The sequence below is a fragment of the Loxodonta africana genome, chromosome 19, assembly GCF_030014295.1.
Source record: "Loxodonta africana isolate mLoxAfr1 chromosome 19, mLoxAfr1.hap2, whole genome shotgun sequence".
Lineage (NCBI taxonomy): Eukaryota > Metazoa > Chordata > Mammalia > Proboscidea > Elephantidae > Loxodonta > Loxodonta africana.
Genome location: NC_087360.1, coordinates 22151761 through 22253773, shown reverse-complemented (window position 1 = coordinate 22253773; position 102013 = coordinate 22151761). Strand labels below are relative to the sequence as shown.

The window sequence follows — 102013 nt, the reverse complement described above, 5'->3', positions numbered from 1 at the left end:
TGATGTTCCCACCACATCCCCGCCAGGCCCACCAGCAGCTGTGATGGGGATGACTGGGCCCCTACTCCATGCTGTCATCTGCTCAGCAGTGAGGCCACATGTCCACCCAGTTGAGACTGGGCAGGTGACCCTGTGTGCATAGCAAGGCTTCTGAAGGAAGCTGGTGTTTTAGATCTGGTTTTCCCATTCACCATTGCCCGTGAATAGGAAGAGTTCATTGAAGCGTGTTTATCACAGTAAGAAGTGAAGTTCCATGGGAGGAAACAACATACTTCTTCTATATCGATTTGACAAAATTAACCCTAAAAAAAATTTTTTTTTTGAGACATGGGGTGACAGCAGAGGGCATCTGTAGGAGTTCCCCAATTCCCCCAGGAACCTTGGGGTTCACTGGCCTTGGGAAGCATCCAACAATCCCAACTCTGACTCCAAGCATCTCAGTCTCATCTCTCTGAGTGTGTCTTCTGTTTGGGGTGGACCTGGACAGTGGTCCCAATAAGGAAATGCCAGCCTCATTTCTCCAGGGAGATCTGGAAATATTTCCTGTGTCCACTCAGGCTAAAATATGGGTAGGTCCAGTAATGTCTGTTCGAAGAAGAGATGTGAACTAGCATCCCAATTGTGGTCTCCAAATACCACCTCTCACTATGTGGACTCATGGCATTGAGGGTAAATGGCTGATTCCAGGCCTGAAGCAGGCAAGGGACAAGATAAATCTGGATGTCTGGTCATCCTAGAGAACAGGGACCCATGGAGGTCCTCTGGGATCTTGGAAGGTCTCGGGAGGACTCAGAGCAGCCTGAAGAGATGGAGCATTCACATCATCAATGAAATATAACCTAAGCCAAATATGTCAATGGAACAGAATAGAAAGCCCATAAATAGACCCACACAAAGGAGTAAGGAAAATCAATGCAGAAAAGATAGTTCTTTCAACAAATGGTGCCAGAACAACTGGACATCCACATGGAAAAAATGAATCTGGACACAGACCTTACACAAAAGTGAACTATAATGAATCACTGACCTAAATGCTAAATTAAATTATACAAATTCTAGAAAATAACATAGGGGAAAATCTAGGTGATGGTGTGTTTGGTGTTGAGTTTAAGATAGAACAGTAGAAACATGATCCATAAAAGAAAAAATTGATAAGATGGACTTCATTGAAATGAAAAACTTCTGCTCTGGGAAAACTACTGTTCAAAGAATGAGAAGACAAGCCTCAGACTAGGAGAAAATCTTTGCAACACATATATGTAATAAGGCCTTGTATCAAAGTATAAAAAGAAGTCTTAAAACTCAACAATATAAAAAAAAAAATCCGGTTACAAAATGGGCAAAATGTCTGAACAGACACCTTACCAAAGAAAATATACACATGACAGTAAGCACATGAAAAGATGCTCAACATCATATGCCATTGTTGTTATTAGGTGCCATCTAATCGATTCCCAAGAAACCCTGGTGGCACAGTGGTTAAACCAAAAAGTCAGTGGTTCGAAACCACCAGCAGTTCCGTGGGAGAAAGATGTGGCAGTTTCCTTTCGTAGAGATTTATAGCCTCGGAAACTCTATGGGGTCTCTATTAGTAGGAATTGACTCTGTGGCAGTGGGGTTAGTCTGGTAGTCGATTTCGAGTCATAGCAAGCCCAAGTGACAGAGTAGAATTGCCCATAGAGTTTTCTTGGCTATAATCTTATAAGCAGATCACCAGAACTTTCTCCCACGGAGCTGCCGGGTGGGTTCGAACTGCCAACCTTTCAGTGAGCATCTAAGAATTTAACCTTTGTGCCACCAGGGCTCCTTTCATATGTCTTTAGGGAATTGCAAACTAAAACAGCAATGAGACACTACTAACACTACTGTCGAGTTGAGTCCGACTCACAGTGACCCTATAGGACAGAGTAGAGCTGCCCCATAAGGTTTCCAAGGCTGTAATCTTTATGGAAGCAGGCTGCCACATCTCTCTCCTACAGAGTGCTGGATCAAACTGCCTACATTTCGGCTAGCAGCAGAGCAGCACTGCACTTTAACCACTGAGCCACCAAGGCTCCTTGAGATACTACTATACACCTGTTAAAAGGGTTAAAATCCAAAACACTGAAAACATCAAGTGCTGGCTAGGATGTGGAGCAATAAGAACTCTCGTTCGTCACTGGTGGGAATGCAAAATGGTGTAGCCATTTTGGAAGACAGTTTGGCAGGTTCTTACAAAGCTAATCATAGGCTTACTATGTTGTTGTTGTCGTTGTTAGGTGCCGTCAAATTCATTACGACTCATACCCATCTTATGTAAACAGAACGAAACACTGCCTGGTCCTGTGCCTTTCTCACAACCATGGTTATGCTTGAGCCCATTCTTGCAGCCACTGTGTCAGTCCGTTTTGTTGAGGGACTTCCTTTTTTTTGCCGGCCCTTACTTTACCAAGCATGGTGTCCTTCTCCAGGGACTGATCCCTCCTGATAATATGTCCAAAGTATGTGAGATGTAGTCTCACTATCCTTGCTTCTAAGGAACATTCTGGTTGTACTTCTTCCAAGACAGATTTGTTTGTTCTTTTTGCAGTCCATGGTATATTCGATATTCTTCACCATCACCATGAAGACCTTCTTTGGTCTTCTTTCGTTGTCCAGCTTTTGCATGCATATGAGGTGATTGAAAACACCTTGGGTTGGGTCAGGCACACCTCAGTCTTCAAGGTGACATCTTTGCTTTTCAGCACTTTAAACGGATCTTTTGTGGTGGATTTGCTTAATGCAGTTTGTCTTTTGATTTCTTGACTGCTACTTCCATGGGTGTTGACTGTGAATCCAAGTAAAATGAAATCCTTGACAACTTCAATCTTTCCTCCGTTGTCATGATGTTACTTATTGATCCAGTTGTGAGGATTTTTGTTTTCTTTATGTTGAGGTGTAATCCATACTGAAGGCTGTGGTCTTTGATCTTAATCACTAAGTGCTTCAAGTTCTCTTCACTTTCAGCAAGGAAGGTTGTGTCTTCTGCATATCATGGGTTGTTGAATGAATCTTCCTCCAGCCCTGATGCCCGTTCTTCATATAGTCCAGTTTCTTGGATTATTTGCTCCGCATACAGATTGAATAGGTATGGTGAAAAGATACAACCCTGACACACACCTTTCCTGACTTCAAACCACGCAGTATCCCCTTGTTCTGTTTGAACGACTGCCTCTTGATCTATGTACAGGTTCTCCTGAGCACAATTAAGTGTTCTGGAATTCCCATTCTTTGCAACGTTATCCATAATTTATTATGATCCACACAGTCTAATGCCTTTGCATAGTCAATAAAACACAGGTAAACATCTTTCTGGTATGCTCTGCTTTCAGCCAGGGTCCCTCTGATATCAGCAATGATATCCCTGGTTCCACATCGTCTATCTTATGAATCTGCTTTGAATTTCTGGCAGTTCCCTGTCAATATACTGCTGCAGTCACTTTTGAATGATCTTCAGCAAAATTTTTCTTGTGTGTGGTATTAATAATATTGTTCGATAATTTCTGCATTCAGTTGGATCACCATATTTATGTGGAATAGGCAAAAATACAGACCTCTTTCAGTAGGTTGGCCAGGTAGCTGTGTTCCAAATTTCATGGCATAGAAGAGTGAGCGCTTCCAGTGCTGCATCCGTTTGTTGAAACATCTCAATTGATGTCCTGTCAATTCCTGGAGCCTTGTTTTTTGCTGATGCCTCCAGTGCAGCTTGGGTTCTTTCCTTCAGTACCATTGGTTCCTGATCTTATGCTACCTCTTGAAATCATAGAGCATAGACCGATTTCTTTTGGTATAGTGACTGTACATTCTTTCCATCTTCTTTTGATGCTTCCTGCATCATTTATTATTTTCCTCGTAGAATCCTTCAATATCGCAAATCGGGGCTTGAATTTTTCTTCAGTTCTTTCAGCTTGAGAAATGCCAAGCGTGTTCTTCCCTTTTGCTTTTCTATCTCTAGGTCTTTGCACCTGTCATTATAATACTTTATTTTGTCTTCTCGAGCTGAGCTTTTCTTCTTTTTTTTTTTTTTAATTGTGCTTTAAGTGAGGGTTTACAATTTGAGTCAGTTTCTCATACAAAAACGTATAGCCACATTGTTATGTGACCCAAGTTACTCTCCCTATAATGTGACAGCACACTCCTCCTCTCCACTCTGTATTTCCCGTGTCCATTCATCCAGCTCCTGTCCCCCTTTGCCTTCTCATCTCACCTCCAGACAAGAGCTGACCACATAGTCTTATGTGTCTACTTGGGCTAAGAATCACACTCCTCACCAGTATCATTTTATGTCTTATAGTCCAGTCTAATCTTTGTCTGAAGAGTTGGCTTTAGGAATGGGTTTAGTTTTGGTATCAGGGTCATACTGGCTTTTAGAATGAGTTTGGGAGTATTCCATCCTTTTCTATGCTCTGAAATACCTTTAGTAGTAGTGGTGTTAACTCTTTTCTGAAAGTTTGGTAGAATTCTCCAGTGAAGATGTCAGGGCCAGGGCTTTTATTTGTTGGGAGTTTTTAAATTATTTTTTCAATTTCTTATCCTTTGTGGTGGATTTTACTTTAAAGCCTGTTTTGTCAGAAATTAATATTGCCATTCTTGCTCTTTTTTGATTGTTGTTTGCTTGATATATGTTTTTTTCATCCTCTGAGTTTTAGTTTTTTGTGGCTTTAAGTCTAAGGGTGTGTCTCTGGTAGGCAGCGTATAGATAATGTTTTTTAATCCATTCTTCCACTCTCTGTCTCTTTATTGGTGCATTTAGTTCATTTACATTCAGCATAATTATGGATAGGTATGAGTTTAGTGCTGTCATTTTGATGTCTTTTTTTTTGGTGTGTGTTGTTGACAGCTTCTTTTTTCCACTTAATTTTCTGTACTGAGTCATTTTTCTGTATATATATATATTTCTCTTCCTTTTTTTCATTGTGTTCCTTTTGTATTTTTTTTTTTTTTCTTGATGTGTAGGATTGTTAGTTTCCTTTGTGGTTATCTTAATATTTACCCCTAGTTTTCTAAGTTTAAACAAATCTTGACTGCCTCTCCATATGAAAGACCTATGACTACATTTTTTAGTCCCTCTGTTTTGATTCAATGTTGTCATCTTTTACATAATGACGTCTCTGTTTCCCTGTTTTGAGTGTTTGAGCTTTGATTTTGTGTGTGTGTGTGTGATTTTTCTACGTGGGTTGATATCTGGTTGTTCTGTCCTGTGTTCGAATCTTGGGTTGTAATCTGATGTTATTGATTTTCTAACCAGAGGACTTCCTTTAATATTTCTTGTAATTTTGGTTTGGTTTTTGCAAATTCCCTAAACTTCTGTCTATCTGGAACTGTCCTAATTTCGCCTTCATATTTGAGAGAAAGTTTTGTTGGATATATAATTCTTGGCTGGCAATTTTTTTCCTTCAAGGCTTTATATATGTCATCCCATTGCTTTGTTGCCTGCATGTTTCTGCTGAGTAGTCCGAGCTTAGTCTTATTGACTCTCCTTTGTAGGTAACTTTTATCCCCAGCTGCTCTTAAAATTCTCTCTTTATCTTTGGTTTTGGCAAGTTTGATTATAATATGTCTTGGTGAATTTCTTTTGGGGTGTACATTGTGTGGGTTTCGATGAAGGCCCTGGATAGATATCGTCTTATCTTTCATGATATCAGGGAAGTTTTCTGCCAATAAATTCTCAACAATTCTCTCTGCATTTTCTTTTATCCTCCCCTCTTCTGGTACTCCAATCACACATAGGTTATTCCTCTTAATAGAGTTCCACATAATTCTTAGGGTTTCTTCATTTTTAAAATTCTTTTATCTGATTTTTTGTCAAATACTTTGGTGTCTAGTGCTTTACCTTCTATCTCACTAATTCTGACTTCCATTTCCTCAATTTTACTCCTATGACTTTCTATTGAGTTTTGTAATTCTGAAATTTTATTGTTAAGCTTCTGGATTTCTGTTTGATGTCTGTCTATGTATTCTTGCAGCCTCTTAAATTTGTCTGCATGCTCTTCTGTAATCTTCTTAAGTCCCTCTAATGCTTTGTCTGTGTGTTGTTTGGCTTGTTCTGAGTTTCACATGATCTCCTTCCTGATCTCTTGAAGAGTTCTGTATATTAATGTTTTGTATTCTACCTCTGGTAATTCCAGGAAGTTACCTTCATCTGGAAGATTTCTTGATTCTTTGTTTTGGGAGCTTGATGAAGCCATCATGGTCTGCCCCTTTATGTGATTTGATATTGACTGTGGTCTCTGTGCCATAAATAAGTTATTATATTTATTTATGTTTGCTTGCTGTGTTCTAGCTTCTTGTTTTGTTTTGTTTTCATATGCCCATATAGGCCGCCTGAGTGAGGTAGCTTGATTATTTCTGTCTTTGAAGCTCTAACATCCTGTCACCAGGTGGTTAGAGCTGTTACTAGGTATATGAGTCCAGGAGTCGGTTTACTTTTTCTTGTATGGATTCAGTTCAGGTGTCCAGCTGGTCAGTCATGAAGTGTGTGGTGCAGGCTCTCACCTACAGTCCTAGACAAGCAGGGGTGGTTGGTGTAGGCACAGGTATCTGGCTGCAGTAGGAGGTCACCCACTGAGAAAAGCAGGAGGCTGACAACTGCCCCTGAGTGTCTGCAAGGAAAGCATGTCCCTGTTCCCTAGAGTGGGTAGGTGGATGAGTTTTGCAGCCAGACTATGGGCACCCAATGTTGTTGGCTGTAAGGACTGGGAGGCACAATTTATCATTGGACCCCAGTTGCCAGTGGCTTTGTGCCATGGGTGGAGGCACCAGTCCTCAGGCCCCTGCTGTGGGTAGGTAAGAACCCTGCTTAATAGGCAGAGTGGTATCAAATGTCATGAATTTGCCTCTCCAGCATATAGCTGAAACAGTTGAAGTTAGACTTCAGGTGTATATCCTGTTGTACTGTGCTAATGAGGGCCTATGCTGTTGAAACAGGTCCACATGGGTCTATGCAGGGGCGAAAGGCATTCAAAGTCCATTGATCCCTTATGCCTGTGTCTAGGCAAAGGAGCTGTGTCTGCCCTGAGTTCCCAGTTTAGGAGAGCAGGCAGGTTATTTTTTCTCTGTTTGTTAATTTGTTCCTTCTCCAAGGCTGGGAGAATGGCTCATGGGGCATGACAGGTCCTAATTCCAACCCAGGGAAAGTGGCTATCACTGAAGCTAGCTCAGGACTGGGTGCAGAGCAGGGAGGGGTCGGGAAAGTGGGAGAGAGTTTTTTTCCCCAAAGGGGTGTGTTTTGGTCTGTGTGGTAGATTAGACACATGTCCTTATCTTTTTTGGTGATTCTGGACCTCTGAGTGGACTCTCTGCCTCTCAGTCTCTCCTGATGTGGAAAACGTGTCCTGAACACCACTGTTTGTCTCACTGTGCTTACACCAGCAGATCCAGCCTGCAGGGTGCTAGTTCCTACCAAGTCAAGTCTGGCAAGTCCTCGCTGCTTCTGAACTGTCTCTTCCATGCCCTGACACTCAGTCTGATTCCTCAACTTTGCCTTCTATGTTTAAGGCTCCTAGATTGTCATATATAATCAGTTCACTTGTTTTTTTGAGTCTTTGTTGTAAGAGGGACCACAGGAAGCATCTGACTACTCCGGCATCTTGGCCCTGACTCCAGCTGAACTTTGAAATCTTCTGTTCAGTTCTTCCACTTCATCATTTCTTCCTTTTGCTTTAGCTACTCAGTGTTCAAGAGCAAGCTTCAGAGCCCCTTCTGACATCCTTTTTGGTCTTAACTTATGATCCAGGAATTGCTCTCCTAGGTATTTACCCAAATGAATTGAAAGCTTATGTTCACACAAAAACCTGCAAGTGAATGTTTATAGCAGATTTATCCATAATTGCCAAAAATTGGAAGCAACCAAGACATCCTTCAATAGGTGAAAAAAGCAACAAGCTGTGGTATATCCATAGAATGGAGTATTACTCGGTGATAACAAGAATGAGCTAACAAGCTATTGAAAAACATGCTATTGGGTGGCATCAAGATGATTTCATCTCATAGTGATGCCATGTGACAGAGTACAACTGCCCTAAGGTTCTTCTATTGTGTAATCCTTATGGAAGCAGATCTCTAGGCTTTTCTCTCTAGGAACTGCTCTTATCAGGTGAGCACTTAACTGTATGTACCACCAAAGCTCCTCTGGAAAGATATGGAGGAACCCAAATGCATATGGCTAAGAACCCATTGTGAAAAAGCTAAATGAATCTAAGTACAGTCAAGCCTCACTTAATATCCACAATACCTTCTGTGAGATAGGATATTATGTGATTTGAATGTGCAAACACCTAATTTATCTAAGGTTTCACCAAATTCTGCGGCTGCCTTTGCATGAGCACTAGCAGACTAACCACTCACTTTCACATTAACCCAACCCACTACCTACTGCCGTCGAGTCGATTCCAACTCATAGCGACCCTATGGGATAGAGAATGTTTGAAGTGCATGAACCACCCAGGGCTAGCACTAAACTCGATGTCGTAGTCTGGTCCTTTTTTTTTTTTAAGCATCTCGAACAAGTTTCGTGCCTTGGCAGTGACCGTCAAAGCCCTGAGACAGATTTGCTTTTGTGTTTGGTCTTCAATCCATTAGCAGTTTCTCCATATCTGATCTAGGTGCCTCTCCCATTTTTGTTGGCCTTGTAGCTTTCAGTGGAGCCAATCCTATAACAGCATGGAGATTTTTTTCTTTCATTTCAGGTTATATCTGCTACATCCTTTTCTCTGACTGTGATTTCTGAATTCTATTATAACTTTACGGAAACCCTGGTGGTGTGTGGTTAAGTGCTACGGCTGCTAACCAAAGGGTCGGCAGTTCGAATTTAGCAGGCGCTCCTTGGAAACTCTGTGGGGCAATTTTACTCTGTCCTATAGGGTTACTGACCAAAAACCAAACCAAACCCACTGCCTTCAAGTCGATTCTGACTCATAGGGTCACTATGAGTTGGAATCGACTCGACGGCACTAGGTTTGTTTTTTTTTTGGTTATTATAACTTTATTGGACCATGAACATATTTGCAGTCAGACATTGCCTGAATGGAAGTTATGCAGGTTATGACTGTATTCTGGAAAAGGTGAAACTATAGAGATAGGAAAAAAGATGAGTGGTTGCCAAGGATTCAGGCAAAGGGGTTAGTGAATAAATGCAGCACAGGTCATTTTTTTTTTTTAAATAGTTTTTATTGTGCTTTAAATGAAAGTTTACAAATCAAGTCAGTCTGTCACATATAAGCTTATATACACCTTACTCCGTACTCCCACTTACTCTCCCCCAATGAGTGAGCCCGCTCCCTCCTTCCAGTCTCTCCTTTCGTGACAATTTTGCCAGTTTCTAACCCTCTCTACCCTCCTATCTCCCCTCCAGACAGGAGATGCCAACACAGTCTCAAGTGTCCACCTGATACAAGTAGCTCACACTTCGTCAGCATCTCTCTCCAACCCATTGTCCAGTCCCTTCCATGTCTGATGAGTTGTCTTTGGGAATGGTTCCTGTCCTGGGCCAGCAAAAGGTTTGGGGACCATGACCGCCAGGATTCTTCTAGTCTCAGTCAGACCATTAAGTCTGGTCTTTTTATGAGAATTTGGGGTCTGCATGACACTGATCTCCTGTTCCCTCAGGAGTTCTCTGTTGTGCTCCCTGTCAGGGCAGTCATCGATTGTGGCCGGGCACCAACTAGTTCTTCTGGTCTCAGGATGATGTAGGTCTAGCACAGGTCATTTTTATGGCAGTAAAACAATTCCAATGATGGATGCATGACATTATTTGTCAAAGCCCGTAGAGGTGTACAACACAAAGAGGGAACCTAATGTAAACTGTGGACTTTGGTTACTAATAATGAATGAATATATGTTCACCAATAGTAACAAATGTACCAGAATAATGAAAGCTAGCTGTTAGAGAGGATATATGGGAACTCTTTGTTCTTTCTGCACACCTTTTCTGTAAACCTAAAACTGGTTTAAATAATAAAGTTTGTTAAAAAAGAAAACTCTATATAATCTCAGTGGTGTCTGGGAGGGGGGGCTGTGTCACTGTGGAAACATGATGTTGCTTGTAGCCCCAAAGCCACACTCCCCTGCCCTGGCCCCGTCTGACCAGCTCTGACCCAGATCTTGAGTCTGCTCTGGAGCATCCTTAAGTGACATCATCAGGGGCCCATAGTGGGCCTGGGATGGCTCACTTTTTCATTTCCTCCAATTTCATCCTTGTCTTCCCCTCATGCTTTGTGACCATCCCCAAGCTCCATTCATAAACTTGCCCATAACTCTGCATTAACCTGATTTAGATGCCAGGACTCTTCATGACCCAGATCCCAGCACTATGTGAGGATTAACCCAGAGCCTGACCTGACCCCACATCGGACCGGTCCTATACAGAGGGTGCCTCTGTGCCTCAGCCTCACCTCACACTCCTCACCAGTGTCCATGGAACACCAGTGTTTCAGAATATGCTAGAACTTCATATGGTGGACAAGATGGTAAACATGATCTGGGAAATGCTGAGTGACACAACGTGAAACTGTTTTTGTACTGCAGAACTTTCAGTCACTGTCCTTGGCTAATATGTGTTCTAAAAGTGGTCCCTTATGACTGGCTCCTGAGAGAGACTCTGATCACAGGCAGAGATAAGATCAAGAAAAAAAAAGAAAAAATCAAAAACAGCAGAATATTGCTCAAGCTTCGGGGAAGTAGAGAAGAAGGGGATGAGAAGAGACTTACCTAGGACAGTCAGCTGGGTCCGTCCACCGAACACAACACATTCTGAGATAGGCTCGTACAAAAACTCTCCCTGTGATGTCCCCTCCCAACACCCAGCCCACCTGCAGCTGTGATGGGGGAAGCCTTGGCCCCTACCCCAGGCTGGCATCTGCTCAGCAGTGAGTCCACACGCCCAGCTGCCCACTCAGCAGAGAAAGGGCAAGTGGCCCCATGTGTACAGCACGTTCCTGGTAAGCGAAGCTCTCGGAGGAAGTCAATGTCTTGGATCTGGTTTTCCCACTGACCATCAACCAGGAATAGGAACGAGGTCTTGGGGGCATTTACCCAGCTAAGGAGTGATGTTCCATGAAAGGGGACAGGATGTTTCTTCTATATAGATTTTCAAAACTAACTCTTGATGAGACATGGGGTGAGGGCAGAGGGTGTACATCCCAGAGATGGTCAGTTTGCCTTGGGCTGCCCTGGCCATTGGAAGCATCTGACAGTCCCAACTCTGACTTCAGGCATCTCAGCCCTAGTCTGTGGGGTGTATCCTCATTTTGGGGTAGATCTGGCCAGGATTCTAGCTTCATTCCTTAAGGGAAACCTAGGAAATATCCCCTGTGACCACGCAGGGTAAAATATTGCTTCACCTTCAGGAGGGTCTGGTAATATCTTTTTTTCAGGAGAGATGTGAGCTAGTACCCTGATCAAACATCAAACAACCACCTCCTACTACATGGAATCAGGGCACCCAGGATAAATGGCTGATTGTAGGCCTGAAGCAGATAAGGTCCAAGTTGAGCCTGAAACATCTTTTCACCCTAAGGAGCAGAAACCATTGAGGTCCTCTGGGAACTCAGGAGATTTAAGGAGAACCAGAGGCAACCTGAAGTGGCTTCTAGTGTCTCTGAAGATTGGACAGTCACATCATCAGTAAAATATAGCCTCAGCCAAATAGGTCAATGGAACTGAATAGAGAGCCCAAAAAACACCCACACAAATACAGTCAACTGAAGTTTGACAAGAGAGTAAGGGAATTCAATGGAGAAAGGATAGTTCCTTGTACATGTGGAGTGGGAAGAACTGGACATACACATGCAAAAAATGAAACGCTGGTGGTGCAATTGTTAAGAGCTTGGCTGCTAACTGAAAGGTCAGGTGTTTCAACCCACCCGTGTCTCTGCAGAAGAGAAGAACTGCCGATCTGCTTCTGTAGGGATTACAGCCTAGGAAACTCTATGAGGCAGTTCTACTGTGTCCTATGGGGTCACTAGGAGTCGGGATCAAATGGATGACACACAACAACAACAGACACGGACCTTACACCTTTCACAAAAATGAACTCAAAAGGATGAACAATCTGAAAGTTAAATGCAAAACTATAAAACTTCTAGAAGAGAATGGAAGAAAATCTAGGCAGTGGAGCATTTGATGGTGAAGTTTTAGATCCAAATCCAAAAGGATGATCCATAGAAAAAGAAATTGATAATTTGGACTTCACTGAAATTAAATACTCTTCTATGTGAAAGGTACTAGTAAGTGAATGAAAAGATAAGCTGAGGACTGGGAGAAAATCATTATAAAACACAGATCTGATAAAGGACATTTATCCAAGATATAACATGAACTCGTAAAACCAAATAACATCAAATAACAAATTAGAAAATGGGCTAAGGATCTAAATGGACACCTCAGCAAAGAAGATATGTAGATGACAAGTAAGCATATGAAAAGGTGCCCCACATCATATGTTATTAGGAAATTGCAAATTAAAACAATGAGATGCCACTACACACCTACTGAAAAGACTAAAATCCATAAGACTGACAACATCAATTGGTGGTGAGGTTGTGGAACAACAAGACCTCTCACTCATGGCCATGTGGAATGCAAAATGGTACAGTCACTTTGGAAGATGGTTCGGCAATTTCTTACAAAGCTAAACATAGGCTTACCATAAGACTCAGCAACTGCGATTCTAGATAGTTATCCAAATGAATTGAAAGCTATGTGCACAGAAAAACCTGTAAACGAATACTTACAACAGTTTTATCTGAAATTGCCAAGAATCAGAAGCAATAGGTGAAGGAATACACGAGCTGTGGTATATCCACATGATGGGATATTATTCAGTGATAAAAAGAATCGAACAATAAAGTCACAAAAAGATATGGAGGAACGTTAAATGTGTCTTGCTTAGTGCAAGAGGCCACTCTGAAAATCTACGTACTGTATGGCTCCAAGCATAAGATATTATGGAAAAAGCAAAACTCTAGATATAGGAAAAAGATGAGTGGTTGCCAAGGATTCAGGAAGAGAGGGGTAAGGGGTGAATCCGTAGAGCATAGGGCATTTTTCTGTATGATAATGTAATGTTAGACACCTGACAATACGCATTGTTCGAAATCCACAGGACTGTACAGCACAATCAGTGAACCTTAATGTAAGCTATAGATTTTAGTCAGTAATAACGCATCAATCAATGTCCTCAAAATTAACAAATGTAAGATAATGCAAGCTAGCTCTTAGAGGTGATATATGGAAACTCTCTGTTCTTTCTGCACAATTTTTCTGTAAACCTGAAGCTGCTCTAAAAATTAAAGTCTACTAAAAAAGAAAAATCAATATAATCTACAGTGGGGTCTGGGAGGCAGGGGAGGCTGCGTCAATGTGGAAGCCTGACTGGTTGGCAGCCTGAGACCACACTCCTCCCTGAGCTGGCCTGGAATGACCTCACCCTTGACTCTACCCCTGAATTTTACTCTGACATCCCCTCTGAAGAAGAATCACCAGAGGGCCATTATGTGCCTGGGACCATGCACTTTCTCACATACCCCAATTTCACCCATGTCCTTTCCTCAATCTGCATGACCATCACCAAGCTCCATCCATAAATCTGTCCCTAAAGTTACACATCAAGACTCTTCATGATGGGGATCTCAGCCCCTTGCTGAGCTGACCTGACCCCATGCCCAGCTGATCTTAAACAGAGGGCACATGTGTACCTCAGCTTCATCCCCAGTTTCCCCAAATATTGTCCCCGGGGAATCCTTTGTGAAGCAGGGCATTAGGAGGAACTCCTAAGTGGGGGAAAAGGGGCAACATGATTTGGGATGTGTTGGGTTATGTAATATGAGCTGTTTCTCTACCGCAACACTTATCAGTGTCTTTATGTAGCTAGGACATGGTGTGAAAATTTCAGGGATTCATGACTATGTGGAATTTTCCAGGTATTTCCAGTGCACCCTGGTGTTGGGAAAACCACCGACACTTCCTCAGGTAAATGATGTCCACCTGAGTCCCTTGAGGGAACCAGGAGATTGAACCTCATCTCGTGCTCAGACCTGGTCTTGGCTCAGTGGCACTCCTTCCTTCCATAACCTGTCTCTAGAGCATTCAGGGCCCCTGAGACCCTCCTCTTTTCTCCCTGATGCAGTACTCAGGGTCTCACTGTCTGTCCCTCAGCTCCTCTCCTTCTTGGGTGACAAAGACTGCAAAGCAGGTCTGCACAGGCAGGGACAATCCCTGCTGTGCTCATGGTTCCCCTAGCACATGGAGCTCACCCTTGTTCCCTGCATGTTGGAGTGTGGGAGGAAGGCAAGAGATGCCCCTTCCCCTGGAGTGGGGATACTTCCCAGATGCGACCAGACATAGACAGGCATTGTACGCGTAGGATGATAAAAGTCAGATCCTCAGCCTCAGTCCAGGCTCCCCCACCAGTGAGTGTCCATGGAACACCAGTGTTTCAGGATATTCTAGAACTTTCTAAGGGGGACAAGATGGCCAACAGTATCGGGGAAAAGCTGGGTGACACAATGTGAAACTGCTGCAGAACTTTCAGTCGCTCTACTTGGCTAATATGCGTTCTGAAAATCTGAGAAATTCCCATGTCTATGTGGCATTTCCCCAACCTTGCCACGACTCCCTGGTGAGGTCAGCCACTGACCTCTTCCCTAGTAAATGCTCTCCTGCCTGGGCCCCTCATCCAGAACCTGAAAGTGGAACCTAATCTCGTGCTCAGACCTTGGTCTCAGCTCAAGGGTCTCTTTCCTCCCATTGCCTGTCTCCAGCCTCCTCCTGGGCCCCTGGGACTCTCTTCATTTTCTCCCCAGTGTGATATTCAGGGTTCACCCCCTACTGCATTCCTCTTCCTTGGTCCCTCTCCTTCCTGGGTGGACAGGACTGTGTACCTGCTGTGGTCAAGGTTCCCTCAGAATATGGAGCTCATCCTGGTTCCCTGTGTGTTGTGCGGGGAGGACGTCAGGAGATGGGGGTTCCACCCAGGAGCTCCCCTTCCCCTAGAGTGGGGACCCTCCCCAGAGATGCAATCATACACAGATGATCATCGGACACATTGGATGATAATGTCAGATCTTTACTGAGAAGAAATAGACATGGGGAGGTTGTAGGGTCCACCCAGGTCTGAGCTGACGCAGGGTGGGGGTGTAGGGACACTGTGGGGAGTTGTGGGAGAAGGGGTGTGTGGATGGGAGAATCCCTACCCAGAGTCTAGCCCCTCTGGGCCCTCCTGGGTACGGAAGCTCAGGTCCCTAAGCACACTCTGCAGGGGCCACCTTCTTCTCCACAGTGCTCCCCTCGTGTGTGACCTGGCAGCTGTAGCTGTTATGAGACTTCCACTGGGCAGGCGTCAGGGTCAAGTAGCTGCTGGCAGCATACTTGTTGTTGCTCTGTTTGGAGGGCTTGGTGGTCTGCACTCCCTGGGTGATGGCGTTACCATCTTCCTTCCAGGCCACAACCACGGTGCCCGGGTAGAAGTCACTTATGAGACACACCAGTGTGGCCTTGTTGTCCTGGAGCTCTTCAGAAGACGGCGGGAACAGAGTGGCTGAGGGCGAGGCCTTGGGCTGATCTGCAGGGGTGGGAGAGGGGCAGGAGATCAGAGGCCTGGTGTCCACGGTGGGGAGACTTTGACCTCAGTGTGCGAGTGAGATATGCGTTCCCCAGACCCAAGTGCAGATCTGGGTTCAGGAGCTGGGTCCATGATGAGCTGGAGGATCCACGTCTGTGTAGAGGTGGGTGTGGAGTTTTGCTCAAACCACTCCCATCTCACCTGGGGGCCCTGAGCCTAGACACCTGCTCATCACCTTTCCCAAATCTATCTCCCATGGCCTCCCCCCTCCCCCACCCAGAAGTCTGTCTCTGACCCCTGCCCAGGGTCTTCCAGACATTCTGACGAGATCTGTCTGGGTTCTGTCTGTCCCTGAGCGGGTCATGTAAACTCTCTGGCTGTCCTGTGGGATCCGCTCTGGGAACATTTGTAACCTGATGCAGGTTCTCAGTGGACCCTGGTGCATGTGCTGTTTTCCCCTAATCTGTCTCTCCTGAAGGGTGTTTCATAAGAGAAGAAGTTTGCAGATCAGGGGAAGTCTGTCTGGGGTCTGTCTTATACTGCAGAGTTAGTTTGGGGGTTCCCGTCTGACTTCTTGGCCATATCTGTAATTTCTTTCCATGGCATCTGTTTGCTTTTTCCTTTAGTGCCTTGTGTGTTTGAGCCAATGTCTCCTGCAGAGACCCAGGATTCACTGCCCCCCTCATATGCTGTCCCTGATAACCCTCCCTCAGTTTTGGTGTCTGAAGCCTTCTCCTCTGTCCTGTCTCCCACCAAGTCAGAGGTGGTTCGGGGCTCTGCGCAGGGCAGGCCCATGCTGGTTGGTGGATCCCTCCACCTCCTGTCACATTCCATATGTTCCATAGTCCAGGGGAACCCAGCCCTGAGCCTCTGACTTATGGTCCCCAGCCTCTACCCTGAGAGTTACAGGTCCTCTAGAGTCTCTAGGTGGTCACCTCTCAGTGGCCACTCATTCCATTTTTTCTCTGATACAAGGACCCCAAGGGTCTTCCACAGGCTGAGGGGACTAAAAGAAGCCCATTGGGGGAAGACAGGACAGAACAAATCTTAGGGCCCAGCATGCCCCTCAGAGAGAAGGATGAGGTCTGCCTGTGGGGTCAGAAGTGAAGGGCTGCTGGTGACAGCTGGAGGCACAACAGGGGTCCGAAAAGGGAGGGGAAGAGGCCAGGGTTTGCTGAGACCAGCTTCTGAGTGAGTCTCTGACCCTAGGCAGAGATAAAACACCGAACATTGCCAAAATAGCACAGAATTGCTCAGAACACTGGGGAAGCAGGGAAACAGGGGATAGGAAGAGACTCACCTAGGATGGTCAGCTGGGTCCCTCCGCCGAACACCCAACACCGTGACATAGGCTCGTACAAAAACCCTCTCTGTGATGCCCCAGTCCCAGCCTCCCTTCTCCCAACCCACCTGCAGCTGTGATGGGGAAGTCTTGGCCCCCATCCTAGGCTGGCATCTGCTCAGCAGTGAGGCCACATGCCCACCTGCCCACCCAACAGAGATGAAGCAGGTGACTCTGTGTGCACAAACACAACCCTGGAAAACGAGGCTCCGGGAGGAAGTTGGTGTCCGATAGACGAATACTCGGGAATAGGAATGAGTTTTTAGGGGGCACTTAAAAAAAAAAAAATTTTTTTTTTTTTTTAATCACACTGAGGAGTGAAACTCCATGGAACAGAGCAGGATGTCTCTCTATATTGAGTTCACATAACTTTAACCCTTGATGAGACATGAGGTGAGGGCAGAGGGTTTCCACAGGTTTACCCCAATCTCTCCAGGGATGTGCAGATTGTCTTGGGGTGCGATGGTCATTGGAAGCTGTGACTCTGGCATCTCAGCCCCATCCCTCTGGGCATGCCCTCTGTTTAGGGAGGACCTGGCCTGTATTCCCAGTAGGAAATGCCAGTGTCATTCCTCCAGAAAGACCTAGGAAATATTCCCTGTCACTACAAAGGCTATAATACGGCCTGAAGATTGGTTGAGTGTCTTGAGTGTCTGTCTTAGTGTGTTGGTCAAAGGTGAAATGTGAGCTGGCACCTTGATTGTGGTCTCCAAATACCATCTCCCATGACAGAGAATCAGGGCACCAAGGGTAAATGGACAATTTCTGGCCTGAAGTAGGCAAGGTACAAAATGAGTCTGGAACAGCTTGTCACCATGGAAAGCAGGAATCTATCAAAGTCCTCTGGGGTCTCAGGAGGTCAGGAGGACCCAGGAGATACATAAAGAGGGTCTCAGTCTCAAAAAATGAGACATTCATATCATCAATAAAATAGAATCTCAGCCAGGTAGGTGAATGGGACAGAATAAATAGTCCAGAAATAGACCCACACAAGTATTGTCAACTGTCCTTTGACAAAGGAGTAGGTGAATTCAACAGAGAAATGATAACCTTTTGAAGAAACAGTGCTGAAACAACTGGACAAACATGTGCAAAAATAAACAGATTTTGCACCTTTCACAAAACTGAACTCCAAATGGACCACCAATCTAAATGTTAAATGAAATACTATACAACTCTAGGAAGTTACACAGGAGAAAATCTAGGTGATGGTGCATTCGAAGAGGAGTTCGTGATGCAACACCGAAAGCATGATTCATAAATGAAAACACTGTTAAGTTGTAATTCACTGAAATTAAAAATTTCTCCTCTACAAAAGATACTGTCAAGAGAATGAAAAAAACAAGCCACAGATTAAGATAAAATCTTTGCAAAAGACATATCTGATAAAGGAATTTTAACCAAGATATAAAAAAAACTCTTAAAACTAAGCATAAGTAAATAAACAACCCAATTAAAAAATGGGCAAAGAATCTGAACAGGCACCTCACCAAAGAAGATATACAGATGACAAATAAGCATATGAAAAGATGGCCCAAAGTATATGCCATTAACGAGCTGCAAAATCAAACAACAATGAGATAGCCCTACACAACCATTACAACAGCTGAAATCCCTAACACTGACAACACCAAATGCTGGGTAGGATGTGTAGCAACAGGAGCTCACATTCATTGCTGAAGGGAATGAAAAAGCCACTTGAAGGGCCATGTGACAATTTCTTACAAAGTAAAATGTAAGTTTACTATACGATTCATCAGTTGTGCTCCTGGCTATTTACCCAAATGAATTTAGTAGAACTTATGTTCACACAAAAACCAGCCCATGAATGTATAGCAACTTTATCCAGGTGAAGCAACAAGACGTCCTTCCGCAGGTGAATTAGTAAACAAGCTGTGTTACATCCATACAATGGATTATCACTCAGTGATCAAAAGAATTGAGTTGTCAAGCCACAAAAAGGCATGGAAAAACATTAAATGCATATTGGATGTGAAAGAAACCAGTCTGAAAAAGGCACACACTGTTTGATTCCAAGTGCATGACATTTTGGCAAAGGCAAAACTCGAAACACAGCAACAAAGGTGAGTGGTTCCCAGGGATTCAGGCAGAGGAGGAAAGGATGAATAGGTGGATCGAAAGGCATTTTAAAAAAAGTAAAGCTATTCCGTATGACAATGTAATGTTGGACACCTGACGTTATGCATTCTGCAAAACCCACAGGACTGTACTGTACGACACAAAGAATGAACCCTAATGTAAGCTGTAGACTTTAGTCAGTAATAATGTCCATCGAAACTAACAAATGCAAGCTAGCTGTTAAAAAAAAAAAAAAGCTGTTAGAGGGGATATATGGGAAACTCTCTGTTCTTTCTGTACAATTTTTCTGTAAACCTGAAACTGCTCTAAAAATTTAAGTTTATTAAAAAAAAAGATCAATATAATCCACAGTGGGGTCTGGGAGACAGTGGAGGCTGCATCAATGTGGAGGTCTGACCCGTCGGCAGCCTGAGACCACACTCCCCCCAAAGCTGGATTATGATGACCTGATCCTGACTCTAATCCTGAATTTTACTCTGACATCCCCTCTGAAGAAGAATCACCAGAGGGCCATTATGTGCCTGGGACCATGCACTTTCTCACTTACCCCAATTTCACCCATGTCCCCTCCCTAATCTGCATGACCAACACCAAGCTCCATCCATAAATCTGTCCCTAAGTTACACACCAAGACTCTTCCTGATGGATATCCCAGCCCCATGTTGAGCTGGCCTGACTCCAAGCCCAGCTGATCTTAAACAGAGGGCACACGTGTGCCTCAGCTTCATCCCCAGTTTCCCCAAATATTGTCCCTGGGAATCCTTTGTCAAGCAGAGCGTTAGGAGGAACTCCTAAGTGGGGAAAAGGGGCAACATGATTTGGGATATGTTGGGTTACACAATATGAAGCTGTTTCTCTACTGCGACACTTACCAGTGTCTTTATGTAGCTAGGACATGGTGTGAAAATTTCAGGGATTTATGAGTATGTGGAATTTTCCAAATGTTTCCAGTGCACCCTGGTGTTGGGAAAACCACTGACACCTCCTTAGGTAAACGCTGTCCACGGGGGTCCCTTGATAGAACCAGGACATTGAACCTCATCTCATGTTCAGACTTGTTCTTGGCTCAATGGGATCTTTCCTTCCATGACCTGTCTCTAGCGCACTCAAGGCCCCTGGCACCCTCCTCCTTTCTCCCTGATGCAGTACTCAGGGTCTCACTGTCTGTCCCTCAGCTCCTCTCCTTCTTGGGTGACAAAGACTGCATACTAGGGCTGCATCTGCTGTGCTCACGGTTCCCCGAGCAAAGGGAGCTCATCCCTGTTCTCTGCATATTTGGGGGTGGGAGGAAGGGAAGAACTGTCCCTGCTTCTGAAGTGGGAACGCTTCCCAGATGCGACCAGACACAAGCAAGCAGTGTACGCATCCGTTGATAACATCAGATATTTATTGAGAACTGGACATAGGGAGGTTGTGGGGTCCATCAAGTCTAAGCTGATGCAGGGCATGGGTTTAGGGACACAGTGGAAGATGGAGAAGGGGAGTGTGGATGGGAGAACCCCTACCCAGAGTCCAGCCCCTCTGGGCCCTCCTGGGTAGGGGAGTTCAGGGCCCTAAGCACACTCTGCAGGGGCCACCTTCTTCTCCACAGTGCTCCCCTCATGCGTGACCTGGCAGCTGTAGCTGTTATGAGACTTCCACTGGGCAGGCGTCAGGGTCAAGTAGCTGCTGGCAGCATACTTGTTGTTGCTCTGTTTGGAGGGCTTGGTGGTCTGCACTCCCTGGGTGATGGTTTTGCCGTCTTCCTTCCAGGCCACAACCACAGTGCCCGGGTAGAAGTCACTTATGAGACACACCAGTGTGGCCTTGTTGTCCTGGAGCTCTTCAGAAGACGGCGGGAACAGAGTGACTGAGGGCGAGGCCTTGGGCTGATCTGCAGGGGTGGGAGAGGAGCAGGAGATCAGAGGCCTGGTGTTCACAGTGGGGGAACACTGACCTCAGGGTGTGAATGAGAAATGGGTTCCCCAGACCCAGGTGCAGATCTGGGTTCAGGAGCTGGGTCCATGATGAGCCTGTGGATGCAAGTTAAGCTGGAGGTGGGTGTGAGTTCTTCCTTAAACAATTCTCATCTTACCTGGTGGCCCTGAGCCTTGGCACCATCCCATTACGTTCCTGAGACCCATCTCCCCTCCTGCCACAACAGAAGTCTGACCCTGACCCCTTCCCTTCCTCCTTCTGACATACCGACTGTGTCTGTTTTGGGTCTGTCTATCCCTGAGTGGGTGAGGTGTACTCTCTGACTCTCCTGTGGGGTCCATTCTGGAAATGTTTCTGACCTGATGTAGGTCTTGGGAGTTTCTGAGCCATATGCCCTGAGATGTCTGTTTTCACCCAAATCTATCTCTCCCAAAGGGTCTTCATAAGGGAAGGGGTTTCATGATCAGAGAAAGCCTGTCTGCCTGGAGTCTCCCTTAATCTTCAGAGTCAGTTTTGGGGGTCCCTTCTGATTTTTTGATTACATCTGTGGTTTCATTCCATGGAATCTTCTGTCCATGCCTTCACTGACTTGCGTTTTTGAGTGACTAGGGTCTACCTTCCCCAACACACTCCATCCCGGATGACCTTCACTGGGACCTGTGGTACAGAGCCTCTCTTCTGTCCTTTCTGCTGCCTGGTACCCTGAGTCCTGAGTGGTTCAAGGCTCTGTTCAGGGAAGCCTTATGATGTCTGGGGGTACCGCTCCACCCCCTGCTATGTCCCAAGGCCCTGGGCTCTGAGTCCCACCATCCCGTGGAATCTGAACCTGAGCCTATGACTGTCATTCCCATCCTTGGCCCTGAGCTTTCTGGGTCCTTCTGGAGTCTCCCAGGCAGTCACTCTCTCAAGGAATTCTTGTTCCCTTTGCCTCCGTGAGAAAGGGGACCCAAGTGAACCCCAAAGACAAAAGGGGAATAAGAGAATCCCAGATGGGGGAGGAGAGCAAACCTTAGGACCCAACAGGTCCCTGAGAGAAAAAGACAAAGCCCAGTGTCATCAGGTACACTTCAATCCTGTGGGGTAAGAGGTGGAGGGCTGATGGTCGGAGGTGAAGCTGGATGCAAGAAGAGGGGCTGAACAGATAAAGGAAGAGACCGAGGTCCCTTGTTACTGGCTCCTGAGAGAGACCCTGATCATAGGCAGAGATAAGATCAAGAAAAACAGAAAAATCAGAAACAGCAGAAAATTGCCCAAACTTCAGGGAAGTGGAGAAGAAGAGGATGAGAAGAGACTTACCTAGGACAGTCAGCTGGGTCCCTCCGCCGAATACATTACCCTGTGAGATAGGCTCGTACAAAAACCCTCCCTGTGATGTCCCCTCCCAACACCCAGCCCACCTGCAGCTGTGATGGGGAGGCCTTGGCCCCCACCCCAGGCTGGCATCTGCTCAGCAGTCAGTCCACATGCCCACCTGCCCACTCAGCAGAGAAAGGGCAAGTGGCCCCATGTGTATAGCACGTTCTTGGTAAGTGAAGCTCTCGGAGGAAGTCAATGTCTTGGATCTGGATTTCCTACTGACCATCAACCAGGAATAGGAACGAGGTCTTGGGGGCATTTACCCAGCTAAGGAGGGAAGTTCCATGAAAGGGGACAGGATGTTTCTTCTATACAGATTTCCAAAACTAACTCTTAATGAGACATGGGGTGAGGGCAGAGGGTGTCCACAGGTGTACCCCCATCTCCCCAGGGATGGTCAGTTTGCCTTGGGCTGCCCTGGCCATTGGAAGCATCTAACAGCCCCAACTCTGACTTCAGGCATCTCAGCCCTAGTCTGTGGGGTGTATCCTCATTTTGGGGTAGATCTGGCCAGGATTCTAGCTTCATTCCTTAAGGGAAACCTAGGAAATATCCCCTGTGACCATGCAGGGTAAAATATCACTTCACCTTTAGGAGGGTCTGGTAATATCTTTTTTTCAGGAGAGATGTGAGCTAGTACCCTGGCCAAACACCAAACAAGCACCTCCTACTACATGGAATCAGGGCACCCAGGATAAATGGCCGATTGTAGGCCTGAAGCAGATAAGGTCCAAGTTGAGCCTGAAACATCTTTTCACCCTAAGGAGCAGAAACCATTGAGGTCCTCTGGGAACTCAGGAGATTTAAGGAGAACCAGAGGCAACCTGAAGTGGCTTCTAGTGTCTCTGAAGATTGGACAGTCACATCATCAGTAAAATATAGCCTCAGCCAAATAGGTCAATGGAACTGAATAGAGAGCCCAGAAAACACCCACACAAATACAGTCAACTGAACTTTGACAAGGGAATAAGGGAATTCAATGGAGAAAGGATAGTTCCTTGCACATGTGGAGTGGGAAGAACTGGACATACACATGCAAAAAATGAAACCCTGGTGGTGCAATTGTTAAGAGCTTGGCTGCTAACTGAAAGGTCAAGTGTTCAAACCCACCAGTGTCTCTGTAGGAGACAAGACCTGCTGATCTGCTTCTGTAGGGATTACAGCCTAGGAAACTCTATGAGGCAGTTCTATATCGGGTCACTAGGAAAAAAAAAAATTTTTTTTTTTTTTGGTCACTAGGAGTTGGGATCAAATGGATGACACACAACAACAACAGACACGGACCTTACACCTTTCACAAAAATGAACTCAAAAGGATGAACAATCTGAAAGTTAAATGCAAAACTATAAAACTTCTAGAAGAGAATGGAAGAAAATCTAGGCAGTGGAGCATTTAATGGCAAAGTTTTAGATCCAAATCCAAAAGGATGATCCATAGAAAAAGAAATTGATAATTTGGACTTCGCTGAAATTAAATACTCTTCTATGTGAAAGGTACTAGTAAGCTGAGGACTGGGAGAAAATCATTATAAAACACAGATCTGATAAAGGACATTTATCCAAGATATAACATGAACTCTTAAAACATAATAACATCAAAGAACAAATTAGAAAATGGGCTAAGGATCTGAATGGACACCTCAGCAAAGAAGATATGTAGATGACAAGTAAGCATATGAAAAGGTGCCCTACATCATATGTTATTAGGAAATTGCAAATTAAAACAATGAGAAGTCACTACACACCTACTAAAAAAGACTAAAATCCATAAGACTGACAACATTAATTGGTGGTGAGGTTGTGGAACAATAAGACCTCTCGCTCATGGCCATGTGGAATGCAAAATGTCACTTTGGAAGATGGTTCGGCAATTTCTTACAAAGCTAAACATAGGCTTACCATAAGACTCAGCAACTGCGATTCTAGATATTTATCCAAATGAATTGAAAGCTATGTGCACAGAAAAACCTGTAAACGAATACTTACAACAGTTGTATCCAAAATTGCCAAGAACCAGACGCAATAGGTGAAAGGTACATGAGCTGTGGTATATCCACACGATGGGATATTACTCAGTGAGAAAAAGAACCGAACAATAAAGCCACAAAAAGATATGGAGGGACGTTAAATGCATCTCGCTTAGTGCAAGAGGCCACTCTGAAAATCTACATACTGTAAGTCTCCAAGTATGAGACACTATGGAAAAAGCAAAACTGTAGAGCTAGTAAAGGGATCAGTGCTTGGCAAGGATTCAAGAAGAGATGGGTAACGGGCATTTTTCTGTATGATAATGTAATGTTGGACACCTGGCATTATGTCTTCTTTGAAACCCACAGGACTGTACAGCATAGTGAGCCTTAATGTAAGCTATAGATTTTAGTCTGTAATAATGTTTCAATCAATGTCCTCAAAATTAACAAATGTAAGGCAATGCTAGCTAGCTGTTAGAGGGGATATATGGGAACTGTCTGTTCTTTCTGTAAACCTGAAGCTGCTCTAAAAATTAGAGTCTATTAAAAAAGAAAAATCAATATAATCTACAGTGGGGTCTGGGAGGCAGGGGAGGCTGCGTCAGAGTGGAAGCCTGACCCGTCGGCAGCCTTAGACCACACTCCCCCCTGAGCTGGCTTGTGATGACCTGACCCTGACTCTAATCCTGAATTTTACTCTGACACTGTCTCTGAAGGACGATCACCAGAGGGCCATTATGTGCCTGGTACCATGCACTTTCTCACATACCCCAATTTCACCCATGTCCCCTCCCCAATCTGCATGACCATCACCAAGCTCCATCCACAAACTTGTCCCTAATGTTACACACCAGGACTCTTCCTGATGGAGATCCCAGCCCCATGCTGAGTTGACCTGACCCCATGCCCAGCTGATCGTAAACAGAGGGTGCATGTGTGCCTTAGCTTCACCCCCAGTTTCCCCCAAATATTGTCCCTGAAAATTCTTGGTGAAGCAGAACAGTAGTGGGGCTTTCTAAGGTGGGCGGAGTGTGGCGAAATGATTTGGGACATGTGGGTAAGATTGTATTAAACTGTTTCTCTATTGTGGGACTTGTCAGTGTCTTTATTTAACTAATATACATTGTGAAAATATATGAAATGCACGGGTATGTGGAATTTCCCAAATATTTCCAATGCTCCTGATGATGGAAAACCACTGACCCTTTACCAGGTAAATGTTCTTGGGTCTGAGATCCTTGATAAAACCAGGACATTGAGCCTTGTGTTCATATCCTGGTTCTGCCTCAAGGGGCTCCTTCTTCCCATGGGCTGTCTCCAGTGCATTCAAGGCCCCTGGGACCCTTCTCATTTCTCCCCAGTGAGATACTCAGTGTCCTCCCATCCAGCCGTCCTCTCCCTCAGCCTCTCTCCTTCCTGGGTGGACAAGAACAGAATCTCAGGGTGGCAATGGTGAGGACAATCTATGGTGTGGTCACAGATCCCCCAGTGCATGGAGTTCACCCAACATTCCTGGATGTTTGGGGCACAATGAGGGAGACTGAGCTCAGTCTTTTCAATAACTGGCGCTAGAACAACTGGACATCTACGTGCAAAAAATGAATCTAGACACAGATCTTACACCTTCCACAAAAATGAGCTCAAAGTGGATCACCGATTGAAATGTTAAATAGTATATACATTCTATAGGTTCACTGTGAGTCAGAATTGACTTGATGGCAATGGGTTTGGTTTTTTTTTTTAAATATATACATTCTAGAAGATGACATAGGAGAAAATCTAGGAGCTGGTGCATTCATTGAGGAGTTTGTGATACAACACCGAAAGCATGATCAATAAAAGAAAATACCGGTAAGCTGTACTTCATTGAAATTAAAAACTTCTACTCTACAAAAGACACTGTTAAGAAAATGAAAAAACAAGCTATGGACTAGGATAAAATCTTTGCGTAATACATATCTGAGAAAGGACTTGTATCAAAGACATACAAAGAACTTTAAAACTCAACAATAAGTAAACAAATGACCCAATTAAAACATGGACAAAAGATCAGAGCAGACATTTCACCAAAGAAGATATACAAACAGCAAATAGGCATAGGAAAAGATGCTCAAGAATTCATTAGTGAATTGCAAATCAAAACAATAGTGAGATAGCACTACACATCTATTACAATGGCTAAAATCCATAACACTGACAACAGCGAAAAAAAAAAAAAAGCTGGCTAGGGTGTATAGCAACAAGGCACTCACTCATTGCTGATGGGAATGCAAAAAGCCGGTTGGAAGACAGTCTGGCAATTTCTAACAGTGCAGACTTACTGTATGATTCAGCAATTGTCCTTCTAGGTATTTACCCAAATGAATTGAAAACTGTTCACACAAAAACTGGCACATGAATGTTTATGGCAGATTTATCCTTAATCATCCTTCCATAGATGAATGTACAAACAAGCTGTGTTCCATCTATGCAATGGATTACCACTCAGTGATAAAAACAATTCAGTTGTGAAGCCATGAAAAGATACAGAGAACCATTTAATGTGTATTGCTAAGTGAGAGAAACCAGTTTGAAAAAGGCGCACACTGTATGATCCCATGCGCGTGGCATTCTGACAAAGGCAAAACTCTAGATATGGTAACAAAGCTGAGCGATTTAGGCAGAGGAGGAAGGGATGGACAGGTGGATCTAAGGGCATTTTAAGAAAAGTGAAACTATTCTATATGATAATATAGTGGTGGACACACGACGTTATGCGTTTGTCAAAACCTGTAGGAATGTACAACACAGAGAAGGAACCCTGATGAAAACTGTGGACCTTGGCTACTAATAATGTATCAGTATATGATCATCAATAGTAACAAATGTACCACACCAATGCAAGCTAGTTGTTAGGGGGATATATGGGCATTTCCTGTTCTTTCTAATTTTTCTATAAACCTAAAAACTGATCTAAAAAATAAAGTTTATTAAAAAAGAAAAAAAACCTGGATAATCCCGGAGGGGTCAGGGCAGGGGGCAGGAGGCAGGGGGCAGGGGAGTCATCACTGTAGCAGTCTGACCTTGCTATAGCCCTGACACCACACTCCCCCCCTGCCCTGATCCCATTTGACCTGACCCTGACTCTAATCCTGAATTTCACTGATGCACCCTTCCAGGGAAAATCTTCACAAACCTATTATGTCCCTGGGACCTTGCATTTTCTCACTTACCCCAATTTTACCCATGTCTACTCCCCAAATTGTGTGATCATCAATAATCCACAACCATAAAACTGCCTCTAATTCTATACCCAGAACTGACGATACTCACTGAAAATTCATGATGGACATTCCCAGCCCCAGGCTGAGCTGACCTGACCCCACATATCAGAACTAGACAGAGGACATGCGTGTGCGTTAGCTTCATCCCCATTTCCCCCCAGATATTGTCTCTGGATACCGTTGTCTGGCAGAGCGTTAGTGGGACTTCTTACGGTGGGGAGAGGGTCAACATGATTTGGGAAGGCTGGGTTACATAACGTTAAACTGTTTCCCTATCTCAGGACTCGTGCCTTTACTTAGCTACCACACATTCTGAGATTTTAAGAGATGGGTGTGTATGTGAAATTCTCCAAATAATTCCCATGCTCCCAGGTGTTGGGAAAACCATGGACTATTCCTAGCTAAATGCTGTCCACCTGGTTCCCTTGATGAAACCAAGAAATTGAACCTCATCTCACGCTCAGACCCTGGCCTCATCTCGAGGGGTTTCTTCCTCCATGGCCTGTCTCCAGCCCACCCGGGAGGACTGGAAACCTCCTCATTTCTCCCTGATGTAATACTCAGGGTTGGCCCCCTCCATCTGCCCCTCCCTCAGTCCCACTTTCTGGGTGGACAAGGACAGAGTCCCAGGGTGGCACTGGGAGGCAGGACAGGGACAATCCCTACTGTGGTCAAGGTTCCCCCAGCACACTGAGCTCCTCTCACTTCCCTGCATGTTTGATGGGGGTTATGGTGTATGGGGCTTCCACACAGGAACTGCCCTGCCCCTGGAGTGGAGAACCTTCCCGGAGACACGACCAGACACAGATGCACGTTGGACACATCAGATGATAAACGTCAGATCTTTATTGAGAAGAAGTGGAAATCGGGAGGGTGTGGGGTCCACCCAGGTCTGAGCTGATGATAGGAGGGGATCAGGAACACAGTAGAAAGTTGGAGAATGGATGTCTGGATGGGGGACCCAGTACCCAGGGTCCAGCTCCTCTGGGTCCTCCTGAGTAGGGATGCTCAGGGCCCTAAGCACACTCCGCAGGGGCCACCTTCTTCTCCACGGTGCTCCCCTCATGCGTGACCTGGCAGCTGTAGCTGTTATGAGACTTCCACTGGGCAGGCGTCAGGGTCAAGTAGCTGCTGGCAGCATACTTGTTGTTGCTCTGTTTGGAGGGCTTGGTGGTCTGCACTCCCTGGGTGATGGTTTTGCCGTCTTCCTTCCAGGCCACAACCACGGTGCCCGGGTAGAAGTCATTTATGAGACACACCAGTGTGGCCTTGTTGGCTTGGATCTCCTCAGAGGATGGTGGGAACAGAGTGATTGAGGGTGAAGCCTTGAGGTGACCTGGTAGGCAGAGGCAGTGGTGTGAGGAGCAGGGACGATTCAGCATTGTTGGGAGCACTGTTGCCCCCAGCCATAGGTCTGGGATGCTCACAGCAGAGCTGTGTTTGCCCCTCCCCTCCCCTCTTTCCATTCGGGCACCCCGGAGAGCAGGTACCCAGCCCCTCCTAGAAACCCTTTCCGAGTCACCTCCTCCCAGTGACCTGTCGAGTCCTTCCCCTCTGGTGGTCTCAGTTTCCTGTGTGTCCAGGGCAGCTGTACCTCCATCTCTGGAGTCTGAATTTGGAATCTGGCTGTGCTCCTGTGCCCTCAGCCCCAGCCCTAGGTTGGGGTGTTACAGAAGCTGACAACTTCCTTGAAAACCAGATGCTTCCTTGTTGCGTTCTTGGGGCACCCTCTGTCTTGCCCTGTGAACTGGGGCTCCCCTCAGGCTAGTGGGACAGCCCCATGGTATGTGTAGAAGCCCCAAGCCTCCACTTGGTGCTCGAGGGCCCTTTTCTCACTCGCAGGGCCCAGGCTCTTTCCCAGCCAGGTGGTTCACTCAGCTGTCCTGGGGAGCGGGGTGGGCTCCTCCTGGCCAAAGCCCCAAGGGGCTCCTTAGGCTTTGCCCATCTCACCCTCTCCCCACTGGGCTGACTGTAGGACCCTTCAACTGGAATGTGTTCTTGTGATTCACCCACAAACCAGGAGGCACAGCTGCCCCACACCCACCTCAGAAGCCCCAACTACCCCTGATTTACCTGACAGTCAGAAATTCACTGAACCCCCCTAATTTGCTCCGTGGCAGGGGGCAAAACCAATGGACAGAGGAGACATCTGACATCAGAGTCTAAAGGGCTCTGGGCCAAATGGGTCTCTGCCCAGTAGGACCTGTGAGTCTTGGCTTCCAGCCCTGCTAATTTCTGACCACCGCACTGGGAGGGACAGTGTCTGGTCACCTCACCTGGTTTCACTTTGTCTCTGTGGCCCCTGTCCCCACGGCCCAGTCACAGCCCCAGACAGCCTTGACCTAGAAGGGGCCAGGCCCCCTCCTCACCCCCCATCGGTCTCCCCTTGGGCTGACCTCCGGCACGCTGGAGCTGGGGTCACAGCCCCAGCCTTGCCCTTGGGCCTCCTGTGCAGCCCCTTCTGGACTTCGTGAGCATCCAGCCCTCCGCCCAGACTCAGGGGCTCAGGGCTGTCTCTAAAGCCACCCAGTGCCCTGGTCAGACCAGCCTCTGGCCTCCACATGGGGTCTGTTCTGGAAGGGGGGCAGAAATGCCCATTTCTGCAGCCAAGCTCCCCAGCCCAGGCTGGCCCTGGCTGTCAGACTCTGAAGGAGTTGTTCCTGCTATCGGGGCTTCTCCTGCTGGGAACCCCAAGACAAACCCGCCTCCGCTAGGCCCATGGAGAAAGGTAAAGGGATGGGCCCTTAGGCTAGGGAGGGCAGGTGACTAGAAGACTTTGAGAGTGAAAAATGACTTTCTGGAGACAGGAGGGGTGGGAGGGGTTAGGAAAAGTTATGAGAGCCACTTACCTAGGACAGTAAGCTGTGTCCCGCTGCCGAAGACATACCACCATGGCTGAGGCTCAGACCAAAACTGGTGGGACCAGCACCTGGGGCCTGCCCCCCGGGGGCCAGGCCAGAGTGGGAACCTGCAGGGCATGACCAATGCAGGCTGCAGGAGGGGGCGTGGGGGAGTACAGGCAGGTGGCCAGCCCCAGAGGTGAGGGCAAGACCCACCTGACCCTCTGCCCATCCTTGGCCTTGATTCCCCGCCCAATCCCCTCTGTGAGGCAGACACCAAGTCTGCCCCAGTCACCGCTGAATCCTCAGTGTGGATGGTGTCACTGCACATAGTAGGTGTTCCACACAAACACCTGATGGACTATTTCTCTTGGGTGGGAGCATGCTGGGGCTCTGTCCTGTTCAGCTTTTCCTGTATCAGTCCTCCTCCCCCACAAGCTCCCATGGTCCAGCCAGGCTGTCTTCCTCCCTGGGCCTGTGGACACTGGGTCATTTCTAAATCATGGTTCTCCCTCTATTGCCTCCATTCATCAAGACTCAACCCAGTCTCACCTCCTTCATGAAGCCTTCTCTGATCTCTCATGTTTCTGTCCAAACATCCATCCATCCATCCATCCGTCTGTCTATTCATCTATCCATCTACCACCCACCTGTCCATCCATCCGTTCATCTGTCCACCCATCCATCCATCTGTCCATCCGTCCATCTGTCCATCCATCCATCCATCCATCCGTCCACCCGTCCATCCATCCATCCAACAATGGCGACTGAGCACCCATTTAGTGCTCAGGCACTACTTCACGTGCTGGGACATTGTGGGTGTCCCCCGACTCTCACTCCCATTTCTCCTTGAAACCTCTCAAGTCAAGGTCAACAAAGCCCCCATCATGGTCAAGCTGAGGTCCCTCCCCATCCCCATGTAGCTGACTTTTCTGTAGGATGCAACACTATGGTCGGCCACTCATTCCAGAGACGCTCTTCTCCTTGGTGTCTGAGACCCCACACTCTCCTTCTCCTTTGACTTCCTTTTCCCCCATCCCATGTTGACTTCTAGACCACTGCCCTGGATTCTGCTGTCCTGTACTCTTTCTGTTCTCCCTACATCTGACCCACACCGCACACTATGAAGAGTGCCCAAGGCATCTCGGGTCCCTACTTAGCCTTGACCTCTCTACTTGGCTCTAAATTCACATGCTTCTACTTGAATAGCCTACAGATACCTCAAATCCAACAGGCCCAAACTAAACTTATCACATTTCCCTGCAAACTTGCCCCCCTCCAGTGTCTTCACTTTAGCAGACGTCTCTCCACCTCTGGAGTTAGCCTAGAATGCTTCGCCCTCTTTGACTCACCCTCTCCCAGACATTCTACCATAGCATAAGAAGACCATTAAAATAATTAGGAAAACACCCCAATTAGAGTCTAAGAGTTTATGACTGCAAGAATCCTCATTGTTGCCAATCTGATTTTATCTCCCAATATAGTTAATGGGCTCAAACATAGCAAAGATCATGGAGATGATGCAGGACTGGGCAATGTTTTGTTCTGTTATACATTATGTTGCTATGAGTTGGAACTGACTCAACAGCAACTAACGACAACAGCAGCAGCGGCAAGAACACTGAAAGTGGTGGATCGATGGGAGATCTTCCATGCAGGAGACCCAGGTTTGAGTCCCAGCCAATGCACCTCATGTGCAGCTAACACCTTTCTGTCAGTGGAGGCTTGCTTGTTGCTCTGATGCTAAACAGGTTTCAGTGGAGCTTTTCAGACTAAGGTAGACCAGGGAGAAAGGCCTGGCAACCTACTTCCAAAAATTAGCCAGTGAAAACCCTGTGGATCACAACCATCTGATCCTGTTGTGCTTGAGGTCACCAGGAGTTGGGCATCAACTTGATGGCAGCTAAAAACAACTTAAAAACCAAAACCAAACCTGTTGCCTTTGGGTCAATTCTGACTCATAGCGACCCTATAGGACACAGCAGAACCGCCTGTAGAGTTTCCAAGGAGTGCCTGGTAGATTTGAACTGCCGATCTTTTGGTTAGCTGCCATAGCTCTTAACTACTACGCCACCAGGGTTTCCAAGTGTCAGCCCACTGCGCTGGCTGTGAATCAAACCCAGGTGAACTGCTTGGAAGGTAGTTGTGCTCACCACTATACCACCAATGCTGTACAGTTTATTTCAATTGAAAGATAACCTATCCAGTCGAGGCCAGTGCTTTCCTCCTTAGCAGCAGGACCATTTAGCTATCGTTGTGTTTATGATATGCACATAGGGTTTTTGAAACAAAATGTAATATGATAGTAATAGGAATGCATCACTTATTTTTGATTTAAAGGAAGTAAACATTCAGGCTATTAGTAAGCTAATAAATGAAGGAAACATCTTTAACTCAACAAAGAGCATCTCCCAGAAACTTATAGTAACCTCCACACTTAAAGGTAAAACATTTAAGAATCAGAAACAAGGCAAGGCTGTCCCCTCTCATTTTTATTTATTCCACGTATTCTGAATAATCTAGCTGATGAAATAAGATGAAGTAAAAAAAAAAAAAATAGAGGTATAAGTATTAGGAAAAAAGAGAGAAAATTGTTCTTTGCAGATGACGTGATAGTCTACTTTTAAAAAAAGCCCAAGAGAGTGAGCTGAAGAACTATTGGAACAAAAACAAGAATTCAGTAAAGTGACTGGACACAAGGGCAACATATAAAAGTCAACAGGTTTCCCTTCTACACCAGAAGTAACCATTTGGAACACGAAATGGGGGAAAAAGTCACAACTGCCGTAAAGTGATGTTAAAAATCCTAGGAGTAAACTTAGTACAGGTAAAAGTTTGCCACATTTACCAGAATAAAATACAAAACAACCTGACTAAGGCGAGTGAATGGAGAGGTGTACCATGTTCCTGGATGGAAATCCCGAACATCATAAAGATGTCAGCTCTTCTCAAAATAATCTATATATCTATATATTCCACAAAATCACACACACGACACCAAAAGAATGATTTTTGAAAGTTAGTGAAGTAAACTAAAGTCCAGAAGTGAGAATAATGGCAGAGAATAGATGTGAATATTTTGAAAAAGAGTAATAATGGCGGGTCTTTCCTTATTAAATGTCAAAACAGGTTATAAAGCTAAAGTAATTAAAACAGCATGGAATTGAGACAGGAATAGATCAATGGAACCACAGAGAGTATGATGAATCGAATCAATAATTTAGTATTTGAAAAAAGTTTCATTTATCTTTAACAAATGTGTGTCCATTAGCTCTCCATTTGGAAAATACAGTCAGATTCTTACTTACACAAAAATAAACTCTAGGTGGATTAAAAAAAAAATCAAAACAACAAAAGAACCAGATTAAAATAGAGAAAAATGATTTTACAATATTGACATAAAGCATACCATGAATCACAGAAACCATAAAGAAAACACTAAACCAATCCGACACATAGAAATTAAAAACAGCTTTATGGCAAAAGATCTCATAAATCAAATGCATATAATAAAAAAAAAATAGGCTAGGGAAAAACATTCACAACTTATATACTAGATGAGGGGTTAATATCCAAAATATATCAAAAATTTCTATGAGTCTGTTAGAAAATACATGCAACTGAGTGGAAAACATGGCCAAAATTATGACCAGTCAATTCACAGAAGAAACAAAATTAGTCAATAAAAATATGGAAGGAAAATAAGTTTCACCAATGTTCAAATTCTAAACAATAAAACAACAAACATTCTATTTTTTGCTCATCAGGTGGGCAACATAAAAACAGACCAACGGAATCACAGGATTGGGAAGGATGCAGGGGAAAGGACGCTATTATTCATTGTAGTGAGCGGAGACCGGAACAGCCTTTTGGGAAAGTAATTGGATACTACCTAGGAAAATTCCAAAAGCGTATTGCCTCCGACCCAACAAATCCACTTTCAGGCATCTCACCTATGACAATACATTAAAAAAAAAAAATTTTTTTTTTTATAAGCACACCTTATATACTTACACCATACGCAGAGATCCTCACTGCAGCATCGCTCGTAAATGGAATTTTTAAATGGAAACAACCTAAACATCCATTAGCAACGAAATGGTTAAATAAATTCTGACTCATTCAAAATTTGAACTCTCACAAAGCTGTTATGAGATTGTGGTGGGACCATATAGATTGACATAGAAAATGTTGACAACATATTATTTAAAAAGCCAGTTGCAGGAGAATACGTAGAGTATGAATCCATTTACGAAAAAAAGTATCTCAACACTAACTATATACTCTGTGTGTGTGTGTGTGTGTGTGTGTGTGTGTGTGTTTGGGGGCACACACACATAGGACAAGGTCTGGAAGTGTACAGACAACCTGCCAACAGTCACCATCTCTGGGGAAGACATGGGGTTACGGTAAATGGAAACATGCACTTTTTACTGTATCTACTCAAAAAAAAGTAAAAAATAATTTTTTTTTTATTATTACTCCTGTGCTTAAGATTTTCTTTTAACAACAAGCACGTGTTACTCTCATATCAATTACTTTCTTGGTAAAATATATGTAACGAAACTTGCCATTTTAACCATTTTGAAGAGTAAAACTCAGTGACATCACTCATAGTCACTATGATGTACAACCATTGCCACTGTCTATTTTCAAAATTAAAAATTATTTTAGAAGTCAAAAATGAAATACGTTTTCTTGTGGACATCTAAAAAAATACAGAACATTAAAGCAAAAATTAACGTCAGGTGGAACTTCACCAGCTAGAAACACACCATTCAATATTTTGTGACAGGCTTTGAAAAGTACTTTTAAAACAAATTTGGAAGCATCTGTATATCCCATGTTGTATCCTTTTTAAAAATAGATTTTTCTATATTATTACAGATGCTTCAGAAACCTAAGTTTGAAGGTTTGTGTAAGATTCCTTAGACGTGCCATATTGTATTTTATCACACCTTCCTGCAAATATTTAGGTTATTTACGTTTTTTTCTCACCCTAAATAATATTTGATCCGCCCCCCATAAATCCTAGAAGTGGATTTTCGTAATTTAAATACATAAACATTTTATGAATCAATGCATCTAGCTAAAATAGTCGTACATTTTAAACTCCTATAGATAGTCCAAGTCCTTTCCTCCACTTCACATTTACCTGCCAATGTCATAGGAGCCCTTGGTACAGGGTTCCCTGCATACCTGCCCTCCTCCGCACCCCAGGCCCAGGCTTTGCTCCAGGCCCCATTTCCTGTACCGCAGCAGCTGCCTCTCTCTGACTCCCTGGCTTGGGTCCCTCTAACCCCGCCTTCGGTCCACAGCCATTTTTCCAAAACAGATATTCTTTTGCTTAAATCCCTCCGGCAATATTGAATATACGGACGCTCCCAATTTTTTTTTTTTAAAGTATATTTCAAAGCCTGTCAGAAAATATTAAATGGTGTGTCTCTGGCTGGTGGGATTCCACCAGATTTAAATTTTTGCTTTATAATACAATGTTCTGTATTTTTCAAAATGTCCACAAGAAAACATAGTGGACCCCAGGATAAAGGCCCAGTCGCAGGACCCTCTGCCTTCCGCCCAACCTCCTCCCGCCTACCCCACCAGCTCCCTGCCTCGCTGGCCCGGCGCCCCGTGCCCGCCTCCAACTCAGACTGTGTCTCTTTCAGGGCACCTGGGAGCCCCATCACTAGTCAGAGTCTCTGCTCTGTGAGTCCCAGGGGGGCATCTCGCCCACAGAGCTGAGCGCCCCTCCCCGACAACAACAACAACAACAACAACAAAAACAACCCTTTCCCTTCTAGCCGGCTCTGACTTACAGCGACCCTACAGGACGAAGCAGAACTGTAGCATAGGGTTTCCAAGGAGAGGCTGGTGGATTCAAACTGCAGACCTTTGGTTAGCAGCTGAGCTCTTAACTGCTGCATCACGTGTCTGTCTCTGCAGCCGCAAGGTGGTCTCTTGGTTCGGTTCCGCCCTCTCGGTACCCCCCTGGCCTGGCCCGGTAAGGACTTAAGCGGCTGAGCCAAGAACCGGCGCCCCCCGGAAGGGGGTGGTGGTGGGCCGACAGTCCTACTCTTTCCCGGGGGCCCTGCACCCTCCTTCTCTGGGGTCGTTTTGTTAAAACACCGGGTACCCTGTGCGGTCACAGCGTTCTCCTCCGGTTCCGGACCTGCGCCCGCGAGCGGTGTGACCTGGGGCAGGTGGCCTCACCTCTCTGAGCCTCGGGGAGGCAGCGGAACCGGACTTGCGGGGCCGGTGACGAGGCTCTAACCCCTAGAATGACGAGCGCCAGCCAGGCACGCAGCTGTCATGTCGCGGATTGTCATCAGAGGGTCCCGACGCGCCACACAGAGGAACGGGCTGCTCTGGGCCCACAGCTTGTCAGGGGCAACGTGACCTCCCCAACCCCTCTTCCCCAGGACGGCGCCTGCCCCTGGGGCCCAGGAGACGGCCTTGGCTCAGTGCGTGGGCCCGGGGACCCGAAAGAAGGCCCAGCAGTGTAGGCGAAGCCGGCGGCCAGGTGCTCGGAGGTGGCCCTGCACCTGAGGGCACGGCGCTGGAGGAAACGGGTGGGCATTGACCGAGAGCAGGGCCTGGCACCCTGGGCTACAGCGGCCCCACTCCGGACGTCCCCCCGGCCTCCAGCCCCTGCCTCCCGGAACAGCGCCGACCAGGGCGAGGCGACGGAGGCACTAGATGTAAAGTAAAAACAAAAAACAAAAACCAAACCCACTGCCGTCGAGTCGATTCCGACTCATAGCGACCTTTCAGGACAGAGTAGAATGGCTCCGTAGAGTTTCCAAGGAGCGCCTGGTGGATTCAAACTACGGACCTTTTGGTTAGCAGCCATAGCACTTAACCACTACGCCACCAGGGTTTCCAGCTGTAAAGTAAGCGGGCGCCAAATCCCAGCAATCAAGATAAATAATAGTTTAACGCAGTATTTAAAAATCAAGCATTAATGCAAAAATATCAGCGATGAACAAAATACGAATATTTTAAATAAAGACAGGGTCTCCCAGCCCCTTCTCCCAGCTGACCCTTCTTTTCCATCCCTCTCTGGCCAGGCAGCTTCCCCGCCTACCCCCCGCCTCCTCTCCAACCCCCTCCCCCGCAGCCAGTTACTCCTTCTCAGCCCCGCTGCCGCTCTCGGTCACGGTCACGGCTTCCCGGCTCACTGTTTCCCCGGGTCATCCCTTCCCAGCTAGGCAGCTTCCCCGGGTCAGCTCTTCCCGGTTCGGCCGCCATCCTTGATCACCCCTTCTTGGCTAAGCCGGTGGGCCCCCACCTCCACGACACTCCAGGCCCTTACCTGCCCCACAGACTGCTCAAGCGGGACCGACTGCCCCCTGCCGGGGCTCGGGGGCCCGGGGCACTGCTCCGCGGAGTTGCAGTCGGGGGCCGCAGGCCGAGGGGACCCAGGCCCAGGAGCAGCAGCAGCAGCAGCAGCGGCCAGTGCCGCCTGCGGTCCCCCCGGTCTGGCCCTGGCCTCATCCGCCCTCAGGGTCAGAAGTCCCTGGGGCTTCGAGAGGAGAACCAGCGGTGTCCCGTGCGCCCCAGCCTGCGTGGCCCCTTTGGCCTGCGTGGCTCTGGTCTGCGCTCCCTGTGCCCGGCTCCCTCCGGGGCCCATGGCTGTAACCCTGGGGTCTCTCCCAGGGGGAATCTACCAACAGCTCCCCTGTGGTGGGAATCCAGGACTCAACTGCCTTGCTGCAGCCCGCCCGCCGGCTTGCTGCAGGTCCCTGAGGGGGCAATGGAGAGCTGCCAGAAGTCGGGTGGAACAGGGTGCACAGAGGGCCTGAGTTCAGTGACCCGGGGCTTAGCTGCGGGCTTCTGTTCTCACCAGCCCCCCAGGTGGCCCCCTCACACCCCACATTCCAGGCTGGTTTGCCAAGCCTGCAGGTTCCCCCCTGGTCCTTAAATTCTCAGCTTCTCAGCCAGGCAAGAGCTCCTCAGAGAGTGAGTCTCACACCTTATCCAAGGAGCCCTGGTGAGATCATAAACTTTGGCATCAGCTGGCCCTCTCTAGATCTCAATTTCCGTATCGCAAAATGGGCAGATGGTTCCTCTGTGGCAGGGAGGTAATGAGGACTAATTGAAATGACAGTTTGGCTGGACTCATGACTACCCCATGCACAATGGGATTGGAGCTTTGTGATCCATGGGATTTTTTTTTAATGGCTGGTTTTTGGAACCAGATCACCATGCCTTTCTTCCTAGTCTGTCATAGAGTGGAAGCTCCCCTGAAAGCTGTTCAGCAGCTTAGCCACATGAAAATCTCCACTGACAGATGGTGGTTGTTGCATATGAGGTACATGGGCTGGGAATTGAACCCTGGTCTCCTGCAAGGAAGACAAGAATTCTACCACTGAACCACCACTGTCGCCAAGCAAGACATCTAGTGGGCTCCCTTTCTGACCTCCTAATACTTTAGGTTTCAGAACCTTGGGTCCAGTGTTCTGGTTTTGCAGGTGGGAAAACAGAGAAGACGAAAGCAGGGCCAAGGTTGTTTGGAGAGTGTGGTCCATTTAGGAAACAATATTGGAGTCATTATTCCCTGACCTTGAGCATAGAGATCATGACCCAGCTGAAGCTGAGCTCACAAGGACGCATCAACTTAGCCCTGAGGTGTAATGACAATAAGTAGGATAATCCTGGAAAATCTCTTTTTTTTTTTAATTTTTATTGTGCTTTAAGTGAAAGTTTACAAGTCAAGTCAGTCTCTCATACAAAAATTTACATACGCCTTGCTATACACTCCTAGTTGCTCTCTGCCTAATGAGACAGCACACCCTTTGCTCTACTCTCTGTTTTCATGTCCATTCAGCCAGCTTCTGTCCCCCTCAGCCTTCTCATCTCCCCTCCAGACAGGAACTGCCCACAGTCTCATGTGTCTACTTGAGCCAAGAAGCTCATTCCTTACCAGTATCATTTTCTGTCCTATAGTCCAATCCCTCTCTGAAGAGTTGGCCTTGGGAATGGTTCCTGTCTTGGGCCAACAGGAGGTCTGGGGACCATCACCTCCGGGGTCCTCTAAGTCTCAGTCAGACCAGTAAGTTTGCTCTTTTTACGAGAATTTGAGGTCTGCATCCCACTGCTCTCCTGCTCCTTCAGAAGTTCTCTGTTGTGTTCCCTGTCAGGGCAGTTATTGGTTGTAGCCGGGCACCATCTAGTTCTTCTGGTCTCAGGGTGATGTAGTCCCTGGTTTATGTGGCACTTTCTGTCTCTTGGGCTCATAATTACCTTGTGTCTTTGGTGTTCTTCGTTCTAATTTGCTCCAGGTGGGTTGAGACCAATTGATGCATCTTAGATGGCCACTTGCTAATGTTTAAGACCCGAGACGCCACTCTCCAAAGTGGGATGCAGAATGTTTTCCTAATAGTTTTTTTTTATGCCAATTGACCTAGATGTCCCCTGAAACTATGGTCCCCAAAGCCCCACTCCTGCTACTCCGGCTTTCAAAGCGTTTGATTTATTGAGGAAACTTCTTTGCTTTTGGTTTAGTACAGTTGTGCTGACCTCTCCTGTATTGTGTGTTGTCTTTCCCTTCACCTAAATTAGTTCTTGTCTACTATCTAATTAGTGAATACCCCTCTCCCTCCCTCCCTCCCCACTCTCATAACCATCAAAGAATATTTTCCTCTGTGTTTAAACTATTTCTCGAGTTCTTAAATAGTGGTCTCCTATAATATTTGTCCTTTTGCAACTGACTAATTTCACTCAGCATAATGCCTTTCAGATTCCTCCATGTTATGAAATATTTCACTGATTCATCATTGTTTTTTACAGATGCGTGGTATTCCATTGTGTGAATATACCATAATTTATTTATCCATTCATCCATTGATGGACACCTTGGTTGCTTCCATGTTTTTGCTATTGTAAACAGTGCTACAGTGAACATGGGTGTGCATATATCTGTTCGTGTAAAGGCTCTTATTTCTCTAGGATATATTCCAAGGAGTGGGATTGCTGGATCATATGGTAGTTCTATTTCTAGCTATTTGAGGAAGTGCCAAATCAATTTCCAAAGTGGCTGTACCATTTTACATTCCCACCAGCAGTGCGTAAGTGTTTCAGTCTCTCTATGACCTCTCCAACATTTATTATTTTGTGTTTTGGGGATTAATGCCAGCCTTTTTGGAGTGAGATGGAATCTCATTGTAGTTTTGATTTGCATTTCTCTAACGGCTAATGATCATGAGTATTTCCTCATGTATCTGTTAGCTACCTGAATGTTTTCTATAGTGAAGTGCCTGTTCATATCTTTTGCCTATTTTTTAATCAGGTTATTTGTCTTTTTGCAGTTGAGTTTTTGCAGTATCATGTAGATTTTGGACATGTGATGCTGACTGGAAATGTCATAGCTAAAAACTTTTTCCCAGTCTGTAGGTAATCTTTTTACTCTTTTGGTGAAGTCTTTGGATGAGTATAGGTGTTTGAATTTTAGGAGCTCCCAGTTACCTAGTTTCTCCTCCAGTGTTTGCGCATTGTTAGTAATGTTTTGTATATGGTTTATGCCATGTATTAGGGCTCCTGAAAACGCTGGTGGTGTAGTGGTTAAGTGCTACAGCTGCTAACCAAGAGGCTGGCAGTTCGAATCCACCAGGCGTCCCTTGGAAACTCTATATGGCAGTTCTGCTCAGACCCATAGGATCGCTATGAGTCAGAATCGACTCGACTCAGTGGGTTTTTTTGGTGTTAGGGCGCCTAGTGTTGTCCCTATTTTTTCTTCCATGGCCTTTATCGTTTTAGATTTTATATTTAGGTCTTTGATCCATTTTGAGTCAGTTTTTGTGTGTGGTGTGAGGTATGGGTCTTGTTTCATTTTTTTTACAGGTGGATATCCAGTTATAGCAGCACCATTTGTTAAATAGACTGTCTTTTTCCCGTTTAGCTGATTTTGGGCTTTTGGCAAATATCTGCTGCTCATATGTGGATGGATTTATGTCTGGATTCTCAATTCTGTTCCACTGGTCTATGTATCTGCTGTTGTACCAGTACCAGGCTGTTTTGACTACTGTGACTGTATAATAGGTTCTAAAATCAGGTAGTGTGAGGCCTCCCACTTTGTTCTTCTTTTTCAGTAATGCTTTACTTATCCAAGACCTCTTTCTCTCCCATATGAAGTTGGTGATTTGTTTCTCCATCTCATTAAAAAATGTCGTTGGAATTTGGATTGGAATTGCATTGTATCTACAGATGGCTTTTGTAGAATAGACATTTTTACAATGTTAAGTCTTCCTATTCATGAGCAAGGTATGTTTTTCCACTTATGTTGGTCTCTTTTGGTTTCTTGCAGTAGTGTCTTGTAGTTTTTTTTGTATAGGTCTTTTATGTCTGTGGTAAGATTTATTCCTAAGAATTTTATCTTTTGGGGGCTATTGTAAATACTATTGATTTGGTGATTTCCTCTTCGACGTTCTCTTTGTTGGTGTAGAGGAATCCAACTGATTTTTGTGTGTTTATCTTGTGTGCTGATACTCTGCTGAACCCTTCTATTAGTTTCAGTAGTTTTCTTGAGGATTCCTTAGGGTTTTCTGCGTATAAGATCATATCATCTGCAGGTAGAGATACCTTTACTTCTTTCTTACCAATCTGGATGCCCTTTAATTTTTTATCTAGCCTAATTTTGCTGGCTAGGATCTCCAGCACAATGTTGGATAAGAGTGGTGATAAAGGTTATCCTTGTCTGGTTCCCGATCTCAAGGGGAATGCTTCAGACTCTCTCCATTTAGGATGATGTTGGCTGTTGGTTTTATATAAATGCCCTTTATTATGTTGAGGAATTTCCTTTCTATCCCTATTTTGCTGAGAGTTTTTATCATGAATGGACGTTGAACTTTGTCAAATTCCTTCTCTGCATCAAGCGATAAGATCATGTGGTTCTTGTCTTTTATTTATATGATGCATTACATTAATTGTTTTTCTAATACTGAATCATCCCTGCATACCTGGTATGAATCCCACTTGGTCATGGTGAATTATTTTTTTTATAAATTGTTGAATTCTTTCGGCTAGAATTTTGTTGAGAGTTTTTGCATCTGAGTTCATTAGGGATACAAGTCTGTAATTTTCTTTTTTTTTGTGGTTTCTTTACCTCGTTTTGGTGTTAGGGATATGCTGGCTTCATAGAATGAGTTTGGGAGTATTCTATCCTTTTCTATGCTTTGAAATACCTTTAGTAGTAGTGGTGTTAACTCTTCTCTGCAAGTTTGGTAGAACCCTCCAGTGAAGGTGTCTGGGCCAGGGCTTTTTTTTTGTTTTGTTGGGAGTTTTTAAATTACTTTTTCAATCTCGTCTTTGGATACGGGTTTATTTAGTTGTTCTACCTCTGTTTGTGTTAGGTTAGGTAGGTAGTGTGTTTCTAGAAATTCATTCATTTCTTCTAGGTTTTCAACTTTGTTAGAATACAATTTTCTAGAGTAATCTGATAGGATTCTTTTCATTTCAGTTGGGTCCGTTGTGATATCGCCCATCTCATTTCTTATTCAGGTTATTTGCTTCCTCTTCTGTTTTTCTTTTTTGAGGTTGGCCCATGATTTATCAATTTTGTTATTTTTTTCAAAAAATCAGCTTTTGTTATCGTTAACACTTTCAATTGTGTTTCTGTCCTCTATTTTATTTAATTCTGCTCTAATATTTATTACTTGCTTTCTTCTGGTTCCTGAGGGTTTCTTTTGTTGCTCTCATTCTGTTTGTTCAAGTTATAGGAATAATTCTTTGATTTTGGCCCTTCTTTTTGTACGTATGCATTTATTGATATATAATAGACCTCTGAGTACTGCTTTAGCTGTGTCTCAAAGGTTCTGATAGGAAGTGTTTTCATTCTCACTGGATTCTATGAATTTCTTTATTCCATCCTTAATGTCTCCTATAACCCGGTTGTTTTCGAGCAGGGTATGTTCAGTTTTCAAGTGTTTGATTTCTTTTCCCTGCTTTTTCTGTTATTGATTTCTACTTTTATGGCCTTATGTCAGAGAAGATGCTTTGTAATATTTCTATATTTTGGATTCTGCTAAGGCTTGCTTTGTGACATAATACGTGGTCTATTCTAGAGAATGTTCCATGTGTGTTGGAAAAGAAAGTATACTTGGTTGCTGTTGGGTGGAGTGTTGCGTATATGTCTATGAGGTCAAGTTGGTTGATTGTGGCATTTAGATCTTCCAAGTCTTTACTGAGCTTCTTTCTGGATGTTCTGTCCTTCACCGAAAGTGGCGTGTTAAAGTCTCCTACTGTAATTGTGGAGCTGTCTATCTCACTTTTCAATACTGGTAGAGCTTCTTTTATGTATCTTATGGCCCTGTAATTGGGTCCCTAAACATTTTAATATACTTATATCCTCCTGGTATATTGTCTCTTTAATCATTATATAGTGTCCTTCCTGGTCTTTTGTGGTGGATTTAACTTTAAAGTCTATTTTGTCAGAAATTAATATTGCCACTCCTGCTCTTCTTTTATTGTTGTTTGCTTGCTATATTTTTTTCCATCCTTTGAGTTTTAGTTTGTGTCTCTCAGTCTAAGGTGTGTCTTTTGTAGGCAGCATATAGATGGACCGTGTTTTTTTAATCCATTCTGCCACTCTCTGCCTTTTTATCAGTGCATCTAGTCCATTTACATTCAGGGTAATTATGGATAGGTATGAGTTTAGTGCTGTCATTCTGATGTCTTTTTTTGTGTGTTGTTGACAGTTTCTTTTTCCCACTTACTATTTTGTGCTGATTAGTTTATCTTTATGTATTGTCTTTTCCTCTTACTCGTTGTTGTCAATTTCGTTTCTGCTGAGCCTTTATTTTTTTCTTGTATTTTATTTTGATAAGTAGGATCGTTAGTCTCTTTGTGGTACCTTAATATCTACCCTGATTTTTCTAAGTTTAAACCTAACTTCTATTTCTTTATGTTGCCATGTCTTCCTCTCCATATGAAAGATCTACGGCTACATTTCTTAGTCTCTATTGTTTTAATGTCTTCTTCTTTTACATAATGACATCACTGTTTCCCTGTTTTGAGCATTTTTTAATCTTGATTTATTTTTTGGTTTACCTATCTGGGTTGATATCTGATTCTTCTGTCCTGTGTTATAGTCTTGGGTTGATATCTGACATTGATTTTCTAACCAGAGAACTCCCTTTAGTATTTCTTGTAGTTATGGTTTGGTTTTTATGAATTCCCTAATCCTCTGTTTGTCTGGAGATGTCCTAATTTCACCTTCATATTTAAGAGGGAGTTTTCCTGGATATATGATTCTTGACTTGCAATTTTTTTCCTTTAATGCTTTATATAAGTCACCCCATTGCCTTCTTGTCCGCATGGTTTCTGCTGAGTAGTCCGAGCTTATTCTTATTGACTCTCCTTTGTAGGTGACTTTCGTTTATCCCTAGCCGCTCTTAAAATTCTCTCTTTATCTTTGGTTTTGGCAAGTTTGATTATAATATGTCTTGGTGACTTTCTTTTGAGATTTACCTTATGTAGTATCTTAGATAGATAGCTTCTGATCTTTCACGATATCCGGAAAGTTTTCTGCCAGGAAATCTTCAACAATTCTTTCTGTATTTTCTGTTATCCCTCCCTATGCTGGTACTATAATCACTCATAGGTTATTTCTTTTGATACAGTCCCACATGATTATTAGGATTTCTTCATTTAAAAAAAATTCTTTTATCTGATTTTTCTTCAAATACATTGGTGCCAAGTGTTTTATGTTTAATCTCACTAATTCTGCCTTCCACTTGCTCAGTTCTACTCCTCTGACTTTCTATCAAGTTGTCTAATTATGTAATTTTATGGTTAATCTTCTGAATTTCTGATTTCTGTCTCTGTATGGATTCTCGCAGCTTATTAAATTTTTCGTTGTTTTCTTGAGTAACGTTTTTAATTTCTTCAACTGCTTGATCTATGTGTTCCTTGGCTTGTTCTGTGTTTTGCCTGATCTCCTTCCTGATCTCATTCCTGATGTCTTGAATTGTTCTGTATATTAATCTTTTATATTCTGCATCTGGTAATTCCAGGAAGGCACCTTCATCCAGAAGATCCCTTGGTTCCTTGTTTTGAAAGCTTGTTGAAATGATGATGGTATGCTTCTTTATGTGATTTGATATTGACTGTTGCCTTGGAGCCATCTATAATTTATTGTATTAGTTTATTTTATGTTTGCTTACTGTATCCTAGCTTCTTGCTTTGTTTTGTTTTGATATGCCCAAATAGGCTGCTTGAGTGAAGTGGCTTGATTATTTTCACCTTTGAAGCTCTAACATCCTGTCACCAGATGGCTAGAGCTGTTAGCAGATATATGAGCCTAGGAGCCCATTCACTTTTCTGGTATGGATTCAGCTCAGGTGTCCAGGGAGATGGTCATCAAGAGTGTGGTACAGGCTCTGTCCTACAGTCTTAGAAGGGCAGGGGTGATTGGTGTAGTTATAGGTATCTGGTTGTAGCAGGGGTCACACTCTGAACAAGGCGGGGGCTGACAACCATCACCTGACTGTCTGGGACCCTCTGTTTTACTGCCTCATGAAATGGTTGAATATTGACCAGTTCTTTTTGGTACAGTGACTCTGTTTTCCTTCTGTTCTTTTATGCTTCCTGTGTCATTTAATATTTTCCCTGTAGAATCCTTCAATATTTCAACTCGAGGCTTGAATTTTTTCTTCAGTTCTTTCAGCTTGAGAAATGCCAAGCATGTTCTTCACTTTTGGTTTTCTAACTCCAGGTCTTTGCACATTTCATTATAATTCTTTAGTTTGTCTTCTCAAGCCGCTCTTTGTGTCTTGTGTTCAGCTCTTTTACTTCATCATTTCTTTCTTTCTCTTTAGCTACCCTACGTTCAAGAGCAAGTTTCAGAGTCTTTTCTGACTTCCGTTTTGGTATTTTCTGTCTTTTTAATGACCTTTTGCTTTCTTCATGTATGATGTCCTTGATGTCATTCCACAACTCATCTGGTCTTCAGTCATTATTGTTCAATCCCTCAAATCTATTCTTGAGATGGTCTCTAAATTCAGGTGGGATATACTCAAGGTTATGTTTTGATTCTTGCAGACTTGTTTTAATTTTCTTCAGCTTCAACTTGAACTTGCATATGAGCAATTGATGGTCTGTTCCGCAGTCGGCCCTTGGCCTTGTTCTGGCTAATGATATTGAGCTTCTACATGGTCACTTTTCAGAGATGTAGTGGATTTGATTCCTCTGTATTCCATCTGGTAAGGTCCACATGTATAGTTACTATTTATGTTGTTGAAAAAAAGTATTTGCAATGAATAAGTTAGTCTTGCAAAATTCTATCACACGATCTCTCACCAAGGCCATATTTTCCAACTACCGATCTGTCTTCTTTGTTTCCAACTTTCGCATTCTAATTACCACAAATTATCAATGCATATTGATTACATGGAAGCCTTGGTGGCGTAGTGGTTAAGTGCTACAGCTGCTAATCAAAAGGTCGGCAGTTCGAATCCACCAGGCGCTCCTTGGAAACTTTATGGGACAGTTCTACTCTGTCCTACAGGGTTGCTATGAGTCGGATTTGACTCAACAGCAATGGGTTTGGTTGTTTTCGGGCTTATTGATTGCATGTTTGATTAATTTCAGACAGCAGAAGCTGGTTAAAGTCTTCAATTTCTTCATCTTTGGCATTAGTTGTTTGTGGGTATATTTGATAATAGTTGCATTAACTGGTCTTCCTTGTAAGTGTGTGGATATTATCCTATCACTGACAATGTTGCACTTCAGGATAGATCTTGAAATGTTCTTTTTGATGATGAACGCGATGCCATTCCTCTTCAGTTTGTCATTCGTGGCATAGTAAACCATATGACTGTCTGATTCAAAATGGCCCATACCAGCCCACTTCAGCTTACTAATGCCTAGGATATTGATCTTTATGTGGTCCACTTCATTTTTGACAACTTCCAATTTTCCTAGGTTGATACTTCTCACATACCACGTTCTGATTATTAATGGATGTTCGCAGCTTTTTCTTCTCATTTCGAGTCAAGTCACGTCAGCCAATGAAGGTCTTGAAAGCTTGATTCTATCCATGTCATTAAGGTTGACTCTACTTTGAGGAGGCAGCTCTTCCCCAGTGGTATTTTGAGTGCCTTCTGACCTGAGGGGCTTATCTTTTGGCACTATATCAAACAATGTTCTGCTGCTATTCATAAAGTTTTCACTGTCCAACTTTTTCAGAAGTAGACTGCCAGGTTCTTCTTCCTAGTCTGTCTTTCTGGAAGCTCAGCTGAAACCTGGCCACCAAGGGTCACCCTGCTAGTATTTGAAATACCAGTGGCAAAGCTCCTAGTGTCACAGCAACATGCAAGCAAAGCTTTCAGTATCACAGCAACATGCAAGCCACCACAGTACTACAAACTGACAGCCATGTTGAGCCCTGGTGGCATAGCAGTTAAGAACTTGGCTTCTAACCAAAAAGTCAGCAGTTGGAATTCACCAGCCACTCTCTGGAAACCCTATGGGGCAGTTCTACTCTGTGCTATAGGGTCACTCTGAGTCGGAATGTTTGTAAAGTTCTTCTGTGTTGTGGCATGTATAAGAACTCCATTTCTTTTTATGGCTGAGCAGTATTCCGTTGTATGAATGGACCACATTTTGTTTATCCATTCATCTGTTGGACATTTTGGCTGTTTCCACCTTTGGGCTACTGTGAATAGGACTACGGTGAACATTGTAGAACCTGTCTGCTTCTGTCACTGCTTTCAACTTTCTTGGGTATATAGTGAGGAGTGGAATTGCTGAGTCTTGTGGTAGCTCTATGTTCAACTTTTTGAGAAACTGCCAAACTGTTTTCCACAGTGGCTGCACCATTTTACATTCCCACTGGCAATGGATGAGAGTTCCAATTTCTCTACAGCCTGGCAACATTTGTTATTTTCCGTTTTTTTTATTTAGGCCGGAGTACATTTAGTTGACGCTGACACCACTCTCATTGGGTCAAGGTTTCTTCTGCTTTGATTGTCCCTTAGGATCATAGTGTCTCTTACCTCCCCCCATTCCATCCTTTCTGATGCCCCTGATAGCACAGGTGTAAATGTCTGAGAAGATCCCCGGGGTCCCAGAGCTTGGTGATGAAGGCCCCTGCTCTGCTACCTTGTAAGACTGTGGTGAAGGCTGGTGGCATCCTGAGATCATGGACATAAAAAGCTGCACGCTTTTGTGGTGATATTAGTCTTGTTTCATCATTATTACTGTCATTATTACTACCACCTGCTGGCTCACTACATTTGGCTAGGAAAATCACCAAAAACAAAAATGAAAACAAAAAAACCTAAACCAAACCGTTTACCATTGAATTAATTCCAACTCATAGCGACCCCATGTGTTTCAGAGTAGAAGTGCATTCCATAGGGTTTTCAATGGCTGATTTTTCAGAAGCAGATTGTCAGGCCTTTCTTCCAAGGTCCCTCTGGGTAGACTTGAACTGCCAGCCATCTGAATAGTAGTCTAGCTCTTAAATGTTTGTGCAATCTTGGGATTCCAGGAAAATCATTAGCCCTTGTTAAGTCCTGCTGCCACCTCACGTTGGAGAACATCGTAGAGTTACTCATGAAAGAAGTAGCAGGTTATGAGTCCTCTTGGTTTTCCACATGCTTTTTCTGCCACAAGAGCTTTAATACATCTGCTCGATTCCCGATCTGCAACCCACCTAGGGCTCTTGATTTTCTGTCTGAGCAATATTTCTTAAATGTTATTTTTTTTATTGTGCTTTCAATGAAGGTTTACAGAGCAAATTCCTTTCTCATTAAACAATTAGTACACATACTGTTTTGTGATATTGGTTGCCAAGCCCATGAAGTGTCAATCCTCTCCCCTTCTCAACTTTGGGTTCCCCATTACCAGCTTTCATGTCCTCTCCTGCCTTCTTGTCCTTGTCCCTGGGCTGGTGTGCTCATTTAATGTCATATAGTTTTATAAACCTTGAAAACCAAACCCATTGCCGTCGAGTCAATTCCGACTCCTAGTGGCCCTATAGGACAGAGTAGAACTGCCCCACGAAGTTTCCAAGGAGCACCTGTTGGATTAGAAATGCTAATCTTTTAGTTAGCAGCCGTAGCTTTTAACCACTACGCCACCAGGGTTTCTGTTTTGTTTTATGGGCCTGTCTAATCTTTTGCTGAATGGTGAACCTCAGAAGTGACTTCATTACTGAGTTAGAGTGTGTGGGGGCCATACTCTCGAGGTTTCTCCAGCCTCTGTCAGACCAGTAAATCTGGTCTTTTTTTGTGAGTCAGAATTTTGTTCTACATTTTTCTCCAGCTCTGTCTGGGACCCTCTGTTGTGATCCCTGACAGCAGTCAGTGGTGGTAGCTGGGTATCATCTCATTGTACTGTCTCAGAAATTCTAAAGGGACAACCCCCCCCCCCCAAAAAAACCAAATCCAGTGCCGTCGAGTCGATTCTGACTCATAGCGACCCTATAGGACAGAGTAGAACTGCCCCACAGAATTTTCAAGGAGCACCTGGTGGATTCAAATTGCCGATCCTTTGGTTAGCAGCCATAGCACTTAACCACTACGCCACCAGGGTTTCCAGGGACAATCCAGAGCCTATCGAATAGAATTTTCTGGGATGTCCCTTGAAGAGTTGCTTAGTCCAAGTTTTGAGTCAGACTCTAACTTTCCTGCCAAATTTGGTAGAAATCAGTCATTTTCATGGGACTTCATTTTATTTGCATAGATAATGGTTGCTGGGAGATGATTTTCCATGGGGCTCTGCATGTGTGCATGTCTTGTGAGCAGAGGCACTGACTGCCTTTGTTCTGGACTCTCTTTTCAAGGATATTTGTATAGCGAACTGCCTACGAGGTAGAGGTAGTGTCTTCCAAAGGTGGTGCATGCTTACAGTGCAGTATAAAAGAATTGGGTTTCCTAAGCTCAAGTGTCCATCCCATATCTGCCAGTGGTGGCCCATGTGTTGCTATAATTCTGGAAGCTATGACACCAGTATTTCAAAGAATGCAGGGTGACCCATGGTGGACAGGCTTCAGTAGAAACCTGGTCTGAACAGAAACTTGGTCTGTCTAGACTAAGACAGACTAGGAAGAAAGGCCTGGTGACCTCCTTTAGAAAATCAGCCAGTGAAAACCCTGTGGATCAAAATAGAACACTGTCTGACTGGCTTGCTTTGAACACATCATCAGGAGGGACCAATCGCTGGAGGATGACATTGTATTTGGTGAAGTAGAGGGCCAGCAAAGGTGAGGGAGACCTTCAGTGAGATGAATGGGAACAATAGCCACAACCACAGACTCAAACGTACTGGTGCTCATAAGGATAATGCAGGACCGGGCAGCATTTCATTCCTAAGGTCATCATGAGTTGGAGTTGACTTGATGGCAGTTATCTATCTAGACCCTGGTGGCTTAGTGGTTAAGTGCTACGGCTGCTAACCAAGTGGTTGGAAGTTCAAATCCGCCAGGCTGCTCCTTGGAAACTCTGTCGGGCAATTCTACCCTGTCCTATAGTGTCCCTATGAGTTGGGGTTTGGATCTATCTATCTATCTAAGCTCAGGTATGCAGATGTCACCTGGCCCTTTTTGCAAAATGCTGTTGGAATTAAGACTTGGGGGAACCGATGAAAGAAAATGCTGATCTTCTGTCTACTGCTATTGCTGTGAGTAATAAACTCCCCTTTTTCTCTGACCCCTGGTGATGTAGTGATTAAGAGCCTGGCTGATAAACAAAAGGTTGGCAGTTGGAATCCACCAACCGTTCCTTGGAAACCTTTTGGGGCAGTTGCACTCTGTCCTAAAGGGTTGTTATGAGTGGAAACGACTATACGACAATGGGTTTTTTGTCTCTGACCTAGGAGTCTTATGTCTTCTGCCAATATCCATGAAACTGTGGCAGGTTGCCTTGTTAGCTTGCAAGTAAGATAAAACCTCAGACCCTTCCCAGTTCTTGACCGTGATGATGATGAGAGAAGGGGGAGGAGGAAAACAATGAAGTTGATGATGGTGATCATGATTCGATGGTTAGACCCAACTTGTACAGATCCAGCTGTATCTGTCCATCCCACAAACATTGTTTGCACAATTTTTAGGCCTGGTGCTGAGGACTGTATTACACAGATAAAAGCCTCATATGCCTGACCTTGGAGTGCTGACAATTAGTAGGGAGATGGGCAAGTAATTGAACAGTAATGTGGTATGGGAGCCCAGACAGTAGTTATACAGGGTGGGGAGGAGCCGGGCAGACCCCTGGTCCAGCCCAGCTTCTCCCTATGGGGAGCTTGGCCCATGCCTTCCTCACAAATTAGGGCTGTGGGGGGTCCAGGCTGAAAGTGGTCCCACCCCAGCACCTCAAGTTTGCTGTGACACTCCACTGCCCAGGGCCCAGAACTCAAGGTTTCCCCAGGGACAGCCCTATGTCTTGGGGAGAAGAAGAGGCTGTCCCTAAACAAAGCTGTTCCTAGCTGCTTCCTTCCCATCCCCTGCACCTAGCATGACCTCTGGGCAGATACTGACCCAGACCACCAACCACATCCTCCCATGGGACCGAAGTTGGAAATATGAGTCTATCTAGACCCTGGGGCTTTGGATAGCTGGGCTGCCCCAGCTGGTGCAGCTGAAGTTCCAGCCCACCCAGGCCTAGCTGCCCACCCTTCCCACCTGAGATGTGCCCAGGGCTGGATTCAGGTCAGGAGTCTGAGTCCAGCTATCTGCTTGGCAGACTTCCTGCTTGGGGGCCATCCTTCTCTACAGAGCCCTCTGGGTCCTCTCTTGCCCTTCTCTCCTGTAGCAGAGGGATGTGACCCTGTCCAGTCTTGTGTGCCTGTTCCGGGCTGATCCCCGTGTCAGACTCCTACCCTAGTCCTCTTTCTGATCAGCCCCCAGCCCCTTTCTCCCCCATGGCCTTTTCATCCCTCAGGCTTGAGTCTCTACCTACAGCCATCTCGAACTCCTTTCTCCCATCCCTAGGTCTCCCCAGTTCTCCCTTCCCATCATGCCCAAATTCAAGTTGGTTGATCCTTCTCATCTTGTGCTTCTCTCTGCTGGGACCTGGGAGGTCTGAGGCAGAGGGAACAAAGCATTGGTTTGGGGATATGACACAGGTTCTGGAATTTCTCAGAGTCCAGGCCTGACTCTACAGCTCCTGAGACCCCTTGGAGGGGTCCCAGGAACACTGATGGCCCTGGTTCCTCAGGTGATCCTGGGGGTCCAGCTCCTTTCCCCAGTTTTCCTCCACAGGGTGAGCACAGTTCGAAATGGAGGCTGTAATTTTGAGCATTTCAGCCTTTTTACCCCGCTTTTTTTTTTTTTTTACCCTTAGGCCCCCAACCCAGGCCACTGGACTGCAGTAGAAGGGTGAGTCCGGTAGGGGCAGCTGAGACCAGCAGTAGAGGGAGACTCCAGCACAGAAAAGGCTGGAGCTCAGAAGAGCGAGGCCTTCAGGGGTAGAAGCAGGAAGGGGATACAGGGCCAGATTGCAAGTCTGTATCCTCACTGAAGCTGCCTCACCCCTGGAACCAGGGTCAGGCCTGGGGTGAGGTGAGGGAGGTGAGCCTGGCAAGTGCAGGTCCTATTCTGACTTTATTTGGTATTTTGTTCATCATGGATTTTTGGTACTAATTTTGATTAAAAAAATATTGATTTAAATAGTATTTATGTTGATGACTGAGTTTTTTGGAGCTTCCTTAAATTTGACACTTAAAGCAACATAGTGGCTGGTGGGTTTGAACGACCAACATTTTGGTTAGCAGCTGAGACCTTAACCACTGAACCACCAGGACTCCTTGCACTGACATTACCAATACCTTAATTTTCCCAAAAGTCCCTGGGTGGCACAAATGGTTTGTGCTCCACTGCTAACCTAAAGTTTGGTGGTTCAAACCCACCCAGCCTAGAACTCCAGGAAACCTGTTATCCCCAGCACTGGGGATTCGTCCTCTGCAGGGCCTCGCCTCCCTCCCCATGCACCCAGGGAGCCTATGGCCGCTGGAGTGGGCATGGGTGTGAGCAGTGCCAAGCCGCTTCTGCCTTACCTGACTAGGTGGGTTTGCCTTTACACAGCAGAATCCCGTTTACCCAGCTGTTTCCAAAAGTCTGGAGTCACAGAGTGGTGTGAACAGTTAACCAGCTTGTCTGCTAGCTGAAAGGCTGGAGGTTCAAGTTCACCCAGAGGCGCCTCAGAAAAAAGGCTTGGCAATCTACTCCTGAAATCAGCCATTGAAACCCTGTGGAACGCGGTTCTGCTGTGACACACACTGGGGCACATGAGTCCAACGGGTTTGGTTTTTGATTCCAAAAGTCTTCTATTTACACCTGAGAAGGGTGCACCCCCATCTTACCTGTGGCAGGTGTGGAGCTGGGCTTTGTACTCAGCCAGAGCTCCTACGTGCTCTGCCTGGTAACACTCAGCTCTGTTTATCTCTGACCTGATGGGTTCTTAGCAGGTGATCCCTTCTCCTATATTACATGCATAGCAAGTGTTCCGTCGTGATGGCTAGCAAAAGTAATGAGATTTATATTCTATTCTTATTTAATTATTCCTAAAAGCCTAACACCAGAGATGGGCACACGTCCTCACATTTATTTACAATTATACATGGTGTAGCAGTAGCTACTGCAGTGCAGGGGTTCCTGGGTGGTGCAAACGGTTAACATGCTCAGCTGCTAACCAAAAGGTTGGTGGTTCGAATCTACCCAGAGGTGACTTAGAAGAAAGGCCAGGCAACCTACTTCAGAAAAATCATTGAAAACCTTGTGGAGCACATTTCTACTCTGACACACAAGGGAGCACTAGGAGTTGGAATCTACCTGACAGCGAATGGTTTCATTTCATCAGATATTGTATATTAAATGATAAATATCACATATTTATAAAGTTATAAAAACAGATAAATTATTACATAAGATCTATATCATCTTAATTTGGACTTAAAAGATATCTCCCTTAATTTTCGTTGGTTTTATGATATTTCTCAAGATGCTCATTAACGTGTTTGTCTTGACATGGGGTCAGAAGGTTTCTGAAAAGCATTGTCTGAAGAGGCTACTTGCTTTGACAGCGAGAACTGGATTTACCGATCAGATTACACGGTTTGAGTTTTCCACAGATTGAATGATTCAAATCTGCAGTCCCAAGATATTTTATAAGAAATATATTTAAAGCGCAAGATAAGATAAAAGCACTACATCAAAAAAAATGTCATATTGGTAAAGGTGCACTGAGATTAAAATCCACTGCCATCAAGTTGAATCCAACTCATAGTGACCCTATAGGACAGAGTAGAACTACCTCATATGGTTTTTGAGGCTGTTATCTTTACTGGGGCAGATTGCCTCATCTTTGCTCGGAGTAGTGGCTTGTAGGTTCGGATCGCTGACCTTTCCTTTAGCAGCCGAGAGCGTAACCACTGAGCCACCAGGGCTGTTTGCGCTGACATTACCGATACTTTAATTTTCCCAAAGGCCTCTGTGTTGTGCAAATGGCTTGTGCTCAGCTGCTAACCTAAAGGCTGGTGGTTTAAACCCAGCCAGTGTTGCTATGGAAGAAAGGCCTGGTGGTATGCTTTCGTTAAGATTACAGCCAAGAAAGCCCTGTGGAGCACAGTTCTACTGTGTAACACCTGGGGGCGCCGTGAATTGGAATCAACTCAATGGCAACTAACAACAACAACAGTTTTTCCAAACCTTAAAAAATCCATCAGTTTGTACAAGGGGCCTCTTCGTAAAGGCGTGACAGATTGAATTACTAAGCTCTGATCAAAGCTTTTTGGTGTATTTCCCAGAAATTGAGAAAGTAGATGACAAAGACTAGATAACCTGTCTCTGCAGATGGGTCACCGGGAAGCAGGCTCTGAGAGGGAGTCAGAGTGGAGGAGGCTTAATGGGGGGAATCTTGGGATCGCACTGTGCAAGGGATGGCACAGATGGATGGTTGGGGTGAAGGAGGACCCGAGCTGTGATGCAGGCTCAAGGAGGCCTCAGCCGACTGATTGGGGCTCTGGTCATTGGATGGCCCTTCAGAGCTGTCCCAAGTGGGGCCAAGGGACTGGGCTTTGTACCACTATTGATCAGGCATTGAGAGAGAGCTGGGGTAGGGGCATGGGCTTGGCAGGGTCATCCTGGAGGGGGCTCACAGATGAGGGCAAGCTGTCTGCAAGCAACTCACCCAGCAGATGGGGCAACAAGTCCATTCCAGGAGCAGAGTCTGGCGGCAGATCACAATGTCCACCACACAAATCCTCTGAAAGTCAGGTAGCTTCCAATTCTGCTTTCAAAAAAGTCCACAAGACCTGAGGAGTCTGTTCTCTCACTGAAATCCACTCCAATCCATCAATTGGTCTCAACCCACCTGGAGCAAAGGAGAATGAAGAACACCAAAGATACAAGGTAATTATGAGCCCAAGAGACAGAAAGGGCCTCATAAATCAGAGACTACATTAGCCTGAGACCAAAAGAACTGGATTGTGCCCAGGTATAACCATTGACTGCCCTGACAGGGAACACAACACAACATGGTCCTATCTATCAAAAGGGAAACAAGCTCCTGCAGAGTGGGTCCTGGAACCCAATATCCCTTATTCTTGCAGGCGGAGGGGTCCATGTCTGTATCCCCCTATGGACTTAATAAATTTTGTTTTTCATTGCCACGTTTCGTCATGTCATGAATATTTGTTGGTCCTGAGGACTGAGACCAGCTGTGTCAACAGGACTTAATTATTAATCCCACAATATTCTTGCCCAGGAGAATAAGAGTGTAAACCAAGAAATAATGTCACCCTCTGCTTTAGGAACATTCTGGAAACCAATTGTTCAGATAAACCTTTTACTATTCTGGGCAAATAACTTGCTTATCTTATCAAAGCTTACTAACAAGACTTGCTTCAAGAATTTCCCCACTGTCACACCATCCAAAAATCCTACTCCTTGGAATACATCCTAGAGAAATAAGAGCCTTTACACGAATAGATATATGCACACCATGTTCATTGCAGCACTGTTTACAATAGCAAAAACATGGAAGCAACCAAGGTGCCCATCAATGGATGAATGGATAAATAAATTATGGTACATTCACACAATGGAATACTACACATCAATAAAGAACAGTGGTGAATCCGTGAAGCATTTCATAACATGGAGGAACCTGGAAGGCATTATGCTGAGTGAAATTAGTCAGTTGCAAAAGGACAAATATTGTATGAGACCACTATTATAAGAACTCAAGAAATAGTTTAAACACAGAAGAAAATATTCTTTGATGGTTACGGGGGTGAGGAGGGAGAGAGGGTGAAGGGTATTCACTAATTAGATAGTAGACAAGAACTATTTTAGGTGAAGAGAAAGATGATACATGATGCAGGAGAGGTCAGCACAACTGGACTAAACCAAAAGCAAAGAAGTTTCCTGAATAAACCGAATGCTTTGAAGCCAGAGTAGCAGGGGCGGAGGTCGGGGGACCATGGTTTCAGGGGATATCTAGGTCAACTGGCATAATAAAACCTATTAAGAACACATTCTGCATCCCACTTTGGTGAGTGGCATCTGGGGTCTTAAATGCTAGGAAGCGGCCATCTAAGATGCATCAATTGGTCTCAACCCACCTGGAGCAAAGGAGAATGAAGAACACCAAAGACACAAGGTAATTATGAGCCCAAGAGACAGAAAAAAAGAGACAGAAAGGGCCTCATAAATCAGAGACTACATTAGTCTGAGACCAAAGAACTGGATTGTGCCCGGCTATAACCATTGACTGCCCTGACAGGGAACACAACAGAGAACCCCTGCAGGAGCAGGAGAGCACTGGGATGCAGACCTCAAATTCTCATAAAAAGAGCAGACTTAGTGGGCTGACTGAAACTAAGAAGATCCCAGAAGTCATGGTCTCCAGACCTTCTGTTAGACCAAGACAGGAACCATTCCCGAAGCCAACTCTTCAGACAGGAATTGGACTGGACTATAGGATAGAAAATGATACTGGCGAGGAGTGAACTTCTTGGCTGAAGTAGACACATGAGACTATGTGGGCAGCTCCTGTCTGGAGCGTAGATGGGAAGGTAGAGAGGGTCAGAAGCTTGCTGAATGGACTCGAAAACAGACGGTGGAGAGGAGAAGTGTGCTATCTCATTAGGGGGAGAGGAACTAGGAGTATATAACAAGGTGTATATAAATTTTTGTGCGAGAGACTGTCTTGATTTGTAAACTTTCATTTAAAGCACAATAAAAAAAAAAAAAAAAAAGAATTTCCCCACTGTTTTGGAAATCCTGTGCTGATGAACACTAATAATGAGTATAATAAGAATCAACAAGAAAGAAAAACTTTTAACCCGTATTAGTAAATAAAACCACTTTACAATTTAAATTTATACACATCTTTATGAGAGTACTATGACCGCATAATGAATGAAAGACTGTCATGTATAAAAATCCCTACAACCGACAACAACCAGTTGTTGTTGAGTTGATTCCGACTCCGACTTCATGTGTTTCAGAGCAGAACTTCTCCATAGGTTTTTCAATGCCTGTGGCCTTTCAGAAGTAGATTGCCAGGCCTTTCTTCTGAGGGAACTCTGGGTGGATTTGAACTGCCAGACTTTCAGTTAATAGCCAAGTGCTTAACTGTTTGCACCGCCTAGGGACTTCTATAAATATATATGACCAAATAAAAGTCAGTAGGAATGTGGAATGAGAACAACATTGAAGGAGAAGTGTAAAGTTTCCAATGCAGAAAAGAATTTCTAAAGAGAATTTTTAAAAAAGGCATCAAATAGTTATAACATTCATCCTCCATTGAATATGTGTCAGGGTGATGTGAATATTTCAGAAACTGTTGGAAATGTTTAGTTGTCATCCTCAAAATGTACAAGGGGGTGCATAGTGTTTGAAAATTCTTTTAGAGGGTGGGGAGCAAAGGAGTTTGAGGACCATGTCTGCAGCATCAGCCCCTCCCTCATCCCTCCCAGGAGGCCCTTCTCTAAGGAGTAAAGACCACCAGTCTCTCGACCAAGTGGGGTCTGAGGGTTCCAGCCCCAACAGCCTGAGTCCCTGAGGTCTGGTTTTCCAGCTGGAATCAGAGTTCATAAAGAGCCCTGAGGGCAACTAGTGTCTACAGAAATAAACACACATGGCCTGGTGTCTTCAAAGATGGCATCTCTCCCACACCAAGGGTCCCGCTGGGGGAGTGATGAGTCTGAGGCTGAAGGTCCATACCAGGAGGTCCTGCCCTTTGTTGTACCCTCCAGTTTGAATGGTGTTGCTCTGAGTGGGTTCCAGAGTAGCCACTGTGGCCCCATCTGGAGGGACATGGCAAGGAAGGGACCCCCTGTGAGGCCCCACGTCCACCCCCAGTGTCCCCTCAGAAGAAGGAAGAAGCCTCTGCCCTTCTTTCTGCAGTTTCACAGCTTGTCCTGAAGGAGGTGAGTTCAGGCCTCATTTCCCTCAGGAGCTGAAATGCAACCTTAGTTTTATGACAACGCTGCCCCCTGCAGGTGGGAAAGAACTTTGTGGATTGGATAATAAAGAGAACAATTTGTTCCATGAAGAATATTGAGCAAATTAACCACAAATTTCCAAATTTTTCCTTAAAGTATTGAACACCAATTATCCAGCTAAATGCTTGTCCATTTGGAGAAACAGCTCGCTTATCAGATGAAAGTTTACTATCAAGACTTGTGCTGTTATCTCACAGATGTGGTCCATTTCTGGACCTTGAAAGACCTGCCTCATACAGCGCTATGCTGACACTTGTCCCTGTAAATACCCTCTGACCACTCTCTGAGTTCCCACTGAGACCCCATCAGGGTGGGCTCTCCCTTAGTTCTCACACACTGAGTGCTGCTGAATTTCCAGGTGCCTGGGGGAGCCCTGATGGCCCAGTGTTCAAGAGATTGGCTGGTAACCAAAGGATCAGCAGTTTGAATCCACCAGCTGCTCCTTGGAAACTCCATGGGGCATTTCTACTCTGTCCTTTAGGGTCGCTATGAGTTGGAATTGATTGGACAGCAACGGGTTTCAGATCTTTAGGAAGCTGGAGGCAATGGTTTAGAATGACCTGCTCCTTTTACAGTGGAAGGGGATGAGGCCTGGAAGTGCAGGAAGTTGTTGCCTTCTGTCAGGAGTGTAAAGGCTGAGGCAGGACTAGAAAATTCTACTCAGCGGTGAAAGTTTGTCCTGGTCAGTGTGAGCTTGAGGGGCCAGGTGGACCAGACCAAGTGTGCATGTTTGTCCATGGTGTGAGGTATGGGTCTTCTTTCATTTTTCTGCAGATGGATATCCAGTTATGCCAGCACCATATTTAAATAGGCTGTATTTTCCCCATTTAACTGACTTTGGGCCTTTGTCAAACATCAGCTGCTCTTAGGTAGATGGTTTTATGTCTGGATTCTCCATTCGGTTCCACTGGTCTATGTCTCTGTTGTTATACCAGTAATAGGCTGTTTTGACTACCGTGGCTGTATAATAGGTTCTAAAATCAGGTAGTGTGAGGCCTCCCACTTTGTTCTTCTTTTTCAGGAATGATTTACTTATCCCGGGGCCTCTTTCCCTCCCATATGAAGTTGGTGATTTGTTTCTCCATCTCACTAAAAAAAGCACTTGAAATTTGGGTTGGAATTGCATTGTATACAGAGATGGCTTTTGCTAGAATAGACATTTTTACAATGTTACGTCTTCCTATCCATGAGCAAGATATGTTTTTCCACTTATGTAGGTCTCTTTCTAGTGCTGTGCTGGAGGTGCTCACTCGTCTAGTGACCAGTGGAAGACTGTTTCCTGGCCAAATAACTGGAAGAGATCCATATTTATGCCTATTCCCAAGAAACGTGATCCAACCCAAAGTGGAAATTATAGAACAATATCATTAACATCACAGCAAGCAACATTTTGCCGAAGATCATTTAAAAACGGCTGCAGCAGTATATCGACAGGGAAGTACCAGAAATCATGGCTGGTTTCAAAAGAGGATGTGGAACCAGGGATATCATTGCTGATGTCAGATGGATCCTGGCTGCAAACAGACAATACCAGAACAGTATTTACCTGTGTTTTTTATTGACTATGCAAAGGCATTTGACTGTGTGGATCATAACAAACTATGGATAACATTGCAAAGAATGGGAATTCCAGAACACTTAATTGTGCTCATGAGGAACATTTACATAGATCAAGAGGCAGTTGTTTGGGCAGAACAAGGGGATACTGAGTGGTTTAAAGTCAGGAAAGGTGTGCATCAGAGTTGTATTCTTTCACCATACCTATTCACTCTGTATGCTGAGCAAATAACCCGAGAAGCTGGAGTATATGGAGAAGAACGGGGCATCAGGATTGGTGGAAGACTCATTAACAACCTGTGTTATGCAGATAATACAACCTTGCTTGCTGAAAGTGAAGAGGACTTGAGGCACTTACTAATGAAGATCAAACACCACAGCCTTCGGTATGGATCGCGCCTCAAAATAAAAAAAACAAAAATCCTCACAACTGGACCAATGAGCAACATCATGATAAAAGGAGAAAATATTGAAGTTGTCAAGGGTTTCCTTTTACTTAGATCCACAATCAATAGCCATGGAAGCAGCAGTCAAGAAATCAAACAATGCATTGCATTGGGCAAATCTGCTCCAAAGGACCTCTTTAAAGTGTTGAAAAGCAAAGATGTCAACTTGAAGACTAAGGTGCACCTGACCCAAGCCTTGGTATTTTCAATCGCATCAATATGCATGTGAAAGCTGGACAATGAATAAGGAAGACCGAAGAAGAATCGACGTCTTTGAATTATGCTGTTGGTGAAGAATATTGAATATACCATGGACTGCCAAAAGAACGAAGAGATCTGTCTTGGAAGAAGTCCAACCAGAATGCTTCGTAGAAGCGAGGATGGTGAGGCTGCGTCTTACATCTTTGGACTTGTTGTCAGGAGGATTCAGTCCCTGGAGAAGGACATCATTGTTGGCAAAGTACAGGGTCAGTAGAAAAGAGGAAGACCCTCAATGAGGTGGACTGACACAGTGGCTGCAACAATGAGCTCAAGCAAAACAACCATTAGAAGGATGGTGCAGGACCAGACAGCATTTTGTTTTGCTGTTCACAGGGTCGCTATGTGTCGGAACCAACGGGACAGCACCTAACAACAACAACCACCACCGTAGGTCTCTTTTTGTTTCTTGCAGTAGTGTCTTGTAGTTTTCTTTGTATAGGTCTTTAATGTCTCTGGTAAGATTTATTCCAAAGTATTTTATCTTCTTGGGGGTTAATGTAAATGATATTGATTTGGTGATTGCCTCTTTGATGTTCTCTTTGTCGGTATAGAGGAATCCAACTGTTTTTTGTATGTTTGTTTTGAATCCTGATATGCTGCTGAACTCCTCTATTAGTTTCAGCAGTTTTCTTGAGGATTCCTTGGAGTTTTCTGTGTATAAGATCATATCATCTGCAAATAGAGATGCTTTTATTTCTTCCTTACCAATCTGGATGCACTTTATTTATTTGTTTATCTAGCCTAATTCCTCTGGCTAGGACCTCCAGCACAATGTTGATTAAGAGAGGTTTAAAGGGCATCCTTGTTTGGCTCCCATTCTCCAGGAGAATGCTTTGGGACTCTCACCATTTAGAATGATGTTGGCTGTTTATAAACGTCTTTTATTATGTTGAGGAATTTCCCTTCTAATCCTATTTTGCCAAGTGCTTTTTATCATGAATGGGTGTTGGACTTTGTCAAATGCCTTTTCTGCATCAGTTGATAAGATCATGGGGTTCTTGTCTTTCATTTACATGATGGATTACAATAGCTGTTTTTCTAATGTTGAACCATTCCGGCATACCTAGTACGAATCCCACTTGGTCAGGGTGAATTATTTTTTTCATATGTTGTTGAATTCTTTTGGCAAGAATTTTGTTGAGGTTTTTTGCGTCTAAGTTCATGAGGGTTTTACGTCTGTAATTTTCCTTTTTTTGTGGTGTCTTTACCTGGTTTTGGTATCAGAGTCATGCTGGTTTCATAGAATGAGTTTGGCAGTATTCCATCCTTTTCTATGCTCTGAAATGCCTTTAGTAGTAGTGGTGTTAACTCTTCTCTGAAAGTTTGGTAGAACTCTCCAGAGAAGCAGCCCTGGGCCAGGGCTTTTTGTTGTTGTTGTTGTTGGGAGTATTTAAATTACCTTTTCAATCTCTTCTTTTGTTACAGGTTTATTTAGTTTTTCTACCTCTGTGTTAGTTTAGCTAGGTAGTGTGTTTCTAGAAATTCATCCATTTCTTCTAGGTTTTCAAATTTGTTAGAGTACAATTTTTCATATGATTCTTTTAATTTCAGTTGTGTCTCTTTTGATAGAGCCCATCTCACTTTTTGTTTGGGTTTTTTGCCTCCCATCTTGTTTTTCCTTTGTCAGTGTGGCCAATAATTTGTCAATTTTGTTAATTTTTTCAAAGAAGAAGGTTTTGGTCTTATGAACTCCTTCAATTGTTTTTCTGTTCTCTATTTCATTTAAGTCTGCCCTAATTTTTATTATTTGGTTTCTTCTGTTGACTGAGGATTTCTTTTGTTGCTCTCTTTCTATTTGTTCAAGGTGTAGGGATAATTCTTTGATTTTGGCCCTTTCTTCTTCTTGGATGTGTGCATTTATTGATATAAATTTGACTTCTGAGCATTGCTTTAGCTGTGTCCCAAATTTTATGAGAGGAAGTGTTTTCATTCTCAATTGGATTCTGTGAATTTCTTAATTCCATACTTAGTATGTTCTATAACCCAGTCGTTTTTGAACATGGTATTGTTCAGTTTCCAAGTGTTTGATTTCCTTTCCCTCCTTTTTCTGTTATTTATTTCTACTTTTATGGCCTTATGGTCAGAATAGATTCTTTGTAATATTTCAATGTTTTGGATTCTGTTAAGGCTTGCTTTCTGATCTAATATGTGGTCTATTCTAGAGAATGTTTCATGTGCTCTGGAAAAGAAGGTATACTTGGTTGCTGTTGGGTGGAGTGTTCTGTATATGTCTATGAGGTGAAGTTGGTTGATTGTGGCATTTAGATCTTCCATGTCTTTATGGAGCTTCTTTCTGGATGTCCTGTCCTTCACTGAAAGTGGTGTGTTGAAGTCTCCTACTCTAATTGTGGAACTGTCTATCTCACTTTTCAATGCTTTTAGAGTTTGTTTTACGTATCTTGTAGCCCTATCACTGGGTGCATCAATATGTAATATGGTTATATCCTCCCAGTATATTGTCCCTTTAATCATTATAAAGTGTCCTTCCTTATCCTTTGTGGTGGATTTAACCTTAAAGTCTATTTTGTCAGAAATTAATATTGCCTCTCCTGCTCTTTTTTGATTGTTGGTTACTTGATATATTTTTTTCCATCCTTTGAGTTTTAGTTTGTTTGTGTCTCTAAGTCGTGTCTCTTGTAGGCAGCATATAGATGGATTGTATTTTTTTAATCTGTTCTGCCACTCTCTCTCTATTGGTGCGTTTAGTCCATTTACATTCAGCATAATTATGGATAGGTATGAGTTTAGTTCTGCCATTTTGATGTTTTTTCCGTGTGTTGTTGACAGTTTCTTTTATCCCACTTAATATTTTGTGCTGAGAAGTTTACCTTTATGTATTGTCTTTTGCTCTTACTCGTTGTTGTTGATTTCGTTTCTGCTGAGCCTTTATTTTTTTCTTATATTTTATTTTGATGAGTAGGACTGTTAGTCTCCTTTGTGGTTATTTTAATATTTACCAGTATTTTTCTCAGTTTAAACCTAACTTTTATTTCTTTGTATTGCCATATCTTCCCCTCCATATGAAAGATCTATGGCTACATTTCTTAGTCCCTCTTTACTCTTTTAATGCTGTCTTGTTTTACATAATGACATCACTGTTTCCCTGTTTAGAGCATTTTTTTATCTTGATTTCTTTTTCTGATTTCCCTATCTGGGTGGACATCTGGTTGCTCTGTCCTGTGTTCTAATCTTGGGTTAATATCTGATATTATTGATTTTCTAACCAGAGAACTCCTTTAGTATTTCTTGTAGTTTTATTTATTTATTTATTTATTTTAATTCCCAGAACTTCTATTTATCTGAAAATGTCCTAATTTGGCCTTCTTATATGAGAGAGAGAGTTTTGCTGAATATATGATTCTTGGTTGGCAATTTTTTTTCTTTTAATGCTTTTTGTAAGTCATCCCATTGCCTTCTTGCCTGCGTGGTTTCTGCCAAGTAGTCTGAGCTTATTCTTATTGACTCTCCTTTTAGGTAACTTTTCATTTATTCCTAGCTGCTCTTAAAATTCTCTCTGTATCTTTGGTTTTGGCAAGCTTGATTATGTCTTGGTGACTTTCTTTTGATATCTACCTTGTGTGGAGTTTGATAAGCATCTTGGATAGATATCTTTTTATCCTTCATCATATCAGGGAAGTTTTCCGCCAACAAATCTGCAGCAACTCTCTCTGTATTTTCTGTTATCCCTCCCTGCTCTGTACTGCAATCACTCGAAGATTATTTCTCTTGATATAGTCCCCCATGATTTTTAGGGTTTCTTCATTTTTTAAAATTCTATAAAGATTTTTCATCAGATATATTGGTGCCAAGTGTTCTATCTTCAATTTCACTGATTCTGCCTTTCACATCCACAGTTCTGCTCCTCTAACTTTCTATTGAGTTGTCTAATTCTGAAATTTTATTGTTAATCTTCTGAATTTCTGATTACTGTCTCTCTATGGATTCTTGCAGCCTATTAAGTTTTTCATTATGTTCTTTTTAATTTCTTCAACTGCTTTATCTGTGTGTTCCTTGGCTTGTTCTATGTCTTGCCCAATCTTGCTCCTGACGTGTTGAAGAGTTTTGTGTATTAAGCCTTTTTATTCTGCATCTGGTAATTTCAGGAAGGCACCTCAATGGGAAGATTCTTTGTTTTGAGAACTTATTGAAGCGATCATGGTCTGCTTCTTTATGTGATTTGATATTGACTGTTGTCTCTGAGCCATCTATAAGTTTTGTATTATTTTATTTTATGTTTTCTTACAGTATCCTAGTTTCTCGCTTTGTTTTGTTTTGATATGCCCAAATAGGCTGCTTGAGTGAGCTAGCTTGATTATTTTCTCTTTGAAGTTCTAAAGTCCTCTCACCAGATGGCTAAAGCTTTTACCTGAGCCTAGGAGTCCATTCACTTTTGTTGTATGGATCCAGCTCAGGTGTTCAGTTAGTTGCTCATCAAGTGTGTGATGCAGGCTCTTTCCTACAGTCTTAGAGGGGAAGGGGTGATTGGTGTCAGTACCAATATCTGGTTGAGCATGGGGTCATGCTCTGAACAAGGCAGGGGGCTGACAACTGTCCCCTGAGTGTCTTTGATGAAAGAACATCCCTGTTCCCTAGAGTACCCAGGTGGGTGGGTTCTGAAGATGGACCATGGGCACCCAATTCTTTTGGTTGTAAGGACTGGAAGGTACCCTTTATCCTTGGACCTCTATGGTGAGTGGCTAGGTGATGTGGGTGGAGTCACCAGTCCTTAGGCTTCTGATGCGGGTAGGTAAGCATCCTGTTTAATAGGCAAAAAGGTGTCAAACATGAAACACCCACCTCTCCACCACACAGCTGAAACAATCGCAGTCTGCCAACAAGGACCTATTCTCCTGAAATGGGCCCACCCAGTTCCATGCAGGGGTGAAAGGCATTCAAGTCCACGGACCCTTTGTGGCTGGACAGAAGCTGCTTCTGTCCTGATCTCCTCAGCTTAGTGGAGCTGGCAGATTGTCTTTTCTCTAAATTGTGAATATATTCCTTCTCCAAGTTTGGGAGAATGGCTCAGTGCATGCAACAAGACCTATCTCAGGCCTAGGGATATTGACAGCCACTAAAGCTGGCTTGGGGCCTGGGGCCGTGGTAAAATAAACACAGATACTTAGGTTTTGCCAAGAGCACCATACATCTCTGGTTCCCAAGGTGTGTGGCTCGCTGTCTCTCCCTGACAAAACCATATCTGGAAAACTACCACCAACCCCGCTGCTGTCACTCCAGGAAATGGTGCCTGAAGGTTCCCAGTGATTCAAGTCCAGCAACTCCTCTCCACTTCTGAACCATCTCTCTCTTCCCCTGCTGCTCAGTCTATTTTCTAACTTTGCCTTTGATGTTCAGGGCTTCATTAAAAAAAAAAAAAAAAACGACTGCCATTGAGTCAATTCCGACTCATAACAACCCTATAGGACAGAGTAGAACTGCCCCATAGAATTTCCAAGGAGCACCTGGCAGATTTGAATCACAAACCTTTTGGTTAGCAGCCCTAGCACTTAACCACTACGCCACCAGGGTTCCCTCGGGGCTCCTAGCTTGTCATAAATATAATAATTTCACTTGTTTTTTGGGGTCTTTGTTGTAAGAGGGATTACCAGAAGCGTCTGAGAGTACTCTGCCATCTTGGCTCCACCTTGAGAATGGAACTCTTATGTGCTGCTGGTGGGAATATCAAAATGGTATAGCCACTATGGAAAGCGATATGGCATCTCCTTAAAAAGCTAGAAATACAAATACCATACCATCCAGCCATTCCACTTCTAGATATATAGCCTGGACAAATAAGAGCTGTCAAACGAATAGACATATGCACATTCATGTTCAATGCAGCATTATTCACAACAGCAAAAAGATGGAAACAACCTAGGTACCCATCAACAAATGAATAAACAAATGATGGTACATACACACAATGGAATACTACGCAAAGATAAAGAACAATGATGAATCTGCTAAGCATCTCACAGCATGGACGAATCTGGAGGGTATTATGCTCAGTGAAATAATTCAATCACAAAGGAGAAATATTATATGATACCTCTATTCTAAAAACCCAAGAAAAGGTTTACACACAGAAAAAAAAAATCTTTGATGATTATGAGGGGGGCGGGAGCTGAGGGGAAGAAAAATCACTAGCTAGATAGTAGACAAGTGTTAACTTTGGTGAAGGGAAAGAGAACACACAATATAGGGATGTCAGCACATCTTGACCAAGGCAAAGCCACAGAAGCTGCTTAGACACATCGAAACACCTTAAGGGACCAAATAACTGGGGCGGACAGCTGGGGACCACGGTCTCTGGGGACATCTACCTCAATTGGCATAACACGGCTCATAAAGAAAATATTCTGCATCTTACTTTGGTGAGTAGTATTTGGAGTCTTAAAAGGTTACCAGCCGCCATCTAAATTACATCTATTGGTCCCATCATGTTCAGAACAAAGGAGCATAAAGAAAACCAAGGACTCAAGGAAAATCTGAGTCCAAAAGGACTAATGTACCATACTAACTACAGAGTCAACTAGCCTGAGCCCAGAGGAACTATATGATGCCCAGCTACTGTCACAGACCCATCTGACAGAGATCACAATAGAGGGTTCCAGACAGAATGGGAGAAAAACGTAGAAGAACATTCCAATTAAAAAAAAAAAAAAAAAAGACCAGACTTACTGGTCTGACACAGACTGTGGGAAACCCTGAGACTATGGCCCTCAAACATCCTGCTAAATCAGAACTGAAGCCACTCCCTAGGTCCATCTTTCAGACAAAGATTAGTTAGGCCTATGAGAGAAAAAAATAACACAGGTGAGGAATCTGCCTCTTAGTTCATTCATGGACACGACCAAATGGGCAACACCTACCCAAAAGCAAAGAAGTGAAGGCAGGAAGGGACAGGAAAACTGAGTGAATAGACTCAGAGTACCTGAAGTGGAAAGAGAAAGGGGGAGAGTGCTGACACATTGTGGGGTTTGCAACCAATGTTACATAAACCATTTTTTAAATATGTCTATAACGTTTTTAATAAGAAACTAATTTTGAGCTGTAAACTTTCACCTAAGATACAATTAAATACATACTTTTAGACCTCCCCAATTGGTCCCCAATCCTGTGCTGTTATCTCATAAACGTGGTCCATTTCTAGATGTTTCTTTCTTGAAGTAAATACCTCACACAGCCCCATGCTGACACCTGTGCCTATATACACCCCCTGACCACCCTCTGAGACTCCACTGAGGCCCCATCAGGGTGGGCTGTCTCTTAGTTCTCACACACTGAGTGCTACTAGATTTCCAGGTGCCTGGGGTGTTTAGGCAGCTGAAAGTGATAGTTCAGAATCTTCTGCTCTGTTTACAGTGGAATGTGATAAGGTCTAGAGGTGCAGGAAATTTTTTCCTTCTGTTGGGAGTGTAAAGGCTGAGGCACGACTAGACAATTCTACTTCATGTTAAAGATTTGTCCTGATCAGTGTGACTAGGGGGAGGGGCCTGGTGAGCCAGGCCAGGTGGGCAGGTTTGTGTCTCACTTTCCTGTCTGCCTGTGTCACACTATGAGCAGTACTGCTTTCTCACACCTGATAGTAATAGTAAGCCTCATCCTTGAATGGGGCCCCATGGATGGTCGGGGTTGCTGTGTTCCCTGAGTTGGAGCATGAGAATCAATCAGGGATTCCTGAAGGGCATCGGCTGTCATTATAGATGAGCAGCGCAGGGGCCTGGACTGCCTTCTTCTACATACCAGTCAGCACTGGGAATCATGTCGGAATTGGGTTGCTGTAGGTTTCCATTGATTTTAATCACAGGGCGTGATGGTAAAAGAGACACCCTAAAGGATCTCCTGAATTCCAGACATACTCTTCTTTACTTCCATTATTTTTCTAAGTAGGAGCAGTTCTATTGGCTTCCACTTGGCTTTTCCTATCATAATAGCCCTTACTCCACTTGTCATGGGTCCAATGTGGGGTTTATGCCAGTTGCTGAGTATATTTATTCCAATTATGCATTCTGGAACTAAGGAAATCAATATTGGATGGGTCCAGGGAACCACTAGATGAACATGAGCTAAGACTTCATTAATAACCTGACCTCCATATGCCCCCACTCTGAGAGGTGGACCACAGTGATGTTTGGAGTTGTGGAATTAGTATCAGTTCAGAGCCAATATCCAGTTATCCCCCAAAAGTCTATTTCCTTTTCCCTAATGAACAGTTACTCTCATAAAACCTTTGGGGAAGGCTGGAAGAAATATTAACAGTATAAATTTTTGTCAGTGTAGTGGGGTCTTTCCTCAAGGAGACTCGGCCTCCCTTTCATTCAAGGAGTTGTGGGTCTTTAAATTCCCCCAAGTCTGGCAATTGATTGATGGGCTGTGACTCTCTATTCTGGTGATTCAGGTTAGGCTGCTGTTCACTTGACCTAGAGTTCTTCCGCTTTTACAGATGAAGCAAATATCTAGTAGATTTTCTATCTATTTCTCTCCAAGGGACACCATGACTAAGTAGCCAAGGCCATAAACACATACTAGTCAAAATATTGTGATTACTGCTTTGACTCCACTTCCATTATGGTAACCACACCCACCTTGTCTTTGTCAATTGGGTGCCACCACTTGGCTCTGCTACTACGAGGCCCAATCAGCCCCATTGTAGTTAGGTGCTTTAATTCAGTTAGGGCAGTTCCCACTCTCAAATATGACTTACATAAAATAGCAATCAGAGCAGTCTTCAAGGATGCCATGAATCCCTTCACAAATTTGCTCCTCACTGTTGTGGTAAAAGGCGTTTCTGCTGGGCACTCCCCGTGTGGGTCTGTGAGTCTAGCTTGATAAATCCACTCTAGCAAGCCAATTACCCTAAGCCTTTGGATCTCTTCTTCTGCAGTATACCAAGGCAGGTCTGATCCGTTAACTTGATTTAGTGTAGGCCACGGCACAATCCATGTTTCAGCAACCCAACCCAATAAACTATTAGATCCTTTCCTAACTCCTCGAGCTCAAACACTGAATGAAGAATCTGTTCTTAGAGCCATATCAATAAACTCAGACTGATCCATCTTTATGTTCCTTGCACCATTATCCCACACCCTTAAGAGCCATTTCCACACATATTCCTCAGGTTTCTGTTTGTACATATTAGAAAAGTTAAATAGTTCTTTAGGTGTGTAGCATACCTTCTCCTGGGACAAATTTTGGATTTCACCTTTTGTGTCTCACTGGGACTTAAGTCTAGTTATAAGCCTAGAAGTCAAAAGCAGTGGTGGGAATGTGTTTTGAAAGCATTCAGCATTGTCTTGTAAGGCCTCTGACTCAGGCAATGCACCAGACAATGACCCAGACAAAGGCTCTTCAGACACAGCCTCTTTAATCTTATCAGATAGGGTGGAGGGGCTAATAGTTTTGCTGGGGAGGGAGGCTTAGCAGACAAAGATGGAGCAATCTCTTCCGATGAGAGTGAGAAGGCTAGTACAGTTGGCAGGAGTGATTCAATGGAATTTAGGGGCTCAGTGTGCCCACACACCTGGTTATTTGCCCATATGTGTTAGGCTGGGTTCTCTTGAGAAACAAAGCAAGACTTATATGAAAGAAATTGTACTCCTATTTGTAGAGCCTTTAAAGTCCCAAGTCTGTTGGTCAGGCTAGAGGCTTCTCCTGATTTATGTAGCTCAGGGATGATGAACCCAAGATCAGCATGTCGGACAAGAGGCCTGTGCCTCACAGGCTGTGGAGGCCAACAAATGCAAAGATCATCAGACAAAGTGGCAGGCAGCTGGATCACAGACCGTGGAGTCTGATGAATCCCAAGAATGAAAGGTAATCTGCTAGCTAAATTCCCAAGAACCAGGGGTCAGTTCAACAGGAACCAGCTGCAGGATCTAGGATGAGCAAAATCCCAAGTCTTCCCAGAAATTCCACCTATATTCAATGCAAGCCACATCCTCAAGGAAACTCCCTTTGAACTGAATAACTGCTCACAGTAGATCCCCTCATGGAGGTGATCAAACTATAACAGATCTCATCATGGAAGCGATTATATCATTATACCGTTGCATACCGTATCATACCTGCCAAACCACTGAGAATCATGGCCCAGCTGAGATGACATATAGCCTTAACAGTCACATTTATGATCATGCTCCTGCTTGGTGGTCATTTATCCCCTCTGAATGAGTCATCAGGTGGGCTGTCTTGGTGAGGTGGCACCATCCCCACACTTGTATCTTGGCCTGTGGGTGGTTATGTCACATGGTCAAGCCTGAATCTTTCTTCATCCTCACCTCATCCAACATACTCATTCAAAAACCTATTACATATAGGTATCAGGTGAGGAATGGCATAGATTAATGCCACTTTTGTAGACTAAAGAACATAAGGATGAGTTAAGCATTGTATTTCCATTGAGTTAATAGATCTGCCCTTAGGTGAGTTGAGTGGATCCTTAAAGTGAAAGTGGATTCCTGAGGTTCCAATTGTATACTCACACATTTGCAAGTAATTTCCCTGACGTGATGTCTTTGCAGAGGCAGTCAACACGTAAGAAAGTCCACAGTGTGTAGTCGTTGAGGACACTGTATCCTTTCCTCATGGATCAGAGTCAGATTAGAGATCGTGTGTTTAGGAGGAATGGACAGGAGCACCCCCTTCTGCATATGTAGGGCCATGTCCCGCCGGGTGTGACCTGGGGGGTGGGGTGGGCAAGTTTCTGTCTCATTTCCTTGCCCCTCTGTGTCACTGTGAGCAGCACTGTCACTGCAGTCCCATAGCTTGCAGTAATAGTCAGACATATGCTTGGCCTGGTATCTGCTGATGGTCAGATTGCCCATGTTCCCTTAGTTGGATCTGGATAATTGATTAGGGATCCCTGAAGGCCAGTTATTATCATTACAGATGTCCAGCAGAGAGACCTGGCCTGACTTCTGATGGTTCCAGTGAGCATCTTTAATTCCAATGTTATTTCCCCCACAGGTGATGCTGGCTGTCTGTGCCAGGACCACCGACAATGAGGGTGGTTGAGTCAGCTCATAGGAGTCCATGGAACCTGGAAGAGAAGAGAGGAAAAGACAGCCTGAGGTCATGGGGTTCATTCCCAGGCGGTCCCCCTGAGACCACGACTGGACTGAGCTCAGGGTTCAGTGAAGGCCTATCTCAGAGTCCTGGAGGCCTGAGCCTAAGGGCAGTGCCTGGGAGACAGTACCTGTGCAGAGAGTGAGGGGAGGGGGAACAGGGGAGGGTCCAAGCCATGGGTGTTACACCCAGAGCTCTGCCTCTTGAGCCTGCAACCCAGCTGGTTTTGCAGGACCATTTATTCCCTTCTTAGGCTCTTTGGGGCAGAGATTGTTTACTCTTTGGCAAATTTTCTCCTCCTCTGTGGATCCTTATTGAGAGGCCCTAAAAACAGCTCTGATGGGCAGGGCAGAGAGGAAGAGGTGAAGATTCCAACAATTTATTTTGAGTTGCTTTCAGTTGGAAAAATCAGCCTTGGCTGCAAAGTCTGGGATCATGGTCACCTCCCTGGGGTTTGGCCACATGACCGCTGTCCTAAACTCCTCTGTCCAAGCCTAGCTCAGAGGGGTTTTTGGCCTCCAGGAGCCTGGTCATTGGGTTGACCTGGGAGAAGAGAGGGGCCTCTGCTTCACTGCATATCCTGAGCTCCACCATCTCCCCCTCTGCTAATGTAAGGAAACCCTTCACACACTCAGGGCCTGCATGTCTTCATCCTATGACAGTCATGGTTCCCTCAGCTTTCATTCTGTCCTCTATCCCCTCTCTGCTCTGCCTGGAGTCAACCCAGAGAGGGTCTGCTCTTCCTGTGGGGTAGTCCAGTAGGGGGTCTGCTGGCAGATCACAATGTTCTCCAGAAATCCTTTTGAAGTCAGGGCTTTTTCACTTTTTCCTTTCAACTAAATTGAGAAAGTACTTAATAGAGTTGTCTGCTGATATATCATTGAAACCAATTTTTTAAAAAAAATTTTTCATTGTACTTTAAGTGAAAGCTTACAAATTAAGTCAGTCTCACACGAAAACTTATATACATCTTGCTACATACTCCCATTTGCTCTCCCCGTAATGAGACAGCCTGCTCCCTCCCTCCACTCTCTCTTTTTGTGTTCATTTCACCAGCTTCTAACCCCTTCTACCTTCTCATCTCCCCTCCGGGCAGGAGATGCCAACATAGTCTCAAGTGTCCACCTAATTCAAGAAGTTCACTCCTCACCAGCATCCCGCTCCAACCCATTGTCCAGCCCAAACCCTTTCTGAAGAGTTGATGTTGGGAATGGTTTCTGTCCTGGGCCAACATAAGGTCTGGGGCCTGTGACCCAGACCAGGGGCCTCCCATTTGCTTCCTCTCAGGCCCTTCCCTCTACCAAACCCTAGCCTTCCCAGGAGGCTAGGTCCTGAGACACCATCAGAAACTCAGAGCCTCCAGCTGTAGCTTAGGCACAGGCATCACATCACACACCTCTGAGGACATCAGCCCCACACAGCCAGGTTGGTCCAGTGAACTGTCCTGAGCCCCAGGGTCCCTCTCAGATGTCCCTAGGCTGCCAGCAGGACCTCCAAGGGGGCCCAGCTTCACACAAGCCTTAGAAGAGGACCTCTGAAATTATTCTTGGATGTTTTCTCCTGGCCACACTTTTGTCTCTAACTGCCCATTCCCATTACCTGAATAAAGTTTGTTTTAACCTAGTTGGTATGGAACCCTGGCTCTGCTGTTTATAACTGGAATGTGATCATTGAGTGAGTCAAAGGAAAACTGTGTGAAATTTTAACATGGAGAAAAGAGTTTTATTCATTAATTTATTCATTCATTCATTTGGAGGCAGTCCATTTTTCAGATGACCTAGTTCAGTAATTTATAAAACAGGCATTATTTAAAGGGAAAAACCAAAATTTGTGGTTAATTTGTTCATTATTCCTCATGGAACAAGCCATCCTGCTCCTCATTAGCCAGCCCACAAAGGTCATTCTGCCTGCAGGGGCGGTGTTGTCAAAAATCTATTTGGGTATCAGCCTACTCACACCTCCAGAACCAGAGAAGAACGGTGCTCTCTGCAAAAGCTAAGTACTTGAGTATATTTTACTGGGCCACCCATTCCCAAGCTGGCTTCAGCGGCTGACTTCCCTGGGCCTGAGATAGGCTATGTTGAATGCCTAGAGCCACCCTCCTGGCCTTGAAGAAGGAATAAATTTGCATTTAGGGGAAAACATAATTTGCCAGCTCCACTAACTGGGGGAGCTCAGGACAGAAGTGGCTCCTGTCTAGGCATAAACCGTCCGTGGACTTTGAGTATCTTTCCCCTCTGCATAGACCTGTCTGGACCTATTTCAGGAGAACAGGCCCTTGTTGGCAGGCTACAATCGTTTCAGCTGTGCGGTGGAGAGGTGGGTGTTGATGTTTGACCTTGCTTTGCCTATTAAACAGGGTCCTCACCTACCCACCTCAGGAGCCTAAGGACTGGTAGCTCCACTCAGGTCACCCAGCTACCCACGACAGTGGTCCGAGGATAACTGGTACCTCTCAGTATTTACAACCAAAAGCATTGGGTGCCCATGGTCTTTCTTCAGAACACACCCACCTATACACTGGAACAGGGACACGCTTTCCTCAGAGACACATGGGGGATGATTCTCAGCCCCCTGCCTTGTTCAGAGTGTGACCCCCTGCTGCAACCGGATACCAGTACCTACACCAATCACCCCTGCCCCTTTAATACTGTAGGAGAGAGCCTGTACCACACACTTGATGATCAGCTACCTGGACACCTGCGCTGAATTCATACAAGAAAAGTGAATGAACTCCTAGACCGATATACCTGATAACAGCTCTAGCCATCTGGTGACAAGACGTCAGAGGTCCAAAGGTGAAAATAGTCAATCTAGCTCACTCAGGCAATCCATTTGGGCATATGAAATCAAAACAAAGCAAGAAGCTATGACACAGTAAGCAAACATAAAACAAACTAATACAATAACTTATAGATGGCTCAGAGACAACAGTCAATATCAAGTCACATAAAGAAACAGACCATGATCACCTCAACAAGCTCTCAAAACAAAGAATCCAGGGAGCTTCTAGATGAAAGTGCCTTCCTGGAATTACCAGAGGCAGAATACAAAAGATTAACATACAGAGCCCTTCAAGACATCAGGAAAGAAATGAGGCAATATGCACAACAAGCCAAGAAACACACTGATAAAGCAATTGAAGAAATTAAAAAGATTATTTAGGAACATAATGAAAAATTGAATGAGCTGGAAAAATCCACAGACAGCACTCAGAAGATTAACAATAAAATTGCACAAGTAGATAACTCAATAGAAAGTCAGAGAAGCAGATTTGAGCAAGTGGAAGGCAGAATTTCTGACCTTGAAGATAAAGCACTTGGCACTAACATATTTGAAGAAAAATCAGATAAAGGATTTGAAAAAATGAAGAAACTTTAAGAATCATGTAGGACTCTAGCAAGAGAAATAACTTATGAGTGATTGGAGTACCAGAACACGGAAGGATAACAGAAAACACAGAGAGAATTGTTGAAGATTTGTCGGCAGAGAACTTCCTTAGTATTGTGAAAGAGGAGAGGATATCTATCCAATATGCTCATCGAACTCCACATAAGGTAGATGTTAAAAGAAAGTCACCAAGACTTACTATAATCAAACTTGCCAAAACCAAAGATAAAGAGAGAGTTTTAAGAGCAGCTAGGGATAAATGAAAAGTAACCTACAAAAGAGAGCCAATAAGAATAAGCTCGGACTACTCAGCAGAAACCATGCAGGCAAGAAGGCAATGGGATGACTTACTTAAAAAATTGAAGGAAAAAGACTGCCAGCCAAGAATCATATATCCATCAAAGCTGTCTCTTAAATAAGAAGGTGAAATTAGGACATTTCCAGATAAACAGAAGTTTAGGGAATTCATAAAAACCAAATGAAAACAACAAGAAATACCAAAGGGAGTTCTTTGGTTAGAAAATCAATAATATCAGGTATCAACCCAAGACTAGAACACTGGGCAGAGCAATCAGAAGTCAACCCAGACAGGGAAATCAAAAAAATAAATCAAGATTAAAAAAACACTCAAAACAGGGTAACAGCGATATTATTATGTAAAAGAAGACAATATTAAAACAATAAAGAGGGACTAAGAAATGTAGTCATAGATATACCATATGGAGAGGAAGATAAGGTGATACAAAGAAATAAAAGTTAGTTTTAAATTTAGAAAAATAGGGGAAAATAATAAGGTAACCACAAAGGAGACAAAATATTCTATACATCAAAATAAAATACAAGAAAAAAATAGAGACTCAGCAGAAACAAAATCAACAATGAATATGAGGAAAGGACAAAATACAATCTACTCAGCACATAAAATTCAGTGGTAAAAAGAAACTGACAACAACACAAAAAAAGACATCAAAATTATAGCACTAAATTCATACCTATCCATAATTACACTGAATGTAAATGAATTAAATGTACCAATAAAGAGACAGAGAGTGGCAGTATGGATTAAAAAACAAGATACGTCTATATGCTGCCTACAAGAGATACACCTCAGCCTTAGACATACAAACAAACTAAAACTCAAAGGATGGAAAAAAGATACCAAGCAAACAACCATCAATAAACAGCAGGAGTGACAATATTAATTTCTGACAAAATAGACTTTAAATCCATCATAAAGGATAAGGAAGGATACTATATAATGATTAAAGGGACAATATACCAAGAAGATATAACCATATTAAATATTTACGCACCCAACGACAGGGCTGCAAGATACATAAAACAAACTATCAGTATTGAAAAGTGAGATAGACAGCTCCACCATAATAGTAGGAGACTTGAATACACCACTTTCGGTGTAAGACAGGACATCCAGAAAGAAGCTCAATGAAGACATGGAGGATCTAAATGCCACAATAAGCAAACTTGACCTCATAGACCTATATGGAACACTCTACCCAACAGCAACCAAGTATACTTTCTTTTCTAGTGCACATGGAACATTCTCTAGAATAGAACACATATTAGGTCATAAAGCAAGCCTTAGCAGAATCCAAAACATTGAAATATTACAAAGCATCTTCTCTGATCATAAGGCCATAAAAGTGGAAATCAATAACAGAAAAAGCAAGGAAAAGAAATCAAACACTTGGAAACTGAACAATACCCTGCTCAAAAAAGACTGGATTATAGAAGACATTAAAGATGGAATAATGAAATTCATAGAATCCAATGAGAATGAAAACACTTCCTATCAGAACCTATGGGACACAATTAAAGCAGTGCTCAGAGGTCAATTTATATCAATTTATATATTTTTTTTATATGCATACATCCAAAAGGACGAAAGGGCCAAAATCAAAGAACTATCCTTACAACTTGAACAAATAGAAAGAGAGCGACAAAAGAAACCCACAGGCACCAGAAGAAAACAAATAATCAAAATTAGAGCAGAACTAAATGAAACAGAAAACAGAAAAACAATTGAAAGAATTAAGAAGACCAAAAGCTGGTTCTTTGAAAAAAATCAAGAAAATTGATAAACCATTGGCCAAACTGACAAAAGAAAAACAGAAGAGGGAGCAAATAATCGAATAAAAAATGAGATGGGTGATATCACGACAGAACCAACTGAAATTAAAAGAATCATGTCAGATTACTATGAAAATTTGTACTCTAACAAATTTGAAAGCCCAGAAGAAATGGCTGAATTCCTAGAAACAAACTACCTACCTAAACTAACGCAAACAGAGGCAGAACTACTAAATAGACCCATAACAAAAGAAGAGATTGAAAAGGTAATTAAAAAAACTCGCAACAAAAAAAAAGCCCTGGCTCAGACAACTTCACTGGACAGTTCTACCAAACTTTCAGAGAAGAGTTAACTCCACTACCACTAAAGGTATTTCAGAGCACAGAAAAGGATGGAATACTGCCAAACTCATTTTATGAAGCCAGCAGATTCCTGATACCAAAGCAGGTAAAGACACCACAAAAAAGAGAATTATAGACCTATATCCCTCATGAACTTAGATGCAAAAATCCTCAACAAAATCTAGCCAATAGAATTCAACAACACATCAAAAAAATAATTCATCATGACCACGTGAGATTCATATCAGGTATGCAGGGATGGTTCAACATTAGAAAACCAATTAATGTAATCCATCCTATAAATAAAACAAAAGACAAGAACCATGTGATCTTATCAATTGATGCAGAAAAGGCATTTGAGAAAGTCCAACACCCATTCACAATAAAAGCTCTCAGCAAAATAGGAATAGAAGGGAAATTCCTCAACATAATAAAGGGACTTATACAAAGCCCACAGCCAACATCATCCTAAACGGAGAGAATCTGAAAGCATTTCCCTTGAGAACGGTAACCAGCATGGCTTTATTACCACTCTTATTGAAATTTGTGCTGGATATCCTAGCCAGAACAATTAGGCTAGATAAAGAAATAAAGGGCACCAGACTGGTAAGGAATAAGTAAAAGTATGTCTATTTGCAGGTGACATGATCTTATACACAGAAAACCCTAAAGAATCTTCAAGAAACTGCTGAAACTAATAGAAGAGTTCGGCAGAATATCAGGATACAAGATAAACATACAAAAACCAGTTGGTTTCCTCTATACCAACAAACAGAACATTGAAGAGGAAATCACCAAATCAATACCATTACAGTAGCCCCCAAGATTATACAATACTTAGGAATAAATCTTACCAAAGACATAAAAGACCTATACAAAGAAAACCACAAGACACTACTGCAAGAAACCAAAAGAGACCTATGTAAGCAGAAAAACATAACTTCCTCATGGATAGGAAGACTTACATTGTAAAAATGTCTATTCTACCAAACGAGATCTATAGATATAATGCAATTCTGATCCAAATTCCAAAGACATTTTTTAATGACTTGGAGAAACATATTACCAACTTCATATGGGAGGGAAAGAGGCCCCGGATAAGTAAAGCATTACTGAAATAGAAGAACAAAGTGGCAGGCCTCACACTACCTGATTTTAGATCCTATTATAACCACCACAGTAGTCAAAACAGCCTGGTACTAGTACAACAATAGATACATAGGCCAGTGGAACAGAATTGAGATTCCAGGCATAAATCCATCCACCTATGAGCAGCTGATATTTAACAAAGGCCCAAAGTCAGTTAAAAGGGGGAAAAGACAGTCTCCTTAACAAATGGTTCTGGCATAACTGGATATCCATCTGTAAAAAAATGAAACAAGACCCATACCTAACACCATGCACGAAAACGAACTCAAAATGAATCAAAGACCTAAATATAAAATCTAAAACGATAAAGATCGTGTAAGAAAAAATGGGGACAACGCTGGGAGCCCTAATACATGACATAAACAGTATACAAAACATTACTAACAATGTACAAACAACAGAAGAGAAACTAGATAACAGGGAGCTCCTAAAAATCAAACACCTTTGCTCATCAAAAGACTTCACCAAAAGAGTAAAAAGATTACCTAAACAAACAAACAAAAAATTATTTATTTATTTTTTAAAAGATTACCTACAGACCGCAAAAAAGATTTTAGCTGTGACATTTCCAATCAGCCTCTGATCCCTAAAATCTAGATGAAACTCAAACACAAAAAGGCAAATAACCCACTTAAAAAATGGACAAAGGATATGAACAGGCACTTCACTAAAGAAGGTATTCAGGGAGCTAATAGATACATGAGGAAATGCTCAAGATCATTAGCCATTAGAGAAATGCAAATCAAAAGTACAATGAGATTCCATCTCACTCCAACAAGACTGCCGTTAATCCAAAAGACACAAAATGATAAATGTTAGAGAGGTTGTGGGGAGACTGGAACACTTACACACTGCTGGTGGAAGTGTAAAATGGTACAAACACTTTGGAAACCGATTTCGTGCTTCCTTGAAAAGCTGGATATAGAACTACTATACAATCCAGCAATCTTGTTCCTTGGAATATATCCTAAAGAAATAAGAGCCTTTACACAAACAGATATATGCACACCCATGTTCATAGCAGCACTGTTTACAATAACAAAAAGATGGAAGCTACCAAAATGCCTATTGACGGATGAATGGATAAAGAAATTGCGGTATATTCACACAATGGAACACTATGCATCCATAAAGAACAATGTTGAATCTGTGAAACATTTCCTAACATGGAAGAACCTGAAATGCATTATGCTGAGTGAAATTAGTCAGTTGCAAAAGGACAAATATCATATGAGACCACTGTTATAAGGACTCAAGAAACAGTTTAAATAGTGAAGGAAATATTCTTTGATGGTTAAGAGAGTGGGAAGGAAGGGAGGGAGAGGAGTATTCACTAATTAGATAGTAGACAAGAACTATTCTAGGTGAAGGGAGAGACCACGCATAATACCGGGGAGGTCAGCACAACTGGACTAAACCAAAAGCAAAAAGTTCCCTGAATAAACTGAATGCTTACAAGGCTGGGGTAGCAGGGGTAAGGCTTTGGAGACCATGGTTTCAGGGGACATCTTAGTCAATTGGCATAAAAAGATCTACTAAGAAAACAGTCTGCATCCCACTTTGGAGAGTGGCATCTGGGGTCTTAAATGCCAGCAAGCTGCCTTCTAAGATGCATCAATTGGTCTCAACCCACCTGGAGCAAAGGAGAATGCAGAACACCAAAGACACAAGGTAATGATGAGCCCAAGAGACAAAAAGGGCCACATATATGAGAGACTACATCAGCCTGAGACCAGAAGAACTAGATGGTGCCTGTCTATGACTGATGACTGCCCTGAAAGGGAACACAACAGAGAGTCCCTGAAGGAGCAGAAGAGCAGTGTGATGAAGACCTTAAATTCTCAAAAAAGCCCAGACTTAATGGTCTGACTGAGACTAGAAGGACCCCGGAAGTCATGATCCCAAGACCTTCTGTTAGCCCCCAAGACCTTCTGTTAGCCCAAGACAAGAACCATCCCCAAAGGCAGGTCTTCAGACAGAAGTTTGACTGGACTATAAGACAGACTATGATACTGGTGAGGAGTGAGCTTCATGGATTAAGTGGACACGTGAGACTATGTGGGCAACTCCTTTCTGGAGGGGAGATGGGAAGGCAGAGGGGCACAGAAGCTGGCTGAATGGACTTGAAAATAGAGGGTGGAGAGAAGGAGTGTGCTGTCTCATTAGGGGCAGAGCAACTAGGAGTATATAGCAAGGTGTATATAAATTTTTGTATGAGAAACTGACTTGATTTGTAAACTTTCACTTAAAGCTCAATCAAAATTAAAAAAAAAAATCTGTCCAGTTGGCTAGGCCATATTCCCAGTATTGTGTCATTGTCCACCATTTTATCATATTTTATCTGATTTTCTCATGTGTTGTCAATCCTACCTCTATGATGTTAATGAGGCAGGACTCAATCTACAAGATTGTGGTTTGTTTTAAGTCAATCTCTTTTGAGACATTATAAGAGAGACGAGAGCAGAGAGACAGGAGACCTCATTACCACCAAGCAAGAAGAGCCACCAGCCTGTGCCCTTTTGACCCGGGATCCCTGTGCTGAGAAGCTCCTAGGCCAGGGGAAGATTGATGACAGTGTGGACCTTCTCCTAGAGCCAACAGAGAGAGAAAGCCTTTCCCTGAAGCTGGCACCTTGAATTCGGACTACCGGCCTCCTATATTTCGAGAGAATACATTTGTTTGTTAAAGCCATTTACTTGTGGTATTTCTGTTATAGCAGCACTAGATAACTAAGACAAGCTGAGGCCAAAACCTGAGGAGGAAGGGAGGGAGGCTCTTCGGGTGACAGGATTGGCTGGTCCTCTCCAGAGAGGGCCAGGCAGGCTTCCATCCCTTAACAGAACTGCCAAGCCCAGCCCAGGCAGCCATGAGAACTGAGAAGCCTGTTCCCTCCATCTGGATACTGCCCCAATACACCTTCCCTGGGGACTTCACGTGGTCCTTTCCATCAAAGGGGCAATGAGCTCCTGTAGGGAAAGGCCATGAACCCAGCAGCCCTCATTCCTGCTGAAGGGAGGTTTGTGTCTCTACCCCTCCATGGATTTAATACTCTTTTCTTTCATTGCCACTTTCAGTCTGCAACGGGTGTTCATTAATGCTGAGGACTGAGACCACCTGTGTCAACAGGACTTAATTGTTAGTTTCAGGATATTTTTGACCTGGAAGATAAGCGTGTAAACCAAAAAATAATGTCACTCTGTGCTTCAAGAGTATTCTGAAAACCGATTGTTCAGATAAACCTTTAGCTCATCTAGACAAACAGCTTACATATCAGATCAAAGTTTACTATGAAGACTTGCTTCTAGATCTTCCCCTCTCTGTCCCCAGTCCTGTGCTGTTATCTCACAGATGTCGTCCATTTCTAGATGTTTCCCCCTTGAAAGACCTGCCTCACACAGCCGCATGCTGACACTTGCTCCTGTAAACTCCCCCGACCACCTTCTGAGACTCCACTGAGGCCCTGTCAGGGTGAGCTCTCCTTTAGTCCTCACACACTGAGCACTGCTGGATTTTCAGGTGCTACAACAAAAGTGTTGAGTAGTTGAAACAGAGAGAATATGGACATAAAAACTACAACTTTTACTTTCTGGCCTTTTCTGGAAAAAGTTTGATGTCCCTAGATTTTAGGTAATGATCCACAGAACTTCCCCAAATGGACCAGCATCAGTAACTGAGGACAGAGATCCTTGGGAAAGAGGACCCCTGACCATGTGAAGAACTACTAGACACACTGGGGTCTGAGCTGCTCAGATACTTGGGGAACCACACATAGCAATAACCTCACTGTCAGGATGGGGCACAGGGGTCAGGTAGTGAATAAAGGCCAGCTTAGTTCACAATAGTGTCCCCTGCCTGGTGGTCATTTCTCCCCTCTGAATGAGTCATTGGATGGGCTTTCTTTGGTGAGGTGGCACCATCCCCACGTTGGTGTCTTGGCTTCTGGGAAAGAGCAATTTGAGTTGGAAGGCCACCTGGTGAATCCTGAATCTTTCTTCATCCTCACCTCATCCAATATACTCATTCAAAAAAGTATTACATGTGGGTATCAGGTGGAGAATGGCATAGATTAACACCACCTTTGAAGACCTAAAGGACACAAGGTTGAGTTTGATGTTATGTTTCTATCGAGTTAATAGGTCTGCCCTTATTAGAGTTGAGTGGATCCTGAAAGTGAAAGTGGATTCCTGCGGATCCAATCACATACTTGTCCCTTTTGCAGTTTCTGTCTCAGATGTGGTGTCTTTGCAGAGGTCACCATGGAAACAGGTCCACATTGTGCGGCCATCGGTGAGGACGCTGCGTCCTTTCCTCACAAATCAGAGCCAGAACAGAGAGACTGTGGTCATGAGGAGTGGACAGGAGCATCAGCTTCTGCATATGCAAGGCTGTGTCCTGCTCTGTGTGACCTTGGGGATGGGGAGGGTAAGCCAGGCTGGGTGGGCAGATTTCTGTCTTACTTCCCCATCTGCCTGTGTCACTGTGAGCAGCACTGCTACTGCTGTCCCCAGACTGACAGTAATAGTCGGCCTCATCCTCTGCCTGGACCCTGCTAATGGTCAGGGTGGCCGTGTTCCCTGAGTTGGAGCCGGAGAACCGATCAGGGGTCCCTGAGGGTCGGCTGTTACTGTTACAGATGGCCAGCACAGGGGCCTGTCCTGGCTTCTGCTGGTACCAGTGAATGTAGTAGCTCCCGATGTTATCCCTAGAGCAGGTGATGCTGGCTGTCTGTCCCTGGGCCACAGACACTGAGGGTGGTTGAGTCAGCTCAGAGGAGGTCACAGAGCCTGGAAGAGAGGAGAGTGGGGTTTGAGGCCATGAGGTTAATTTCCAGGTGGTCCCCCTTGAGGCCATGACTGAGCTCAGCTCGGGGTTCATGGCAGGCCCAGCTCAGTGTTCTGGGTTGTCAGCCCAAGAGCATAGCCTGGAAGGCAGCACCTGTGCAGAGAGTGAGGAGGGGGAGCAGGAGAAGCATCCAGGCCATTGTGGAAACACCTGAGCTCTATCCCCTAGCCAACAGCTCAGCAGGGTCCCCAGGACCCTCTTATTCCCTTCTGAGGCCCTATGGGGCAGAGATTGTTTGGTCTTTATGCAAATTTTCTCTTTCTTTGGGGATCCTAATTGAAAGGCCCTCAAACCAGCTGTAAGGGGCAGGCCAGAGAGGAAGGGTTAAAGTTGCCAGCAGTTTCCTTCCAGTTGCTCTCAGGTGGAAAAATCAGCATTGGCTGCAAGGTCTGTGATCACAGTCACCTCCCTGGGGTTTGACCACATAACCACTGTCTCAAACCCCTCTGTCCAGGTCTGGTTCATAGGGGCTGCCAAACTCCTGAAGCCTGGTCATGGGGCTGAGCTGGGCCCCATTGGGAGACAATGGATAGCATCTGATGCACCAGGAGGTGGTCCTGTAGTCCCATTACCTTCCTCTTCCTCCTTCATCTCTTTTCTGGGTCTTCCAAGGCTCACTGTGTCCCCCCATTTTATTAAGACTTGTTTCTATGTCGCTAGGAATTTGTGAAATATTTCAGACACCGTAGTTTGCTTGTTTAATCAACAACCTGCTCTTGTAAATTCACGACAGCTTCTAGTCTCATTTCACATGTGGTTTTAGTATCCCTTCTATGATGCCCTTTCTCAATGGATTATCGGTTCACGTTGACCAAACGTTCATTCTTTCTCCTCTTTTCAAATTCATGGTGTATGTGATCTTGTAAAAAGCTTCAAAAACCACCCTGACTGACACACCCATTCTGGGCATCCTGGGTTCTCCTGTTGGTTTTCGGGTCACAGTCTCTGCACAGAGGTGGGGTCAGGGGGCTGGACCATCAGTGTCCTCTGCAGTGATGATGACCCTGTCGCTGAACCGAGGACTGCCCATTATGAGGGCATTGACACTGAGCAGGGAGATACCACATAACTCGGGGACAGAGGTCTCCTGAGGATGCTCGGATGCTAACACCCAGGGATGTCAGACCTTCCTGCTCCACCTCACATTCACCCAAGACTGGATCTGAGCATGAAGCTGCAGCCCAAGGGGCCTGTGGGGGCATCTGAGGGCAGCTCACAGTAGAGTCCTGGGATCTTGCTCCTGCCTGGTGGTCATTTCTCCCCTCTGAATGAATCACCGGGTGGACTGTCTTGGTGCGGTGGCACCATCCCCACATTGGTGTCTTGGCCTGTGGGGAAAAGCTATTGAAGTCGGAAGGCCACCTGGAAAATCCTGAATCTCTCTTTCTTTTTTTTAAATTTTTATTGTGATTTAAGTGAAAGTTTACAAATCAAGTCAATCTCTCATACAAAAATTTATATACACCTTGTTATGTGCTCCTAGTTGCTCTCCCCCTAATGAGACAACACACTCCTTCTCACTACCCTGTATTCCCCGTGTCCGTTTAGCCAGCTTCTGTCCCCCTGTGCCTTCTCATCTCCCCTCCACACAGGAGCTGCCCACTTAGTCTCATGTATCTACTTAAGCCAAGAAGCTCACTCCTCACCGGTTTCATTTACTACCTTATAGTCTAGTCCGATCCCTGTCTGAAGAGTTGGCTTTGATTATGGTACCAGTCTTGGGCTAACAGAAGGTCTGGGCCCAGGACTACCGGGGTCCTTCTAGTTTCAATTAGACCGTTAAGTCTTGTCTTTTTATGAGAATTTGAGGTCCGCATCCCAGTGCTCTCCTGCTCCATCAGGGATTCTCTGTTGTGCCCCCTGTCAGGGCAGTCATAGGTTGTAGGTGGACACCATCTAGTTTTTCTGGTCTCAGGCTGATGTAGTCTCTGGTTTATGTGGCCCTTTCTTTCTCCTGGGCTCATAATTACCTTGTGTCTTTTTATTCTTCATTTTTGTTTCCTCCATGGGGGTTGAGATCAACTGATGCACCTTAGATGGCTGCTTGCTAGCATTTAAGACCCTAGACGCCACTCTCCAAAGTGGGATGAAGAATGTGTTCTTAATAGGTTTTATTATGCCAATTGAACTAGATGTCTCCTGAAACCATGGTCCCCAAACCCCCATCCCTGCTACTCTGGCTTTTGAAGCATTCGTTTTATTCAGGAAACTTCTTTGCTTTTTATTTTAGTCCAGTTTTACTGACCACTCCTGTATTGTGTATTGTCTTTCCCTTCACTTAATCTAATTAGTGAAAATGCATCTTCCTCCCTCACTCCCTCCCCACTCTTGTAACCTTCAAAGAATATTTTCTTCTGTGTTTAAACTTTTTCTCGAGTTCTTATAATAGTGGTTTCATACAGTATTTGTCCTTTTGTAACAGTCTAAATTCACTGAGCATAATGCCTTCCAGATACCTCCATGTTATGAAATATTTCACAGGTACATCATTGTACCATAGTTTGTTTATCCATTCATCCATTGATTGTGCACCTTGTTTGCTTCCATCTTTTTGCTATTGTAAACAGTGCTGCAGTGAACATGGGTGTGCATATATCTGTTCGTGTAAAGGCTTTTATTTCTCTAGTGTATTTTCCAAGAAGTAGGATTGCTGGGTTGTATGGTAGTTCTATTCCTAGATTTTTAAGGAAGGACCAAATCGATTTCCAAAGTGTTTGTACCATTTTACATTCCCACCAGCAGTGTATAAGTGTTCCAGTCCGTCCACAGCCTTTCCAACATTTATTATTTTGTGTTTTTTGGATTAATGCCAGCCTTGCTGGAGTGAGATGGAATCTCATTGTAGTTTTGATTTGCGTTTCTCTAACGCTAATCCTCCTGTATCTGTTAGCTGCCTGAATGTCTTCTTCGGTCAAGTGTCTGTTCCTGTCCTTTGCCCATTTTTAGTTGAGTTATTTGTCTTTTTGTTGTTGAGTTTTTGCAGTATCATGTAGATTTTAGAGATCAGACACTGATTGGAAATGTCATAGCTAAAAACTTTTTCCCAGCCTGTGGGTAATCTTTTTACCCTTTTGGTGAAGTCTTTGGATGAGATAGGTGTTTGATTTTGGGGAACTCATAGTTATCTAGTTTCTCTTCTGGTGTGTTTGCATTGTTAGTAATGTTTTGTGTACTCTTTATGCCATGTCTTAGGGCTCCTAGCGTTCTCCCTATTTTTTCTTCCCTGATCTTTATTGTTTTAAATTTTATATTTAGGTCTTTCATCCATTTTGGGAGTTTTTTTTTTGTGTGTGCATGCTATGAGATATGGGTCTTGTTTCATTTTTTTGCAGATGGATATCCAGTTATGCCAGCACCGTTTGTTAAAAAGACTGTCTTTTCCCCATTTAAGAGTCTTTGGGACTTTGTTAAATATCAGCTGCTCATATGTGGATAGATTTCTGTCTAGATTCTCAATTCTGTTCCATTGGTGTATGTATCTGCTGTTGTACCAGTACCACACTGTTTTGACCACTGTGGTGGTATAATAGGTTCTAAAATCGGGTAGTATGAGGCGTCCACTTTGTTCTTCTATATCCATAATGCTTTACTTATCCAGGGCCTCTTTCCCTTCTATATGAGGTTGTTGATTTGTTTCTCCCTCTCATTAAAAAATGTTGTTGGAATTTGGATTGGAATTGCTTTGTATCTATAGATAGCTTTAGGTAGAATAAGCACTTTTACAATGTTAAGTCTCCCTATTCATGAGCGAGGTATGTTTTTCCACTTCTGTAGGCCTCTTTTGGTTTCTTGCAGTAGGGTCTTGTAGTTTTCTTTATGTAGGTCTTTTATGTCTCTGGTTAGATTTATTTCTAAATATTTTATCTTCTTGAGGACTACTGCAAATGTTATTGATTTGGTGATTTCCTCTTCGATGTTCTCTTTGTTGGTGTAGAGGGATCTAACTGATTTTCGTATGTTTATCTTGTATCCTGATACTCTGCTGAACTTTTCTATTAGTTTCAGTAGTTTTCTTGAGGATTCCTTAGGGTTTTCTGTGTATAAGATCACGTCTTCTACAAATAGAGATACTTTTACTTCTTCCTCACCAATCTGGATGCGCTTTTATTTCTTTATCTAAAGTAATTGCTCTGGCTAGGACCTTGAGACCAATGTTGCATAAGAGTGGTGATAAAAGGCATCCTTGTCTAGTTCCTGTTCTCAAGGAGAATGCTTTAAAACTCTGTCCATTTAGGATGATATTGGCTGTTGGCTTTGTATAAATGCCATTTTTATGTTAAGGAATTTTCCTTCTATTTTTGATTTGCTGAGAGTTTCTTATCAGGAATGGGAGTTGGACTTTGTCAAATGCCTTTTCCGCATCAATTGATAAGATCATGTGGTTCTTGTCTTTTGTTTTATTTATATGATAGATTATAATGATTGTTTTTCTAATGTTGAACCATTCCTGCATACCTGGTATGAATCCCACTTGGTCAAGGTGAATTATTTTTTTGATATGTTGTTGAATTCTATTGGCTAGAATTTTGTTGAAGATTTTTGCATGAGGGATATATGTCTGTAATTTTCTCTTTTGGTGGTGTCTTTACCTGGTTTTGGTATCAGGGATATGCTGGCTTCATTGAATGAGTTTGGCAGTATTCAATCCTTTTCTACGCTCTGAACATACCTTTAGTAGTAGCCGTGTTAGTGCTTCTCTGAAAGTTTGCTAGAACTCTCCAGTGAAGGTGTCAGGGCCAGAGCTTTTTTTGCTGGGAGCTTTTTAATTACCTTTTCAATCTCTTCTTTTGTCATGGGTTTTTTTTTTTTTTTTTTTACCTCTGTTTGTGTTAGTTTAGCTAGGTAGTGTGTTTCTAGAAATTCATCCATTTCTTCTTGGTTTTCAAATTTGTTAGAGTAAATTTTTCATAGCAATCTGATATGATTCTTTTTGGTTGGGTCTCTTGTGATATCACCCATCTCATTTCTTATTTGGATTATTTGATTCCTCTGCTGTTTTTCTTTTGTCATTTAGGCCAATGGTTTATCAATTTTGTTAATGTTCTCAAAGAACCAGCTTTTGGTCTTATTAACTCTTTCAATTGTTTTTCTGTTCTCTATTTCATTTAATTCTGCTCTAATTTTTATTATTTGCTTTCTTATGCTGTCTGAGGATTTCTTTTGTTGCTCTCTTTCTATTTGTTCAAGTTGTAGGGATAATTCTTTGATTTTGGCCCTTTCTTCTTTCTGGATGTGTGCATTTATTGCTATAAATTGACCTCTGAGCCCTGCTTCTGCAGTGTCGCAAAGGTTCTGATAGGAAATGTTTTCACTCTCATTGGATTCTATGAATTTCTTTATTCCATCCTTAATATCTGCTATAACCCAGTTGTTTTTGAGCAGGGAGTTCTTCAGCTCCATGTTTGCTTTCTTTTCCCTGCTTTTTCTGTTATTGATTTCTACTTTTATGGCTTTATGGTCGGAAAAGATACTTTGTAATATTTCAATGTTTTGGATTCCGTTAAGGCTTGATTTATGACCTAATAAGTGGTCTATTCTAGAGAATGTTCCATGTGAGTTGGAAAAGAAAGTATACTTGGCTGCTATTGGGTGGAGTGTTCTGCATATGTTTATGAGGTCAGGTTGGTTGGCTGTGGCATATTAGATCATCTGTGTCTTTATTGCGTTTCTTTCGGGATATTCTGTCCTTCACCGAAAGTGGTGTGTTGAGTTTTCCTACTATTACTATGGAGCTGTCTATGTCACTTTTCAATGATGTTAGAGTTTGTTTTATGTACCTTGAAGCCCTGTCATTGGGTGAGTAAATATTTAATATGGTTATATCCTCCTAGTATATTGTCCCTTTAAACATTATATAGTGTCCTTCCTTATCTTTTGTTGTGGATTTTAAATTTCAAGTCTATTTTGTCAGAAATTAATATTGCCACTCCTGCTCTTTTTTGATTGTTGTTTGCTTCATGTATTTTTTTCCCATACTTTTAGTTTTAGTTTGTTTGTGTCTTTAAGTCTATGGTGTGTCTCTTGTGGGGAGCATATAGACGGATTTTTTAAATCCATTTTGGCACTCTTTGTCTTTTTATTTGTGCATTGAGTCCATTTACATTCAGCATAATTATGGATAGATATGAGTTGAGTGCTATCATTTTGATTTTTTTTTTATGAGTTGAGTGCTATCATTTTGATGTCTTTTTTTTTTGTGTGCTGTTGACAATTTTTTTCCCACTTAATTTTTTGTGCTGAGTAGTTTATCTTTAAATATTGTTTTTTCCTTTTATTCATTTTTTTTTTTTTTTTTTTTTGCTGAGTCTTTATGTTTTTCTTGTACTTTATTTTGATGTGTAGGATTGTTAGTCTACTTTGTGGTTACCTTAATATTTACCCCTATTTTTCTAAGTTTAAACCTAACTTTCATTTCTTTATATTGCCTTGACTTCCTTTCCATATGAAAGATCTATGACTACACTTTTTAGGCCCTCTGTATTGTTCTAATATTGTCATCTTTTACATAATAACATCACTGTTTGCCTGCTCTGAGCATTTTTTTTTTTTTAAATCTTGATTTATTTTTGTGATTTCCCTATCTGGGTTGATATCTGGTTGCTGTGTCCTGTGTTCTAATCTTGGTTGATATCTGATGTTATTGATTTTGCAACCAGAGAACTCTCTTTACTATTTCTTGTAGTTTTGGTTTGTTTTTTATGAATTCTCTAAACTTCTGTTTATCTGGAAAAGCCCCAATTTTACCTTCATATTTGAGAGACAGTTTTGCTGATATATGACTCTTTGCTTGCAATTTTTTTTCTTTCAATGCTTCATATATGTCATCCCATTGCCTCTTGCCTGCATGGTTTCTGCTGAGTAGTCTGAGCTTATTCTTATTGAGTCTCCTTTGTAGGTGACTTTTCATTTATCCCTAATTGCTCTTTAAATTTTACCTTTGTTTTTGGCAAGTTTGATTATAGTGAGTCTTGGTGACTTTCTTTTGAGACCTACCTTATGTGGGGTTTGTTGAGCATCCTGGTTAGATACTCATCGTTCATGATATCAGGGAGGTTTTCTGCCAATAAATCTTCAACAATTTTCTCTGTATTTTCTGTTATCCCTCCCTGTTCTGGTACTCCAATCGCTCATAGGTCATTTCTCTTGATACAGTCCCACATCATTCTTAGGGTTTCTTCATTTTTTTAAATTCTTTTACCTAATTTTTCTTCAACTATATTGGTGCCAAGTGTTTTATCTTCAGTCTCACTATTTCTGCCTTCCACTTGCTCAACATGCTCTTCTGACTTCCTATTCAGTTAATTCTGTAATTTATTGTTAATCTTCTGAATTTCTGATTGTTGTCTCTGTATAGATTCTTGCAGCCTATTCAATTTTTTGTTATGTTCTTGAATAATGTTTTTAATTTCTTCAACTGCTTTATCTGCATTTTCCTTAGCTTGTTCTGCATGTTGCCTGATCTTGCTGATCTCCTGAAGAAGTCTGTATATTAATCTTTTGTATTCTACATCTGGCAATTCCAGGGAGACATCTTCATCCAGAACATTCCTTGATTCTTTGTTTTCAGAGCTTGTTGAAGCGATCATGGTCTGTTTCTTTATGTGATTTGATATTGACTGTTGTCTCTGAACCATCTATAATTTATTGTATTAGTTCATTTTATGTTTGCTTACTGTATCCACTAGCTTCTTGCTTTGTTTTGCTTTAATATGCCCAAATAGGCTGCTTGAGTGAGCTAGCCTGATTATTTTTGCCTTTGAAGCTCTAACATCCTGTCACCAGATGGCTAGAGCTGTTACGAGGTATATGAGCCTAGGAGTCCATTCACTTTTCTTGTATGGATTCAGGTCAGGTGTCCAGGTAGTTGGTCATCGAGTGTGTGGTACAGGCTCTGTCCTACAGTCTTAGAGGAGCAAGGGTGATTGGTGTAGGCACAGGTATTGGGTTGCAGCATGGGGTCACACTCTGAGCAAGGCAAGGGGCTGACAACTGTGCCCTGCATGTCTGTGAGGAAAGTGTTTCCCTGTTCCCTAGAGTGCACAGGTGGGTGGGTTCTGCAGCTGGACCATGGACACCCAGTGCTTTTTGTGGTACCCCTGTGGTGGGTGGCTATGTGACATGGGTAGAGCCACCAGTCCTTATGTCCCTGATGTGGGTACATGAGGACCCTGTTTAATAGCCATAGCGGTGTCAAAGATCAAAAACCCACCTCTCCCCCATCAGCGGAATTAGTAATATTCAGATCTCAAGCACATACACAATTGCAATCTGCCAACAAGGGCCTATTCTCTGGAAATGGGCGCACACTTCCAGGCAGGGGTGTAAGGTATACAAAGCCTGTGGACCACTTGTGCCTAGACAGGAGTTGTTTCTGTCCTGAGCTGCCCAGCTTAGTACAGTTGGCAGATTATCTTTTCCCTCAAATGTTAATTTATTCCTTCTCCAAGGCTGGGAGAATGGCTCAGGGCATGCAGCAGAACCCATCTCAGGCCTTGGGAAATCGACAGCCACTGAAGCTGGATTGGGGTGCAGTAAAATAAACTCAAGTACTTAGCTTTTGCTGAAAGTGCTGTTTTCCGGCTCCAGAGGTGTGAGTAGACTGTGCGACTAGCTGTCTATTCCTGAGGATACCACATCCTAAAGGCTATGGCCAGCCCTGCTGTGGTCACTCCAGGGGATCGTGCCTGAGTGTTCCTGCCAAATCAGGTCCGGTAGCTCCTCTCCACTTCTGAGCTGTGTCTCCTTCCCCTGTCCCTGAGTCTGATTTCCTAACTTTACCTTTGATGTTCAAGGTTCCTAGTTTGTCATATATATAATCATTTCACTTGTTTTTTCCATTCTTTGTTGTAAGAGGGATCACTGGAAGCATCTGACTACTCCGCTATCTTGACTCCATCTCCCCTGAATATTTCTTCATCCTCACTTCATCCAATATATCCATTAAAAAACCTATTATGTGTGGTTTACATATGGTATCGGGGGTGAAATGTCATAGAGTAATGCCATCTTCAAAGACCTAAAGGACAAAAGGTTGAGTTGGATGTTATATTTCCATTGAGTTAATAGGTCTGTCCCTATTAGAGTTGAGTGGATCCTGAAAATGGAAGTGGATTCCCGAGAATCCAATCACATACTTGTCCCATTTGCAATTTGTGTCCCAAATGTCTTTGCAGAGGTCAGCATGGGAGCAGATCCACAGTGTGCAAGCATAGATGAGGATTCTGCATCCTTTCCTCAAGAACCAGAGTCAAATCAGAGAATGTGTAGTACCAAGGAGTGGACAGGAGTATCACCTTCTGCTTATGCAAGGCTGTGTCCTTCTTGGTGTGACCTGGGGGGTGGGGGGCAGGGAGGGTAAGCCAGTTAAGGTAGGTGGGTTTCTGTCTCACTTCCCTGTCTACCTGTGTCACTGTGAGCAGTACTGTTGTCCCAGATCCTACAATAATATTTGGCCTCATCCTCGACATGGACTCTGCTAATGATCAATGTGGCCATGTTCCCTGAGTTGGAGCCAGAGAATCAATCAGAGATCCCTGAGGGCTGGTTGCTATCTCGATAGATGACCAGCACAGGGGCCTGGCCTGGCTTCCGCTGGTACCAGTAAGCATATCTACCTCCAGTGTTATCTCCAGAGCATATGATGCTGGCTGTCCCAGGGCCACTGACACTGATGGTCGTTGAGTCAGCTCATAGGAGTCCATAGAGCCTGCAAGAGAGGAAAGGAAAAAAGAGTAGGGTCTGGGGTCAAGGGGTTCATTCCTGGAGTTACCCCCTGAGGTCATGACTGGGCTGAGCTCAGGATTCAGGGCAGGCCTAGCTCAGAGTCCCGTGGGGTTGAGCCCGACGCTAGGGCCTAGGAGACTGCAACTATGCAGAGAGTGAGAAGGGGGAGCAGGAGAGGGGACCAGGTCACGGTGGATTCTCCCAGAGCTCTGCCTCTTGAGCCTGCAGTTAAGCTGGGTTTCCAGGACCCTCTTATTCCCTTCTGAGGCCCTTGGGGCAGAGACTGTTTGGTCTTTATGCAAAGTACTTCTTCTCTGGAGATTCTAATTAAGAGGCCCTAAAACCGGCTGTGAGGGACAGGCTAGAAAGGTAGGGGTGAAGTTTTAAGCAGTTTCCTTTAAGTTGCTCTCAATTGTAAATATGAGCCTTGGCTGCAAGGTCTGTGGTCACAGTTGCTTCTCTGGGGTTTGGCCATATGACCGCTGTCCAAACTCCTCTGTCCAGGCCTGGCTCAGAGGGGCTGTCAGCCTCCAGGAGCCTGGTCAGGTTGTCTCCCCATCAGTGCCCATCCTGAGCTCCACCATCTCCTCCTCCCCAAACCGAAGAAGACTTTGTCACATCCTCATGGCCTGCAAGTTTTCATCCTATGACAGCCATTATTCCTCAAACTTTATTCTGTCCTCAATCCCAACTCTGCTCTGCCTGGAGTCAACCCCAAAATGGTCTGCTCTTCCTGTGGGGTAAGAAGTGTATTAGCCCTAAAGAGGCTTGCTGGCAGATTACAATGTTCTCCACGGGGATCTTCTTGAAGTCAGGGGATTTTCAGTTCTTTGCTTTCAACTGAATTGAGAGAGTACTTAATAGAGTTGTCTGCTGATACATCATTAAAACTAACTTGATAATTGACCAGTATATAGTTTTTGGTGTTTAGCTAGGAAGGAGTTTACATGATTGAGTGACACTGATATTACAAAAATGTTATTCATGAGAACAAGTACTCTTATATTAAAACCCAAAACAAGAAGTGACTTGCGGCATAATGCTGCCTCCTAGGTGTAAGCAATATTTATGTGTGAATACATGAAGAAGTGATAAATATAGAGACTATATGACAATTTAATACATTTATGTTGTTCTGGTCACGTCTGAGTAAGAATTAGTTCAATGATAATCAATGTGCAAGAAAAAACTTCTACCATGCTTATTGTTCTAGCAAATAAAACATAAGTTACAACTTAAATTCATATGCATGTCTTTATGGCAGAGTAGTATGATAGGATAATGAATAAAAGACTCTGAAGTTTAAGAATATAAACAACCCATTGCCATCGAGTTGATTCTGACACATAGTGATTCCATGTGTTTCAGAGTAGAACTTTGCCACAGAGCTTTCAAAGTCCATGACCTTTCAGAAGTAGATTGCCAGACCTTTCTTCTGAGGGACTTCTGGGTGATCTGAACTGCCAAACTTTTAGTTAATAGCTGAGTGCTTATCTGTTTGCACCACCCAGGGACTCCCATAAAATATATGACCAATTGAAAGTCAGTAGGGATGTGGAATGACAGCAACATTGAAGGAGAAGAAGTGTAAATTTTCCAAATGTTTGAAAAGAATGTCTAAAAAGAATTTTTAAAAAGATTGGGGCAATACACACAAGACAAAGGAAAAAAAAAAAGACTTCGATAGTTAGCAAGAATGGATGGGGGAAGGAGGGAAAATTACTAAAGAGATAGTAGACAAGAATGTGTATTGGTGAAGGGAAAGGCAATACACAATATGGGAGAAGTCAACACAACATCACCAAGGCAAGAAATTACATGGGGAGGAACAGAGGAATAAAGGACAACAACTATGGTAACTACAGAAACACTTGTGGCATAGTCATTAAGTGCTATGGCTGTTAACCAAGAGGTTGGCAGTTCCAGTCCTCCAGGTACTCCTTGGAAACTCTACGGAGCAGTTCTACTCCATAGAACTGCTGCTATGAGTCAGGATTGACTCAATGGCCTTGGGTTTGGTTTTCTGGTTTTATGGTAACTACTGGTGGTGGTGTAGAGGTGAAGAGGTACAGCTGCTAAATAAAGGTCAGCAGCTTGAATCCAGCAGGCACTCCTTGGAAACTCTATGGGGGAGTTCTACTCTGTCCTTTAGTGTTGCTACAATGAGTCGGATTCGACTCAATGGCAATGGGTTTGTTTTTCTGGTTTTATGGTAACTACTATAGCATAGACAATTCTGCAAACAATAGAATCAACAAGCAATAATCTACGAATTGATACATACATAGATAGATATGCCAAGACGTGTGGGAGGGGTTACCCACCCACCATCAGATCCATGTCTGGAGGTAGAAATTTCTAAATATGTGACTGTAGGCACTCCTCATATATTAATACAGACAATAGAGCACATAAGTTGCATAGTTGGGGAAACCTCTTAGACATAACTGAATGCCTCACAGGTTCAAAGGCAAAGGACCATAGACTCGAGGAACGTCTATGTCAATTGGCACAACAGTTCTTACAGACAACGTTGTACATTCTGATTAGGTGAGTAGTGTCTAGGTTCTTAAAGATAGTCTTTTAACAAATGGTGCTGGCATAACTCGGTATCCATTTGCAAAAAAATGAAACAGGACCCATACCTCACACCATGCACAAAAACTAACTCCAAGTGGATCAAAGACCTAAACATAAAGACTAAAACGATAAAGATCATGGAAGAAAAAACTGGGACAACCCTAGGAGCCCTAATACAAGGTATAAACAGAATACAAAACATTACCAAAAATGATGAAGAGAAACCCGATAACTGGGAGCTCCTAAAACTCAAACACCTATGCTCGTCTAAAGACTTCACCAAAAGAGTAAAAAAACCACCTACAGATTGGGAAAGAATTTTCAGCTATGACATCTCCGACCAGCGCCTGATCTCTAAAATCTACATGATTCTGTCAAAACTCAACCACAAAAAGACAAACAACCCAATCAAGAAGTGGGCAAAGGATATGAACACACATTTCTCTAAAGAAGATATTCAGGCAGCCAACAGATACATGAGAAAATGCTCTCGATCATTAGCCATTAGAGAAATGCAAATTAAAACTATGATGAGATTCCATCTCACACCAGCAAGGCTGGCATTAATCCAAAAAACACAAAATAATAAATGTTGGAGAGGCTGCGGAAAGATTGGAACTCTTATACACTGCTGGTGGGAATGTAAAATGGTACAACCACTTTGGAAATCTATCTGGCATTATCTTAAACAGTTAGAAATAGAACTACCCTACAACCCAGAAATCCCACTCCTTGGAATATACCCAAAAGATACAAGAGCCTTCACACAAACAGATATATGCACACCCATGTTTATTGCAGCTCTGTTTACAATAGCAAAAAGCTGGAAGCAACCAAGGTGTCCGTCAACGGATGAATGGGTAAATAAATTGTGGTATATTCACACAATGGAATACTACGCATCGATAAAGAACAGTGACGAAACTCTGAAACATTTCATAACATGAAGGAACTTGGAAGGCATTATGCTGAGTGAAATTAGTCAGAGGCAAAAGGACAAATATTGTATAAGACCACTATTATAAGATCTTGAGAAATAGTAAACCTGAGAAGAACACATACTTTTGTGGTTACGAGGGGGGGGAGGGAGGGAGGGTGGGAGAGGGTTTTTTATTGATTAATCAGTAGATAAGAACTGCTTTAGCTGAAGGGAAAGACAACACTCAATACATGGAAGGTCAGCTCAATTGGACTGGACCAAAAGCAAAGAAGTTTCCGGGATAAAATGAATGCTTCAAAGCTCAGCGGAGCAAGCGCGGGGGTCTGGGGAACATGGTTTGCGGGGACTTCTAAGTCAATTGGCAAAATAATTCTATTATGAAATCATTCTGCATCCCACTTTGAAATGTGGCGTCTGGGGTCTTAAATGCTAACAAGCGGCCATCTAAGATGCATCAATTGGTCTCAACCCACCTGGAGCAAAGGAAAATGAAGAACACCAAGCCCACACGGCAACTAAGAGCCCAAGAGACAGAAAGGGCCACATGAACCAGAGACCTACATCATCCTGAGACCAGAAGAACTAGTTGGTGCCCGGCCACAATCGATGACTGCCCTGACAGGGAGCACAGCAGAGGACCCCTGAGGGAGCAGGAGATCAGTGGGTTGCAGACCCCAAATTATCATAAAAAGACCAAACTTAATGGTCTAACTGAGACTGGAGGAATCCCGGCGGCCATGCTCTCCAGACCTTCTGTTGACACAGGACAGGAACCATCCCCGAAGACAACTCATCAGAAATGAAAGGGACTGGTCAGCGGGTGGGAGAGAGACGCTGATGAAGAGTGAGCTAATTATATCAGGTGGACACTTGAGATTGTGTTGGCAACTCTTGTCTGGAGGGGGGATGGGAGGATAGAGAGAGAGGGAAGCGGGCAAAATTGTCAAGAAAGGAGAGACTGAAAGGGCTGACTCAAGACGGGGAGAGTAAGTGGGAGTAGGGAGTGAGATGTATGTAAACTTATATGTGACAGACTGATTGGATTTGTAAACGTCCACTTGAAGCTTAATAAAAGTTATTAAAAAAAAAAAGTTTGCAAGCAGCTATCTAAGATTGGTCTATTCTAGTCTGGAACAAAGAAGAGGGAAAAACACTAAAGACCCAAGGGAGCAATTAGTCCAAAGGACTAATGGATCACATGAACTATAGCCTACACAACCCCCAGACCAGAAGAACTAGATGGTGCCTGGCTACCACTCTGTCTGCTCTGGCTGCGATTACGGTAGACGGTCAAAGACAGAGCAAGAGAAAATGTAGACCAAATGATCAAATTCACAAAAAAGACCAGACTTACTGGCCTGACAGAGGCTGGAGGAACCCCTGGGACTATGACCCCCAGACACCCTTCTAACTCAGGCATGAAAAAAAAAACTACTCCCAAAGTTCGCCTTTCAGCCAAAGATTAGGCAGGTCTCTAAGACAAACAATAACACATGTAAGGAAAGTGCTTCTTAGGTCAATCAAGGACGGATATCAAATGGGCAACACTTGCCGAGGAACAAAGATGACAAAGCAGGAGGGGGCAGGAAAACTCAACAAATGGACACGGTGAGCCTGGGGTGGAAATGGAAGCAGGGAGAGTGCTGACACAAAGTGGAATTGCAGCCAACGCCACAAGACAATTCATGTATAAATTTTTGAATGAGAAACTAATTTGCTCTGTAAACTTTCACCTAAATCACAATTAAAGAAAAAAAAAAAGAGTGGGACATCAGATCATTGTGGCATTTTTACTCCACCGGATATGTGTCAGAGTGATGTCAATATTATACAAACTGATGGAGATGTGAAGTTATATTCTTCAAAAGGTGCAAGGGGATGCAAAGTATTTGAAAATTCTTTTAGAGGCTAGGGAGTAAAAGAGTTTGAGGACCATATCTGCAGCCTCAATACCTCCCTCGCCCCTCTCAGGAGGCCCTTCTCTAAGGAGTAAAGACTACCAGTCTCTTGATCAAGTGGGATTTAAAGATTCTAGACCCAACAGATTGGGTCCCTGAGGTCTGGTTTCCCAACTGGAATCAGAGTTGATTAAAAAAAAACCTGAGTGTTGCTGGGTGTCTTTAGAAATAACTACATGTGGCACAGCCTGGTGTCTTCAGAGATGGTATCCCTCCTAGATCAAGGGTCCTGCTGGGGCAGCAATGTGACTAAGGCTGAGGGTCCATGCCCAGGAGGTCTTCCTGTCTGAACTATCTCCCAGGCTGAGGTGCTGCTTTGGGTGGGGTCCACCATGGGTCCTATCTACAGGTACATGGTGAGAGAGGGGACTCTCTATAAGGCCCCACGTCCAGACCCTTTGTGTCCCCTCAGAAGAAGGAAGAAGCCTCTGCCCTTCACGCTGCAGTTTCACAGCTTGTCCTGAAGGAGGTGAGTCCAAGGCCCATTTCCTACAGGTGCTGACATCCAATATGAGCTTTATGACAATGCTGCCCCCTGCAGGTGGGAATGATCACTGTGGATTGAATAACGAAGAGGAGGATAACTTGTTCCATGAGGAATAATGAGCAAATTAACCACAGTTAACTACTGAAAACCAATTATCCAGCTAAATGTTTGCTCATCTAGACTAACAGCTATCAGATCGAAGTTTACTATCAAGGCTTGCTTCTTGAGAGCCAGAACAAGAGAAGAGAGGAAGAAGTAATAATAATAATTAAAAAAACTCCCCCCCTTCAAAAAGAAAAAAAGCCCTGGCCCTGATGACTTCAATGGAGAATTCTACCAAATATTCAGAAAAAAAGCTACTACTAAAACTATTTCAGAGCATAGAAAAGGAAGGAATAATCCTGAATTCATTCTCTAAATACCAAAGCCTGATACCAAAGCCAGGCAAAGACACCACAAAAAAGAAAATTATAGACCAATATCTCTCATGAATATAGATGCCAAAATTTTCAACAAAATTCTAGCCAATAGAATTAAGCATCATGTAAAAAAAAAAAAAACACTTCACCACCAAGTGCGATTCATATCAGTCTGTAAGGATGGTTCAACATTAGAAAATCAATCAACATGATCAGCTGCATAAATAGAACAAAAGAAAAGAATCACATGGTCATTTGATGCAGAAAAGGCATTTGATAAAGTCCAACACATTGCATATTAAAACTCTCAATAAAATAACAACAGAGGGAAATTTCTCAACTTAAAAAAGGCATCTATACAAAACCAACAGCCATCATCATTCTCAATGGAGAGATGATGAAAGCATTCCCCCCGAGAATAGGAAGAAAAGGATGCTCTTTACCACCACTCTTACTTAACATTGTGCTAGAAGTCCTAGCTAGAGCAACAAGGCAAGAAAAAGAAATATGTGGTATCCAAATTAAAAGGAAGAAGTAAAATTATCCCTATTTGCAGATGATATGATCCTGTACATAAATAACCCCAAAGATTTCACAAGAAAACTACTGGAACTAATAGAAAGATTTAGCAGAGTAGCAGGATGTAAGACCAACATACAAAAATCAGTTCGATTTCTACACACCAACAAAGAACATTTCAAAAAGGAAATCAGAAAAAGAATACCATTTATAATAGCCCCTAAAAGATAAACTAAAAAAAAAAAAAAAAAAAAAAAACTCCTTAGGAATAAATCTAACCAGGGACATAAAAGTCCTATGCAAAGAAAACTACAAAACACTATTGCAAAAAACCAAAAGAAACTCACTTAAATGGAAAAACATACCATACTTATTGACAGGAACACTCAACGTTGTGAAAATGTTGATTCTACCCAAAGAAATCTACAGATATAATGCAATCCCAATCAAAAACTGACAGAATTGTTTAATGAGATGGAAAAACTAATCACCAACTTTATATGGAAAGAAAAGAGGCCCTGGATAAGCAAAGCATTATTGAAGAAAAGAACAAAGTAGGAGTCTTCACACTACCTGATTGCAGAACCTGCTGTGCATCCATGTAGTCAGAACAGCCTGGTACTGGTACAACAACAGACACATAGACCCATGGAACAGAATAGAGAGCCCAGATGTAAATCCATGCACATATGGTCAGCTAATCTTTGGCAACGGACCAAAATCCATTAAATGGGAATAAGACAGCCTTTTTATGAAATGGTGCTGGATGTCCATCTGTAAAAAATGAAATAGGACCCATACCTCACACCCTACACAAAAACTGATTCAAAATGGATCTAAGTCCTAAATATAAAATCTAAGATGATAAAGATCATGGAAGAAAAAAAAAAGGGACAATGCTAGGGGCCCTAATAGAAGGCATAAATAGAATGCAAACCATAACAAACAATGCACAAACACCAGAAGATAAAGTAGATAACTGGGAACTCTTAAAAACTAAACACTTATGCGCATCAAAAGAATTAACAAAAGGACAAGATTGAGAAAAAATTTTGACTACAACATCTCTGACAAGGGTCTAATTTCTAAAAATCCACGGAATACATCAACACCTCAATAACAAAAAGACAAATAATCCATTTAAAAAATGGGAAAGGATATGAACAGACACTTCACCAAAGAAGACAATTGGGTGGCTAACAGACACATGAGAAAATTCTCTTGATCATTAGTCATTAGAGAAATCAAAACTACAATGAGAGGCTATCTGTGATGGACTGAATTGTTTCCCACAGAAATTTTATTGAATTGGCTAGGCCATCATTCCCAGAATTGTGTGGTTGTCCACCATTTTGTGCTCTGATGTGATTATCCTATGTGTTTTTAAGGTGATTTTAATGAAGCAGGATTAGAGGCAGTTATGTTAATGAAGCAGGA

At 43.4% G+C, this 102013-nt stretch overlaps 1 long non-coding RNA gene and 3 gene segments (V, D, J or C); 1 reads left to right on the top strand and 3 right to left on the bottom strand.

Moving 5' to 3' along the window:
* Positions 1 to 15039: 15039 nt before the first annotated feature.
* Positions 15040 to 17065, bottom strand: LOC100673516 (immunoglobulin lambda constant 6-like). The segment is given in 2 exon segments: positions 15040 to 15577; positions 16878 to 17065. Coding segments are annotated over 2 exon segments (369 nt in total).
* A 3290-nt stretch (positions 17066 to 20355) lies between these two features.
* LOC100672656 (immunoglobulin lambda constant 6-like) lies at positions 20356 to 25046 on the bottom strand. The segment is given in 3 exon segments: positions 20356 to 20892; positions 22233 to 22379; positions 25013 to 25046. Coding segments are annotated over 3 exon segments (501 nt in total).
* Positions 25047 to 28353: 3307 nt separating this feature from the next.
* Positions 28354 to 38194, bottom strand: LOC135228236 (immunoglobulin lambda constant 6-like). The segment is given in 3 exon segments: positions 28354 to 28861; positions 30375 to 30493; positions 37678 to 38194. Coding segments are annotated over 3 exon segments (621 nt in total).
* Positions 38195 to 40402: 2208 nt separating this feature from the next.
* On the top strand, positions 40403 to 84879 carry LOC135228237 (uncharacterized). The gene is made up of 3 exons (XR_010318598.1): positions 40403 to 50984; positions 60026 to 61459; positions 72038 to 84879. It is a non-coding gene; the product is annotated as an uncharacterized LOC135228237 (long non-coding RNA).
* Positions 84880 to 102013: the final 17134 nt, after the last annotated feature.